The following is a 138,831-nucleotide window of genomic DNA, read 5'->3' on the forward strand; positions in this document are numbered from 1 at the left end:
CTATAATGACCTGAATTTTGTAGTGTAAAGTTCCCTGGGGTTTGATGGTTTTTTGGTATACTGTGATTCCCCCTTTGGGGGAAGCCAGTTGGCTCCAGAATACCCCTCCTTTCAGAAATAAGCTCTTTAATACTGAATTTTGATAAGATGATTTTGGAGCATTGGGTCGGGCAGAAACAACACGAACGTCTTACTACTTTTTGCGTATTAACCGTTCGTATGGTACCATTAAGTTGCCTTCTAGACCTTGGACTTCATCACAAAGTCGGCATTTTTATAAGGAAAACAGCAAAGGTCTAACCACAGACCGAAATGTATCCAAGGTGGGTGTGCAGACCTTCAGTTCGGGTCAACCTCAAAAAGAACTATGGGTATTTTATTAAGAATTCTACTTCCTTTCAGGGGCTCCTGGGTGGCTCAGTCGGTGAAGCATCTGCCTTCGGCTCAGGTCATGATCCCAGGCTCCTGGGATCGAGTCCGGAGTGGGATCGAGTCCAGAGTCGGGCTCCCTGCTTCTCCCTCTCCCTCTGCAGCTCCCCCTGCTTGTGCGCTCACGCATGCAGTCTCTGTCAAATAAATAAGTAAAATATTTAAAAAAAAAATTCTACTTCCTTCTCTCCTCCCCTGAAAGCTTATACAGATATGTCTGTACCCAGACTAAAGAGAATGTAATCACCCTCCAAATCATGTAAAAATCCTTTGTTGAGGAGTGCCCACTCATGTTTCTGGACATTTTTGCTTTTTTAAAAAAAATTTTTTTTAAAAGATTTTATTTATCTGAGAAAGAAAGCACAAGCGGAGGGAGAGGCAGAGGGAGAAGCAGACTCCCCACTGAGCAGGGAGCCTGATGCAGGACTCGATCCCAGGACCCTGGGATCGTGACCTGAGCCAAAGGCAGACGCTTCACCGACTGAGCCACCCTGGCGCCCCTGGACATTTTTGTTATAGAGTTAGGATTTCTTCTGAACCGTCCCACATGCCAGGCCCTCGATAAGCAGAAGAGATCAGGATAGACAGCTTGAGAGCTCCTTGTCTGATGCTCAGTATTGAGTGGCCTGTTGTTTTGTCGTGTGTTTGTTTTTTTTAACCCTAGCCAACCGCAGAAGTGTTTATAAGCTGGAGAAAGAAGAGCAGATTCCAGATGGAATGTGTATCGATACGGAGGGGAAGCTCTGGGTGGCCTGCTATAATGGAGGAAGAGTGATTCGTTTAGATCCTGAGACAGGTAGGCCTGCCGCAAAATTAAAAAAAAAAAAATCCCTGCCATGTCTAGAAAAAACGAGACACTAGTGACTAGAGAAACTTCATCCCTAGTAAAATTACACAGAGATCCATTCAGAGGTCTCAATAGGATGATTTTGGAAATAAAGGCCAAAGATAGGGTCCCAAACTTAAGAGTCAGAACTTCTTTTCCTGTGGAGGTAAGTGTTTTTCCCCAAAACAAATTGTCAGGGAAGGTAGGTTAAACACATGGTTGAGGGGTGCCTGGGTGGCTCGGGTGGTTGAGCGTCAGCCTTCGGCTCAGGTCATGAGCTCAAGGTCCTTGGATCAAGTCAGGCATCGGGCTCCTTGCTCAGCGGGGAGCCTGCTTCTCCCTCTGCCTTCTGCTCTCCCTGCTTGTGCGCTCGGGCTCTCTCTCTCTCTCCCTCTCTCCCTCCCCCTCTCCCCTGCGCATGCTGTCTGTCAAATGGATAAGTAAAATCTTTAAAAAAACAGAAACAAAAAACATGGTTGAAGTCTGACGTCCACCATCCTTTTTGAATACCCCTAATCCTCTGCAAAGGGCCCGAACGGTTGTGCAGGTTGGAAATGTGCTAGAGCTGGACTTCCAAAAAAATATTTGGTGATCTAGGGAAAAGACTCCAGACGGTGAAGTTGCCTGTCGTTAAAACAACTTCATGCTGCTTTGGAGGAAAGGACTACTCTGAAATGTATGTGACCTGTGCCCGGGACGGAATGGACCCCGAGGGTCTTCTGCAGCAGCCTGAAGCTGGCGGAATTTTCAAGGTGATCTGGCTCACTCTTTTATTTTGAGGGTGAGGTGGGAGGTCCTTAGCTAAGTGAGTGATTATTGTTTTTTCTTTTATTTATTTATGTATTTGAGAGAGACAGTGATTGCGAGAGAGCACGAGCCCGGGGTGGGTGGGGGGCAGAGGGAGAGGGAGAAGCAGACTCCCCACTGAGCAGGGAGCCTGTCGAGGGACTCGATCCCTGGACCCTGGAATCATGACCTGAGCAGAAGGCAGACACCCAACTGACTGAGCCACCCAGGCACCCCGATTAGTACTTTTTCATACTTCCAAAACATAATTCTATTTAGCATTTTTTTTCTAGAGAGAGAGAGAGCAGGTATGTGCAGGCTCTCGCTCGAAAGCAAATTAGGCCAGGGAGGGCGGAGGGAAGGGGGAGAGAGAAAATCTTGAGCAGTCTCCACACCAGCGCAGAGACTGACCCAGGGCTTGATCTCAAGACCCTGAGATGATGACCTGAGCCGAAGGCAGACGCTTAACCAGCCGAGCCACCCAAGCTCCCCTCTCTTTAGCATTTTTAAGCCCATCATGCTAGACTTTTAAAAACATTTTATTTAGATTTTCCAAACATAAGTCCAAAATAATGTGTTTAGCCTACTTTGTGCAGTATTTCGAAACAGTTTCGTGTTTCAGTAGCGTTTGCTGAAATTCTGTAAATCAGTAGAATGGGCTTGGAAAACCAGTGTTTGAAACATGCTTATGAGATCAGTTGATTGTTTTGATGTCACAGGAATACCTTTGGGTTTCTTAACTTCTTCTTTGCAACAAAACGAACACTGATAAAAATTATGGACATCTCAGACTGAAAAGAAATCGGAATTGGGACGCCTGGGTGGCTCAGTCAGTTAAGCGTCTGCCTTCAGCTCAAGTCATGATCCCAGGGTCCTGGGATCGAGCCCCACATCGATCCTGCTGAGCAGGGAGCCTGCTTCTCCCTCTGCCTGCTGTTCCCCCTGCTTGTGCTCTCTCTCTCTGACAAATAAAATCTTAAAAAAAAAAGAAAGAAAAGAAATAGGGAGATGGTAGAAATAAATACGGTTTTAAATCCAAGTTAATTGCAGACAGTTGCTAGTCGGATTATTACCAATGTGAATAATTGGGTTGGACCTGACCTAATCAGGTAATTCCTTTTTTTTCCCATATTGAAGTCTTTATTATTTTTTTATTTTGTTATATTAGTCACCATACAGTACATCCCCAGTTTTTGATGAAATATTCCATGATTCATTATTTGCATATAACACCCAGTGCACCATGCAATATGTAGGTAATTCCTTTTTATGATAGGAAATAAAACAAGGATAATTGTTGGCTAAATATATTATTATGAATCATAAAAATGCTTTTGAAGAATACTTGTGAACTACCTTTTAGCAAAGTTTCTCTCTTTTTTTTAACAGATAACTGGCCTGGGGGTCAAAGGAATTCCTCCCTATCCCTATGCGGGATGAGTGGCAGGCCTTCTTTCCTACTGGAGGAACTTTTGAAGACACGTAGAAAATTCTAGAGCTGAAATTTCAATCTAGTTGCAAAAAAAATTTAAAGAAATGGTATTATTAACAGGGTTAATTTTTTTTACGATTTTTAAAAGGGCATCTTAGTAAGGGGCGACAGGTAGTTTTGATAACACACTAAAAAGCCTTCTGCAAAGGCTTCATAGAAATACAGAGAATTGTTCAGCTGTCGACCAGCCTCTTGATTCTTTACCGATTGCTAGAAGGGGGGGGGACCATGTCTGTTCTGCATTCCATTCTTACTATACCTAAAGCTCAACAAAAACTAATAAATAATGGCTTAGTAATCATTTGTTATGATTATGTTCCTTTTTATTTTCATCGTAAGCTTATAAAACACGCTACAGTGCTAACCTACCTTCATATTATTCTTCCTATGTGCTATTTTTTGCAAGCTAAAATGTTACTGGAGAATAAGAATTAAACATTGGCAAAATTCGTGGTTCCAACTGCCACCTAATAAGTGTAAAAGCAATATATCACTTTAGAAGATACTTTTTAAAAAATAGCTTTATTGAGGGGTGTCTGGGTGGCTCAGTTGGTTAAGTGTCTGCTTTCAGCTCAGGTCATGATCCCGGGGTCCTGGGATCAAGCTCCACGTCGGGCTCCCCAATCAGTAGGGAGCCTGCTTCTCCCTCTCCCACTGACCTTCCCCCCAACTCGTGCTCAGTCACGTGCTTTCAAATAAATAAACTCTTTTTAAAAATAGCTTTATTGAGTTACAATTGACCTACACATATTTCAAGTGTACAATTTGAAAACTCTGACATGTATACATTAATGAAACCAACACCACAAGCAAGATAATGAATCTGTCCACCACCCCAAGGTTTTCTCTGTGTCCCTTGGTAATCCTTTCATTTGGTCCCTCTGAATGTCTGCCCTCATCCCCGGGAAAACACTGATCTGATTACTGTCACTATTAATTAACCTTAAAATTGAGTAGTGTGATTTCTCCAACTTGTTCTTTTTCGAAATGGTCTTAGCTATTCTAGTTCCTTTGGCCTTCCATATAAATTTTAGAATAGCTTAACTATATCTACAGAGGGCACGTGGGTGGCTCAGTTCTTAAGCATCTGCCTTCGGTTCAGGTCATGATCCCAGGGTCCTGGGATCGAGTCCCACATCGGGCTCCCTGCTCAGCAAGAAGCCTGCTTCTCCCTCTCCCACTCCCCCTGCTTGTGTTCTCTCTCTCTGTCAAATAAATGAAATCTTCAAAAAAAAAAAGCTATATCTACAGAAAAAAATCATGCTTCAATGGTTTTTTTTTTTAAGAGCATGCACACAGGATCCAACGGGGGGGGGGGAGAGAAGCTTAAGCTCCATGCCCAGCACTGAGCCCAGTGTGGGTCTCGATCTCACCACCCTGAGATCATGACCTGTGCCAAAATCAAGAGTTAAACGCTTGGTGCGCTTGGGTGGCTCAGTTGTTAAGCATCTGCCTTCGGCTCAGGTCATGATCTCAGGGTCCTGGGATCGAGCCCCACATCGAGCCCCACATCGGGCTCCCTGCTCAGCAAGAAGCCTGCTTCTCCCTCTCCCATTCCCCCTGCTTGTGCTCCCTCTCTCGCTGCGTCTCTGTCTTTCAAATAAATATCTTAAAAAGTTAAATGCTTAACCGACTGAGTCACCCAGGCACCCAGTCATGCTGCAATTTTAACTGAAGTTGCTTTAAATCTGTAGAACAATTTGGAAAGAATTGGCATCTTTACCATTTTGAGTCTTCCAGTCCATGAGCACAGTGCATCTTTTCAACTATTTAGGTCTTCTATGACTTTTTTCAGCACCATTTTGTAGGTCTCAGCATATAGGTCTTGTACATGTTTTGTTAGATTTATATTTGAGAATAATGTGCATTCTGCTGTTATGAATGGAGTGTTTTATAAATATCAGATTCAGTTGGTCGTTGGTGGCGGTCAGTTCTTCTATATCTTTCCTGAGCTTGTCTTCTAGTTTTATCCTTTAATGAGGAAGGATTGTTGAAATCTTTAACTATAATTTTGGTTTTGTCTGTTACTCTATTCAGTTCTGATAGGTTTGGATTTGTGTGTTTTGGAACTCTGTTGTTAGGTGCATACACCTTTAAAAATTGTATGTCTTTTCGGTGAATTGACTTTTTTTCAGTATGTAATGTCTTTCTTTAACCCTTGAAAATCCATTGAAATCCATTGAAAATTCATCGTTACATTTTTTTAAGATTTTATCTTTTAAGTAATCTCTATACCCAACATGGGGCTCAGACTTAACAACCCCAAAGTCAAGAGTCAGATGCTTTACTGACTGCGTGGGCTAGGTGCCCCATCAAGGTTAAATTTTTTGCTTTCAACCATCAAGCATGTTTTGAAGAACTCAAGAAGAAAAGAATAGTCTATTATCTTTACCAAGATATTTACCATTTCTGTTGTTCTTCCTTCATACCTGATGTTTCAAGTTTCTTTCTGTCTCTTTTTTATTGTCTGAAGAAATTCCTTTAACAGTTCTTTTAGAGTAGGTCTGTTGGCTATGAATTCTTTCCGTTTTACTTCATATGAGAATGTCTTTATTTCACCTTCATCCCCAAAGGCTATTTTCACTGGATATGGAATTCACAATTGATAGTTATTTTCTTTCAGCCTCTTGGCACTTTAAAAATGTGCCATTTTCTTCTGGCCGTCATGGTTTCTGATGAGAAACCTGCAGTCTTTGAAATCATTATTTCCCTACAGGTAATGAGTAATTTTTGTCTCGCTGATTTCAAGATTTTGTATTTGTCTTTAGTTTTCAGTGATTTGATTATGATGTGCCCGGATATGTATTTCTTTGGGTTTACCCTGTTTGGGGTTTGCTCTACTTCTAGAATCTGTAGGTTTATGGTTTTTACCTAACTTGGGAAGTTTGGGCAATTATTTCTTCAAGTATTTTTTCTGCCTCACATTTCTCTTTCTGGGACTCCAAAGACTTGAACATCAGACTTTTTATTGTTGTGTAGCAAGTCTGAGTTTCTGTTAAATTTTTTTTCAATATTTTTTTCTCTCTGTTGTTCTGTTGATCAATCTTCAAGTTCACTGGCTCCTTTCTCTGTTCTCTCTGCTATTGAGTCCATCTGGTTATTTTTGTTGTTGTTATTTTATTTTTCAGTTCTAAAATTTCCATTTCCAGTTCTAAAATTTCCATTTCTATTCCAATACTTTCCACTTTGATATTTGTTTGGAGAATTTTCATGATTGCTCAATCATTTTTATATAATAGCTGTTTTAAAGTGCTTGTCAGATAGTTCCAACATCCGCATCATCTCACTCTTGGCACCTGTTGATTGTCTTTTCCCATTTGAATTGAGCATTTCGTTATTCTTTGTATGATGAGTAATTTTAGATTGTATCCTGGGTGCTTTGAATATTACATTATGAAGCTCTAGGTCTTGTTTAAATCCTATGAAGAATGTTGATATATTGGTTTTAGCAGACAGTCTACATAGTTAGGTTTGGTCCAGAAGTTCCATCCTATCTTCTGTGGGTGTGGTTCCAATGTCAGTTGTTTTTCCAACCTTTGCAGTGTTATTTGGGTCTGTCCCATGTGTGTATCACCAGTGGTCACTCTGGGAACTGGGAAAAGATCTAGCATTAACTCAGTTCTCCAAGTCTTTGATATGTTAATCAGGTTCCAATTCATGTATATGCAGGTCAGGAGCTGTGAAAAGCAACTCCATAAAGTTGTTTATGAATGCCTGGGCTCAAACCCAACCTGCAAAGCCCTTTTTGTTGAGGATCTCCAGGGAGCATGGTGGATCTGAAGCCCCAGGACAGCTTCCTCTCCAACCCTCACTGCAGTCCACTGATTGTCTGATCCCTGCTTGGTCCTTTCCTATCCTCATTTCTCAATCAAAGGAGTTCAGAGATCAATAAGGCTGCTGTGGGGCTACTCCCAGGGCTCCAAAGAGTGTGTAGCAGGCCTTTTTGTAGGCGATCAGGAGACCAAAGATGATCTGAAGCACAAAACTGGGGACCTTGCTCTCCACCCCCCATGTTACAGTTGGCTGCCTCCCAACTCAGTCACTTCCTGCGCATTTCTCATTCAAGGTAAGTCAGAGAGTGGTGGAATTGCTGAGGTGCTCCAGGGGCCAAGGCGGAGTGTTCTGAGGACTTTGAGGAAGGGATCTCCTAGAATTTCAGGTGATCCTAAGCCCCCAGAGTGGCTCTCCTCTGTGCAGGACCCATGAACCTGAAACTCAACCTTGTGGGACCCAGGCTAGCCCCCGTCCCTGGTGGTGGAAGCCTCCCCATGACAAACATTAAACCCCTGCACTATCTGAGTCTCTTCTGGCCAATTACTCAGATAGCCATGTAGTTAACCAAACTTCTAAAAAGGACAGCTGCTTGACAGTGAATCAAGATATCTGGCCAACCTGATTTACCAAAGGCAATCTGCCATCATCCTTGAGGATTGCTGCACATTTCTTGCTGGCCATGCCAAGAATGCAAGGCCATGACCACTCTTTACACGGGCCACTTCTCAGACTTGTGTTTGTAGCAAGCTCTCTTGATAAATAAGATTTCCTGACAGACAAAAAGCAGGCTTGTTAATGCGCAGTGTAGGAGCGATCAGTCTTACACATTCAGTGTGCCCCTCCTGTAACACAACTCAGTATGCATGCAGGCATGCTTCCAGGCCCACCTGTGTTACCCCCTTGGAGAATGAGCTCAAACATCTGACACTCTGGCTACTGCTTTTGCTCTGAATAGTAAAGCTCTTAATCTCTGACCCAGGAGTCTCATGTCTTCTACTTGTGTCCGTGAAATAGGATGGCTTGTTAGCTTGCAAGTAGAATTAAACCTCAGGCCCTTTACCGCTCTGGACACTGACCTGCACCCATCAGACATTGAGTCCAAGGTCTTCAGGCCAGGCACCAACACCAGACTCCTCATACCAGGCACTAAATCCTGTCTTCCTCCTGCCAGATGCCAGCTCCCCACCTATGCTGCCAGCTGTTCCTTCCCCGACTCCCCCTGCAGAGGCTAACTCCACACTAACAGGTCCAGAGCCTAGCTCCCACTTTTTGCTTCAGATACTGAGTTCCGTTCTCTCTCCAGAGAGTGAGTCCTGACCGCTTCTGCCAGGAATCAAGTCAACACTCTGCCACCAGAAGCTAGGTTCCCCAGTGCTCCCTCCAGAGACCAAATCTCTACTTCTCCTCCAAATGCTAAGTCTTGATTTCAGCTTCAGAATCTAAGTCCCTACTTCTTAGTCCTGAGATGAAATCTCCAATTTTCACTGCAGAGGTGAAGTCCTAACTTGCACGAGTGGTCACCAAAGCTGTCTAATGGCCTGACATCAAACAGAGCATTTCACGACACCATTACCCACGCAGAGGAGAGAGGAGGAGAAGGGACTGGCAGAGGTAGGTGCTGGAGCCTTCCACAAAGGGTACAGAGTCCTTTCAGAACTGATCCTAGGAAATCCAGGAACAATAAGAGACCCTGAGCAGGGCCTTCCTACCCTCTGTGGCTGGTTGGTCTTTAGGTAATGACCCAGGCACCTGGTGGTCCCATTTCTTGGGTAGAGAAGGTTGGAGAGCAGCAAGACTGACACAGAGCAGCCTCAGGGGCCAGGACCAAGGGTGCAGAAGCCTTTTAGGAAGGGTCCACTGGGGAAAAGAGGTAAACCCAAATACCAGCCCGTGTTCCCCCACCAGAGTTGGCTGGACATGAACTTGAACCTGGGTATTTAACGGTCCCATCTCTTGTGCTGGGGAGGAAATAGTTGGTGTGAGTGGGGGTTCTCCATGGTGAGTGCAGTGGCCTTTCAGTGGAGGGCACTACAAGAACTGGAAGGATCTGGAGCCCTAGGCAGCACCCTGCCCCCCCATGCTCCACATCCAGCTACTAGGGATTTATGGCCCAGTTCATCATGTGGGGGAGGTTGAAGAGCAGTGAAATCGCATGCGATGACGCAAGAGGCCAATGTGAAGGTAAAGAAATCTTTCCGAGGTAACTTCTGTGGAACAGGGACTGTTTGAAACCTCATCTAAGCTCCACCCTTTTCAGCCACTTAGCCCCCCAACATTGTCCTGGCCATTCTCTGTTGCCATGGTCTGGAAGTTTGATTGACTTGCTCAGTTTGACTCTGGAAGCCAGACTGGCTTAGCCCTCAGGGGCCTCCACACAGGGTGCATTATTCAGAAGGGTACAAATTAGTGTGTGCATGTGAAGAAAATGCCTGAGGCCAAGGAGAGACCCATCTGAAAGGATTAGAAGAAACAGTGGCTGGCACTCACACAGGTGAAAGAATAGTACCTGTTCCCACCAACCAGACTGGAAAAAAACACATCATTCATGAAGCATTGAGTGCAGTCCTCAAGAAGGCCTTGTCCCAGTTGTGGAGAATAGTTAGCCCTAGACTCGGACTGCTCCAGGACCCCATCTAACAAATCATAAAGGCAAGACCTGAAAGAATAAAAAGATTTCCAAGAAACTTAGCTGCATCCCAAAATGAATTTCGAGAAGATAATACAATACGACCAGGCACCTGGGTGGTTCAGTCAGTTAAGCATCTGCCTTCGGCTCAGGTTGGGATCCTGGGGTTCTGGGATCGAGTCCCACATCAGGCTCTCTGCTCAATGGAGAGCCTGCTTCTCCCTCTGCCCCTCCCGCCCATTCTCACCACTTCTATTCAACATAGCACTGGAAGTCCTAGCAAGAGAAATCAGACAAGAAAAGGAAATAAAAGGCACCCAAATCAGAAGGGAACAAGTAAAATTATCTCTCTTTGTGGATGACAAGATCCTATGCGTAGGTACATGAAAAGAGGCTCAACATCACTCATCATCAGGGAAATGAAAATTAAAACCACAATGAGATATCACCTTACACCTGTCAGAACGGCTAAAATGAAAAGCACAGGAACTAACAAGTATTGGCGAGGATGTGGAGAAAAAGGAAACTTCATGCACTGTTGGTGGGAATGCAAATTGGCACAGCCACTCTGGAAAACAGTATGGGGGTTCCTCAGAAAATTAAAAATAAAATTACCACATGATCCAGTAATTCCACGACGGAGTATTTACCCAAAGAAAACAAAAGCACGGGTTCGAACAGATAGCTGCACCCCTATGTTTATAGCAGCCTTATTTACAATAGCCAAAATATGGAAGCAGCCCAAGTGTCCATCGATAGAGGAATGGATAAAGATGTGGTATATATACAGTGGAATCTCATTCCACCTTAAAAAAGAAGATCCTGCCATTTGCGACAATAGAAATAAACCTAGAGAACATTATGCTGAGTGAAATAAGCCAAAGACAGAAAGAAAAATAATTCGTGATCTCGCTTATGTGAGGGATCTCAAAGAGTCGAATCCATAGAAACAGAGAGCAGAACAGTGATTGCCAGGGGTGACCCTGGGGAGGTAGGGGAGATAGGGGAAATGGGAAGATGTCAGTCAAAGTTTACAAATTTGCAGTTACGTAAGAGGAACAAGTTCTAGCGATCTAATGTACAGCATGGTGATTGTAGTTAATAATAGTGTATTGTATACTGGAAATTTGCTAAGAGTAGATCTCGGGTTCTCAATACACACACACACGCACACACACAAAGGTAACTACGTGAGAAAATCAATCTGTTAATTGGCTTGACTCTAGTTATCATTTCACTACGTATATCTACTTGCCTTAGTGGCTATTACCAACGGTATATGAAAAATGCATGTATGTTTCTCCAGAATACTTTTCTCTGTCTCTAGGAACACTGGAAGGCCAAGGGCTCTGCCTGTCTTCAGTGCTGAGGATACATAGCCGGTGACAAGTGTATTTCATATTCAAGAACTATCTTCCCACGAGGAAAACAGTAAGCCCATATGGCTTAAAGTTCAAGTTGGGCAATGCATTCAAGAAGCAGTTCATTTGAGGCTATGTAAACTCTTACAGAGAATAGAAACAAAAGGGTAAAACCCCCAGTCCAGTTTATGAAGGTAGCGTAGCCATTTCCTAAGGGGTTGCCGTAACAGAATGCCACAAACTGGAGGGCTTCAAACAACAGAAATTTATCGTTTCAAAGTTCTGGAGCCTGGAAGTCTGCAATCAATGTGTTGGCAGGGCCACGCTCCCTCTGGAGCCTAAAGGTGACCCCTCCCTTGCCTCTTCCTAGTTTCTGGCAGTTTGCCAGCAATCTTTGGCGTTCCCTGATTCCCGGCTGCCCAACCCCACCCTCTGCCCTGTTACCACACGGCCGTCTCCCTGTGCCTCCCTGTCTTCACATGGCTGTCTTCTTTATGTTTTTTTATTTCGTAAGGATTTTTTTCTTTATTTTAGAGAGAGTGATTGAGCGGGGGGGGGGGCCAGAGGGACAGAGGAGAGAGAGAATCCACAATCCACAAGCAGACTCCCCACTGAGCTGGGAGCCCCAGTGCAGGGCTCGATCCCAGGTCCCTGAGATCATGACCTGAGCCGAAATCAAGAGTCCGCCCCTTAGCCCCTTAACCAGCTGAGTCACCCAGGGACCCCTTAATTTTTTTTTTTACGTAAACTCTTTGCCCAATGTGGGGCTTGAACTCATGCCCCCAAGATCAAGAGTTGCACGCTTTCCCTACTGAGCCAGCCAGGCGCCCCCCTGGCCGTCTTCTTATTAAAATGCAAGTCATATCGAATTAAGGTCCCGCCTTACAGCAATATGACCTCACCCTAACTAATCCCATGTGCAATGACACTATTTCCACATTAGGTCACATTCTGAGGTACTGGGGGTTAGGACTTCAACATCTTTTTTGCAGGAGCACAATTCGACCCATAACAGTATAATGAACAACAACAAAAATTTCGGGTTTATCTCATTTGCGAATATAGATGCAAAAACCCTAAATGAAATATTAGCAATATATAAAAAGGATAAGGTATCGTGACAAGTTGGGTTTATCCCTGGAATACAACGTTGGTTTATTATTGGAAAATTGAATAATGTAAGTTACCGTATTTACAGATTAAAAGAGAAAATTCGTGATTGCCAAGAAAGACATAGAAAAAGTATCTGGGGGCGCCTGGGTGGCTCAGTTGTTAAGCATCTGCCTTCGGCTCAGGGCGTGATCCCGGGGTCCTGGGATTGAGCCCTGCCTGCATCAGGCTTCTCCACTGGGAGCCTGCTTCTTCCTCTCCCACTCCCCCTGCTTGTGTTCCCTCTCTCGCTGGCTGTCTCTCTGTGTCAAATAAATAAAATCTTTAAAAAAAGAAAAAAGAAAAAGAAAAAGTATCTGACATGTTTTAGCAGCCATTTATAATTTTTTTAAAAACTTAGCAAAGTAGGGGCGCCTGGGTGGCTCAGTCGGTGAAACGTCTGCCTTCGGCTCAGGTCTTGATCCCAGAGTCCTGGGATGGAGCCCTGCATCGGGCTCCCTGCTCAGCGGGGAGTCTGCTTCTCCCTCTGCCTCTCCCCCCAACTCATGCTCTGTCTTGCTCTCTCTCACTCACTCTTTCTCAAATAAATAAAATTTTTTAAAAACTTAGCAAAGTAGGAAGAAATAGGAACTTCTATAACCTGGTAAGGATCTCTACAAAAAACACATTATTCTCAGTGGGCAATGTTGAAAGATTTCTCTTTAAATAAAATTTTAAAAACCCCGCAAGGGTTCTACTTTCAATGTTTCTCTCCACGACGGTACTGAAAATTCTAGCCAATTCAGTAAGAGCAGGAAAAAAGGGTATAAGGATCAGTCATCTGTAGGGTCGTGGAGAAGCAGGTTGGTGGGGCTCAGGTCAAGAGCTCGGGCTGCAGGGTGACACTGTTAGGGATACTTAAAACAGAGCTCCTGGATATGGCCTCCTTTCTAAGCTAACACATTTTAAAACTTCCCGGATACCTACCTGGGGCTAACAACCAAGAGATCTGTATCTGGACTGTGACCATGCTGGCTTTTCTCTGAGCCAAACCGCAGAAGCTGATAAGACACATGGAGATCAGATTTACCACAGAGAGTGAGGGAGTGTGCACCCTTCAGTTCGCTACAGACCTGCTTCACCAAAAGCCACGCTTTGGGGACTGACAGCCCCAGAGCCTCAACCGCAGCCCCACAGGCCTCCAACCACTAATTACCTCAGGAACTCGAATCCTTGGGGCCACATCCCTGACACCACCGGCCCTGATCTCTGACCTTCAAAAACTGCCAATGGCCAAACCATAGGGAACGTCAGAACACACAGAAGAAGAAAAAAATCCCTCAAGTCTTGACTATCAGGGTCTGAGACTTTACCCTCTGGGAAACTAACAAGTTTTATAGCTGCTGACAGAAGACACAAGAGTCAGAATTTTCCAGAGACTTTGCTCCTCAGGGCGCAGCAGACAGCACGCACAGGACTCCATGTCCTCCAAGTCTCGAAGGGGTGATGCGGAGGGGCCGTGGTTGATGCTACCCATGCAGTGGGTTTCCAGTACAGCCAAGAAACACTGAGCTTGGAGGATCCAGCCTGCTCTTTGTCCCAGAGGGAGACATTACCTCATCCTTCAAGGTTGCTCGCTGTCAACACAATCCTGAGAAATGGCCAAGGTAATGAGTGGTCAGGGCCTTGTATCCTTACACAACCAGGAAGTAGTCTACGGCCGGGCTATTATACCGCAACCCCACACAGAGAGGTTTAGACTGATTTGTTGGTGTTTGGTGTCACTGTCAACGATTACAGGGAATACTACATGGGTCCAAAAGCATGCTCCCTCCCCAGTGGAAAGATAGTCTGTTCCCCATTCTTTCCCCCCATATACAGATCTATAACCCAAAGGGCACAGTTTATTCCAGTCCAGGATTTGTTGTTAAACTTGATTGGAAACACCATTGCATTGGTTTGGTTAAGTCCCATGGGTGGTGGCATCAAGGACCTGTAGCCAATTTGCTGAGCTACGGCATCATCCGAGGCCACTCAGGTGTCAGGAGAAGAGGATGAATTTGCATCAGTCAGATCTAAACAAGGCCATGCTGGCTCATGTGCGTGTGTGTGTGTGTGTGTGTGTGTGTATGTGTAGGTATAAGGGAGGTTCAGAAGCTGACATTGATGCATCAGGCACAGCAGAATAGTTTAGGACCGGCCATGTCCACATGAGTTTTTTCTGTTTTTGTCATCCCAAGGAAGTGATGACAGACCCGGCAGGAGGTCAGATTGCCAGCTGCATCTGCTGCTTGATTCCGGGAGACTGAGTGATTGTTTTTCCAGGCTTCAGTGCTTGATCTAGGGGGACAAAGAGAGGATTAATCGTCTCCTCACCTCACACCTCTCAGAGGCTAACCCATGTGCTCCCCAAGTCCTCCCCTTCCACGGCCAGGGAATCAGCGTGTCCCATCCCAGTGCCTCGAACTTCACTTTTATCCAATCATCTCCTACTTGCACCCAGATCTTTCATCCAGAAGGGTCAGGTACAAAAAGACCAAAGGCATTTTTATAAAATTTACAGGTTTGGTTTTTTTTTTATATGTCTTCCATCTTGGGCACTGGGCGTCAGTGTAGGGGAACTCAGGGAGCACGTACTCAATCATGTGATCCTTATCCTTATGATCTAGCACCATGTCCATCCAACAAGAGAATCCAGGTGACTGAACCAGAAAGAAGTTGGAATCTCCTAGGCCTCTTTTGGGCTGAGCTGCCACCCAGATGGTCACCAGCCAGGTTAGCCTGGGCTTGCCATGAGGAGGAAGAAAGATACATGGTGTCCAGCAATGGCAGAGCCGTGTCCCTGATTTTCCAACTAGGTCTCTAAGACCCACCCCTTTTGTTCTGATGGTTATCTAGGAGGTATCCAATAGGAGATGATCCCTTTTTTGGTGACAGCCACCTTCAGTGATCAGTCTGCCTTACTAAGGTGTGTGGGCCGGGAGGAGGTGAGGGGGTGGAGTCTGAGATTCTCCTGAGTCCATTTTTGAGGAGTTCAATGTTCACCAGCTATCTGCCAATGGTAGGGAGCTTGGGATGTCTATCAAATACTTTGACTCTTGACCCATTGCGAGGTGGCTTTTGTAACAAAAGGTACACCACTGTCAAGACCACAAATGGTCTGCATCAGAAACAGTCTTTAACTTTGCATCCAGTCTCAGATGATGAATGCCCTGCTGTGTCTAGGGGACAATGGCCGTGTTTTGGGCAGCACCGATCCCATCAGCCATTTGATTACAGTCGGTCCCATCACAGAACAGGCCCTTCCCTTACTGTGGGCGTCTACACAGGTGACCCAGACTGACCTCAACCACTGACCATCCATTACTGATCCCCACAGGCCCCATCATTGCCCCCCAAGCCCCCATCACTCACACCGGAGACCATCTATCAGACAAGACCCGCCCACCCCCCACAGTCTCTCAGGTCCTAAAACCTCAAATCAACTTCCAGTTTTTTGCCAATTGCCTTTAAGCTGCTTCTGAGAACCACTTCTATTTCCGGTCCCCACCTCTAAGCCCACCTTCCCTGAGAGCCGCTCTTTTTCACAGGTGCAGTGAGACTGCATTTTCTGTGCAGCATGGGAAAGCTAAATTGTTCTAAAGCTATGATTTTCAAACTTTTTAAAAGTATCATAAGTCCTCTCAAAAACAGATAAGGCCCCTCGTGGGACTGGGGTTTCCTCCTTAAGCAAAACGAGGTCAAGAACAAGACCCCGCCTTTTCTGCACCCAGTCACCCCGCCCCCAGCACTAGTAGACATTCTTATTGGCTGATAAGCGGTGTCAGTCAAAGCAAGACTCTCCCCTTGACAGCCAGAAGACACGTGCTACCTAAGGGCAGCCGGGCTCAGACGTTCTCACTGGTTAAAAAGACTATCAATCAAGTTCCCAGTCCCGCCCCCTCGCCGCGGAAGACCCACGGATCTGGATTCCGCGCTCCTGGGAAAGCCGACTTGTCAATCAGCTTTGTACCCTCTAGCTCCGCACACTCCGCGACTCGGCAGCCAGAACTCTTGATTGGCTGCCCGCTGCCCTTTCATCCGGAGAGCCCACCCTCTAAAGGTGTCCTAGCTGCTCTGCTGAACTGCTGATTAACCCGAGGGCGGCCATAGCGGGTTATAGCTGGTTATAGCTGGCTCCGCCTCTGCCTGAACACCTAATGGCACCGAGACAGGCGGACCTGCAGAGAGGTTCTGAGCCCGGCCCAGCTTCTCTCTGCTGGTCCCATAAGGTGTCGGGTTCGGTGCCCGGGAAGGAAGACCGTGAGACAGTGTTGTAAGCGCGCAGTGGGGCGAGGAGTCTGCGCGGCAGCCACGCTGAGGAACGCAAAAGACCTGGGGGCAGGTGCAAGACAGTTGGGAAGAGTAACTCAAGAGGGCTGCTGCTTTGTTTCTCATCGAGCGCAGAGGGATTGACTTGGATTCAGACGGCTGGTGTTCCATCCCAGTACAGGAAATTTTACCCGCGTGTGTGCGTGTGTGTGATTTAAAAATATATATATATTTACACTTTCTGTAATTGTGTTTTCTATATGGTTTTGTAATATGGTAATGGTGGTACTGTAATTAGCTTACAACTCTAGTTTAAAAGTTAAAAAACAGGGATGCCTGGGTGGCTCAGTCGGTGAAGCGTCTGCCTTCGGCTCAGGTCATGATCCCAGGGTCCTAAGATCCAATCCTGCACCCTGCATGGGGCTCCTTGCTTAGCAGGGAGCCTGCTTCCGCCTCTGCCTGCCGGTCCCCCTGCGTGTCTCTCTCTAACCAATAAAATAAATAAATAAATAAATAAATAAATAAATAAATAAATAAATCTTTTTTAAAAAGTTAAACGTAAAAAGTTATAACTGTTATAATCTGTTATTGGTCACACAATATGTAATATGTAAACTGTAACATCGATAACCTAAATTGTGAGGGAGAGGAGAAGTAAAAGTGTAAACTGCTATTGAAGTTTAGGTTTCTACCAGCTTCTAATAGGGTGTTGTTATAATTTGAAGATACTGTATGTAAGTCATGGTAACCACAAGGGGAAAACCTATAGTAATTACAGGAAAGAACATGATAAAGAAGTCAAAGCGTACTGATACCAAGACATCAAAGCGCCAAATAAGACTGTAGGATAAGAAACAAGGGGGGCGCCTGGGTGGCACAACGGTTAAGCGTCTGCCTTCGGCTCAGGGCGTGATCCCGGCGTTGCGGGATCGAGCCCCACATCAGGCTCTTCTGCTATGAGCCTGCTTCTTCCTCTCCCACTCCCTCTGCTTGTGTTCCCTCTCTCGCTGGCTGTCTCTATCTCTGTCAAATAAATAAATAAAATTAAAAAAAAAAAAAGAAACAAGGAACAACAGATCTACAGAAGAGCCAGAAAACGACGAACAAAATGGCGATAGTAAATCCTTACCTATCAATAATTACCTTACTCTGCTTGACTTATTTCACTTAGCATTATCTCCTCCAGTGCCGTCCATGTTGCAGCAAATGTTGAGAACTCGTTCTTTCTGATAGCTGAGTAATATTCCATTGTATATATGGACCACAGCTTCTTAATACAGTCATCTGTTGAAGGGCATCTCGGCTCCTTCCATGATTTGGCTATTGTGGACAATGCAGCTATGAACATTGGGGTGCATATGGCCCTTCTCTTTACTACGTCTGTATCTTTGGGGTAAACACCCAGTAGTGCAATGGCTGGGTCATAGGGTAGTTCAATTTTTAACTTTTTAAGGGACCTCCACACTGTTTTCCAGAGTGGCTGTACCAACTTGCATTCCCACCAACAATGTAGGAGGGATCCCCTTTCTCCACATCCTCTCCAACAATTGTTGTTTCTTGCCTTGTCTATCTTTGCCATTCTAACTGGCGTAAGGTGGTATCTCAGTGTGGTTTTGATTTGAATTTCCCTGATGGCTAATGATTTTGAACATTTTTTCATGTGTCTGTTAGCCATTTGTATGTCTTCATTGGAAAAGTGTCTGTTCATATCTTCTGCCCATTTTATGATTTGTTTATTTGTTTCTCGTGTATTGAGTTTGAGAAGTTCTTTGTAGATCTTGGATACCAGTCCTTTATCTGTGGTGTCCTTTGCAAATATATTCTCCCATTCCGTTTAGCCTTAAGGACACACATAGACTGAAGGTGAGGTCATGGTGAAAGTATTTCAAGCAAATGGTAAGCCATAAAAGCAGGTATAGCTATATTTATATCAGACAAAATAGACTTTAAAAATGGTAAGTTTTATTAATCAAAAGTCTTTTTCAGATCCCAAACTGACCCCTCTGGCTTGTTTTTCTTTTTTTCCCCCAGAACAAAAGCTTCCCCCAGAGAGGCCACATCTGTAGGGCAAGTGGAATCTTTCTGGAAAAGGGAGAAAGCAGATTCCAGGTGAGAAGAATGATGGCCCAGAGGTCGATATAACTTAGAATCTTGGCAGAAGCAGAGGCTGAAAAGTGTGCGCAGAGTTTTTTTCATTTAGATGGCATCCATGCGAAGCCATACACGCATGCGCACCAAACCTTGGTGTGACATTCAGAACCCTGTGTGATCCAGACCCAAACCACCACTTCTGTCTCCTCTTGATGGATTTAGGGTTTTTGAAGATTTCCTTCCTCCCTGCCTCTCTCCTCTTTCTACCTCCTGCCCTCCTCCTTCTCCTCCTCCTTCTCTCTAACAGCCTAGTTTACTTTGGTTTATTTTTTGGTAGCACGACCACAGTTAAAATGACAACACACCCAGTGACACACTTCGTGTGTGCTGAGGAGAGGGGGGAAACTCAACAATCAACGTAGAGAATGAACAGCAAGGGGGATTAAGATTTTAAAAAAGGGGAGTCATCTCTGAGAAGCTGATCTTTACCAAAGATGCAAAGGAGGGGAGGGAGTTGGAAAGAGAATAAAAAGACAAGACAAAAGCATTTCGAGGCCCCCAGAGGTATACCTGTCCTTGACACCTCCTGGCCTCCATCGATAGCTGCTCTTTTCCCAAACTTCAGCTGAGACCCTGGATCCTCATTCTGACCCTGGCACAGTTCCCCAGACCCTCTCTACCTTTGAGATGACTGACTCCCAGAATCCTGCCACTTTTCCGACACCTACTGCTAAGGCCCTGATTGGCCTGAGTCATTTTTCAAACCTTGTCGTCAGAAACCGCCACTTTCCCTACCCGACCCCAAACCTCCCAGAAGTGACTGCTAGGGATTCCGAAACCACCTTCTATTTCGAGTCCACAATCTAAACATCCCCCAAACCATAATTACCACGATTTCATTTTTTTAGGGCACTTATTTAAAAACTTCCATGGTCACTTTCATGTGAATAAGGATTCATTCATTCAACCAATATTTACAAACACCTAATCTGTGTCAGGCAATGTCATAAGCATTCTCAAATTAACCCTATCAATATACTTAGGAGGGAGTTAATGTCATTAGCCCCTTCCAACTAAAATGGGGCAGGAAGCGGGGCGGGGGGCTAGGTGGTTCAGTCAGTTAAGTGGTGAAGAGGTTGCCTTCGGCTCAGGTCATGATCCCAGGGTCCTGGGATCGAGCCCCACATGGGGTTCCCTGCTCAGTGGGGAGTCTGCTTCTCCCTCTCCCTCTGCCCCCCACCCAGGCTGTGCCCTGTCTTGCTCGCTCGCTCTCAAATAAATAAATAACATCTTTTTTTAAAAGGAGAGTAAAATGGGCACATAAGGTCACACATTTGGGGAGGGGGCTGTGATTTGAACCCAGACAGTCTGGCTCAAGAATCCATGCCTTTAACCACCATGATTGTCTTGCCCTCACAGCTCTTGTGTCAAAGTTCTCTCTCCAGTTAGATACCTCCTTTAGGTCCTTCTCAAATGTCATCTCAGAGAGGCCTTTTTCCCGGCCACTTTAGCTAAAATTCACACATTCTCTTTCTCTCTCTCTCTCTCTCACACACACACACACACACACAGACTCACTTTACCCTTTCCTGTGTCATTTTCCTCCTTCACATTTATCACTGTATTATACATTTTACTTATTGATTGAGCGATTAGCATTACTCAAAACTGCTATTTGTCCTTTACATTTGTTATCTGTCTTTTATAGAAGTCAGCTCCCAGAGGGCAGAGATTTTTGCCTGTTTTATTCACTGCTGTAACCCCTATCGCACCGTAGGCAATTGGTAAATATTTGTGGGATGAATGAATGAATGAATGAATGAGGGAATGAACCCTTCCGATGATGGTTGATTCCAAGGTGCCTTGTCTGGATCCCGGTTGGCCCTGGATTTGCTCTTCTGACTCATGCAGAGTCAGAAGAGTCAGATTTCGGGGTCCTGGGATCGAGCCCCATGTCTCGGCTCTGCACTCAGCAGGGAGTCTGCTTCTCCCACTCCCTCTCCCTCTGCCCCTGCTTCTGCTCACATGTGCTCTTGCTCTCACTCTCAAATAAATAAATAAAATCTTTTAAAAGAGAGAGAGAGAGAGTTCGCCCTGGCATGAATTATGAGCTGATTTAATTGCTTGTTCCATGCCCTGCAGGGAGGCACTTAACCCAAAGTCAGTTTGAGCCATTTTCACTTTTCTGAAACTGTTTACAGTGGGATGAATCACTTTCGGGTTCATTTTTACAGTGACGATTCAATTCGTGCATCAATGTTCTTGTCTGCGTCTGGTCTCAGCAATAATGGCTTTGCCCCAGATAGCTCCTTGGAGCCAGGCTGCTCCTTGAACAACTCAGGCACATTCTTGCTTCAGTGACCGTACTCGTTGTTCCCTCTGCCAGAAATCCTCTTCTATCTTCATAGCTCATCTCTTATTTCCCTCACATTTCTTTCCTGAAAAAAAAATCATCTTTCTTTTTTTAAAAATCCTTTTTCAACAAGGCCTAAGCTGACTACCCTATTTTTTAAATATTTTTAAAGATTTATTTAGGGGCACCTGGGTGGCTCAGTCATTAAGCATCTGCCTTCAGCTCAGGTCATGATCCCAGGGTCCTGGGATCGAGCCCCGCATCAGGCTCCCTGTCTGCTTCTCCCTCTCCCTCTGGCATTCCCCCTGCTTGTGCTCTCTCACTCTCTCTGTGTCAAGTAAATAAATAAAATCTTTATTGAAAGAGTTATTTATTTATCTGAGAGAGAGAGAGAGAGAGAGAGAGGATGAGAGTGGGGAAAGAGGCAGAGGGAGAGGGAGAGAGAGAATCTCAAGCAGACTCCCCACTGAGCACGGAGCCCGACATGGGGCTTGATCTCACCACCCTGCGATCATGACCTGAGCCAAAATCACGTGACTACCCTATTTAAATACAAGCTTCTGTCACCTTACACTCCTGATCCCCCTTGAGTTTATTTGTTTGCTTGTTTATTTTTCAGTAATCTCCACACTCAGTGTGCGGCTGGAACTCATGTCCTGGAGATCAAGAGTGGGATGCTCCCTGGACTGAGTCAAGCTGGCACCCCCGGTCCCCCCGAAATTTAATGCATACTTACCATCTCCCAACATACAAATAACGTCATTGGTTGCCTTGTTTATTGTCTGTCTCCCTCTGCTGGAACATAAGCTCTAGGAAGGCCGGAAGTTTTGAATCTTCTGGTCCCTGCTGTCTCCCCACTGCTTCTAACAGTGCCTGGCATTCCGGTAGGCACTCAACAAATATTCATTGGATGAATAGCTCCTGTCATGCTGAGCTTTTTTTTTTTGTGGCCAGTTTTCACCAAGTCTAATATTTCAGGATCAAGATGTACAGGCTCCCGTTTTGTGGAGACCATTTGATCCTTCCACAAGTTTTCCCTCAACACATTTTAAAGCTCAGAGTTTTGCGGGCCGTCAGTTTACCCCGTGGTGCTTCTGTCAGCAACAGCCATGAATCTGGTAAGATATTTTGTTTTTATTTCCTAGGTAATCCATGACAAAAAGTGTAAGCAATGCCCCTTATGCAGTCCAGAATTGTCTGAGACGAGCTTTGAGAAAGCTTCTGGTCAACTTTGTGTAGTGTATAAAATCGGAACTTCTAACCGTGGCCCCCGACTGCCTCTATGCTGTCATCTCCAGCCACTCTTTTCCTGGAAGAGCCCAGGGTTTCCAGTAAGCACAACATTCCAGCCACACTGGTAGAACTTATCTCATCTGTGGACTTCTGTGTTTGTTAACTCCAGTCTTACCCACCACCTTGAGGGAAACTCCTTGAGGATCCAGACTGTTTTAGTGGGGCTGCCTACAGAAGCCATCCCTGACCCAAGAATGGAAGCCAAGTCTTTTATTCAGGACGGAATTCCAGGAAGCACCTGTAGGGCGGTGGGGAAGTCGGGCAGCAAGACAAAGAAGAGAAGGCAGCCAATGGAGACTGTTAGTAAGCAACTTGGTGTTGGGGGTTAGCCCGAGCGTGTTCGCACTGAGGAGTTCTGAGGGCCAGGGGAGAACAGCCACCTTAGAGATGTCCCATCTGAGGGCCGAGGGGGCAAGGGTACTTATCTACCTGCTCTCATCAGTCATTGGTTAAGGGCTGCTGCCGAGGGGTGTTCATTGCCTGGCCCTTCCAGCCTGCCAGGCCCACAGACAGAACAGAACGTCCTTCTGCAGCTTGAGAGGAAGCCCTCCAGCGAAGACACACAGACCCTGGCGGTTGGCAGTTGGCCAGCGCACACTGGAGCTGTAAGGACACGCGGATACGGGCAGGGAACTGACAGCGTCTGCTACAGGGCCCGTGACTGTCTTGTTCGCTGGGCCTTGCACATAATAAATGTCCTATGAGATTGAAGGATGAAGGAGGTTGGTATCTGTTACGTCGCCAGAGCAGAGCTGGGTCCAATGGATCAAGGTTCAAACATCGCTGGGGTCAAACAGTAGGATGAAAGTCCTCTGTGTTTAGGCCCTCTGACCACTCACACCAGCCCGTGCCATCACCCCACCCTGGGAAATTCCGGAGGACAAGGATCCTGGTATGCCTCAGTGTCTGGTACGCTGTCAGAACTTGGCACAGGGCAGGCAACAAACTCCCACCTCTTCATCTCAGTGTGGTCCTTAAAAGGTCAGTGGCTCACCAGAATGGCTAGTGAGAATGATGGAGGGTGCTGAGCGATGGTGGGGATGTGGTGTTCGCCCCTGAGGGATGTGGAGATTGGAAAATTGGCGTCACTTACTAAAGCTGATCCCATTTTGCCCGATGACTTAAGTCCTAGGTATATGCCCAAGAGAAATGAGTGCATCTATCCATCAAAAGGTGTATACAACAAGGGATGCTTGTGTAGCTGAGTTGGTTAAGCGTCTGCCATCGGCTCAGGTCATGATCCCAGGGTCCTGGGATCGAGCCCCACATTGGGCTCCTTGCTCAGCGGGGAGCCTGCTTCTCCCTCTGCCTGCCGCTCCCCCTGCTTGTGTGCTCTCTCTCTCTCTGTCAAATAAATAAAATAAAAAGAATGTTCACAGAATCATTCTCAATAGCCCCACACAGAAAACTACCCAAATGCCCATCAACACTGGAACGGATGAAGTGTGATCTAGTCACACAATAGAAGAGATTACAGCAATGAGAACAAACTACCGGTTATAAAACAACATGGCTCCACGTTACCATCATGCTGAATAAAAGAAGCTGGACAGAAAAACATATGACTGCACTTATATGGAAGTTCCAAACCAGACAAAACTAACTGACATTGTTCGAGGTCAGGAGAGGGGTTACCCTTAGAGTGGGGGTGAGGGTGGGGGGGGGGGGGGACCTGAAGGGAGCTTCTACTGTTTGTTCACATTCTCTTTTTTGACCTGGGTGCTGGTTACGTGGAAGTGTCCAGTTTGTAAAAAGTAAATGAGCTTTGAAGGCTGTATGTACATTTTATTTTTTTTTAAGATTTTATTTATCTATTTGAGAGAGAGCATGAGTGGTGGGGGTGGGGGGAGGCACAGAGGGAGAGGCTGACTTCCCACTGAGCAGGGACCCCCCCCCCAAACCCCACGTAGGCTCGATCCCAGGACCCGGAGATCATGGCCTGAGCTGAAGGCAGATGCTTAACCGGTTGACTGAGCCACCCAGGTGCCCCTGTATGTATATTTTAATTCAATGGTCAGAACAAAGAAGTTTTGAGGTGGCGGGTGTGGCTGGGGGCGGGGAAGTGGTATTGTTGCCATCAGGAAGGGAGCAAAAGTATGGATTTTAGGATTTAGTCTAAGTGCAGGCTCCTGTTTGGCCAGAATGGAGGTCTCTTGAGATCCTGGGAGCTTGGTGAGGAGGCAGGACTGGGGGGAATTGGAAGTGCGCAGTCTCAGTGGCATAAGCCTGAAGGGCCTTGGTGGTAGGGCACGGCACCTGTACCAGAGGTAGCAATTGCACGTTTCTCAAGCACATACTGTACCAATCCCTGCTCTAAGCGGACGGGCATGCCTGAGTACCTGCCCTCATGCTTACCGCCTGGATGGGCTCAGTGGGGGTACGGGTTCTCTGGGCCGATGGTAGGGTATGGTGGCAACAGGCTGAGGTTTACCATAGGGAGTATTCCCCCAATATATTCAGGTACTTGGTGGCTGGGACAGCATGTCCCTTTCGCTTCCAGTCCCAGTAACTGCAGGCTGGAAGGTGGAGACTGCTTCCTTTACGCGTTAGAATTCTCCGCTTCGGGGCCTATCCTCAGATTGGGAGACAGGCCCCACGAGGAAGCACTCAGGAAGTGAAACTGCTCACTTCCAGGAAGGCTCACGTGGACATTGCTCCCTCCTTAGCCACAGACCAGTGGACTAGGGCTCCCCCTAGACTCAGCAGCAAGGGGTAGAGACATCACCTCTAGCAGTGGGTCCATTGGGACAGATTTTCTTCCGGTAGCCAGTGACTGGGGGCTCCTAAACTCTCCGAAGTCCCAAGCGGGGACACTCACAGAGATGGTAGCAATGAGCATGTGATGTGGAGTTTTGAAGTATGAGCTGTGGAACGGGGCCACCGGGGAAAGGGCAGAGATGCCAGGGGCATGAAGGGGAGCCCAGATGTCCAGACTTAACAGGGATTTAGGAGAGACTCCCTGGAAAGAAACAGACAGCCAGAGCAAGTCTCCTGAGTTCCATCTTCCAGAATGCAGACTTACAGAGAGAGACAAAGACAGAGAGAGCCTGAAAGAATGAGCCCCTGATGGAAGGAGACAGCCTATTCCCAGAGAAAGAATGTGCAGGGGGAGAATTCCTGCGAGGGGGAGGGGAAGAAGGGGAGCAGGCAGGCAAAGACACAGACACGCATGCATACACACAGATGTGCATCTTGAGTGCGAGGCCACCCAGACCAGGACAGAAGGGAAAAGAGAGGCATCCAGACTCACCAAGACACAAGACGGGCAGAAACTCCAAAGTGCGGAGAGAAACAGAAGGTGGTGAGGTAGACAAATGCTCGTTCTCAGCAATAGAAAAGCCCTGCTCCGACACACCGCCCTCAATCCCCAGTCGTCCCAGCCCTTTTTCTAAGATGGCTGCCACTGATTTCTTCCTATACGCCACACCCCCATCCAGAGGAGCCCTGAGCCACCCTATAAGGAGCCCGGACTATTCTGCTGGAAAGAGATGCCACATGGAAGAAGACTGAAGTGCCAGATGTGCGCGTGAAGAAGCCACCTTGGACGTCCGTCCCAGTTAAAGACGCCTCCGGTTCCCCGCCACCATCTGACTGCAACCACCTGAGGCCCCAAGAAGAGCCACCTAGCTAAGCCCAGTTGATCACAGGACCATGAAAGAGAATACTAAATTGTCATCTTAAGCCACTAAGTCTTAGGGTGTCTGTTACCCAGCAACAGATAACCAGAACACCCAGAAAAGGCTGCAGTAGCCTTTTAAGACCTGACACACCTGTTCCCACATTCCCCCCCTCCAACAAAACCAACACCAGCCAGACAGACTTTTAGTCCCTTTAATTAGGTGCTCTAAAGAAAGGGCAGAATGACAGGCAGGCGGTGGAGAAGGTGATGTTTCTTGGGCTCCGCTCAGCAACGGGTCACTCCTCATCCTCCAGCAGCTGGATCTTGCTAGGGTCAAAGCAGTTGGATTCCATGATGGGGAGGCCATTGGCCTCTCGGTATTTAACAAGCCTCTCAGCTTCTCGGCGGGCCCACTCCTGCATTCTGGAGGCAGCAGCATGGGGGTAGATGTGAGGGAGCCTCACTGGAAACCAAACCCCATCTTAGCTCCCCAGTCCCCACTGGCACAAAGAACAGGATACCTGGCACAGTCCCCTTCAACCTCCACCCCCACCCATTCCACTCTCTTAGACACCCCCCATGCACCTGTAATCAGGCAGATAAGCTATAAAGGTGCTGCCAAGGACCAAGACAACGGAGAAGCCAAAGAAAAAGACGACCCGCATGTTCCAGAGGTCCACAACAGGGTCCTTGTCATAACCGTGGGAGTCTGGGTTCTGTGGCAAGAAGAAGAAGAGGTCAATGAGGGTTTCCTGTGGCTCCACAAAAGCCTTATGCTGGCCCTGCATAAGCTGGTCTCCAATTTCACCTCATACCAATCTCCCCTCTCTCCTTTAATTCCTCTTTCTAGTCTTAGGCGTTGTCAAACTCCTTCCTACCACAGGGCCTTTGCACTTACTCTTCCTTCTGCCTAGAAAGCCTTTCCCCCAGATCTCGTCATGGCTAGATCTGTCTTCTCACTCAAAGTGTTGGCTTCATAATCACTTCCCTTAGGAGGCACTCCTTAGTCACCTTATCCATTACCTGTCTTAAACTATAGGAAATTGCCACTTTTGTAGGTTAAAAATGGTTGAATATTGCCAATTTCCTATGGTTTCACCTAACAAAATTAACCCCTACCCCCAAGTCACTCCCCATCCACTTATCTTAACTTTCTTTCTAGCAGTTATTAGTTTACCAAGGTAGCATCTCCCCAGACCCTATCACATTATTTTATTACATACTCAATATTACTGTTTCCAAATATTTTACATGTTTATCTTCTGTGTTCTCCATTATCATATAAGCTCTACTAAGAGCAAGGGCTTTATCTGATTTCCACACTGCTGAACCCCTAGGGCCTTGAACTGCACCTGGCATACAGCAGGCCCTGGCTCCTTATTTACAAAATGAATGAATAAATGAATAAGCATCCTATATATCCAAGTCAGAGGATAGTACAGATGAAGATCCTACTGTGTGCTATGCACACACTTCACAATATCCCAGGGAGGCGGAAAGTAGCAACAATGATTAACACCTTCTAATGATGAATAGTAGGTGCCAGCTGCTGCTGTGCGCATTTTGCCTCATTTAATCACGAGGCAGACGCAGCATTTTATTTTCTAGAAGGTGTCCTAATACTTTCCCCATTTTACAAAGAGGCACCAAGGAGTCGAGCTATTTGACCAAGGTCACAAAGATGAAGAACTGTCAGTGCTTGTATTCCAACCCTGGCATTCTGATTTCAGAGTCTCTGCTATCACCACAGCACAGCGGACCTGGTTCCACCACACGTTCAGTTATGCGAGTTTGGGCAAGTCACTTAACATCTTTATACTTCCGTTGCCTCATCTGTAGAATAGGTATGCTAATAGTACCTACTTCAAAACAGGGTTGTTTTGAGGATTAGATAAGATAACGTACGTAAAGTATTTAGAGCACTGGCACCGAGCAAGCACCACATGGGTGTTTAGTATTATTGTCGTTATACTATGTTGCTTCCAAAGTGTTTTGAGCATTGCCCACCTCAGGTTTGATATCTGTCTGCAAAATAAAGCCAGTCTCGCCCCTGGCCCTGAACTGAAGATTACGAGGGGACAAAGAAGGAACTCAAGATAGGTAAAGTTTCCAAGTCTTTGAGGATTTCACCAGCAGCGCAATCCTCAGCCGCCTAAGAACGTCCTCTACGGCGCCCCGTCCGCCGGCCCCCGATTGACCCTTCTGGCGTCCCGTTTCCCCTCCCTCTCACCTTCTCATAGAGGTTTTCGTCCTCCGGATCTGGGTCCTCCTGCCAGCGTACGGTCGGTTCCGGCATCCGCTTTCCTGCCACAGCGGACGGGGCGATCACGGCCCTGGACGAGCCGGATTCCCAGCGAACACGGGCGGCCGGGAGCCCTCGCGTCGCCGCTACTGCCAAAAGGCGGCGAGAGCACAAACCTAACAGCCCGGCCGCCATGACAGATTGTACTGCAGGATCTCAGGGGCGGGGCGGAAATGCGACTACGCGCAGCTGCAGTTGGCCCGCGCGCGACAATTGTCGCTCCGCCCCCGCCGCACTAAATAGGTTCCGAGTCTGGATTTGGTTTTCAAATGAGGCGAAGCGCTGAGTAGCCCTCTTTCCTTCCCTCTGTCATGGCAGCACGGGGGCGACCATTTTCCTAACCTCGGTCAGGCTAAGGAATTTCTGGCTGATAGGTCTGCCCATTTCCTTGATAAGAAAGCGTTGACATTCGGGTGGATGCAGGTCCCAGCCAATGGCACGGAGATTTCCCTCGTTCGAGGGGGGGAGGGGCGGAGCCTCCGTTTGTCTTTCATCTTCGAAGGAAGCCAATCCTCTAAAAAACGGGCCTCGTCGGATTGGCCAATAGCTACTCCTTTTCACGACTTGCGAGCGTTCGCTCGTAAAATGGGGAGGTGGCATACGATTGCCAATCAGAGCCGGCCAGGGCTGGCCGTCGGCGGCCGGCGACCAATAGACGAGGCCGGCCAGAGCGCGCTCCCTTAGTAGGTGGATGGTGGTCGAAGCGCCGGCTCCCTTCTCGTCGTCGCCATTTTGTGCTGGTGATTGCGGCCGGCTGGGAGTAGGCAGCAGTGGGTTTCCTGGGGAGGGTAGCGCGCTTGGCGCTTCTCCCCTCCCCGCTCCTCCGCCCTTCTGCCTCCAGCCTCGGACTTGGTGGTGGTGCAGGCCGGCTCCGGCTGAGCTGGGAGAGTTGGAGGAGGTGGCGGCGCGCCGAGGTGATGTCCGGGAGCCCTCCCTTGACAGCCCGGGCCGAGAAGGTGAGCGTCGTCGCTGGTCGTGGGGGCGGAGGTAAGGGGCCGGGGGCGGGCGGGTGCGGAGAGGAGGCGCGAGGGCGGACTACGGGACGTGGGCCTGGGCTACGCGCGGAACCGAGAGATGCGTGCATGGCCTGAGCCCGGGAGGGGGTATCTTCCCCTAGCTTTTGAGAGCTGAGGCGCGTGCGCGATTGGGGCACGGGATGGGTGCACGCGGGTTGGGGGAAGGGAGGGACCGATGCGAGTGGGCTTCCGTAGCTTAACTGTGTCTGCGACACCGAACTTTATCCGTGGAGGGGCCGAGGTCTTTATCCATAGGGGAGGAGGGTGTGCTGTCTCCTCTGTGTGACTTGGGTACTTACCTATCCATGGGGAAGCATTCTGTGGCTCTGGTCCTCCTTATTCTTGGGTGGGGGAGGAGGAAAGACGTCTGTATGACTCTGGTCTTTATCCTTGCAGTCTGTGCTGTAACTGAGGTCCTTATCCACGGGGAGGGGTCCTTATCCATAGGGAGTCTTCTTGGGACTGGCCCTAACCAACCCACTTGATAGGCGGTGAGGGAGTGCAAGGACTGTGTGTATGACTTACTGCCCCTTCTTTGGGGAGGAGTTCGTATCTGTGACTCTGACGCTCATCCTTTGAAAGGGCCTCGGTGTGTGATTATGGCCCGTACTTATTGTGGGTTCCTGTCTTGTGATTTTGGCCCATAGTTATTCGGGGCGCATGTCTGTGACTTTGGTCCCTATCTGTTGTGGATACCGGTGTGTGACTCTGACCTCTTTGCCAGAGTCTACTGAGGGTTTTGTATCTGGCTCTCATCCACTGGGGCCCCTGGTTGTGTTTCTAACTCTTATCCATCTGGGAGCAGGCAGCTCTGGTTCCCTGTGGCTTAAGGAGAAAGAGAAAATTGGTTGTGTGTATACGTGGAGGGGAGGTGTGGTGGCAGCCTAGTGTTGGGCAGGTGTTGTTACTGCCTAGCTTTGCCTGATTCCTGCCCAGAGGGTGGGGTCTGAAGATTCTGGGATACTTCTTGGTGACCCCTGGCCAGGTCACGTGGCTCTGGGGACTTACGTAGTTCTCATGGCAGCCCTGAGGGTTGGGTGAAATGACTGCCCTTCATCCCTGCAGAACAGCACAGTGGTTGGGAACAGCCTCAGAAGGGCTCCTTTGCTTCTGGATAAGTTGGACCCAGAGCCCTGGGGAGAGAACCACCTTGGGACCTGGCTGTGCATAAGAGACAGAGCTCGAGGCTGAGCCAGTAGCGGAGTGAGGGCCAAAGCTGTGTTGGCCCGGAGCCCAGTGAGGCGTCAACCATCTCACTGCCAAGTTAGCCCCTTTACCGTCTAGGCCTTTCGTGGTCTCCTGCTGTCTTGTCGGGGGCAGCCAACATCTTGTTGGGAGGATGAAATGGCACCTGGGGCCCCATGGAAGGAGCTTGGTGGGTGCCTACAACTCCCGTTGTGAAGTCTTGCCTCTGTGCCTAATGTGCCTGATCTTAGACAAGTCATCCCGCACCGAGAACCCCCTGGGCAGGTAGCTCCAGGCTCAGACTTGTCAACCGGTCTCAGATGGCGGAGCCTTGATCACAGAATAGGTGGCACCACCAGGTCTCTCTACAGGATGCTCCCTCTCTGCCAAAGGCCTTGCTATTTCTATTTTATTTAAGTAAGCTCTATGCCCAATGTGGGGCTTGAACTCATGACCCCGAGATCCAGAGTTGCATGTTCTATTGACTGAGCCAGCCAGGTGCCCCTGGCCTTGCTATTTTAGGGCTGGAGGCCGTAGCGTCATGTCTGTGGAGAAAGGAAGGAGCAGGCCAGGTAGGGGCCGTCTTCCCACTCTGGTCCACAGGAGCATGAGGAAGTTGGGAAATAATGTCCCTGGGCTAAGGGACAGCAGAGACCCTTGACAACAAGGGTTTTTCAAGGAGGCCCCAACTGCCTTGACCCCTTTCTTCCTTCTGTTCTCCTCAGAGTCCCTGCAGGAGGCAACACCCAGGCTGGCAGATCATGGTGGCAGCAGCGGGGGTGGCTGGGAAGTGAAACGGAGCCAGCGGCTGAGGAGGGGCCCCAGCAGCCCCCGCAGGCCCTATCAGGACATGGAGTATGAAAGACGGTGAGTTACGCACTCCCACCCCTACCAAGCATCCTGGGCTTATCCCCGTGTAAGAATTGGTCCGGGAAGGTGCTAGGAGGGGACTTCCGGGCAGAGGAAACAGTATAGCAGATGATTGGTTTTTTTTCAGCAGACATTTACTTGGCACCTGTTGGAAGCCAGGCCCTGTGCTAGGCTCTGGCAGTGCAGTGGTGAGTGAGACAGATAAGACTGCAGCCTTTTTCCTCAGGGTCTCACAAGGAGACCACACACTTTACAGGTGATTAAGAAACAGCTTGATAGGTGCCATAGGTTGGTTGTGGGTCAAGAAAAAGGGCGGAATGGAGGCCGAGTCCCAGGTTCCCAGTTTGGGTGACTCAGATCTTCACCAAGGTGTGGACAGCCACTGCAGGAGGAGAGGCAGAGGTGGGTGGCAGAGGGGTGGTGGGTTGTAAGTGCCTGTGGATTCTCAAGGGGGAGGTGTGGGCTATAGCTTTGGGTTGAAGGGATGGATGGGAGTGGTGCCTTCAGAGTGAGGCATTTGTGCAGGGTAAGTATGGGGCAAGCCAGGTCAGATAGTGGGAGACTTCAGGAACAAGGTGGGCTGAAGCTGGCGGGACACTTGTCTTAGTATGGGACACTCTCATATGGTTATTTTTATTTTACTTTTCTTCCCCGTGTGGTTATTTTTAAACTGGTACGAACAGGAAACAGTCGGAACATTTGGTAAAATACAGAGATCCTGGGCCAACCCTCACCATTCTGGTGGATCACTCCAGTTGATGTCTCACGCAGATGATCTGTTCCTGACATATTAAGAGTGCTTAGGAAAGTAGACCTAATGCTCCCAGAAAGCCTCTATTAAAAGTCAGTAGATTTATAAAATGTCAGGGAGGAAGTAATTTTTTTAAATGTCTAACAAAGTGTTTCTTCTTCCACCACCCCCTTTAAAACTGTTTTCTGAAAAGCGAGCACAAGTTTGAGATGTGGTCATCATCTAGTGTTAGTCAGTCATCTTTTAAAAAATATCTTTTGAAAGCATTCAGGTTTTGGGTGGTATTCTCTGGAAGTGCTCTGTGGCATTTTGAGTAGGTGACATACTTCCTTCAGACTTTATAACGAAATAAAACCACTGTCTTTCTTCTGGCTTTCAGAGGCCCTCAAGTGCAGAGGTTTGAGTTAAATCATACCTTTTCAGTTCAAGGTGGGTTTCTATCATAGGTCACTACAGGGCCTTCTCTTGCTATGTTTGTGTTTTCCTTTTTATTTCCGATTCCGATAGCTGTAGGCAGCTGCTCTGTCCTGTTTGAAATGTATCCTTCTAGAATATGTAGCATTGTTTTGAGCTTTGTGTTTTCAGTTTGTACAAATGACAGAGTGCCACACTTTTCATTCTGTTTCCTGAACTTTGTAGTACTCAGCACTGCGTCTTTAAGATCTGTCTCCTTTGCCATGTGTATGTGAGTGCTTTGCTTCTAATTGGCCCCAAGGACACCGTGGTGTGTGCCTGTTGCCTTTTACTTAATGATTCCCTCAAGGATGGGTACCTGTAAAATTCATCATTTTTTGTCTTATAATCTGTGCTTTCAGAAACTTCTCTGTTCCTGCCTCTGGATCACAAAGATTGTTTTCACTCTATAGTTTTCCCTTTCACATTCAGATCTTTAGTAACATTTAGAATACACTTCTGCATACGGTATAAGGTAGGTTCTGGTTTTGTGTTCCTCCATATAGTAGGCAGTTTTCCCAGTACCTTTTAAATAGTCCATTCTTTCTTTATTGATTTGTAGTACGTCATCTCATTTCAAGTTCCCTCATGTACATGGATCTGTCTTGAGTAATCTGATTTGTTTCATTGGTCTGTTTGCTTAATTCTCACGCCAGAACCTTACTGGTTTTGTTATTATGGCTTTATAGACTCTCTAAGCTCCCACTTTGCTCTCTTATTTATCAAAGTTGATTTTAGCCATTTGTGGGACTTACGTTTAAAGAAATGTATCAAGTCCCTCAAAAACATTCAAGAATTTTGATTAAGATTGCATCAAATTCTTAATTTGGGGAGAATTGTCATCTTTTTTAAATGGTGATCTGATCCAAGACCTGTATGGAAAATATTTTAAAATTTGTTTAAAGGACATACAAATCTATGGGGCGTCTGGGTGGCTCAGTCAGTTAAGCGTCTGACTCTTGATCTCAGCTCAGGTCTTGATCTCAGGGTCATGAGTTCAAGCCCCACATTAGGCTCCATCCTGGGCATTGAGCCTACTTAAAAATGAATGAATGAATGACATTCAAGTCTGAATAAATGAAAATACAACTCTTGTATAATTCCTAGGTGCTTCGATAGTTTTCATTGACGTCTTATTTTCTTTTATATTTTCCAAGTTTGTGTTTGCTGGGGTAGAGGAAAGCTGTTACTTTTTCTAAGTTATCTTGCCCTTGCTGTACTCTCGTATTATTTCTGATTATTCATTGTTGATTCTGATGGTCTTTCTAAGTAATTGGTTATGCTGTATGCAAATCAATTCTGTCACATTTCTTTTTCCTCGCTTATAATGTTGTCTAGGACTTTAGTACCATATTAAATAGTGTCAATGATGCTAGGTGCACAAAATAAGATTCATTTTGGCAGGTTGTAACAGAAAATCTGAAGAATAATGGCTTAAACAATGTAGTTTTTTTCCTTCCTCATAAAGGACATCTGCAGATAGATGAGACATTTCTGTCTCATAAAGGACATCTGCAAGACATCAACAGTCAGTCCCGGCCTGATAGGCAGCCCTGTCTGCTTAGCCATCAAACTGGATGTGTGCTGTAGGCTATTAGAATGTAGCCTTTCATAAACCAAGAAAATTCTCTAATCTTAGTTTGTCAAGATTTATTAGAAATGAGAATCGGGGGTACCTGGGTGGCTCAGTCAGTTAAGCATCCAACTCTTGATTTCGGCTCAAGTCGTGATCCTCAGGGTCCTGGAATTGAGTCCTGCATCAAGTCTGCACTGAGCTTGCAGTCTCCTTAAGATTCTCTCTCTCCTTCTCCCCCTGTGCTTGCTCACTCTCTCTCTCAAATAAATAAATAAATATTAAAAAAATAATCGGGCACCTGGGTGGCCCAGTCGGTTAAACACCTGCCTTCGGCTCAGGTCATGATCCCAGGGTCCTGGGATTGAGCCTTGCATCGGGCTCCCCACTCGGCAGAGAGCCTGCTTCTCCCTCTCCCTCTGCCTGCTGCTCCTTCTGCTTGTGCTTGCTCTCTCTCTCAAATAAATAAGTAAAATCTTTAAAAAAAAAAATAATCCGTGTTGGGTTTGATGGACATTAAAAAAAAAGAAACGAGGATCGAACTTCATAATTACATGCTTTTTTTTCTCCTTTTGTCCATTAGTTTCACAAATCACATTAAATTACATCCTTGCCATTGTTGAGATATACCTTCCTTGGTGTGTATGTGTATGTTTATAACTTCTTATTTTGAAAAAAAATTCTAATTTTCAGAAAGGTTGCAAGTACAGTAAACTCCCATATATCTTCGCCCCAGAACCACTAATTATAAACATTTTGCCACAGAGATACAGCTATATATCAAGGTATCTATATATAGGCAACTTTTTTTTCCTATATCATTTCAGTTAGTGACTGACATGACCCTTAAGTATGACAGCATGTATGTCCTAAGAACAAGGACTTTCTCCTCTGTAACCACAGTACATTTCTGAATATCAGGGAACTGAATATTGTTACAGTACTTTTATCTTCTAAAAAGTTCGTATTTTGATGTCATCCCTTGTCCTTTATGGCATTGGTTCCCTAATCTAGGATCCTGTCCAAGATCACACGCTACACTGCACAGAGCTACTTTGTATTTTTGGTTCCCTTTACTCAGGAACAGTTACTGAGTCTTTCGTTTTCTTCCATGGCCTTGATATGTTTTCAGAGCATAGTTCATTGGCTTTGTAGATGCTTCCGAATTTGTTTTCCTAATGCTTATTCATCAATTGTTGGCAGAAAAATTATTTAATATGTACGTTTTTAAAACACTGTTACATTTGATTAGGTACTGTATTACTAGGTTATTTGCGTCTGTGTCCCCTCAGTAAAGTGGTCTTAACGATTTCCTTTTCTAGTATCCATCTGACACTGAGTCACCATAGCCTCATTGCATGATTTGGGCAGCTTTTGCCATTTCTCTCTTTATTGGAGAAACTTGTATAAAAATTATCTGTCCCTTGAAAGCTTGTTAAAACTGAGCTTTAAAAGGGCCTGGATTTTTAATGATCATTTTGTCTAGTTCTTCTGCCAATTTTGGCAGTTTATGATTTTCAGAAATATATTCATTTTGCAGAGGTCCTCGCATATTAGGATTCAGTCCGGCTTTGTGGAAATGTATTATGAACAGAGTCTGTCTTTGGAAGGTATTTCGTCAAAGTGCTCTGTGGCCAATGAAAAGTATCCCTTACTGTCCAAATCTGTTCTCTTCCCAAGTTTAGATAGCAAGAGTTCAGTATGCAAATTTATTTGGTTTAGGGGCACCTGGGTGGCTCGGTAAGTTAAGTGGCTGACTCTTGGTTTCAGCTCAGGTCATGATCTTGGGGTCCTGGGATTGAGCCCCTCCTCAGGCTCCATGCTCAGCAGCGAATCTGCTTGAGGATTCTTTATCTCCCTCGCCCTCCTCCCCCCTGCTCACATGTGCTCACACTCTCTCTGTCTCTAAAGTAAATAAATAAATCTTTAAAAAATTTATTTGGTTTAGATGCTGAGTGTCAGAGTTCAGGATTTTGTCTGAACATTTATTCAGCTCTGTTCAGTTCTTAAATTCTGAGGACCAGAGTTCAACTATTGGGGGATAACTGTGGTAAGCAAACACGAAGACACGTTGCTCATATCAGAACCCTTAAGGGGCACCTAGGAGGGTCAGTCGGTTAAGCATCTGACTATTTTGGCTCAGATTATGATCTCAGGGTCGTGAGATCAAGGTCTGTGTCGGGCTCTGCACCGTGCATGGAGCCTGCTTAAGATTCTTTCTCTCCCTCTCCCCCACCTCCACTTCTCTAACAAACAAACAAACAAAAAAAACCCTTAAAAATACATCACTCATACCAGCCACTTCCTGTCCAGGCATTTATCGTAAAGAAATAATTTGGGTTCCAAGCCAAGCTCACAAGGACAAGGGACTTCATTTTATTCACAGCAGTATCCCCAGCACCTAGAGCAGTGCTTGACACATAGCAAATGTTACATTAATATTTATTGAATGAATAAATGAAAGAACAATTATGAAATATTGGAAACCAAGCAGATATCTGGAAACATTTTATTTTCCCCATTTGTTAATTACCTTTGAGCTTTATGGTGTTTTTCCAATGTTTTATTATGAAATTTCAAACGTACAGCAAAGTTGAAAGAATTTTACAGTGAATACCTCTATAACCATCTGCTGGATTCCACCATTAACATTTTTACCATGCTTGCTTTATGACATGTTTATTTGTTTGTGGTATTTTATAACCCGTTTTTTTTAACATTTTTTTTAAGATTTTATTTATTTATTTGACAGAGAGACAGCCAGAGAGAGAGGGATCACAAGCAGAGGGAGTGGGAGAGGAAGAAGCAGGCTCCCAGCAGAGGAGCCTGATGCAGGGCTCGATCCCATAATGCCGGGATCACGCCCTGAGCCGAAGGCAGATGCTTAACGACTGAGCCATCCAGGCGCCCCTTTTAACCTGTTTTTAATAAGTTTTTACAAAGCCAGATTTATCAGGTTTTTTTTTAATGACTTCCAGGGTTTTGTCTTGCTTAGAAAGGCCTTCCATGAGGTGATTCATTTTTTTCTTATGTTTTCTTTCTAACGTTTTTATGGTTTCTATTCAGGGATTTAAATTTTTGATTCATCTCAAATTTACTTGGTATAAGAAATGAGGTAGATAAACAACTTTTATTTTCTTAAACTTCCTTCTGTGAAGGACCAGATAGTAAATATTTTTGGCATTGCAGACCACGCCGTCTCTGTCACAGCTGCTCGGCTAAAAGCAGCCACAGACAATATGTAAATGAACGGGTATAGCCATGTTCAAGAAAACTTTATTTAGGTGACTGGATTGGGTCCCCTGGCTGTAGTTCTGTAGCTCAGACCATTATTGCAACTGGTGTTTATTGACTAATCCATTTTCCCCCTGTTCGTATGAGTCGCAGCCTCTGGGTTACTATAAATTTCCATGTATGTTATTGTGTAGTATGGACTCTGTTCAGTTTCACTTATCTGTCCATTTGTGTTTCAATTGTTCCACCTTTATATATAATATGTTTTAACATTTGGTGAGGCTCTTCTCCCCCCTCATTAGTCTTTTTTTTTTTAAGCAGAATTTTTCTGACTCTTCTAAATTGTTTCTTGTCCTTTGCCATTACAAACGGTGCTGTTGAATGATGTTTTTGTATGTGTGCAAGTATATTAGTATATTACATTTCCAGGAAAATTGGGGTCAGGGTAGATTTTTAGTTTTTACTAGCTATTGCCAAATTGCCCTCCACAAGGGACTGTTTCCATTTTCACTCCTACCAGCAGTACAAGAGTGCCTATTTCCCATACAGCGTTACCAAGAGTGTCTTGTCAAACATTTGGACTTTTACAGATCTGTCACGTTAGAAATGTTCTATTACAAATCTTTCTTACAGAAGAATTCCAAATAATATATGTAGATACTCCACATTCCAGAAGGTAGAGCTTAATTTTCCTCCTCTTGAGTGTGGGCTAATCTTAGTGACTCACTTCTAAAGAACAGAGTGTAGAAGCGGAAAAAGAGAAACTATAGTGGAGGAACCTGGCAGACCCCACCACAACCACATGGCCAAGATCAACATCGGCAGTGATAAGTTACGCTGATATCATGGGCCTCCTTATACAATGCGATCAGTAGGGCAGGTCAGCTCTCTTGTATTCTTCCCCAAAAAACCATAACCTCCATAACCTCAAGTCTAATCACAAAAACACAATGAGGTACATTCTGCAAAACGGCTGACCAGTGCTCTTGAAATCTGTCAAAGTCATTAAAAAAGGGGGGGGGAGACTAAGAAACCTTCACAGGCCAGAGGAGACTAAGGGTGCATGATGACTAAAAGCAATGTGGCATCCTGGAACAGAAGGTGGATAGTAATGGGAAAACGGGTGAACTCCTAATAAAGTCTGCAGTTAATTAACTTCTTAGTTTTGACAAACGTACTGTGGTTACGTTTGTCCCCTGTTAACATTAGGGGAAGCTGGGTGAAGGGTATACAAGAATTATGTTACCTTTAAACTTTTCTATAAATCTAAAATTATTTCAAAACAAGTTTGACTTCATCAAGATTAGAAACTGAAGTACGTCAGAGGACATGGTTCAAAAGAGTGAAAAGACAACCCACAGCGTGGGAAAAGGTATTTGCAGATCATATATCTAGTCAGGGATTCACACCCAGAATAGAAAAAGAACTCCTACAGCAGCCCAGGAAAACCCAGTTCAGAAGTGGGCAAAAGACTCGAATAGACGTTTCCCCAGAAAAGACACATGAGTGGCCAGTAAGCACAGGAAGTGATGCAGAATGACAGGTGCTGGTGAGGATGTGGAGAGATTGGAACTTGGGCGCACTGCCGACGGGAACATCAAATGGCGCAGCTGCTGTGGAGCACCGCCCAGAGGCTCCTCAGAAAATTAGATCTGCAGCTACCATGTGGTCCAGCAGTTCCACTCGTGGGTATTTACCCAAAGGAATTGAGAGCAGGAAGTCAAACCGATAGTTGTACATCAGTGTTCATAGCAGCATTAGTCACAACACCCAAAACAACCAGAAGGTGGAAACAGCGCAGCCGGCCCTCAGCAGATGTATGGCTAGACGAAGTGTGGCGTATGCCACGCCTGTGTACGTGTGCGGCCACAAGAAAGGAAGTGCTGACGCAGGCTGCGACACAGACGGACCTTGAAAACATGATGCGAAGCGAGAGAAGCCGGACACGAAGGAACGGATATTGTATGGTTCCACTTACACGAGGTACCAAGAACAGGCAGATTCACAGAGACTGAAAGTAGAATAGAGGGGGTGGGGTGTTCAGTGAGTAGGGAGTTTCTGTTTGGGATGATGAGAAAAGGTTTCCGGAAACAGATGGTGATGACTGCTCAACATCATGAGTATATTTTGTGGTAAATTTTGTGAGATCTGTATTTTACCACAATAAAAATGACTAAAAATATACAAAAAATAAATTTTAGACGTTTATTTTAAAATGGCCTGTCCAGGGTAGTTTTAATTTTCATCCTTCAAAATATAAACCATTTGTATTTCTTTCCTGTGAATTCTGTTCCTCTTCCTCTTACCATACTTTTTCCCAGTTAGTTTGTCCTGACTGGGCTCATGATGGTTTTTTTTCTTTTCCAAACAGAAGTGTTTTATTTTTATATAGTCAACTTTAATAATCTCTTCTGTGGCTTCTGGATTTGGGTCATAGTTTTCCCCCATTCCAAGATTATCAAGAAATCATCTCATGTTTTCTTCTACTTTTATGGTTTCAGTTCTTCTATTTAAATCTTTGACCCATTTTATTTTTTTATTATTTTTTATTATTGGACCATGCACTTTCTTTTTTTCACATTTTCCTGATTATTTTGGTTTTTTTAAATTTTTTAAAGATTTATTTATTTTACAGAGAGAGAGCACATGCACACACAAGTGGGGGGAGGGGCAGAGGGAGAGACTCTCAGGCAGACTCCCCACTGAGTGTGGAATCCATCGTGGGGCTCGAGATCATTACGAGCTAAAATCTAGAGTTGTCCACTTAACCAACCGAGCCACCCAGGCGCTCCAATTATTTAATTAAAAAAATCTCTTCAAACCCCCCCCTATTTCCCCCCATCCCCCCCACCTCCCTCTGGTGACCATCAGTTTGTTCTCTGTAGTTAAGAGTCTGTTTTTGGGGCGCCTGGGTGGCACAGCGGTTAAGCGTCTGCCTTCGGCTCAGGGCGTGATCCTGGCGTTATGGGATCGAGCCCCACATCAGGCTCTTCCGCTATGAGCCTGCTTCTTCCTCTCCCATCCCCCTGCCTTCTGTTCCCTCTCTCGCTGGCTGTCTCTATCTCTGTTGAATAAATAAATAAAATCTTTAAAAAAAAAAAAAGTCTGTTTTTTTGGTTTGCCTCCCTCTCTTTTTTTTCCCTTTACTCATTTCTGTTTCTTAAATTCCACATATGAGTGGAATCATACGGTATTTGTCTTTCTCTGACTGATTTATTTCACTTAGCATCATACTCTCTAGCTCCATCCATGTTGTCTCAAGTCTTTGACCCGTTTTAAACGTATCCTGGTTTATATGTGGGAAGTATAGTCATAAGATCTTGGCGCTTGTCTAGGTATTTAACCTTTTTGGTTCAGTCATACTTGGGATCTTCCCATTTCTAAATGGTGCCTCTCTGAATAGAGGCAATGTATTTATTTCTGCATATTACTTTTGTACCCAGCATCCTTACTGATTTATTGGTTGTAATCATTTTTCATTTGATTCGCTTGGGCTTTACAGGCATATCCTCGTATCATTTACAAACAATGGTAATTTTACCTTCTCCTTTCCAGCTTTTAACCTCTTTTCTTCATTCTTTTGGTTCAGCTAGTGCCTTAGAACACTGTTCATAGTGGTGTTGATACTAGACTTTCTAACAGTGTTGTTCCTGACCAGGATTGGGACCCTGCTAGCAGTAGTCGACTATGATGTCTTTTTTTTTCTTGGTTTAAGTAAACGTGTATTGGTTGCTTTTAGAATACTTTTTAAGTCCTTATTTCATCAAACAAAAATTATTGGGCACCTACTAAGTACCAGGTACTAAGCTAAGTTTTGAGGAGTAGGGCCATGGACCCTCTGGATGTGGTCCCCTCTTTCCCAGAACTCACAGTTTAGTACTTTTTTAAATCATCAAAGAAACGCATGTGAGGGGCGCCTGGCTGGCTCGGTGGAGTATGCGACTCGATCTCGGGGTTGTGAGTTCGAGCCCCACTTTGGGTGTAAAGATTACTTAAAAATAAAATCTTAAGAGAGAAATGTACATGAAATCAACTTTGAGATAATTATTTTACAGTAATCACAGTAGGAAAAATTTTGACAGGACAGCGGGCAGGGCTAGCAGGGTGATAGTGAAACAGAGGGTCAGGGTAGCACCGCGCACAATGAGGCAGAGGGAGAGAGGGCAGTAGGGACCTCACCCCACATACCCTGCAGATCGGGCAGGACCTTGGTTAGCATTTTGGTGTTTTATCTTAAGAATAAGAGGGAGCCATTGAAGGGAGTGCAGTGGTTGGGCTTGGTTGGCTTTGCCTTATAGAACACTCGCTCACATTCAGGGCATGGGGAATGAGCTGGGAGAGGCCTGGTGGAGGTGAGACTGGCCTGACGCCGCACCTGAGGGCCCTGTGAAGGAGGACAGGCGTGGACCAGGAAGGTGGCAGAGGGAAGGAGAAGTGGATTGGATCTTTGAGGGGTGGGGCCCAGGTCACCTCATGGAGTCAGGATTTAGGGACCCGTCAGGAGTGGGATCTAGGGTCTAGAGGGATTGAGTGGGTGGGAGCCCCCCCACCTCTTGCACCTTGCAGAAAGGACTGCCCTCTGATCCCTCCCCGTTCTTCCCTCAGAGGTGGTCGTGGGGACAGGACTGGCCGCTATGGAGCCACTGACCGTTCGCAAGATGATGGTGGGGAGAACCGCAGCCGAGACCACGACTACCGGGACATGGACTACCGCTCGTATCCCCGAGAGTACGGTAGCCAGGAGGGCAAGCACGACTACGACGACTCGTCCGAGGAGCAGAGTGCAGAGGTGAGGGCCAGGGAGGACAGAGTCCTGCAGGGCCTCAGCTTGTAGCACCATGTGCAGGTAGCTCTCGGCTCCCGTGCCTTCAGAGTGTGCTCAGTGGCTTTGCCTCACCTGGAGGGCCTGTCCCCACTCCCCTCTGTGAGGGCTCCTCTCCCGAGTTGGGTCTCCCTGACTTCCACATGCTTGGCTCTATACTTCTGAGGGCCCCTGGCCATCACCTCTCTCCCTTCTTCCCTGTTTTTTAATTTGGATCCATGGTTCACTGCAAGCCCTTCACTGCCTGCTCCCAACCAGTTTGGGGCCCTTGAAAAGCCTCCTGCATGGGACCCGGCATGTGGGCTTGGGAAGGTGTGGAGGAGCTGGGTATCACCCAGCAGAGTAGCCCTGGGAGGCCAACTGTTGGCATTCTCAGGGGCGGCAGAGCCCCTCTACAAAAGGGAAAGACCCTCTAGGGCCTCTCCTTTGAGCTCAGGGGGTAGCCACTTCCATGTTGGGTAGTTAGCCCTAGCCTGAGGAGGGGAGGCATGATGTTTACCATCTGAGGAGAAGAAGCAGACTTGCCTTAAGGGAACCCCAGTTTGAGAGGATGGTCAGGGCCCAGGTCCAAGTAAGCAGGCAGGTCTCCTATCCAGCAGGGTGGGAAGTGTACTTTTGCAACCCAGCCGCTGGGGAAAGAGTGTGGGTATTCAAGCCTCCCAACTGGCAGCTGTGGTCTGTGCCCGGATGTCTCCAGGGCACCAGGGGGCTCTGGGTGGACCCTTGGGAAGAGTGGGAGTGGGGTGCTGAGTTATCTGCCCCCCCCCAGGGCAGAAGGGGTGTGGATCCTGGCCCGGCCTGCTTAGTCCTGGCGGGATGGCTTGGGCAACACCCAAGGACTCAGCGACCACACCCTGTCAGGAGGGAGCCTAGCGGTGGTAGAGGACTGGCCAGGCGGACGAGGATCGGGGCCTGGGGGCAGTGCTGTGGCCCTCACACCTTTGCAGGCCCCTGCTGATGGGCTCTGGATGAGATATTGAGCTACTCGTGGAACCCTGGCCCAAACTGGAAATCGTAAGGCATAAGGAAGAGTTGTGCACATACTAGCTGAGCTGGTGAGGGAGGAGGAGGGAGAAAGAGGGCAGGATTTAGTGTGCTGACCCCAGACCCGAGGAGGCTGAGGCGGCGTCTGGTCACCTGTCTGTGGGAGTTTCTCGCCCACAGTAATACTGCTACCGGCCTCTCCCCGCTCCCACCAAGGCAGCCCCCAGAAGGCATCCCAGGGACAGTTTCCCATCCCAGAAGGGTTGCAGTCCAGGCCTGACCCATTTTGCCTGCCCTGAGCCTTTAGCCGGAGCCCGCCCACCCCTGGCTTTCAGAGCCTGTCTGCCTCAGAGAGCCAGCGGCCAGCCCCTAGGCCCACCCCAGACTGACTGCCCGTCTGGTGTCTCTCGTCTCATTCTGTTGGCCAGGATTCCTACGAGGCCTCCCCGGGCTCCGAGACTCAGCGTAGGCGGCGGCGGCGGCACAGGCACAGCCCCACCGGCCCGCCAGGCTTCCCCCGAGACGGCGACTATCGGGACCAGGACTATCGGACCGAGCAAGGGGAGGAGGAGGAGGAGGAGGAGGAGGAGGAGGAGGAGGAGAAGGCCAGTAACATCGTCATGCTGAGGATGCTGCCACAGGCAGCCACTGAGGATGACGTACGTGCCCCCCCATGGCCCCGGGCAGGCGGCAGAGCAGGAGGCCAGGCTGGGTCTCCTCCAGGGCCCTCAGCTTCTCGCTCACCCCGACCTCAGCTCCTTTTATCCTTTCTCTCCCCCAGCACTGATCCGTCCTCTGGGCAGGCCTTTGTACTCTCCTGGTCTGGAAGGGAGGAGTGTCGGATAGGCCGGCTTGGCCAAGGGGCTGTGGTGGTGGGTGTGGGAGGGAACAGGGCATTCCTCCGGAACATTCCACTGGTCATCCATCCATTCTGCATATGTTGATTGAGGGCCAGATGCTCACCAGACCGAGAGCCGGGTACTCCTGGTGGCAGAGATAATGCAGGGCCCTGCAGCCCTGGGGATAGGGAGGGTCCCCTGGGATGTTCTGAGGTTTTATTCACACTCTCTCCCCATACCCTCACCTCTGCCCTCTTCCATCAGCAGCGCCAAATCTCAATGGCCTGGCCACAGAGTCCTGCGTTCTCTGACTTCCTTTGCTGCTACTTACAGCCTCCCCACCCTGTGCTCCGTGACATTTCCTTCCATATTCCTCCCTTTTCTTCTGTTTCCTTCTCATAGAGGCTTCCCCTAACGAGCCCCAGTAAAACCCCAGAGGCCACTAGAATAGCCTCCTTCCTAGCCTCCCTGAGTCTCCTCTCTGCCCCCTTGCCTGAATTTTCTGCCCAGCTCTTCTCCGAACTCTACCAGCTGCCCATTTTGTCACAGAGAAAAATCCCACCTGTATTTGGCCCACCTGCCATGTTCAGGGTCAGACAGTAGCTCCGTGCTGACACGTGTTAAGGATTGATCACAGGGTGGGCCACAGGCCAGGTCTCATTTAATCCTCACAGCCACCCTGCAGGGAAGGTACTCTGCGTGTTTCCATCCTACGGATGAGGAAGCCAGGCCCCCAGCAGTGAAGCAGCTTGCCCCAGTTCCCACAGGCAGTGAGTGGCAGGCCAGCAAGTGGTAATGGAGCTGGGGTCTGGCCCCGGGCAGCTGGATTCCAGAGCCTACATTCTTGCTGTTTCCTGAGCCCTCCCTGAGTATTTGCACTCCTAACGAGCTCCTCTGTGTTTCTTTTCGTTCTCATGTCTCTCTCTCTGTGTGTGTGTGTGTGTGTGTGTGTGTGTGTGTGTGAGAGAGAGAGAGAGAGAGAGAGAGAGATCTCCTTTTTTTTTTCACCTGACGAGGAATGAGGCCCAGAGGCAATAAGATTGCTGCCCGAGAATGCCCAGGACATGTTCCCAGGCTTCTGCAAGAAGCAGCGCTGGGCTAGAGACCCTACCTCATCTGGTCCAAACCTCAGACTGCCTCCACAGTTTCCCTCTGGCTTCATCCAGAAAGCTTTCCAAACTCTGTCACCACACCTTTTGGTCTCCACCCCAGGATACTGCTCCACTCATGGCCTGGGGGCACACGGCCAGGCTTTGCTCAGACCCGGTCCTGCCCTTCTGGTCCTGCCCTTTGTGGTATTCGCGTCACAGGTCTCTCGGGGCAAGCCCCAGCTCCCCTCACCACGGCTGCACCAAGCCTGTCGTCAGAGTCCTCCCCTGCAGGCCATTCTTCAGCTGCTGGCTTGGCTCCCTCTTTCCTTGCTCTCTGCCTCTGAGGGTCATCACGCTGCCATGCCCCCCCCCCTGCACCATGCCCCTTTCATTTCACTCACTCTCTGCAAGTCTGGGGCCGAGTGCTGAGAGCAGGTGCTGGTGCGGGCCCAGGGCTGTGGCCACTTGGGGACAAGGCCCAAGAGAGCTAAAGGAGGCAGTGCGTGCATGTCGCCGGCAGCCCTTCAGGGTCCCGGAGGCCTCCGGTGGCCCCCGTGTGCTGAGCCTTCCCCCACCCATATCTCCCCGTACAGATCCGGGGCCAGCTGCAGTCCCACGGAGTGCAAGCACGAGAGGTCCGGCTGATGCGGAACAAATCCTCAGGTGAGCTTTTGTTCCCAGTGCCTCCCCTTCCGCTGGCCAGCCTCAGCCTCCAGTCTCCCTCCTGCTTCTGCCTTCTCCCTCACCCTCCCTGCCCCGCTTTCCTGCCACAGCTGGGAATGGGCAGCTTGGGGTGCCCTCTCTTCTTCTCTTCCCCTCAACCCGTACTCCTCACAGCTCTGGGGCTGTCGGGGAGGGGGTGCAACACTGAGCTGAGTGCTCCCCGGGGGCAGGGCCAGGGCCAGGCTCCGGGGAACCTCCTCTTTGGGACTCTGAGTATCTGAGGTGGTAACTGCCTCCCCATATACTCCCTTCCCTCTCCCTTCTTCTCCTTCCCCTGCCCCTTGATCTCCCCCACATTTTTCTGGTAACAACCTGTGACCAGAAAGTAGGTCTGACACGGTCCCACCCACGTGTCCCAAGAGCGGAGGCAGGGGATGGCTCTTATCCAAGGGTGCATCCCAAGGAGCAGCCAGGATTTCTGGCCTCGCTTGTTCCCTCCCTCCCTCTTGCAGGCTGCTTGGAGCTGGCCTGAGGTTAGCAGGGTGGTGGGGGGAGTCGTCTCTGCAGGACCTCTGGCCCAGGCTCCCCAAGGCAGGCACAGTGAGGCTTCACTGCCTGGGCTTCTCTCGCCATCTCTCAGTCTCTCTCCTCCCCACACCTCCATCTCTCTGTCTCTCTCCTCCCTACACCTCCATCTCTCTCTCTCTCTCTCTCTCTCTCTCTCTTCCTCCTCNCCCCCACCCCGGATCATACTATTTCATCCTCCTGTGCATCCTCACAGTTACTCTTATGGAGATCAGGCATGCCCCCCCAAGCCCTGCCATGTCTCAGCCTCCCCGTGTGTACCCGCAGAAGAGAAGCAGCTCTCCTGCAGCCTCAAGCCCTGGACCCCTTTCCCAGCCCTGGCCAGGCCTGGAGTCTCTCTTGGTAGCATGTAGGTCTTGTTCTGCTTCACCCCAGCCAAACTGCACAGTGGCAGGGTTCTGGTCTCTCTCTCTCTCTCTCCATAAGGTGGTGTCCTAGGTGTGGCCCCTTCTGGCACTTCTCCCAGGCACCCACTGATTCTTTAAGGTCTGCCTGGCCAACCCTGGCCCCCATTCTCCTGCTGTCTAGGAGGACTTGCACTGTGGGTGGCTGTAATCTTCCTAGCTTGGCCCTGAGGCGGCTCCCTGGTAAGGCCCACCTCCCCTGCACTGTGCTAAGGCCGAGGCGACGTTGTGTCCCTGACTCCCCCTGGTTTCTGATGGGCCTGGAGCCTTCCTAGCCTCACCAAGCAGCCTGGCCCAGGTTCTCTTTTGCTGCTTTGATGAAACACCTGTACTAGGACCCCTCCCGGGCAGCGGCCTCATGCTGGGCCCCACCCTTCAGTTATTTGTTCTGGCCCATGTGGAGTCAGCAGCTTGCCCATCCGCCCTCTGTCCTTCTCTGACACAGATCTCTACTTGTCCCATTTCCCTCCCACCTTCTTCTCTCCGTCTCCGTCACCCCAGGCAGCTCTGCCTGAGCCCCTCTCTCTGTCTTTCTTCCCAGCTGGCGTGTGTGTATCTCCCCCTCCCCCCTACCTCTCCCACTCAGTTATCCTCCTTCCCCCATCCCTCTTTCCTGACCCTCCAGGCCATCTACCTTGCCTCCCACCCCCTGGTCTTTCTCTGATTACTTCTCTCTCTCCCTTTTTTCTTTTCTCCTCTCCCCCCTTCCCTCTCTGCCCAAAAAAAAAAAAAAAAAAAAAAAAAAAAAAAAACCCCCCGGTCCCCATTGCAATACATGCCCTCCTTAANCTCTGCCCTTTTTTTTTTTTTTTTTTTTTTTTTTTTTTTTTCCCCCCGGTCCTCTCCCCTCGGGTCCCACCCCCGGGAACGCCGCGTGTCCAAAGCTGTTGACTAACCCACTGCGTCTGTATCTGAATGCTGTCTCCAGGTCAGAGCCGGGGCTTCGCCTTCGTCGAGTTTAGTCACTTGCAGGACGCTACACGATGGATGGAAGCCAATCAGGTTGCTTTGCCGCACTTGAACCCCCCCCCAAACAAATACTACTTTGTAATCGAGCGCTCCCCATCGCCTGATTCTTACGGACACAGTTCCCTGCCCTGTGGCCCTGTGTCCCATCCCCCCCGCCCCCCCTCTTCTCCCCCTTCCTGACCCTCACTATCTCCTCTTCCCATCTCTTGCTACCCACTGGGCTTCCCATCAAGAACCCACACTCACCACTGGCCCCTTCCCACCACCAGGCACTAGCTCTGCCCCTCCACCTCCCAGCTGAACTTTTGGAGAGAGGGCCACCGGGGAGGGGGGAGGTTTCCTTCCATGGAGGCTCCCACTCCTCGGGGACCACCCTGCTCCGGGGTTTAGGCAGAGCCAGGATCTCGTTCCACTCTCAGGCATCACTGGAAGTCTAGCTACTGGGGAACTTAGCTGTTGGCACACTAACTAGCAAGTCCCGTTTTGCCAGCTCTGTGCATGTGAGTTTGGCCTTTTGATTTCCATGCGAGAGGCCAGCACCGCTCTGTTGATCTGAAGTACCAGCCAAATGTGATAGAACTCACTTCAGATGCCCCAGCCCTCCCCCTGCACCTACCCCCCACAGGAGTCACCGCTTGCCCACTCCGCTGGGGGCAGGCCTGCCTTCTCAGCAAGGAGTCATGCTGTCAGGAAGGGAAGGGAGCCTGCTCCCCCGCCTGACACGGTCTCCCCACCCAGCAGCTTTGGGACTGTCAGAGACCCAAGGACCTGCTCTGCTCACCTACCCAGAGCCTGGCTCACTGGTGTGGGGCACGGAAGGAAAGCCTCAGGGGAGGAAGGGTCAGATGTGGTGGAAGCGGGGCTCCGCAGGGCGGCCCTGGGGCCAGCTCTGCCCTAATGCCGTGGGCCCAGGACCCAGCCAGCCCCGGGAAGACAGCCTCACAGCAGGAACTTCCATCTTTTAAATATGGCTCTTTCTTTTTCCCCTTCTCCAGCACTAGCGCGCGTGCGCTCTCTCTCTCTTTCTCTCCCCTCCTCTCCCTCCCCTCCCCATCCCCCTCATCCCGAGTGTAGCCTGTGTAGTGCTGGCCCTGGGTGTGGCCTGGCAGTGTCAGGGCCGAGTGGGGGGTTTTCCCCACTGTCCGGCAAGCGTCGGTCAGCCGAGCACTGTGTGCCTGGTGGCGTGTGTTCACGTGTGCGTGCGCGTGCCCGGAAAGGCAGCAAACAGCTGCGCCCAAGGGCTGTGGCGCTTTCCCTCCCTCCTTCCCTTCCTTCTTCCCTCGTCCGTTCTCCAACCTCCCTCCGTTCCCTGTCCCTCATCCATCCAGCTGAAGGGCTCGCTCACTCTCTTCTCCTGTGCTGAAACGGTGCGTGGGGCACTGCTGCCTGGGCCTCACTGTGCTCTGCTTTTTCCCGCAGCACTCCCTCAACATCCTGGGCCAGAAGGTGTCCATGCACTACAGCGACCCCAAGCCCAAGATCAATGAGGACTGGCTATGTAATAAGGTACAGGGGCGGTGGGCAGCGGTTGCCATGGATAGAGACAGCGGCGGTGGTGGCAGCGACTGTCCCCTGGGGCCTCTGAGGTGGCATAGGTGTTGGGGACCGGCTCAGTTCAAGTAGCCACCATCCCTTGCCGCCTGCCCACCCCACCCATGTGTACTGGGCTTTCACTCAAAGCCAGGCTCTGCCCTCAGGAGGCGCAGTCCTGCCTGAAGTCCGAGTAGGCTTTCCACAAGTTCTTATATAGGCGACTAACTAGTGACAGCAGAGGCACGGCGTGGTGTGTCAAGTGTGGACTTCCCGAGCTGGGCTGGCTGGAATTAGAGCCTCCCACATCCTCCTTGGTCTCTGCCTCACTTTCCTCACCTCCAAAACACAAACAGCGATGACCCCTCTCCCCCAAGGGGGTTGGGAGGATTCCGGTGTGGCGCTTGAGAGGGTAACCCTTGGGACAACGTCTGGCCCATGGTTAGCTCCCTTTAACGTGCGCCTCTTCTCCCAAAGGAAACACAGGCTGCTCTGGGAGCCTGTGTCAGGTGGCCCAACCTTGACAGGCACTCTGACAAAGCCATGTCCACCTGAGGCTGAGGCCACAAGCTGTAGGGTCTTGCAGTTGTATTCCCTACAAGGAACCTGAGGCTCAAAGGGGTGCTCCCGTGGGTTACCCTTGAGCCATGGCTTGCACCCGATCACAGGGGCCGTGGATGGTACCCTGGGTTTGGCTCTCCCCTGGGGCCAGCCTCCCAAGCAGCCCGGAGGCAGCTTGTGCTGCCACAGCCCCACGTCCCGCAGCCAGCTGGCAGTCCTGGGACCTAAGGGGAGGACTGAGAGCTGGCCAAGCCCCCCACCCTCCCCACAGTAAGAATTCTGCCTACCAAGGGGAGTGGCACCTGTTTGTTTTAAAAGAGAGAGTGTTATCAGAAGGCGGGTGTCCAGTGTCTCTGCAGGGGTAGGGACAAAGTGACGGTGGCACTCTGTCCCTGTCCCTCCTATATTTTCAGAGACTCCAAAACCAGGGAATTCTCTCCTTTACACTCCTGTAATTCCCCGCATCCTGTTGGTCACCAGGTCCTGTCGCTTCCATCACAAAAATGCTCTCCTTGCGATTCCCGCTGCCCAGACTAGCCATCACCCTCTCCCTCAGTCGCTGTGGACCTCTCCTCTGCTGTGCTGGCCCTTTGCCTCTTTCTCTCGCCCTCTCACCTGTAACAGTCCTCGAAACCACCTCTAACCACATCCCTCCGCCTCTGCTTAGAACCCACCCCCCAAGTCTGAGCTCGAGCGTGACCACCCTCCATAATCCAGTGTCACCTGCCCGCTCCAGCTTCCACTTCGGCCTCTTTCCTCACCCTCCTGCACCAGCTACCGAGAATCTCTTGTTCCCTTTGCTAGCACTAGCTTCCCAGCAAAACCAGACCAAACCAAAGCAAACTTCTGGGCCTCCCAGATCAAACATCCCACCAACTGTCCCCAGCTGAGCGAGCCATGCCCCTCTTGGACCGTTCCCCTCCCCGGGTCCCCACAGATAAAACCTGCCCCCCGCCTGTGCTACATCTGCTCCCTGCTGTTAGGCCAGGGGCTAACGTCCTGGGCCTGCGGGGCAGAGCCTGGCACAGGAGCAGTGCGTGGGACCCGACCGCGGGATGGAGATAGAAATGTAGACCCTCCAGACATAGAAAAGCTGGGGGCTGCTGGAGGCTGCCGTGTCCGGGGTTGGGTTCTCGGGAACACCAGCGCAGTCCTCAAGATAAAGGAGGGATGGGAGTCTGGCCAGAGAGGGGCTACTGGCTTTTAGGTGTGGAAACACTGAAGGTTTCTGAAGAGGGAAGCAAGTTTTAGGAAGAGGAACCTGCTAAAGGGACAAGAAGGGGCGGTCCTGGCAGTTGGTACCTCAGAGGAGGTGGCACTTGTCACGGGTGGGGGAGTTGTTGATTCCTGAGTTGAGGTGGCACTGAGGGACAAACTTGAGACCATGTGAGGGGAAGAGTCACAGACTGGGAATGACAGCCAGGTCCCCCTGCCACCCCTGACCCTGGGACCTTCCTTCCTGGGGCATGGTGGGGTTCCCTGGGGGATCTCTGGATCCAGGTTTGGAGGGTGCAGTGGAAAGCCACACCCACTCTGACAGCCTGGCCTGTGCCTCGCAGTGTGGTGTCCAGAACTTCAAACGCCGTGAGAAGTGCTTCAAGTGTGGCGTGCCCAAGTCAGGTGAGGCCCTCCTCCCTCCCCACCTCCCCGGGACATGGGTGGAAGTGGGGAGAAGGGTGACCAGCCTTGGAGTCCGCCTCCCCCTTTGTCACCGGCCCGTCTTCTGCTGCCCCTGACAGAGGCAGAGCAGAAGCTGCCCCTGGGCGCGAGGCTGGATCAGCAGACGCTGCCGCTGGGTGGACGGGAGCTAAGCCAGGGCCTGCTCCCCCTGCCACAGCCCTACCAGGCCCAGGGAGTGCTGGCCTCCCAAGCCCTATCACAGGGCTCGGAGCCAAGCTCGGAGAACGCCAATGACAGTGAGTCAGTTGTTCCTTCCTTTCTCCCTGCCCTAGGGTGTCTGGGCTGGGCTCTCCAAGGCCAGAGAGATGGCGGTGACCAAGACTTAGTCCTCCCAGGGTCTCTGCCTGGTGGGGGGACTGACGTGATGCAGGGAGAGCAGGGGAGGAGCATTGCCCGACTCGACTTTAGGGGTGTGTTGGGAAAGGTCTCGGCAGGTGAGCAACTGAGCTGGGACTTGGACTGACAAGCAAAGTTTATCCAGGAGGAAGAGGTGAGAGGAAGCAGCAGGTGCAAAAGATATGAGGCCAGAGGAGAGGGGTAGTGGGGAGCCATCAGAAGGTAGGGCTGGAGCAGAGTATCCGGGGTGCCCCCTAATGCTGGGCCCCTTCCTGCAGCCATCATTTTGCGCAACCTGAACCCACACAGCACCATGGATTCCATCCTGGGGGCCCTGGCACCCTACGCGGTGCTATCTTCCTCCAATGTTCGCGTCATCAAGGACAAGCAGACCCAACTGAATCGTGGCTTCGCCTTCATCCAGCTCTCCACCATCGTGGTGAGGGCGGCACAGGGGGGGGCCGGGCAGCCAGGGTCCCGGCCCCCAGGGCGGGGAGGAGGGACCCTAACCCCAGCCCCTGGCCGCGGCTCCAAGCCTGGCAACGGGGCAATGGAGCCGGGGGCCTCCCCGGGCCTGACCCTTGTGCCCCTGCCTCCCCTCCTCCCGTTCCAGGAGGCAGCCCAGCTACTGCAGATCCTGCAGGCCCTGCACCCGCCGCTCACCATCGACGGCAAGACCATCAACGTTGAGTTTGCCAAGGGTTCTAAGAGGTCAGGACCCCACCTGTGTCCCTTCCCAGCTGGCCCCCCAGCCTGGGGCTTCTCATCTCACTCCTAGTCTCTGACATCCTCCCCAGGGACATGGCCTCCAACGAAGGCAGTCGCATCAATGCTGCCTCTGTGGCCAGCACTGCTATTGCCGCGGCCCAGTGGGCCATCTCACAGGTACTCAAAGACTCCCCTCTGCCCCAGCATCCCCACACTGGGGCCACAGTCTCAACCCTCCCGCGCCCTCTCTGCAACCAGGAGGGCTGGCTTACTGTCTGGCTTTCCGTGGACCCCAAACCCTCACAGTGGCTGCCGTGGGCTTTGGGGGCCTCGCCGCAGCTCCCTTCCCAGTCACCTCCTCCCAGGCTTTCAACTTCAGCACCATCGTGGCTGCTTTTCGCTTCTATTTGGTTATTTTATCGTCCTGAATTTTTACAACTTCTTTAATAAAACGGAATTTATAAGTGGCTGAAAGAAAATTGGGAGATGAAAATAAAGAAGGGGAGGACGGTGTTTTCCTTGACCTGACACCCAGTACTTGAGCTACGCCACTCACGTACCAGTGTCAGCCCTGGGAGCATTTTGGCACGAGTCTTCGATCGATTCTTGTTTTTGCCGCTGCCCTGCCCTGCTGTGGCCGGGCGGCCCTCACACTTCACTTGTCTGAGGCCTGCATGCTTTCTGTCAGCAGACAGACACTAGCCTCACCTGTGGGCAGATGCTTCTTAGCTGGTTCCCCTCCCCCTGCGTCCTTTCCTCTGCTAATAAGCCCCTCCCACTGCCCCTCAGGCCTCCCAGGGTGGGGAGGGTGCCTGGGCCACCCCCGAGGAGCCACCGGTCGACTACAGCTACTACCAACAGGATGAGGGCTATGGCGGCAGCCAGGGCACAGAGTCCTCCCTCTATGCCCATGGCTACCTCAAGGGCACCAAGGGCCCCGGCATCACTGGAACCAAAGGGGACCCATCTGGAGCAGGTGAGCCCCAGCATCTTTCCCTGAGCCTGTGGCGGGGGGTGGCAGGCATGGGGTCCTGGGCCCCATCATTCAGAGGCATTCTCCTTCCCTCCCTGTCCATCATTACAGGTGCGGAGGCCTCCCTGGATCCTGGGGCAGACCCTGTGTCACTGCAGGCTTTCTCCCGCGCCCAGCCTGGTGCCGCCCCTGGCATCTATCAGCAGTCAGCAGCCGAAGCAAGCGGCAGCCAGGGTGCTGCCGCCAACAGCCAGGTGAGGGAGCTGGGGGGATCCTGGGGGGAAGGGGCGCGCAGGGGGCATCGGCAGACACTGAGCCCTGTTCCCCTGTCCGGCCCTGTGACCAGCCGTATACCATCATGTCACCCGCTGTGCTCAAATCTGAGCTCCAGAGCCCTACCCATCCTAGCTCTGCCCTGCCACCGGCCACCAGCCCCACTGCCCAGGAGTCCTACAGCCAGTATCGTGAGTAGCCATGGCCTGCGGGTGGGGTGGGGTGGGGGGCGGGGCCGGGAGTTCCTTAACAAAGCAGAGAGGAGTGTGACCCCCCTTTCTCACCCCCCCCCACAGCTGTTCCTGATGTCTCTACCTACCAGTACGATGAGACGTCTGGCTACTACTATGACCCCCAGACTGGTCTCTACTATGACCCCAACTCCCAGGTGATAGGGTGGCCCAGGAAAGGGGTGGGGTCTGTAGTTCCCCCTCTTGAGGTCTCCCCTCATGCCCCCTCCCTTGCCCCTCTCCCAGTATTATTACAACGCTCAGAGCCAGCAGTACCTATACTGGGACGGGGAAAGGCGGACCTACGTTCCTGCCCTGGAGCAGTCGGCCGATGGGCATAAGGAGACAGGGGCCCCCTCGAAGGAGGGTAAAGAGAAGAAGGAGAAGCACAAGACCAAGACAGCCCAACAGGTGAACACTGGGGGCCCAGCAGTCACTGGCTAGCTGTTTACTGCCTTCCAGTGAATGCATTTCTATCCGCTTTAAGCCTCTGCTGCTGGGGGAGGGGCAGATGTGTACATGGCAGTGACTGTGCTCGAGAGAGACCAGGCTGCTGGCCCAGCTCTGCTCTTTGATGGATGACGTCGAGCCAGAGCAGTCTCCTCAGTATGTGGTAGGGCGGCCCACCTCCCTGAGTGGCCAGTGCCGTCCATCCGGGCGAGCCCAGTCAGCTTTGCTGTCCCCTGGCGGGAACCCTTGCATTGCTTGCATGCCCGAAGCCAGGCTGGCCCTGCCTGTGGAAACAAGTGGGCACACAGACCTCCTTTGGGCCCAGAACCCCACTCGTGGGTATGTGTCCAGGTCTGTCTCCCCCAGAGAACAACTTATGGGCCCATCAGGGTGTAGAAAATGGCCATTGCAGCATCTGGTAGGAGTGGGCAGTTGGAGGGAACTTTGGTGTCTTTCTGTGGAGGAAGAGTATGACAGTCTGGGTGCAGCACTTAGAAGCAAGAACTAAGTGTTCCCTTGGCAACCTGGTAAATTCTAAAAAAGGTGTTGACCCCGGGGAGGGGGACAGAATATGGAATGTGGCATAGTATCGCATGTAGAAGTTAGAGAAAGCCACCACCTGCCCCGTAAAATGAGAAGATGAAAGCACACAGAGAGCGGAGTCACGTGGGTGCTTCGGAGGACAGGCACAGCCCAAGAGGGCTTGGCCAGGGGCACTGACAACACAATGATGAGAAATGGGGACTTTCACCTCCACCTCCTCACCCCTGCTTGAGGCCACAGGGCAGGAAGAGGCAGTGGACGGAGTTGGCGGTGCCAGCCACTGGAGGGCCCCTGAGAGCCTCACCTCCACCCTTATCCCTAGATTGCCAAGGACATGGAACGCTGGGCCCGCAGTCTCAACAAGCAGAAAGAAAACTTCAAAAACAGCTTCCAGCCCATCAGCTCCCTGCGAGACGACGAGAGGCGGGAGTCAGCCACCGCAGATGCTGGCTACGCCATCCTCGAGAAGAAGGTGTGTTGTGGCCACCCCTCTGTTACCTGCCCCCCAGTTTTGTCATTTCAATGGTCCCTCTGTGGAGTCCCTGAATGTGCGTGTCTATCCACCCCAGGGAGCACTAGCCGAGAGACAGCACACCAGCATGGACCTCCCAAAACTGGCCAGCGACGACCGCCCAGTGAGTGGCCCGGGCAGGAAGAGCAGCGGAGGGGTGGGGGCTCCAGTCTAGCTGGGCCTGACCTCCCTCCCCGACCCTCACATTCTCTAGAGCCCACCTCGGGGCCTGGTGGCAGCCTACAGCGGGGAGAGCGACAGTGAGGAAGAGCAGGAACGCGGGGGTCCCGAACGGGAGGAGAAGCTCACTGACTGGCAGAAGCTGGCCTGTCTGCTCTGCCGGCGCCAGTTCCCCAGCAAGGAGGCGCTCATCCGCCACCAGCAGCTCTCTGGGCTGCACAAGGTAACTGAGGGAGGATTGGCAGGGAACCTTGGCTCGGCCCGGCCCAGCCGCTTCACGCCGCCTTTTGTCTGTCCCCTTGCAGCAAAACCTTGAGATTCACCGGCGAGCCCACCTGTCAGAAAACGAGCTGGAAGCACTGGAGAAGAATGACATGGAGGTGAGGTGTGACCCATTCCTGGACTCCATCCCCTCTGTCCCTTGCTGAGTGCCTGTCCCCTCAGGCAGCTGGTGCTCCAGTACCTCAGCTGCGTGGCTGCTTGCACCCACGAGATCCTGCCCACAGGACCTCAGACCTGTTAGCCAGGTCCAGCTCCCGTGGGGCCCCTGGTGTTTCCTGGAGAGAGTGATCAGCTCCCCCATTCTCTCTCTTTCTCTCTCTCTCTCTCTCTCTCTCTCTCTCTCTCTCACTCACACACACACACACACACACACACACACACACACACACACGTGCTTTCAGCAAATGAAGTACCGAGACCGCGCAGCCGAGCGCAGAGAGAAGTACGGCATCCCCGAGCCACCAGAGCCCAAGAGGAGGAAGTACGGCGGCATGTCTGCAGCTTCTGTGTAAGGGCCCGGGACCACGGGGAGGGGCCACGAGGAGGGGCCCGGGGCCTTCCGGCCATCACTCACACTATTCCACTGGCCCCTGCAGGGACTTTGAGCAGCCCACCCGGGATGGGCTGGGCAGTGACAACATTGGCAGTCGCATGCTCCAGGCCATGGGCTGGAAAGAGGGTAGTGGCCTGGGCCGCAAGAAGCAGGGCATTGTGACACCCATTGAGGTGAGTCTCCTATGATCCCATCCTCATCCTCCAGCATTCCCTCTCTGCTGGACCCCCATCCCGCAGCCCACCTGACAGCCTTCCTCTCTCACGTAGGCCCAGACACGGGTGCGGGGTTCTGGCTTGGGTGCCCGAGGCAGCTCCTATGGGGTCACTTCAACCGAGTCCTACAAGGAGACACTGCACAAGACAATGGTGACCCGCTTCAACGAGGCCCAGTGAGCAGCTGCAAGAGCTCTACATATGTCGGGTGTCCAGCCCGGGGCAGGGGAGGGTAAAGTGGTGGGTGGTCTGGGTGGGGCCCTGCACCTGTCTACCAGCCCACTCCCCAGCCAGAGAGGGCCTGACCAAGTTTGTTGGAAAACTGGGCTGGGATCATGCTCTTCTTTTTGTAATAAAAGCTGAAAAGTCCATAGCTTGCATGTCTCTTTCTCACGCACTAGCATGGTTTGTGGCGCACACACAGGGACATAAACACAGGTGGACAAGGGGCCTCATCAGGCCGACGGGGGTGGCAGTGGTAGGATTCACGGCATCCGGTGCGTGGGGGCTACCAGCTTGTGATGAAGGTGGGGGGTTTAACAGGAACTTCTGGCCTGTGCCCCAACCCACAAGATCCTGGTCACAGCCCCCCTCACCATTGTCAAGTCCAGCAGGTCTCCATATACCAGGAAATCCCACACCAGCGGGGCACCATCGGGCTTCAAGTCCCTCTGAGTCAGAGCCAGCACTGGGAACCTCCCACCCCCTGGCCTTGCCTCCGAGCAGCAGCTGTACCCGTTGTACAATTGCAGGGCTAAACCTCAACCACGCTTGGCCCTCCCTGGGGCTGGGGACTCCCCAAGGGCATCTCCAAGTGGACAACAGTGGGCACTCTGGCACCCGTCACCCCTGAGCTCTCAATGGGCAGATGACCCCAGAGGGGTGGAGCTAGAGCAGCTCAGCCTGCCAGTCCCAGGTCACAGATGCCACATCAGGACCACTGGAGCCCACACTTAGTCCCGTCCTCTCCATGTAGCACAGAACCCACCCCTCTGGTCACTACAGACCAGTCTGCACCCTGTGATGCCCAAGTATGTGTGTGCTTTCAGCGCAGGTCTGGCTGCAGTGGAACATGAAGCTGAGGCTGCCCTCTCCTGGCCGTGAAGGGCTGGGCGGGAAATGGGGCCAGGAACCGCCCTGCCCCCAAACAGATGCTTGTGAGGTGAGAAGGTGAAAGGGAAGGTGCTAAGGGAATGCAAAGCCCCTCCACCACTTACTGGCTTGCATTGTGACATCTCCCTGCACCAGCGGTAGGAGGCTAGGTTAGAAAGAAGGGATCCCCTAGAAGTGATATGGTGGTGATTTGGGGTGGGGGTGTTGCCCAGGGACAGAGGAAGGGGGGTGTGGGAGAGGGGAGAGGGACAGGAAATAGGAACAGGAGGTCACCTGTAAGAACCTGTCTCAGGATGGGTGGCTTTTAGCCTGGAGGCGCCCACATGTTCCCTTCCCTCTTCCCACCTACCCCCCCCCCCAGGGCTCTCGGAATCCCACAACAAGGAACCCTTACACATGGTCGGAAGTCGTAAATGATGCAGCCACTGTGGAAAACTGGCTGTTTCATATAAACATATACTTACCCTATGACCCAGCAATTTCATTCTTAGATATTTACCCCCAAATAAATGCAAACGTATGCCAACAAAAAGACCTATTACATGTACATGGAAAGCAGCAGCTGTGTTCACAGTAGCCAAAAACTAGGAACCCAAACATCCAACAAGAGGAGAGTGGATAAATCGTGGACTACTCATACAATGGACTACAACTCAGCAATAAGAAAGAACAAAATACAGATACAAACATCAACATCAATGAATCTCACAAACATGAGTGAAAAAAGACACAAAAGAATACATAGTATATAATTCCGTTTATGTGAAGTTCTTGATCAAAACATGTTGGTGGGGCACCTGGCTGGCTCAGTCAGTAGAGCATGCAACTCTTGATCTCAAAGTTGTGTAAGTTTGAGCCCTGAGTTGGCTGTAGAGATTACTTAACGTCTTAAAAAATTTTTTTCTGATGATAGAGCAGAGTGGAGGTGGGGAGGGTGTCTTTCACTAGAAAGGGTTGCAAGGTAGCTTTCTGGAATAATGAAAAGGTCCTAGATCTTGACTGGGGTACTGGCCTCATGGGTGTATATGTAGGTAAAAATTCAAGCTGTACAATTAAAATCTGAGCGTTTTATCATATGTAAGTTATACACAAAGTTGGAAAAAGACCACCAAAGCAAACCTCAATAAGAAGCAAGGAAATAGGGCACCTGGGTGGCTCAGTTGGTTAAGGGACTTCCTTTGGCTCAGGTCATGATCCTGGCATCCTGGGATGGAGCCCCACATCAGGCTCCCTGCTCAGCAGGGAGTCTGCTTCTCCCTCTGACACCCCCCCTCGTGCTCTCTCTCTCTCATTCTTTCTCTCTGAAATAAATAAAATCTTTTTTATTTTTTTTTAAAGATTTTATTTATTTACTTGACAGAGAGACAGCCAGCGAGAGAGGGAACACAAGCAGGGGGAGTGGGAGAGGAAGAAGCAGGCTCATAGCACAGGAGCCTGATGTGGGGCTCGATCCCAGAACGCCGGGATCACGCCCTGAGCCGAAGGCAGACGCTTAACCGCTGTGCTACCCAGGCGCCCCTAAAATCTTTTTTAAAAAAAAAACAAGAAAATAAGAGAACAGAAATAGATGAAATAGGGGAAAAACAAACAGATTAGTAAAATCAAAGGCAGAATCTTTTAAACAAAAAGTAAGAGGAAAGACCTGGCAAGACTGATCAATTAAAGAAGACTGAAAATGCAAACACACCAAATACAAAATTAAAAAGGGGAACTTACTACAGATGCAACAGAACTTTTAAAAATAGCAAACATATGTCTGAAAATCTAGATGAAATGAATACATTCCTAGAATAATATAAAATGCCAAAACCATTCCATGAAGAAACAGTTAAATTGAGCAAAAAGTAATAAATTGAAACAGTAGTCAAAAGCTTTCCTCTCCCCACCAAAAAAGGGGGGGCAAATGGTTTTTATAAGTGTGATTTACCCAACTCCCAAGGAATAGTTAGTTGCTACCCTATAGAAGTTGTTCCAGGTACTAGAAAAAGAAAAAAAGAAGTCTATTTTATGAAGTTAGTGTAACCTCTATCCCTGAAACAGCTGAGATAATACAAGTAAATTTCAAGTCCATTTCACTTATATCTGTAGATGTAAAAATCCTTAACAAATTCTTAGCTAAATGAATCCAGTAGTATATTTATCAAACATGTTTTGATCAAATAGGATTTATCCTAGGAACGCAGAATTAGGTCAGCATCAGAAAAGGCTATAAATGTAGTTCTCTACGTTAATAGACCCAAAGTAAACAAAACATAATCATCTGAAACACAGAAACAGCACTTGATAAATTCAAGACACCGTGAATCCATACCTATATAAATGAATGGGTGAAAGAGTAAATAATTGGAGAATAAGGGAAATATTTTCTTTACAGTAGAACGTCAACTAATAATAATTGTCAACAATGATGGAGTTAGAAAATTCACGGGTGCTCAAATTAGGGGTTACACTAGCAGTCCAGTCGGTCACATTTTGATGAGGAACAGGATATTCACATAGACTCAAAGTTTCTCTCCACGAAATACGTGTTAGTTAATTCTAAAAGGAAAATGAGTATCTTTACAGTAGAGAAACCTGGCAGATACCAGCTGAATGAAAGGAACACAGCAAACATTATCAGTATTAAAATAATGAGTCATCTGAGAGAATGAAATGAGGAGTCAGCGACACTTCTGTGATATTCCTGTCCCAAATGCAGAACCTGAATCTAACCACGAGGAAGCACCAAACAAAACCAAACTGAGGGACAGGCTACAAAATTCCTGGCTTGTCATCTTCAAAAGCGCCAAGGTCATGGAGGTCAAGGGAAGACTGAAGAACTGTTGCAGACTGAAGGAGACATGCTATTTGAAAGTTCAAATGTCACCTCCTTAATGAGGCCTGCCCTGTCTACCCTATTTAAAATTCCAAACCCTCCCCCACCATACTCCCTATGCCCCGCTCCTTGCATTACTTTTCTCCATAACACTTCTCAACTTCTAATGTCCTCTCTATATTGTTTTCCTCTCTATGTTGTCTCCTTCACCAGAACAGAAGCTCCATGAGGGAAGAGACTTTTGTCTTGCCTTGCTCACCACTGTGTCCCTAATGCCTAAAACAGGGTTTGGCATATACCAGGTCTTGGAAGTATGAATAAATACACCACAACCATTCAAATCACCCTCACTTAAAAAAAAAGACCAAAAAAAAGGCTAATATATAAGGAATTCCTAAAAATCCATGAGAAGTACAGCAACCCAATAGAAATGAACAAAAGACAAACAGAAAATTCCCAAAAAACAAGAACCATAAATACCGTTAAATCTATGAAAAGATGCCCAAGCTCACTCCCGCAAAGTTCACAAGACACTCTCCTTTGGGGCTGGAGGCAAAGCGAAATGGTACACCTCTCTTTCACCCCCACCTCCCCATCCCTGTCCTCTTCCTGCTTTCTTACCTCCATGGGCTTCTGCCCAAGCTGTTCCCTCCAACTGGAATGCTCTTTCTTCTCACTTCGGAAAGTCCAAATCCTGCCTCAGTTACTCCCACTGATCCATTTGAGGGCAATCGATTCTTCAGACAAGAACTGGGCCACACCCATAGCTTCAGCTGTCCCCTCTGATGGTCCCCAAATCCATATCTGCAGCCCCAGACCTCCCTCCATCCCCTGAATTTCACGCCTGGTCCCCAACTGTTCACTCAACCAACACATACCACAACTTGGATGTCCAACGTGCATCTCGAATGTAACAATCCGAAAACAAACGCCTGATCTTGCCCTACACCTGGTCCTAATGGAGAATTTCCCATGTCGGTTGATGACAACGCCATCGTCCCAGCTGCTCAGGCTTATAACCTGGGGGTCAGCCAGGACTCCTCTCTACTTTTCAAGTCCTGTGTCTGATCTCTTGGCAAATCCTGGCATCTTTACCTTCAAAATCAATCCAAGATTGAATCTCTCCTCACCACCCCCCCTTTTACCATCTTAGTCTGATCCTGTCTCATCACTTCTGGACTCCTGCAGTGGCCTTTCCCCTGGTTTCTCTGCTCCCATCTTTCTCCTTACAGTTTGTTCTCTCTCCATATAGAGCAACCAGCTTGTTTACGCTAAAATATAATTTATATAATGTGACTCCTCTGCTTAAAATCCTATCATGGCTCCCCACAGATCTTAGAACAAAACCTAAACATCTCAGCCTGGCTTATAATACCCTCCTTGACATGGCCTCATATCTCATCACCAGTGTCCTGCCTTCCTCCCTCGTCTCTGACTACACAGACTTCTGCACTCTTCCTCAGACAGGAACTTACAACCTCAAGGCTTTGCACCTGATGATCCCTCTGTCCGGAATGCTTTCCCCCATGTGACACATGGCCTGCTTCCTCACTTTTCACTTGCTGCTTCCTCAGAGAGGTGGTCTCTGACTACTTTACCGGGAGTATCTGGGGAGGTCTGTCTGAGGTGAGGCAAAAGATAAATAAGAAGGAAAAGATCTGATGGAACAGTGTTCTTGACTGTTGTAAGGGCAGTCTCCTTCGTATGTTCTTTGCTGTGTTCCCAGAGCTCTGTGCTTAGTAGGCACTCAAGAAATCCCTTTCAAATGAATAAATCTGGAGGTTATCGACAGGATGTGAGATACAGAATTTGCGATAAGGTATTTTCTGTTAAACACCTTTGCTCAAACATCACCTTCTCAGCAAGGCCTTCTTTGATCACACGAAAAATGCAACCTGACCCCATAGATTTCCCCTTATCTTGTTCTGTTTCTCTCCCTAGCACTTGGCAGTTGTCACATACATATATACAACACGTATTTAGGTATATCTTTAATTATATGTTCACGTATGAATATAGAATACACACAATGTATTTAAGACTTTTATTACATACAGATGTAAATTATTTACATATTGACACTAGCTATCATGTTACGTCAACTATGTATTTATACGTATATTTTACTACATATAATTTATATTATAGTCACATATATCTATCATAATCTTTATATAAGAAACTATAATTTTTACTCATTTGCTATATTTATGGTCTGTTTCTCTCGCTAGAATGTCGGTTCCGTGAGGGCAAGGAAGGAATCCCTAGCTCCTGGCCCACAGCTTGAACTCCATGAATGCCAAATGAATGAACTCCTTTGGCCCTCTGAGCCTCAGGCTTCCCATCTGTAGGATGGGTGTGCCTTTACATCTGGAGGTACCCCATGTTCCACTCCCCTTTCCCATCCCCCAGAGTACAGCTCCCAGAATTCCACAGCCCAGGTTTACATTTTCCCATATTCTGGGCGCTGTAGCCCACCACGTGCACCAGGCACTGGCCAGACAGAACTACCACTCCCAGCATGCCTCGCGCGCTCGGAAAGTACCACAACCCGTAGGGGTGTCTAGGTCCGACGCGGGCACCGACGGCGCGGGAACAGGGGCGGGCGCCCCTCTAGCTAAACATCTGTGGTACGTCCCAAACCGGGGGCCCTTCAAGGCCCCGCGCTTCCGAGCTCCGCGCAAACTCTGGCTCTTGTACGACGGAGGTGGTTTGCTCTTCCGTTGCCCCGTGGCTTCGGCTCATCTCCAGCAGGAAGGCGAGGCTTCCGCCCGGCGCAGGGGGTGAGCTGGAGCACGGTGCCCCCAAACCCTAGACAGCATTTGGGGGAGGGGGCTCAATGTGGGGGATCCCCTCATGGGCACATTTGGAGCTCTGGGCCCGGGGTGGCTTTTCGGGATGGCTGTTATTGAGGGGTCCCTTAGGAAGTGGCATTTGGGGACACCGGGATGGGATTTTGAGTCTGTTTTAGGGAGTATCACTGGGAGGCAGGATTTATATACCCCTCGGAGGCAGGCTTTACACCCCTCGGAGACAGGGTTTAGGGGGATGTTTGAGGAGACCCTTTAAGGTCCGTGTATGAGTTCTCTGTCCATGAGGCAGGATTTGGGGGTCCTCCCCAAAGGGAGAGGCGAAGTTTGAGGTTCCTGAAGTCAAGGCGGAATTTTGGGAGAGCTTGTTTCAGGAAAGCTCCTGTGACAGTGGGAACGTTCAGGACCGACGTGGCATTGTGGATGTATCTATGGCCTTTGTGACCTCTCTGGTTCTATGATGAGGTCCCCCCGCGCTTGGGTACTCGCGGCGAGGCGACCGGACAGATCGGAGCCCACACGTTCTTAGGGAGAGGGACCCCGAGGCCAGCCTGTGGAAGGGACGCCGAAGCCCAGTGTGCTAGGCTCTTCCCGAGGGGACAGCATGCTCCCGGGCCTTCGCTGGCCGCGGCTTTTTCATTATTCATGAGGAGGTGGGGCTGTTGAGGAAGCCCACTCTTGCATCTTTCGCACCTGGTCCGCTGGAAGTATCGGCTTGTGAATTATTCACGAGGGGGCGGATCAGCGTGCTGGAGGGGTGTGCTGAAGGGGCGTTCTGCAGTCCGCCGGGCAAACTAGAACTCATTGATTAATCGTAAAGGTGAGTAGCGCCCCGAGTTTTCTGTGGCCTTTCTAGGGGCGTAATTGTGCATAATTCATGAGGGGCGTAGCTTTTATGGTTTCATTTGCATGACCCGCTGTTAGCTTTCGCTTACAGGTTCCAGGATTTAATTAAGCCTTATATCTAGCGAAGGGGTGAGGCCTCCTACATTGTTCATTCCTTATGGCCCAGTAATTCCAGATTATCAACACAGGCTCTAGGTTCAAATCCCATAGATCCTTGCCAGCTGTGTGATCTTTGGCAAATCTTTCCGTGAGCCTGCAAATGGGTATGGGCATAATGATAATCAGATGGGTTTACACTCATTTCACACTTTATTAGCCCATTTAATCCCCACAACAATCCTAGGTGGTAGGTTATTATTATCGCATTTTATAGATGAGGAAACTGGGACACCGGGAGGCTAAGTAATTTGCCTAAAGTTACTCAGTCAGTGAGTGCCTGAGCCAGGATTCAAACCCAGTCAATCTAGTTCCAGTCTATAGCCTTAGTCAAATGCCACAATGTCTCCCCCCGCCGCCACCACTTTAATGGCATGTACTACTACTAACGTTAGTCATATAGCACTTGTGCCTGGCACTGTTCTAAGCCCTTTCTGCCCGTTTGCTCATTTAAACTTCATCACAAGGTAGGTTACTGTTCTCATTTTATGGGTGGGAAAACAGTGGCCCAGAGAAGTGAAGTGTCTGGCCCCAGGTCACACAGCTAGTCATCAGTGGGTGGAAATGATTTTTGTGAGGGTTCAAGCACTCTCTTAGGAGGTCACCTTTGAACTAAAACCTGAAGGCCAGGAAGGAACCGATTTCCTGCTCTGAATTCCTGAGATCAATGGCACAGGGCATGGAAAGGACACATCACTGTAATATGCGATCTGTTAATATGATCTGTTGTTATTTGAGAGAAATGTATCGGGTGCTTATTGTGTACCTGAGGGTTTGGTATATAGTTGTTTCTCTGGTGACCTGGTCCTCTATCCTACCTATTCAGTGGACATTGGTGGCCTTAGCATTCTATTTTCCATTCTCCTTCTGGGCAGTTGGTTGTCTCAAGGTATTGTGTTTTTTTTTTTAGTCCTGAATAAGATTTCATCGTCTGGTCAAGACATTGTTTTTTAAATAATGCCCCAAGTTGGGGGTTTCTCTAGTGGCTGAGTAAACCCTCACCCATAACTAGTTTTATATTAATATAAATATATATATTTTATATTTATATATATATTATATTTAATATATTTATATATTATATATTTATTTCTTTTATGTTAATATATAATACTTGAATTTAACAGCGCCCTGTGTCAGCACTGCCAGCTCACACCATAATCCATATTCTCTGATTTTCATAATAGCACATTTTGCCTTTATGAGGTAAATGGATTCCATTACTATCCCCATTTTACAGTTGTGGAAACTGAAGCACCTGCCAAAGGAATATTAGTCTAGATTCGGTTGGACCAAGGGAGCCCTGGTGTTAGTCACGGGTGGGGAGAAGGCAGCTACACTTCCCCTGGGTTTCCCCTGTAGCTCTGCAGCATCGGCTTTCATTATTCATGAACAGGAAGGCGTGGCTGCGCTGCCTTGGCTGGAGTACTATAATCCCTACTAGCAGGGCAGGGCTGTCTTGAGTGTTTCTGTCCATCCAGCCTCATACATAATTCATAAGTAACTAGGTGGGACCGTTCTTGACCTGAGTTTCCAGGTTGAGCTGCTGCAGCATCATCATTCATTATTGATAAGCCGGGGGAGTGTGTTTTCCCTGTGGTAGCCCTTTTTCCCTGCTTACAGGGTATTAGATGCGGCAATAGGCGGACCTGTACCTTTTGTTCCAGCCCACCGGGCGTCATGCATTATTCATGATAAGATGTGGCCTTGGTCTCCTTGGCTTCCGGGAGGCTGTAAGGTTATTAATTATTCATGACAACGGGGCGTGGCTTCCATGTTTTAACATTGGCTTTTTGGTCGCAGGGAGTTAGTCCAACAACCACCCGGCCTCATGCATAATTCATGATCAGGAAATGTAGCCTTGGGGTCCTTTCTTAGTTTCCTTGGCAGCCTGGCTGCAACAATGTATTCTTTCTTCACGTTTCATGGGGCGTGGCCTCTATGGTTTTTTGGTGTTTTTTTTTTAACCTGTTTTCCTAGTTGCTGCCACCCTGGCCACCAGGTGGAGCTCTTCCTCTTCGAATGAGTCACAGCGGGCAGGGACCATTATACATGATTCATGAATGGGCGCGGCCTGCCTGCATCCGGGTTCCTGGGGGGTGGGGCTCAAGGTTTTGTTCCGGCCTCGGGCTCTGCGGCCGCCATCTTGTGTCGGCGGCGGAGGCGAAGGAGGTGGTAGGGAAGAGCACTACCACGACGGCCGGGGGAGGAGAAGGCGGCCCAGGCGGCGGCGATTCTAGAACGCCCAGGCGGCGGGGAGGAGGAGGAGGAGAAGGAGGAGGGTGGCGGCCGGGCTTGGCTTCGGCTCCTAGAGGAGTTGGCGGCGGCACGACCCGGGGAACCGGCATTGGTAACAAACGGCCTTTCTCAGCGCCTTGGCTGGGGCAGGGGTTTCGGGAAGCATTAGAGGAGCCTGGGTCGGCGCTGGGCCAGGCTGTTGTCGGGATGGGCGGTGGTGACTCGGATATTAGGGATCTGTGGGGAGGGGGACAGATCTTGGGGCGGGGTCGACGTTTCCCATCGTGGACCAGCCCTCTGGCTCCGAAATCTGACCTTGGGGTCAGACCCCCCAGCATCTGGTTTTGGAGACTCAGGCCCAGTATCCCTAGTCAGGGACCGGGACCCTGTCCTGAACCTTGTATCGCAAGTCAGAACGCCCCTCAGTCGCCAGTAGAGACTTATGGGATTGACATTCCTGGTCGAAGCCCCCCACCAATGTATGCCATTAAAGCCCTACCCCAGAATCTGCTTTCAGACCCTCCTAGTCCTTCAGTATTTGCTCTCACAGCTTCTAAGAGGGGCTAGACCCTGGGGAGGGTCTTCGTTTCTTTAAGTCTTCTCTAGCAGCTTCCTTCAGATCGCTCTCCCTCCTCCCCCAACTCACACAGGCATTATCAACCCTCAGAGCCTCCGAGGGAAGGAGACCCTGTGAAAGACGATTTGGGCCTGGCTTCCATGTCAGAGACCCATTCTCCACATCTCCAACCCCGACCTGGCCCTGGCATCTTCCATCAGAAAGCCCTCTGGGCCCAGCATTTCTAATCAGAGGTTCTCCTTAACATTTACCTTTAGAGACTCCTTTAATTTCTAGTATCTGCTTTTAGAGACTTCCTGTACTTTAAGGGAATGCCCTTTTTCACGGTCTCAGTATTCTCTTTGGAGACTGCCTCTTGTGGGCCTCAGCAGCTCCCTGATCACACACTCCTTAACTCCCAGGATGTTCCCTCAGAGCCTCCCAGAGGACCAGATGCCAGGGCAGAACTGTTTGGATACATAATTCTCCATCACAGATCCCCCCCGGCCAGCGCCTGCCCTTGCAGACCCTGTTGCCTTCTAGCCCCCTCCGTCAGACTCACCTCAAACCCCACCCTTCACTCAACCTCTGCCTTCAAAAGCCAACCAGGGTTGCAGTTTCTCTCACAGATCCCTTAACCTCACATCAGGCCTCAGAATCTGCCCTCAGAGTCTTTCAAGGTCCCTAGCATCAGTTAGAGGCCTTTAGGTTCGTAGGACCCCAACATCATTGTCATATGTCCCTTCCCCTAACAGGCCCAATTGTCTTCAGAGTTGAAAATCTCCTTCTCAGCATCTATTCTCGGAGCCTCCATGGGATTCCACATAATTGATCAGAGAAACCCAGCCCTACTTGGAGACCTAGCCAGTATCTGCTTACTGAACTTTTTAGGGCCAGAACTGTCTGGGCTCAGCCTCCCCTTTCCACTCCGTCAGAGCAGCTGCTGTACCTAGCATGTACCAATCAGAGAGCAATACAAGGCTTTTGTGCTCCATTAGAGATTCCTCCCCAGCCCTACCCTAGGACTCAGCATTCACCTTAGAGCCTCCGGGGACTGTGACATTGGTGTCAGAGACACTTCTGTCCCCACAAGTACCTGTTATTTTTGGTCAAAGGTTTTTCTGTGCCAACAGCATCCATCTGCAGAGACCCCTAGGGCCCCAGCATCCTCCTGATGGAAAACACACCTCCCCCCAGACCCCTGCATCTTCCTGCAGCCTCCTTGGGCCCCAGAATCCCCCACCCATTCCCCGTGTAGCTTCCATGGGCCGCAGCTGCTGCCCTCCTACCTCTTTGCAGCCTCAGGGGGCCTCTAGTGCAATTTCCTGGCCTTTCCCTAGAAGATCCTTTCCAAAGACCCAGATATGGGTCTTAACAACCTGGTCTGGCCCTGCCCTGCCCACCTCCCATGACTTCTAACCCCCTTTTCCATCTCCGTCTGAGCCTCCATGGGCTCAAACAACTACTTCCTGACTCCTCTCTTTTATGTTCCCAGGGACTTCTCAGTTAATCCCTCCCAGGAGCCTTGACAGGCCCCAGCATCCTGTGCCCTAGCTTCTCCATCCTGATAACCTGACCCTGTGCCTGCCCCCTCTCAAACCTGCTCCAGGACTCCTACCTCAAACCTTCTTCTCTGGTTTGGGTGGGAGAGAATGCTCAGGCTTCAAAATCACCAGTTTGGAGACCTCAGGCAAGTTCTGAAACTCTCTAAGCCCCAGTTCAGCTTTGCTGAACAATGGATAGTATATGCGTCCTAATTGGGGCCTGAGCATATGTTGAGGGAGAAAGGGTATCCATTTTGTACTGCGGGTGGGGGAATTTTTAGCTCCTCTTTGGGGTTTCTGCCCCAGAGTCCTCCTCCTTGCCTTGAGACTGGGCTGTTCCAAATCTCTGCAATTGAAATCTTTTCTGGAACAGTCACCCAAAACCTGCTTATAGACCCTGGCTGGCAGCAATAGGAATCCGGAGATAAAAAGTGCAGATATTAAAGATCTCTCTGGCCCTGGATCATCCCTGATTTAGGAAGCAAGGGAGATGGTGTGTCCCAGACAGAGCAAACCAGTGACAAGGCAAATAAATAACTAAGTAATGGAGGTCACTGTGGGTGTCCAGGGAGGAGCTTACTTATGTCCACAGAAGTAGACTTTTTTAACCTTTCCAGCAGCATCTTGAGGATAGTTCTGTTTGTCCCTGCTTTTGGAGAAAATGGGGCTCGGTAAATGAGATTCCTTCCCTAGGTCAGAGAGTCAGTAAATGGAAAAATTATGATTTGCTTTGGTCTCTATACTAATTCACCAACTTTTTCTTGTCCAGGTTAGTGCTTTGTATTCCTAGTCATTAAGTTGGTTGGCTCCAGGACCCTAGCCAGCCTCCTGCCTTCTGGGTCCTCCTCCCTCACACCTCATCCCTTAGCCTCTCTAACTGAGGGCTGGGTCCTGAGCTGGGTCCTGACTCTTCTCCCAGGAGGCATTTGGCAAACAGGCCCACACCAGCTGCGTGACTGTGGGCAAGTGATTGAGTTCTCTGAGCCTTTGTTTTCTTACTTGTGATGTGGGCATGAGGTTATCATGTTGGTGGGCATTGTTGGGATTAGACAAAGCCCTTTACCCTGTGATTGACAGGCAGTGAGCCCTTGGTAGATGATAGGGAGCTCCTGTCTTCTTGCTTAGTGTCAGAGTGTTGACAGGTGCCAAGATGGAATTTTAGGTACATTGGGGATGCTCAGTGTGATTGGGGGGTCAGAAAAGGCCCAGTGTAGGAGGACAGCAACTTAGGAGAGCATTGGTGGTGAGGGGAAATGATTGAGGGTCCTGTTGTCTCCGGCATATGGATCCAGTCACACACAGATTTCACTCCCACAGCAGGCTCTATTGTTCTGTTTTTGGGACTCAGTGTGTGTGATGCTCGGCAGGTTAACTTATCTCGGGAGCTCAGGTTTTCTCATTTTTCTGGCAAGGGTGCTCAGCCCTGCTTTGTGGGGTCAGGACCATTGAGGGCGTGAAATGTGGTAACACTGGGCGGCAGCCTAGGCTTCTGGGTCAGCAGATCCTGGTCTGGGTCAAGTCACCACCAAATGTCCCCAGGTGAATTTTTTTCCTCCAGTGTGAGTTGGGGGATGTTACTGATAGATAGTAGTCCACATCTCATGGAGACGCCCTGAGGACAAAGTGAGGCAAGGCTCCTAAAGTGCTTAGTATGACATCTGGCACAGGGAGGATTCCTAATAAACATTCAGCTGCCATTATCCTTAACCTGTTTAAGGGGCTCCACATGCAGCCAGGGCTTGGGAAGTGTGTTTTCCCTCTCCCTGTGACCTCTTTCATTGGCTTGGGCCTTTCCCTTCCCGGAACTGGGGGGACGGGTGGGGTGGGCTTTGGAAAACTCTCTTCCCTGAGCCCCTCCGGGGACTGGGTCTCTGGCAAGGTGTCTCCTGCCATCATGCCACTCTGATGGAAGTCTAAGCCGCGTTTCCCTCCTGCGCCCCTGTCGCCGGGGTTAAGGGGGAGGAGAATGGCTGCTTGTTGTTGCCTACCTGCTCTGTGCCAGGCTCTGTGGTCTGGGCTCTCTCTCATCACTTCGGCAACTCCGTGGGGTAGGTAAGTGGCCCTGTCAGCCCTATTGCACAGGTGAGGGAACTGAGCCCACAGGGCTTAAATGAGGTTTGTCAAGGAGTGGCAGGGTCTGACCTGAGCCTACACCCTCCTCTGACTTTCCCACAAGGACATTCTTCATGTCACTCCTCTCACCCTGCAGGACTGGAGTCTCTCCCTCATGCTGGGCTGGGGAGAAAGGCGAATGGCCTAGTGGTCAGCAGCATGGATTGCAAGCCAGACCACCTGGGTTCAGATCTTAGCTCTGACAGCTGTGTGACCCTGGGCAAGTCACCTCACCTCTCTGTACCTGCCTCCTCTTCTATAAAACGGAGATACCAGCCCTTAAGTCTTCCCTTCCCCCCACAGTCACCACTAACCAGCTGCAACACTCACATGCCCCAGGCTCACCTCTGACCCTCCTTTTCCCTTCCAGATGTCCAGCTCGCCGCTGTCCAAGAAACGTCGCGTGTCCGGGCCTGATCCAAAGCCGGGTTCTAACTGTTCCCCTGCCCACTCCGTGTTGTCCCAAGTGCCCTCGGTGCCAACCAACGTAAGTGTCTTCTTTCTGGACCCTGGCAGGCAGGGTGGTGGGAGTGGTGGGTGGGAGAGCCTTCCGTATCACCATGCATCTGTCCGCGCCTTCCTCTGTGTATCTCCCCAAACCTGTTCTTCTCCTCTGTCCGTAGGGAATGGCGAAGAACGGCAGTGAAGCAGACATAGATGAGGGCCTTTACTCCCGGCAGCTGTAAGTGGAGACTAGGTTGGACCAAGCAGCGGCAGGGGCACTGGGAGGACAGGGTCTGGGGGGCTAGACCTTGACCCGGAACACTTCCCCCCCCCCCACCTGGCAGGTACGTGTTGGGCCATGAGGCCATGAAGCGGCTCCAGACCTCGAGCGTCCTGGTGTCAGGCCTGCGGGGCCTGGGCGTGGAGATTGCCAAGAACATCATCCTTGGTGGGGTCAAGGCTGTCACCCTGCATGACCAGGGCACTGCCCAGTGGGCTGACCTCTCTTCCCAGGTACCTCTTGACAGCCCTTCTCCCTGGTGGGGGTGCCAGTCCTCCGGGCTCTGCCGCCACTCCCTTCCTCCCTGGCTCCCCTTTACAGTTCTACCTGCGGGAGGAGGACATCGGTAAAAACCGGGCTGAGGTGTCCCAGCCCCGCCTTGCCGAGCTCAACAGCTACGTGCCTGTCAGTGCCTACACCGGGCCTCTGGTCGAGGACTTCCTTAGTGGCTTTCAGGTACTTTGGGGGGCGCACCACCCAGCCTCCTGCCCAGTTTTCTCCAAGTCCATCTTTGCTTTGTTCATTAGTTCTCTGGTAAATGGGCCAGCCTCCGTGCCAGGTTTCATGTTGGAGACGCAGGTGGGATTTAGACCCTGGACCTGCCTTTTCGGGAGCAGGGGTGTAACTGGGCAGACCCATGGAGCGTAGTGGTTGTGAGCACAGGCTGGAGCCAGACTGCCCTAGCGTGGGTCTCCAGCCCTACCAGTGTGACCTCAGGCAGGTTGCTCGATCTCCTCTGTTTTATTTTTTTCTCGTTTGTGGACTTGGGACCGATAGTAATACCTACTTCATAGAGTTTTTGTGAGGGCTGAGTGCTTAGAATAGCAGCTGGCACGTGACAAGGGCCATCTGGTTATTTGTTAAATAAAAACTCTGAGCCGGAAAGAGGAGCTGTGGGAGCCGAGATTCTGCCCTGGGGCGTCCCAGCGGGGGCCCCGCTGCCACCGAACCTGAGGTAGTTGTAGGAACTGGCCCTGGTGGGGAAGGGTGGGCGTTCAGACAGAAAGCGAAGTCCCAAGGCACCCGCTTCAGCAGGCATTGTCTGGAGAATTGGGAGCAAGTGGGTGTGGTAGGAGTGAGCTCAGACTTTGGCTGCGGAGGGGGGTTTACTTCTGTGTCTCACAGGGCAAGGCAGGGTTGTAGGCAGGCAGCGGTGGGTGTGGGTGCGTAAATGAGTCAGCTCTTCTCCACACTCTCTCCTGGCTGCCTCGTTACCTTGCCAGCTACCTTGCCTGCCCTGATGGAGGGACTGGCATTTCTCTCTTCTCTGGGTTTCATCCTGGCTGAATCTGATACATAGTAGATACTTTGTGAGAGTATCTACTGAACCATGGTAGATGCTTTGAAAGCTTTAAGGATTCTTCTGAGCCCCCTGGCACCACCCTCCTTCTCCATTATTCTCTCCCCTTTGCCCCAGTGCCGTGCCCTTGCCCTCAGCCTGCACCTCTCCACAGGTGGTGGTCCTCACCAACACCCCCCTGGAGGACCAGCTGCGGGTCGGTGAGTTCTGTCACAACCGTGGCATCAAGCTGGTGGTGGCAGACACGAGGGGCCTGTTTGGGTGAGTGCCCCCACCCTGGTTCCCCGACCCCTGCCAGGCCCGGGCCAAGACCCCTGAGCTCTCACCGCCCTGCCCCTCTGCCACTCGGGTTCTGGATTCTTTGTGTCCACCTCTCCCCACGTGACATGAGCACTGTGTGATTCCCAGCAGTGATGGGCTGAATTTGCTCAGCAAGTATTCACTGCGTCTCAAGGGACATGCAGATCCCCACGCGCATGGGACTCTGGGGCATCAGCCCTGTTGCCTCCCTTTACAGGCAGCTCTTCTGCGACTTTGGAGAGGAAATGATCCTCACAGATTCCAACGGGGAGCAGCCACTCAGTGCTATGGTTTCTATGGTCACCAAGGTGAGGAGACCAGCCTCAGGGGTCCTGGCAGGTGGATGGGCAGCAGCAGGCCTTCTTTCTGCTCCTGGTACCCCGAACCTGCCTCTGAGGCTCACTTCTTCTTTAACCAGGACAGTCCTGGTGTGGTCACCTGCCTGGATGAGGCCCGACACGGGTTTGAGAATGGCGACTTTGTCTCCTTTTCAGAAGTACAGGGCATGGTTGAACTCAATGGAAGTCAGCCCATGGAGATCAAAGTCTTGGGTGAGCTAGGGCTGTGGAGGAATCAGGGGTGATAGGAGGTATGACCCTGGGCTCTGAGCGAGGAGAGACAGACCCCCCTGAGGTCCAGCCAGAGCTGGTGGGCCTGGGGTAGAGGTGCTGTCTCGTGTTCGAGCTGTTTGTAGGAGAATAGGTCCCTGGTATCTGCACTGGTGGGGAAAAGGTCTCTGGCAATTGAACAGAGTAGATCGGAGGATCCACTCATGTCTGAGCTGATGCAGACAAGGAGCAGAGAGTGTCTTCTAGTGTGGACTTGGATCCAAGAGCACAGGGTCTTGTGGGTTCTGAGCTTGGGTCTTGGGCAGAGGGGAGATGGTTTCTGATGTCCAAGTAGAATCCGGGGCTGGGTCTTGGCTCCTGATGACTGAGCTCCCTGAAAATCCATGGATTTTTCCCTTATGTTGGGGGAGTTGTGGGCTTCAGGGAGGGCGGGTAGCCTGACCCTCTCCCTGTCTACCTAGGTCCTTACACCTTTAGCATCTGTGACACCTCCAACTTCTCCGATTACATCCGTGGAGGCATTGTCAGTCAGGTCAAAGTACCTAAGAAGATCAGCTTTGTGAGTGTGGTGGGGGTTGGTGGGTGGGGAGTGATTCTGGGCATTTCTAGGCTCTGATGCCCTGCCCCCCCCCCACAGAAATCCTTGCTGGCCTCACTGGCAGAGCCTGACTTCGTGATGACGGACTTTGCCAAGTATTCCCGGCCTGCCCAGCTGCACATTGGCTTCCAGGCCCTTCACCAGTTCTGTGCTCAGCATGGCCGGCCCCCTCGGCCCCGCAATGAGGTGGGTGGGCCAACCAGGGAAGGTGACCTTGGCACTGAAGGCCCGCTATGCCTCTACCCGTCTACTGTCCCTCCCTTTTTCCCCTCTCCATCCCTCTTCCCACAGTGGCCTGACATGTGCCTTCTTGGTTTCTTCTGCCCCACCAGGAGGATGCGACAGAGCTGGTGACCTTAGCCCGGGCTGTGAATGCACAAGCCCTGCGAGCAGTGCAGCAGGACAACCTGGACGAGGACCTCATCCGAAAGCTGGCCTATGTGGCTGCTGGGGATCTGGCACCTGTAAACGCTTTCATCGGGGGCCTGGCTGCCCAGGAGGTCATGAAGGTCAGCGTGGGTGGAGAAGGGCAGGGTTGGGAGGTGGGCCAGGCACCTCCCTGACTCCATCACTTATTGTCCATCTGCCCCGATTAACCACTGACCGCTTCTTCTCTCCTTCCCAATCCCCAGGCCTGCTCTGGGAAGTTTATGCCCATCATGCAGTGGCTGTACTTTGATGCCCTGGAGTGTCTCCCTGAGGACAAAGAGGCCCTCACGGAGGACAAGTGCCATCCGGTATGCGAGTGGGGCCCATGGGGAAGACGTCATTGGGGGCATTTCTGGTGAGGCTCCCTCTCACTCTCCTCCCTTTGCACTCCTCAGCGCCAGAACCGTTACGATGGGCAGGTGGCCGTGTTTGGCTCCGACCTGCAAGAGAAGTTGGGCAGGCAGAAGTACTTTCTAGTGAGTGATCCCCTTAGACACCTGCACCTCCCAGGCCTCTGGCCACCTCTTCTGGAGTCTCCTGCCTCCCGAGAGAGGGTCTTTTGGTTCTTGTACCTCCGTTGCATGCCTTTTGCCATGTTCTTTATCTCGAAGGAAGGCCTGGTGCGTCCTTCTGTTTCTGTCCCCCCCTCTGGCGCTGCCTTCCCTCAAATGGCTCTGGGTTGTTTCTTGTAGTTCTGGGACTTGAGGATGTGGCATTAGCCCCACTTTGCCTCCTCTTGCTGTCTTTGGGGGGAGGGAGGAGTAACGTATACCGTCACACTCACCTGTGTTACTCCAGCCAGCCTCTGTCTCTCTTCTCGGCTGCCTCCTAGGTGGGTGCAGGAGCCATTGGCTGTGAGCTGCTCAAGAACTTCGCCATGATTGGGCTGGGCTGTGCGGAGGGCGGAGAAATTGTTGTCACAGACATGGACACTATTGAGAAGTCAAATCTGAACCGGCAGTTTCTGTTCCGGCCCTGGGATGTCACGGTGAGTGGGGTGGGGAGGGAGGGTGGGATTTTGTCCTCTGGCTTTGCTCCTGTCTTTTGTTTCCATTCTTTCTGGAAAGGAGGGAGGCGTTTCCACCTTTTTCCTTCAGCTCTTTCTCTTAGTTTTTCTGCGTCACTCATTCAGCAAACGTTTCTTGAGTATCCTTGCATTGAATCTGCCGTTTTTCATCTCTCTTTTTTTTCTTCTTTTTCTTTTTTTTTTCTTTAACCTCTTATTAGTGTTGGTTGGGACAGTGTGTTGGGGGACCCCCAAACAGCCCCCAAGTTCAGTGATTGACTAGGAGAACTCACAGGACTCGGCTTATAGCCATATTCACGGCTATGATTTCTTCCAGCAAAAGGATGCAGAGCACAATCAGCAAAGGGAAAAGGTGCCCGGGGCGAAGTCTGCGGGAGACCAGGCATAAGCTTCCAAGACTCCTCTCCCAGTGGAGTCGCATGGGATGCATTTAACTCCCCCAGTAGCGAGTTGTGACAACACATGTGAAATGTTGCCGACCAGGGAAGCTCTTTAGAGACTCAGTGCCCAGGGCTTGTACTGTGGGCTGGTCACGTAGGCACCCTCTACTGGGCACTTACCCAAATTCCTGCCTCCCAGAAGGAAAGCAGGAGTTCAGCAGAAACCACACTTTGCATGAGCAGTCTAGGCATAGTGAGCCACCCTTACCAGGTAAGGCACAGTGAGAACCCTCCCGAAATCCAGGTTCCCAGATGCCAACCAAGGGCCGACCTTGCCAGCAGGCCTTCCCTAGGAGAACATTTGTGCTGGGTTCACTCTTCCCTGCCAGATGGAGCCTGGGCCATACATGGCTCGAGCTGTGAGGCCTTCCGTGGGGGGACAGTGCCGTTTGTGCCTGCCCAGGATCTGTTCCCCTTTCCATTCATTGACTTAGTCACCAGGTAGCCATTGGCCTAGGCACTGCTCTCGGCACTTGGGGTACAGCAAAGAAACAAAGATTCTAGAGCAGGGAGGGCAGACCATAAGCAATCAACATAGTGTAATGGTGTGGTTTGGAGTTAACGGTGAGGTTTGGAGTTAATGTTGACAAGTGCTGCGCAAAGGAAACAAACAAAAGCAAGTGAAGTCGGCCAGGCCCGGAAGATGGGTAGGCAGTTTTGATTATAGCGGTTAGGGAAGGGCTCAGTTCTGCAGACCTGGAGGGTGGAAGGGAGTAGAGCACCCCCCTTTTCTGGGTTCAGAGCACTCTAGGCCAGGATCCTGATGGCGGGGAGGAGGGTAGGAGATGAGCCAGGGGAAGTGGGGGCCAACTCCTTTTCCCTTCTGTGGAGGGGGGAGCCAGGGGAGGGTTTTGAGCAGAGGAGGGACATTCACGACCTGACCTGGGCTTTGAAAGGATCCTGTTTCGTTCAAGAGGATGGATCCCAGCCCTGGGTGCTGTTATCTGAAAGAACAGTAGATGTTGGGTAGGCATAGAAGCAGAGTGGCTGGCCTCTTGCCTCCGGTCTGCATTTGTTCACTGCTTCCCTTTCCACTGAGCCCCCTGCCACCTCTGTCACAGCCATGGTCATGTGGTGCTGTCGCAGACTGTCTCCTAAATCGGGGAGCCTTCTGAATTCAGAGCCTGGTTCTTCCCAGGCATTAAGTAAATCCATGTTTAGGAGGACGGCTCTAGAGAGGTTTGTTGGGTGAATGCATGAATAACTGAGCCCCATGTTCCCCTCCCGCCCTTGTCCCCCTAGAAGTTAAAGTCTGACACAGCCGCTGCAGCTGTGCGCCAGATGAATCCGCACATCCGGGTGACAAGCCACCAGAACCGTGTGGGCCCTGACACAGAGCGCATCTACGATGACGATTTCTTCCAAAACCTGGATGGTGTGGCCAATGCCCTCGACAATGTGGATGCCCGTGAGTTTGGAGGCGGGCGAGGTGGTCAGGGGCAAAGGCGGTGCACGTGTGTGCACGTGTGTATGTGTGGGTGTGGGTGTGCCAGGGGTGTCTATCTTTCCATTCTCTATTGACATTCCTTTCCTGATGCACACATGGTCTCCCCCCCCATAGGCATGTACATGGACCGCCGCTGTGTGTACTACCGTAAGCCGCTGCTAGAGTCTGGCACACTGGGCACCAAGGGCAACGTGCAGGTGGTGATCCCCTTCCTGACAGAGTCGTACAGCTCTAGCCAGGATCCGCCTGAGAAGTCCATCCCCATCTGCACCCTGAAGAACTTCCCCAACGCCATTGAGCACACCCTGCAGGTGATCGGCTGTGGGGGGAGAGGGGAGGGGGCAGGTACCTTCTTGGCTGCTAGGCCACCTCCGGTGGCAAAAGTCTAAGTTCAAGATGTGCTTTCTCTCAAAACCTTCCTCCCTCGCTTCCCATCCAGCAGCCTGGGTTTTTTAAAGTGATTCATTTTCTTTTATTTGAGAAGTTTTGAACACGTAGAGAAATACAAAGAGTGGTATGGGTATGATGAATGCTCAAATATCATTCCTCACCTAGATTTAATAGTTGTTAATGTTTTGACACATTTTCTTCTTAGATTGCTGTATTTTTCCTTCTTTGTGCTGAAACGTATCACAGATATCACAGCACCTCACTCCTTAATATTGTAACATGCTTCTGTGAGGGAAGTACGCTCTGCGTAGCAGGGTTTCTTGACCTCTTTGGCATATGGACATTTGGGGCCAGCCGTTTCTTTGTCGATGGGGGGTGGCATCCTCTGCAGTGTCCAGTGCTTAGCAGCATCCCTGGCTTCTGCCCACTAGATGCCACTAGCGTTCTCGCGCAGTTGCGACAACTCAGAATGTTTCCACACATTGCCAAATATCCCCCGGGGCTGGGGGGCAGGATTGCTCCCAGCTGAGACCTGCTGCTGTCTAACCCAAACCCTACCTTCGTGCTGAACAAAATCAGTGCTAATTTTTTACTATCTCCTGTAGTAACTTAGATCTTTAATGCTTAGTTCCTCTTCGGGTGTCCCCAGCTGTTGCTCAAAATGGCTTCAGCAGCTGGTTTCTCAGGACAATCCTGTGTGTGTGATGGTGCGCATACAGCCCAGTACGCTGTCATCAGGCCGACTTTTTACCAAGTGAACACACCTAGGCACCAGGGCCACGAACCAGAACCTAAGGGTGACCCGAGGAGAACTCTTGTGCTGTGAGAATGACCCTGTAGTCTTCAAGAACAAACCATTCAGAATGTTGAGTTAGGAGTGTGGCGGTGAGAACCAAATAGGGAAAAACCGGTTTCCTTGGCCACTTTCCCTTCTGCATGGAGTTCCAGAGTGGGCGTGTTCATATGTGTGTCCCCACCGTGGTCTCACTGTTTGACTTTGGACTCCAGCTCTCCTGCCTGACCCCTCCTCTGTGAAATGGGGCCGGTAGCAGTGTCGGCCTCAAGGTTTGGAAAGCACTTGGCATTACTACGTATCTGGGGCCGGTTTAGGAAACTTTAGGTAGATACATATTGCTCATTTCTTCTTTGCAACCCCACCACATGGTTACTACCTTAAGTGTCTGTTTTAGGAAGGAGGGTGCACAGGTAAGCGTTGCTGTATATTTCTGAAGTCACAAACCTAGATATTAGGTAGCAGGGCTGGGGATTGAACCTAGGCGTCCTCTCCTCCAAACTCCCTCCCCAGTGAATGCATTTACTGTCCTTAGGAATTTTCAGAGTGCAGAATATCTGTTTTGTTTGCTGCTCAGCCCCAGGGCCTGTATGGTGATCGTTTTTGGTTTGGGTCTGAAATTTTTTTTCCTTTTTTAAAATTGTGGTGAAATATACATAACTAAATTTTTTTTAATTGAGATATAACATATCTCTAGTAAGGCACACAGATCCTTAAGAATAATTTTTTTTCACACATACACTAGTGTAACAACCGCCCAGAAAGTTCGTTGGTTTTTAAATTGAGGTGCCGGAGGATGGGGGAGTGGGGAAGATTGGGGAGCAGCAGTGGAGGTCTTCCCTTTTCTCAGAGCAGTGGTGTTCTTCTAATTGGATACATTCGCTGATGGTCTTTATAATGACAAATCCCCAGTTGTCAGCTGTCACTCCACGTCGTGCATTTGCTCTGTCTTTCAGTGGGCTCGGGATGAGTTTGAAGGCCTCTTCAAGCAGCCGGCGGAAAATGTGAACCAGTACCTCACGTAAGTCACCCAGCGCCCCATTCAGCCCGTCCCCTGCCTGCCCGTCAAGGCATCCTGCCTGTTTTCGTCACCAGCGACACCCAGCACCAGGCACACTTTGCACACGGAGCAAGGAAGCCTCGGCCCTCATACCGCTGGGAGTCAGGAGTAGCTTTCCGTGGAGGAAGTGGGGTGGCCCTGGAGCCCACTCTTGGGGCCGCTGTGTAATCCTGCCCCTCTGACCCCCTCCAATTCCTGATAGAGACCCCAAGTTTGTGGAGCGGACCCTGCGGCTGGCGGGCACCCAACCCCTGGAGGTGCTGGAGGCCGTGCAGCGCAGCCTGGTGCTGCAGCGGCCACAGACCTGGGCCGACTGTGTGAGCTGGGCCTGCCACCACTGGCACACCCAGTACTCTAACAACATCCGGCAGCTGCTGCATAACTTCCCTCCCGACCAGGTAATGCCCACTTGCCAGGTCTGTTTGGTGCGATGCATTTTCCCGACATAGGAACTTGCTGTGGGCTCCCCACATGCTCTTCCCCGTCAGGAGGCCGGCTGTGGCAGGTACCCCAGGGCATGGGGCTCTCAGAAGACAGCTTAAGTCTGACCTGTTTTTCCCGCTGCCTTGCCTTCGAGCAAGAGACCTGTGTTTCCGCTTCCTTTGCCTGTGGCGTGCTCTGAGCCCTGCTCGACTCCCACGGCCATACGGATTATGGGGAAGAAAGTTTGTAGTCGAGGGCACGGGAATCCGTATGGGTTCGCAGCCTAGCTCCATTCGCGCTTGGGCAAGGCACATAACTTTCTCTGCACCTCAGTCTTCTCACACGTGAAGTAGACATAATAGTAATCTACCTCACGGGGGGTTTTGTGAGGATTTATTGGTACTTACTAATAGTACAGTGCCTGGAAGTCTGTAAGAGTTTGTGAAATGGCTGTGTATCTTTCACAAAGCAAGTGCCCAGGAATTGGTGGTAGTTTGCTCAGAGAGGTCCCTGTTTCAGGCTGGCGTTGGAACTTCCATCTACAGGACCCTATGATCTGGGTCTTTCGTGACTGACTCCAGTGCCCTGCGTGTGCCCAGCCAGGAGTTAGGCTTGTTAGAGAGGCCTCTGCTTTCAGGTTCTGCCCCTCAAAAATCTCTCTGTTCCTTTAGCTCACAAGCTCGGGAGCTCCATTCTGGTCTGGGCCCAAACGCTGTCCACACCCGCTCACCTTTGATGTCAACAATGTAAGTCTCTTCCCTGGGGTCTCCTTGGGTCAGGTGGAGGGTGGGTGGAGGGAAGGAGGCCCAGTCGCATCAGGCGAGAGCTGATGTCCTCACCCTTCTGGGCCCTGCCTTCCCCCCAGCCCCTGCATCTGGACTACGTGATGGCTGCTGCCAACCTGTTTGCCCAGACCTATGGGCTGAGAGGCTCTCAGGACCGAGCTGCTGTGGCTACACTCCTACGGTCTGTGCAGGTCCCCGAGTTTACCCCCAAGTCTGGCGTCAAGATTCACGTCTCTGACCAGGAGCTGCAGAGCGCCAATGCCTCAGTTGGTGAGGGTGTTTGGCCAGTCAGCCAGGAGTCACCACCTGCCTTGTCCCCTGCCCAGGCCAGCAGTTCTCTGCCCCTGGTTCTGCTCTGCCACCCCGGGCCTGATCCTTCCCACACCTTCTTTTGAGCCTCCCTTCTTCTAAAGTGTGAAGAAGATCGGTCGGTCGGTTGGGCCAAATTGTCTCCCTCAGTCCTCCCCACTCTCTGGTCTTCTGTGTGTTTTGCCTTGGAAGAATCTCTGTGGCATATGATGTCCATCAGTGGTCTCTCTCCCTTGACATCTGGCCCCTGTGTTCCTCTGTATGCTTCTTCACCCTAATATTGCTCTCCATATATCTTTCCTCAGCACTCCCTCCCTATCTCTCTCTCCATGTCTCTCCCCTCCAACTCTCATCTCTCTCCGTCTTTCTTCCAGCTCATGCTGCATATTAGGTGAGGGGCCAAATAGTGACTCTCAGGCTTTGCAGGCCATAGAGTGTGTGCAGCTAATCACCTGTCGCGGTTGAAGCACAAAGCAGCCACGTGTGTGGCTGTTTTCCAGTAAAATTTTATTGATACAGCTGGTGGCAGGCTGACTTTGGCTCGGAGCCGTAGTTTGCTGAGCCCCGGTCTGTGGATCTCTCTCTCTCCTCTGTACCTCTCCCCATCCGTAGACTAGATACTGCATCTGCAGCTGTGTCGCTGTCCCTGCATTTACCTTCCATGCTCCCCATCTGCCTCTCCATTGATCTTCTCCTTTCTCCTGTCATTTCCTCCGTCATCTCCCCGTCTCCCTTCCCAAATCTCTACCTGCCTCGTGTTCCTCTCGTATGTTTCTTCCCATCTTTCCTTCAACATTTCCTCCATTTTTCTCCTCTCGTACATATGTACGTACGTGTATATGGTTGCATAACTGTACATGAGATCTATATAACGTATGTGAGGTATACGTAAAACATATAAACGATATCTATAAAGTATGTGTGAGATACATAACATCTCCATGTCTCGTGCCCCCGTTCTCCGCTCTTCATATCGTCTTTCCCCTTCCTGTATCTTTCCTCTATCTTCATGTCTGCATGTTCCCCCCCAGTATCCCCTCTGTATGTTTTTCTATCCCCCTGTCTGCCCCTCCTACCCGTATTCTCCATGCCTCCCCACCTCTTTCTGTGACATTCTTCCCAAGATCTGCAGCTCTCCCACCTGGGTCTGTCCATGTCCACCTCCTCCTGATGTCTTCCTTAGTGTCTCTGGAGAACTCTCTGTTAATATACCTGCCCCCTTTCTGTCTCCTTCAGGTTTCTGCTCTCTCGTCCTGCTCTGCCTCTCTGCCTTGTGCCTCCTCTCTCCCAGGATAGTTTTCCTTTTTAAGTCGTCTCTGCCTGAACATCTTTGGCCCTCCTTGCCCCCGCCCAGGCTCCTGTTTCCACCTCAGACACTGGCCTGGGATCTCAAGGGCCAAAGGTATCCTTTTCTTCCTGCAGATGACAGCCGTCTCGAGGAGCTCAAGGCCACACTGCCCAGTCCAGAAAAGCTCCCTGGATTCAAGATGTATCCCATCGACTTTGAGAAGGTGCTGGGTGGGGGCCCTGGGCAGGCAGGGGGATGGGCTAGACAGAACGGGTCCGTGGGGATCTGGAGTCAGCCCCAGGCCTTTATGGGGATTGCATCATGGGCCTGCCACATGGCCCTGAACATAATAGATGTTCTCAGCCATGCTTTTGTGATGTGAGAGAGCCCGGCAGGTAATTGCAGTGGAGGATACTTCTGTCCCCGGGGGCCAGGAATCCTTTTCCTCCTCTGACTCTGATCCTCTCCTCATCTCCTGCCCTTCACCTTCCACCTCCCCCACTCATAAAAGGATGATGACAGCAATTTCCATATGGATTTCATTGTGGCTGCATCCAACCTCCGGGCAGAGAACTATGACATTCCCCCTGCGGACCGGCACAAGGTGAGAGAAGTCTGGACCTGATTCCGCCCACCAGGCTTGAGCTCTCCATGTTCGTTCATTCTGTGCAGGCTCTGAGCCTCTTCTACCTTAACTATCACGTGTCTTGACCCTTCCTGCCTCACAGAGCAAGCTGATTGCAGGGAAGATCATCCCAGCCATTGCCACGACCACAGCAGCTGTGGTTGGCCTTGTGTGTCTGGAGTTGTATAAAGTGGTGCACGGGCACCGACAGCTTGACTCCTACAAGAATGGTTTCCTCAACTTGGCCCTGCCCTTCTTTGCCTTCTCTGAACCCCTTGCCGCACCCCGTCACCAGGTAAGGGCCTTATCAGGGCCTTCAGGTTTGTGCTCGGATGTTTCTCGAAAGCTGGCTTTAGTTTGCTTTCATGGCCCAAAAAAGAGCAGAGTAAGGAGGACTTGAGTACCAGGTGGCAAGGGGATGGTTTGGGGCCTTTAAATGTGGGATGGTCAGGAAAGGCCCTGCTGAAAAGGTGACCTGCGAGCCCAGTCTTGGAGGAGGGGAGGAGGTAGACCATGCAGGCTCCTGGGGGGAGAGCATTCCGGGCAGAGGGACCAGTCTCTCCAAGGGTCCGGAGGTAGGAGCATGCCTGGCATGTTTGAGGAAGAGTAAGTCTTTAGAGCAGAGTGAGAAAGAGGATGAGGGGGTAGGAGATGAGAACAGAACAGGATCCCAGTGACCACGCCATGTCGGCCATCTGTCACTGAAGGGTGTCAGTGCCCAGGGTGCGACGGAAGCCACGTGTTTTTGACAAAAGAGGCTTGCAATCTGACTTAACGTGTTAGCCTGAGTGGTGGTGGGCGGGGGGGGGGGCCGAGGATAGGACTTACTGGGGCTGGAGCCTGTGGTGGCCCGCAGCCCATCAGCCCACTCCTTGTCCTGCAGTACTATAACCAGGAGTGGACGTTGTGGGATCGCTTTGAGGTCCAGGGGCTGCAGCCTAACGGCGAGGAGATGACGCTCAAACAGTTCCTGGACTACTTTAAGGTGAGGCCCCTCCCTCACTGTCATCCCACCTGCAGGCAGAACGTGCAGGCGAGGCTCGCTGGCCGTCCACCCCCATGACACTGCTGTCCCCCTCCCCCCTCCTCCAGACAGAGCATAAATTGGAGATCACCATGCTGTCCCAGGGTGTGTCCATGCTCTATTCCTTCTTCATGCCAGCCGCCAAGCTCAAGGAACGGTTGGATCAGCCGTGAGTTGGGGCAGGGGGCTCCACTTGCAGCTGTTCCACCCCAGTTCGCTGCCCTTCTCCTCTGCCCGCACCTCCCCACCCTTCTCCCTCGCTTTTTGCTTCCCTGACTTTCTGCTCCCCCACCCCCCCAGGATGACAGAGATCGTAAGCCGTGTGTCGAAGCGAAAGCTGGGCCGCCATGTGCGGGCGCTGGTGCTTGAGCTGTGCTGCAACGACGAGAGCGGCGAGGACGTCGAGGTCCCCTATGTACGATACACCATCCGCTGACCCCTGTCCACGCCCGTAGGCTGGCCCCAGGCCCCCCCCCCCCCCCCCCCCNCATCGGGCCTCTGGCAGTGGCCTCGCTAGCCACGCCTGGTGTTCCCTCCTCATCCCCCTCCCTGCACCCCTCTTGCCGCTGCTTTCTACCTTGTTTGGAACCTGAATCCTAATAAAGAATTATTAACCCAGATGTGGCATGCGCTGCTGATTCCAGGGAAGGAAGGGACTTCCGGAGCTGTCCGGTTCAGGTGGTAGCCCAAAAGGCTCAGCCCCACGCCAGCTGCCAGTTACCTGGGCAGAGAAAATGTAGGAATGGCCACTTCTTCCTGCCACCCTCCCCACTTGGGAGAAGATGGAGGCATAGGGTGCAGGTACCTGGATCCATCTGACTGTATTTGAGCCGGGTTCAAATCCTACCTTGTCCAGCTCCAGCTCCTGCCTGCCATGTTGATTTTGAGAGGTAGTAGGGAGTTGTGTTTGAGCAAGTCCTGTCACTTCTCTAACCTTGTTCCTTCCGTGAAGAAGAAAGTTAACTTCGACCCATCAGCCAGGGCTTGGTCAGCATGGCTTATGTCCTTGGGGGGACAGACCCCTTCCCACCTGGTTTAAAGCACTGAGCCCCTGGACAAGTCTTTACCATCATGGTTCGCAGCACCAGGAATGCCTGTGGTGCCCTCGTTCAACTTCCCAGCTGCAGGGGGTCCTAAACAACTCTGTTGGACTGAGGAATGTCTGACTATGCAGACTTTGCAGTTTTTAATGAAAATATTTGGTTGAGAACATCTGTGGAGGAAAAATCCCTTTCCCGCTCCACCCTGCTCCCCCTCAGGCCTGGTCTGCTTGTCCCCAGGCCTCCTACCTTTGAGAAGAGAGCCAGCTGTGGGGTTTTGATTAGACCAGGCTCACTGCAGCTCACTCGCCCAGGACTGCAGAGCTGCCCATGCTCCTTCGGCCCCGGTATCTGCCGCGTCTCCTTGGTCTGGACTGAGCGCTCCAGACAGTTCAAAGCACCAATCAGACTGACTACCTGGTGCCTGGGGATGCCACTCCTACCTCTCCCTCACACAGCCAGAAGCCCAACTTCTTTGTCCCACTTGGAAACAGACCCCCTCATGCCTTCATTCAAACCTGGGTACTGGGAATAGCACAACCTATCCCTGAACCTGGCCTGACACTTGTCACAGCCTGCCCCCACATCTGCTGCCTCCTGGGCCAGCTTCAGACCCCAGGCACAGTGTATGCCCTTGTCCACCTCCCTCTCATGATTTTTTTTCCTTGGCCTACTCTGCTTGGGTGACCTCATCCTCCCATACTTCCTTTTTATTCCCCTCCAGGACATTGGGGACTGAAGTGCTTTACCTCTGGCACCTATTTAGTGGTGATGCTGTTTGGGTCAAGTGGAGAGGTTTTCCTGCCAGAGATACTTTTTCCATTGCTGCTCAAGAGCACGCCAAACACTCCACACCTTTGTCCACTGTTGCTACCATCTGAGACTTGAACACAAACTTCTGCTCCCCTTCTCTACTATCCCAGCTCCTTGTCCACTATCTCCCCCATTATAGCTCTTGATTCTCCAGACACTTTTGTCCCTTTGTTCACAACCCCAGCTCCTGGATCACCTTCCTACCTCATTGTACCTGAAGCACTTCATTATCAAGAACAGCTTCAGCAGGAGCCCCTGAATCCTGGTTGTATCTTAGTTCCCCCACACGTGTCATTTTCTGCCCTGTTTGGCTACCACTGTAACACCAACAAGATAGAAGTCCAGAGTTCAGTGGGCAGGGTTCGGGTCACTTCACTGAGCCCCCTGCACTGGGCAGGCACAAAGGAAATGGTGGTACAAGGTTGTCTCTTGTCTTGGCCTAGAGCTATTTGCCATCAAACATTTGCCACAATGTTTGTGGAGTGCTTGCTATGGGCCAGACACAATATTCTAGGCATTGGAGACAGCAATGGATAAAAAAAAAAAAAAAAAAGAATCCCCCCCTTGAGGGGTGTGTGTGGGTGTGTGTTGATGGGGGCTTATGTTCTGCTAGGGTGAGACCCAGAATAGACAAACACAAGTAAATTGTAAGAAGTTGACTGGTGTCATTCAAAAGGTCTGTAGGGCCAGGTCTGGGGGTCTCGAATGATGGGGGTGCAGGTAGGCATTTTTAAATAGGGTATTCAGGGAAGCCTTCATGAAGGTGACATTGAAGCAAGGACTCGAAAGCACGTGAAGGGATGAAGTATGTGGGTATCTAGAAGAATATTCCAGGCAAAGGGAACAGCAAGTGCAAAGTCCCCGAGGCTGGATTGGCCCTGCTTTATTCAGAAACAGCTTGAAGGGAACAAATGCATCTGGAGTGGAGTGAGAGGAAGAAAGGTAGGAAATGAGAATGAGGTCAGAGAAGTGATGGACCTGATGGTCTAGCCCACGGTGGACTTCTGTCTTTGTCAAGTATTTCCACTCCCATCATGCGCTGGTAAATCCTCGCTAGTATGAACTTTACTTAAAACTCTAACCGGTGTGATCAAGGCTGCCATAAAAGGAAGCCCAGAAGAGGCGGGGAAGTTGGCTTTGGACTGGGGTGCAGTGTAAAGATGTCCCAGAAGGCCTGCCAAAAGCTGCCGCCATTTGAGCTGGGCTTGTTGATAGTGTAGGAGTTTTCCAGGCATAAAGTGAGGAATTAGGTGTGCTGGCAGTGCTTGACACACAACAGGCGCGCAATAAATAAAACCGAAAACCGCAGACCTGGGGAGAGCCACGGGCGGGGCTCTGGCAGGCAAAAGGTAGATGAAAGGTGGCAGGCAAGAAAACCCAATTCAGGGTGCATAAGCAAACGCTCGCGTGAGGTAGAAAAAGGGGTCTCCTTCCGACCTAAAGTCCCAAGCATGCGCAGTAATGCACCCTCCCCTCTAAAGGTCCACCTTTTCCCTTTTCTCAGCCTAGGCTCCACCCCGTCAGTCTTGCTGAAGGGGGGGGGAATGGGAGGGGTTAGAGGCGGGACGAAAGACGATTGAACCCTCTTTTGACCAATCATCTTGCGGAATATTCGGCCTATAGTGAGAGAGGCGCTCAGAACAAAAAGAAGAGCCCACCCCCAGTGCTGAAAGCCAATGAAAACCTGGCAGAGGCGTGGTATGGGGCAGTGAAATCACGCCTCTTCAGCTCAGCCACGCCCTTCATTCCTGCGCGGCCTCACCCCAGGGGGCAAATCCGATTGGCTGGGCGACAACCTCAAAGGGCGGGGCCGCACACGTTCACAGGGGGAATGAGCTAGCGGAGGGGGGGGGAGCTGGGCGGGGCTAGACTCTGTCCTATCTAAGGTGGTAAAGGCCAATGATTCTCCAGGCCGCCTCTCCTAGAAAAGTCATCTTCTCGCGAACCTTTAAAATTCCTGCCTTCTGAGGCACTCAAGGGACTCAGACTGACTGCTTCATCTGTTTTTTTCCTCCTTGCAAAAGTCCCGTTTGCCACCATGGGGATGTACCAAGTGAGACCAAGTAGGGGGACCGAGTGGTGACCGGCACGCTGGTTACTGGCTGCTGCCCACTTCGGCGCTAGCAAACTTCTAGCAAGATCGGAACTGAGTACTAAGCAACCTCTACACTTCCCCCTGGCGCCGTTCCAGGGCTGGCGCCACATTCCCCGGTGGGCGCGCAATGGCCGCGCCCCCTCCCGCTGCGGACGGGTCTTTTGGTACAGGCAGTCCGAGGTGAGTCCCCTCCTTCCCACTTCAGCCTTTGCGGCGCGTGCGTGCGCATGCGCGGAGCGCGGCGCGCGCGGCGGTTGGGCCGTTGGGTGTTCGGCCCTGGGATCCGCCGCGTCTCCGCAAGCAGTCGGGTTTGAGCCGCGAGCCGCCGTGAGCTCTCGGATTCGAGCGGGCGCCAGCGAGCCCGGGGGCATCGCCCGCAGCGGCCAAGCTCATGGCCGGCTGAGCGGGACGCCGCCTCCGCCTCAACCACCGCCGCCGCCGCCGCCTCCTCCTCCTCAGCCGGCGGCGGCCCGGGCCCAGCAGCCATGGCCGAAGACTACTGGGACGGGCGCCTGCGGCGAACAGGAGGAGAAGGAGGTCGCGCGGCCTCAGCCCGGGCCGCCGCCCCAGGCGCCGCCGCGCCGGCCCCGCGGCGCTGAGGTTGCTCGCGCGCCCCCGCCGGTGAGCGCGTCCCCGAGACGTGGGGTGGGGGCTGCCCTTCCTCTTGCAGAACCAACCCAGACCCCGGGCGGTGCCCAGGGGTCTGGGCTGCACCGCTGGCATGTGCCCCCTCCCCCAGCGAATTTCCCAGAGTGCATCGGGGCGGGGGGTCATTCGGGGCCTCCCTGACCTTGGCCCCGCCCTGGGCCCGGTCTGGAAACGGGATGGGCAGTCGTGGGTGCTAATGGGGAGCAGGGTGATCAAAGGACCAGAGGTTGTGGAAGTGGGTGGTGAAAGGCTCGAGGTTTGCTAAAGGCCTGAGCTGTGGAGGGGTCGGAGCATGTGATAATAAGTCTTACCGCTGTGTAGGGCTTGAGGCCCAGCGTGTGCTAATGGGCGGGGGAGGCAGTGAAGGGCCCGGACGGTGTGTGATAGGGGAGAGCATGTCAGAGGAATGCTGAGGTATGCAAACGGGGTTATAGATGTGGAGAGACCCCGTGTGTGTTAATGGGGAATAAGGTGGTAGAGATAGCAGAAGGTATGCTAATAGGATCAGGGCTCTGAAACCCTGTGTGTGGTACTGAACGTCAGGTTGGTGTTAATACTGTGTATTTGTCCGTGAGGGACTGCAGCGTGCGGGGATCCAGGGAGTGCTCATGGAGGTCAGGGTAGTGGAAGAACTGGAGTGTTGAGAGTGTGCTAATGGGGGTCTTAGGTGTAAAGGGTACATGTATGTGTTAATAAAGGTCTGGGTACTCTACCCAGGCCCAGGATATGCTGATGGAGACAGAGTGGTGGAAGACCTGAGCCTATGCTGCTGGGTACCAAGAGTTATATGGGGTGGGAGGGCACAGTGGTGAGGGAAATGTCTTAGCATCGTAAGAGGTTCGGTATATTAAGGATCAAGATGGTGTGAGGTCAGTGCGTGTGTGTGTGTCCATGAGGACAGGGGATGTGAGACTCCAGGATGCGACAAGGGACAGTTATATATGAAATTCTAGTGACCGTTGGTGTGGGTTTAGAGCCTTGGAGGTGCTTAAATGTGTGCCATTGGGGGGAAGAGTCAGAGCAGTATGGGGTCTGGAAAATGCTAGCGAGCATCAGAACATTGTGAAGACAGTGTGTGCTTGCGTCCACGGGGGACTGGGGTGTGTTGAGGTTCCAGGGGGTGCGGTAAGGAGGATCAGGGTTGTGAAGGGATTCATGTGTGAACCAACAGGCATTATAGGTGTGGAGGAGTTGAAGCAGAGAGAAATAAAGGACAGGAATACGTGAAGGTCTAGGTGTGATAAAATGGATTCAGAACCATGGAAGGCTGAAGTGTGTGCTAATGGGGCTCCAGGCTGAATGAAGACCTGTGTGCGCTAATGAGGGTCAGGCCATTATAAAACACTGTGTTTGTGTGTCCCTGGGGAATGGGGCTGAGTAAGGGTTCAGGGTGTGCTAATGGGGAGGCAGTGTGCGAGGCCCAGTGTGTGCTAATAGAGGTCAGGGTGAAGTGAAGGTCCAGCTTGCTCTGATGGGAGGTGGTGGGGACAGAATAGTGAGAGGACCAGAATATGGGTTTAATGATGGTTATAGCTGTGGAGGAGTCTGAGCGTGGGCAAAAACAGGTCAGGGGTTGGCAAGTTTCACTTTGTGTTAATGAGATTCAGGGCAGTGTGAAGGTCCAGTGAGTGCTAATTTGGGTCAGCTGTAGAGGGTCCCAAGTGCATGTTAATAGGGGTCAGAATCATGCACGGGGAACAGCGTGTTAAAGGGGATGAGTGCTTTGGAGAAGCTAACAGGCAGCTGGGCCTGGGAGGCGCCCAAGAATGTGGTGGTGAGAGTTAACTTAGAGGGGCCCGAGCCTGTGCAAACAGAGTTCTCTGCTCTGTTGGGCCTTCCTATGCTGATGGGGATTAGAAATAAATGGGGAAATTGCAGGTGCTGGTAGTTAAAATGCAGAGAGGCCTTCTTGAGGGGCCAGTGTGTGCTTATGGGGGTCTGGACAGGATGAGGAGGGTGTGTCCTTGGTGGGAGTTGTGTGATGACTGTGATGACTAGAGTGTGTTGACTGTGTCCTCAGTGGACAGTGTGGTGTGAGGTGATGAGTGCCCTTGGGTGTGAGAGTATTCTGAGGATGGGTGTATGTCCTCAGGGGTCAGGAAGGACATATGCCCTTTTTTTGAGTGCAGTTGTGTATCCAGTTTCTTGTTCCCTCCTTCCCAATTCTGAAATCTAAAAAGCTCAGAAAATGGAAATAATAATATTTAAAAGTTTTATTGTATATTAATGTTCAAGTGTCTCTGTTCACAAAGGTCTGCCCAGGGCACCCCTGCTGGGAATGTTGCGTGATACACAGATTTTGTATCCTGTCTTCCTAAAATCCCCAAAAAACTGAACTCTGGAACATGTCCAGCCCTTGGAGTTTCCAATTAGAGGTCATGGACCCTGGCTCCTTCTGGCTCCCTCCTCATCTTCCATCCAGCCCTACTTACCGCCCCCCAGTTGCCCCATTCCCTGCCACAACAGGCAGAGCCGACTGGGTATTCGTACCATGGATGCAAGACTGCCTTTGGGGCTGACCATGCTTCTCCTTCTTCAGCTTCAGGTCCAGTGTTTGGACTACTGGGTCAGGATTTTTGTTGTTATCCTGGGTTCTCTGAATGGACCTCATCCTCTTTACTGGGGTCTTTCTGCTAGGCTGGCCCCTCTACTCCTCCTGGGAGTGGTGAGGCCAGGTAAGTGGAACCAGGGTGTAGGGACCAGTGGAGTAAGCACCTGATTTCAAGGTAACAGATGACCCACTTCTCTCCTCGAATCCAGCCCCAGCCTCATCCTCCCACCTCCTATCTAGCTCCACTTCCCTTGGGCCCAGGGCCATCTTAGGCCCTGCTGTGAGTCCAGATGGTTCCTAGGCCAGGTCTTTCCCCCTCCTTGCTGGCCTGGAGCCCAGGAGGAAGCAGAAGAAGGCCAGCCTAAGCCTTTTGGTGGCCCTGTTCCCTCCAGCAGCCCCATCTAGGTCATCTTCCTGCCGATGCCAGTGTCCCTGGGCCACCTTTTCTGGAGTTGTTCACGAGTAGCAGACTTGCCCTGTCCATCCTGGTAGAGATTGGTGTTAGGCCCTCAGCCCCCTGACTCATTAATTTCTGCCATAAGCACTTTTTGAGCATCTACTCTGTGTCAGTCACTGTTCCAGGTCCTCAGGATATAGCCGTGATCTAAACAGACAGAAATCTACCCTGGCGGAGCTGATCTTCTAGTTATGGCGGTGAGGAGACAGACAGTTAAGAATATAGAAACCAATAAGTAGATGGTATTATTTCTGAGGAGGTGATAAGATCTGGGGGGATAATTTGGCAAAGTGAGGGGGAGCTCAGTGTGGTTGAGATTTTAAATAGGGCTATTTGTGGAGGGTTTATCCATGAAAAAGGTGATATTTGAGCAAGGGTCCTAAGGGGGTGAGGGAGTGAGCTATTTTGAAATATGGGGGAAGGGTATTCCACGTACCAGGAACGGCCAGTGCAAAGGTCCTGAGGTGGGACTGCTGGGTGTGGTTGCAGATCAGCCACCAGCAATGGTTGAGGGGAAGGTGAGGCCAGAGAGATAATAAGGGGTGAAAAGGGTAAGACCTTGTGGGCCACCCTTGAGCACTGAGACATTTTTGGGGGGTGATAAGGGAGATGTGCACTCTCAAGTAGAGGAGAATGAGGGTAGGCCTGGCTTATAAAAATCTTGAGTGGGACCCATAGGGTCCCAACCTGATTGAAACTTTCCAGCAGCCCTCAGGACAGCTGGCATCTATTGAGATCCCCCCCCACAACCTACCCAGTGGTTGGGTCTGGGCAGGACTCCCCTCTCTGTGCACCCCTCACTTGAGTAGAACAGTGGGGTAGTCCACTTACGGTGACAATGGTTGCTGGGGAAGGCGGGCGGGTCCTTGTGGTTGTGGGGAACATTCTGCCTTGGCAGTTGGGGGTGATGTGGGGCTGGTGCCAGAGGAACATGACATTCTATGGGCGAGCCCAGGGCCGTATTGGCGGCCCCTCCTCAGTCCTGGGCGAGCCCCTCGCCCCACCCACAGCTGGGCCCATCACCACCGCCGCACCTAAGAACGCCTGCTGTGGAGGCCTTTGTTCCCACAGTGAAGCTGCCCCCATAGAGGCCAACAGTCCACCAGTTGGGCCTTTGCCCTCAGCCAGCCACCCAGGCCTCAACACCCAGGTGCGCTACTTAGGACTAGGGTCCCCAGGGACTGGCTGTAGGTGGGCAGGCACTGACAAGGGTCCCCATCTGTGCCAGGTTTCCGGGAATCCCCAGTGGCTCCAGGCCTCTGCAGTGGTTGGGTGGGAACTGACACAAGTTCATGTCAGTGTGCCTCACTAAGTTGTCTTGGGCTTTAGGGGGCCCATGGTGGTCAGGCGAGTGCTAACGCGGGACCCATTCCCATCTATCCCTCCTGCTCAGGTCGCCATGGATCGGATGAAGAAGATCAAGCGGCAGCTGTCGATGACACTCCGAGGGGGCCGAGGTGTGGACAAGACCAATGGTGCCCCTGAGCAGATAGGCCTGGATGAGAGTGGGGGTGGCGGTGGCAGTGACCTTGGAGAGGTACCCACTCGTGCCGCTCCTGGGGAACCTCGCTCTGGACGGGGCCCACTCAGCTCTGCACCAGGTAGGTCTACTGACCACTCTTGCCCCCAAGACTGGTCTTCAGGTGCTGCCTCCCAGCCGAGTTCCCCTAGACTTGTGTTATTTCTGTTTTCCTTCATTTTTTCTCCCCTTCCCTGCCATCCTCTCAACACCCTCTCTCTATATGCCCATCTGTGTCCCTTTCCTTGGCTTTGTGCCCAGGCCTCAGGGGGAGGAAGAGTGCCCTGCCTGCTGCAGCTGCCCCAACCTTCCCTTTGCCCTTCTCCTGCACTCTGCTGTGGCCCCCTCAGGCCTACGGGTGCCTGCCTGCCCTGGGCCCGCCTTCCCAGGGCTTTTGGCTACTCTGCCGCTGCCTGCCTCCTGGCCCTGGGCCAGCACCAGTCTCAGCTCACCCCTGGAATGGGGTGCTCCACTAGGTGACTATTGCCCCTCCACCCCTATTCAACCCATCCCAGCCTGACTGAACCTCCCTGGGCCTTCCCATTCTCTTCCTGAGGGGCTCCAGGCTGCTCTGGGGGCTTGTGTGTATGTGTGTGGTGAAGGAATGTGTTATGCTGGGGAGGGGGTTCCTGGGGCTCCAGACCTCAACTGGTCTGCCCTCCTCCCCCCTGTCCTCACTGCCAGAGATTGTACATGAGGACTTGAAGATGGGGTCTGATGGGGAAAGTGACCAGGCTTCAGCCACGTCCTCGGATGAGGTGCAGTCGCCAGTGAGGGTGCGCATGCGCAACCATCCCCCACGCAAGATCTCCACTGAGGTGCTTAACCCCCTGTCTGGCTGGTGGTGGGGCTAGAAAAGAGGGTTAAGCCAGGGGAGGTGGAGCTCATGGTCCTGTTGCCCACCTCTCTTGCCTGCTAGGACATCAACAAGCGCCTGTCACTACCAGCCGACATCCGGCTGCCTGAGGGCTACCTTGAGAAGCTGACCCTCAATAGCCCCATCTTCGACAAGCCCCTCAGCCGCCGCCTCCGCCGTGTCAGCCTGGTGAGTGTCTTCTGTTTCTGTCCTCTCCTCCTCCCACTTCTCTCCTCCCTAGTCCCCTCCCATGAGCCTGCTTCAATCTGCCCCTTTACCCCACAGTCTGAGATTGGTTTTGGGAAACTGGAGACCTACATCAAGCTGGACAAGCTGGGTGAGGTGAGAGACAATCATGAGGCCTGTGGTGGGGATGGGGGTCTGTGAGAACTTCCTGCAGCCTCCAGCTCCCCTCCATCACTCTTCCTCACACCCCAGGGTACCTATGCCACCGTCTACAAAGGCAAAAGCAAGCTCACAGACAACCTTGTGGCACTCAAGGAGATCAGACTGGAACACGAAGAGGGGGCACCCTGCACCGCCATCCGGGAAGGTACAAACACCTAGGAAGCCTGTCCCAGGCTTCCCGGGCTCTCCCCATGGCACATACACACACGCTCCATAGTGAGAGCAGGGACTGGGGGTTTTGAGACTTCCCTTCTGACACTCTGGGCTTCATGAGAAAGTGCCCATCAGGCAGATACCTAGATAATAATCAGGGTAACCAGGAATCTGTTCCCATTTGGAGAAGAGGCCAAGGAATTAGAAAGCAGGATGCTTGCTTTGGTTCTGAGAGCACCCACGAAAGTGCTCACCAGTTTTCTTGACATGACAGTTTCTAGTCAGACTGTCACACAGAACGAATTTGAATTACATAGAAATTGTATGTGCAAACTCAATTTCACACGAAGCTGTGGGCCTCTCTGCTGTGGGTTGAAGCAAAACCCCTTTCCAGAAATCAAAAACAGGTTGTGAAAATCTAATGTCACATAAGCCTGGGGCTGCAATCCCAGGTTCTTGCTCCATACTCTTATCTGAGCTTTAGTTTCCACATCTGGAACATAGGGACACACCTTCCTGGCATTGGGTGGGCTAGAGCCAGTGGCTGTGAGCCACCACCCCAGAGTGCACGGGGAAAGAAAGAAACTGTGGGCTCATCCCTGTCTGGTCCTCATCTTCACCTCTATCCTGAGGGTGGGGTCCTGACTCCCCCATCTCACTCCTATGCTTCCTGCAGTGTCCCTGCTCAAGGACCTCAAACATGCCAACATCGTCACACTACATGACATCATCCACACGGAGAAGTCCCTCACCCTTGTCTTTGAGTACCTGGTAAAATTGGGTGGCAGTGGGTCCTGGGGGGAGGCGGGGAGATGGCCACTATCTCCTCTTCTCTCCTCTATCTCCTCTTCTCTCTTCAGGACAAGGACCTGAAACAGTACCTGGATGACTGTGGGAACGTCATCAACATGCACAACGTGAAAGTGGGTGTGGGGCAGGAAGCAGGGGCACACGGGGGCCCCCACTCACCCACTCCACCCCACAAATCTCCCAGAAACAGACTTTTCCCGTTTGGCTTTTTTGCTGGGAGCCCTTGGAGGGCATTGGGACCCTGCCCTCTTTCGTGAGATAAGGCTCTGGGCTCAGTGTCTGTGTTTGGGAGGGGAGCAGTGTCTGCTGGGGGTCAGGCTGCTGGATACCCTTTGACCTCCACCTGCCCTTCCTGGGTCCCTAGCTCTTCCTGTTCCAGCTGCTCCGTGGCCTGGCCTACTGCCACCGGCAGAAGGTGCTACACCGAGACCTCAAACCCCAAAACCTGCTCATCAACGAGAGAGGAGAGCTGAAGCTGGCAGACTTCGGTACCCTGGCCTCCCCCTTCTTCCCAGTGATGCCCCAGCCTTACCCTCTTATACTCCCCCTTCCTCATGACCACCTAATCTCAGTGCCCTTCGGCTTCTCCAGGCTTTGCTTAAGACTCCCTCAGTCCCAACTGTGCTCTCCCCCAGACTGCCTGGGACCCCCTCAATTCCAGCTGCCCCTTCTCTCAACCTCCCAGGCCTGGCCCGAGCTAAGTCAATTCCAACGAAGACCTACTCCAATGAGGTGGTGACACTGTGGTACCGGCCCCCCGACATTCTGCTTGGGTCCACGGACTACTCTACCCAGATTGACATGTGGTGAGGACAGGTGGAAGTGTGGCAGGAGCCATGTGGTGAAGGGGGTGGCTTGGTCACAATGGCCAACCAGCCAACCGCCTCCCTGTTCACTGTGCCCTCCCTGCCTAGGGGTGTGGGCTGCATCTTCTATGAGATGGCCACAGGCCGGCCCCTCTTCCCAGGCTCCACAGTGGAGGAACAGCTGCACTTCATCTTCCGCATCTTGGGTGAGGGGGAATGAGCCCTAGGAGCTGTGGGGACATTTAGAGATGCCCTGTGGGTGCTTAGGGTAATTCTTCCCCACCAGGAACCCCAACTGAGGAGACGTGGCCAGGCATTCTGTCCAACGAAGAGTTCAAGACATACAACTACCCCAAGTATCGAGCCGAGGCCCTTTTGAGCCATGCACCCCGGTGAGACTGGTGGGTGGGTGGGTGGGTGGGTGTTAGGGGCAAGAGTGCCCAAACTCAATTTAAAGCAGGTCCCCTTGTCCTTGCTGTAGACTTGACAGCGATGGGGCTGACCTCCTCACCAAGCTGCTGCAGGTGAGTCCACCGTCCTGGGCCAGCCTTGTGGGTTAGGGGATTCTAGGTGTGGGGAAACAGGGGAGCTCCAGGGGTACTGTCTGGGGTGGGGAGGAAGAGAGGCCTACTGTTGAAGGTGTTCCGTACGCCACCGCCGCCCCTGCCCTCCCCTCAGTTTGAAGGTCGCAATCGGATCTCCGCAGAGGACGCCATGAAACATCCATTCTTCCTCAGTCTGGGGGATCGGATCCATAAACTTCCTGACAGTGAGTGAAGCTGGTGGGGGGTGGAGAACAGGACACTGGGCAGGTTGTGCAGGGCTCTGGCTATGTCACCTCTAAGGGGGCACACCCTTGTTCAGACATGTGATTTGTTTATTACAAAAATTGTTTGGTTTTTGGTTCCTTTTTACCTTTCATGGGAATTTTCAAACAGTCATAAAAATAGATGCAACATCACTTTCCCTTTTCTTAGTAAACATTTTCTTATAAAATATATACTAAGAAATGCACAGATTGTAAGTATACAGCACAATGAACTTTCGCAAACTAAACATACCCATGTAACAGGCAAACAGGTCAAAAAATAGGATGTGAGGGATTCCTGGGTGGCTCAGTCTGTTAAGCGTCTGCCTTTGACTCAGGTCATGATCCCAGGGTCCTGGGATCGAGTCCTGTATTGGGCTCCCTGCTCACCAGGGAGTCTGCTTCTCCTTCTCCCTGCTGCTCCCCCTGCTTCTGTGCGCGGTCTCTCTCTCGCTCTCTTGCTCTTTCTCTCTCTGGCAAATAAATAAAATCTTTAAAAAAAAGAAAAGATGAGAAGCACCCCCGAAGGTGCCCTCTTGTTTCCTTTAGTTATTCCTAGCCCCTTTCCAAGGGTTACCACTAGTTGGACTTCTAACAGCACAAGTTTTCCCCATCCTTGTAGTATACAGAAATGTAATCACACAGGGTGTTCTCTTTTTATACCTGATTTTTTAAAAAGATTTCTTTATTTTAGAGAGAGAGTGTGAGTTGGTGGGGAGGGGCAGAGGGATAGGGAGAGAAGTCCTCAAGCAGACTCCCAGCTGAGCATGGAGCCTGACATGGGGCTTGATCCCAGGACCCTGAGATCACGACCTGAGCCAAAACCAAGAGTTGGACACTTAACTGACTGAGCCACCCAGGCACCCCAAGGATTTATTTGTTTTAGAGTGTGTGCAGCGGGGAGGGGCAGAAGTAGAGGGACAGAGAGTCTTAAGCAGACTCCACGCTGAGTGCAGAGCCTGATGCGGGGCTCAATTTCAGGACGCTGAGCCAAAACCAAGAGTCCGACGCTCAACTGACTGCACCACCCAGGCGCCCCTTTATGCCTGATTTTTAAAAACTTTTTAATATGGATACTTAAAAACTATATATATTTGGGGACGCCTGGCAGTTCAGTCAGTGGAGCTATGACTCTTGATCCTGGGGTTGTGAGTTCGAGTCCCATATTGGGTGTAGAGGTTACTTTAAAAAAATAAATAGGGGCACCTGGGTGGCTCAGTTGGTTAAGCGTCTGACTCTTGGTTTCAGCTCAGGTCATGATCTCAGTGTTGTGAGTTTGAGCCTCGCATTGGGCTCTGTGTGAAGTCTGCTTGTCTCTCCCTGTCCCTCTCTGCCCCTGCCCATATGCCTCTGTCTCTCACTCAATAAGATCTTTTTTTTTTTAAAAGATTTTATTTATTTGACACAGCACGGACAAGCAGGGGGAGCAGGAGGGAGAGGGAGAAGTAGGCTCCTTGCTGAGCAGAGAGCCCATGTGGGGCTCGATGCAGGACCCCTGAGCCGAAGGCAGACACTTAACCAGATGAGCCACCCAGGCACCCACCCCAATAAGATCTTTCTTTAAAAAAATAAGTACAGTTATATGTATTTATGTGTTAGACGAAATAGTATGACTCCCCAAGTACTCCATCAGGTGATCAACTTGTGGCCAATCTGGTTTTATCTGTATTCCCTCTGATTATTTTGAATCAGATCCCAGATATATCATTCATCTATAAATGTCAGCATGTGTCTCTAAAATATTTTTTTTAAAACAATATCATCATACCTTAAAAAAATTGGCCTGCTTTCTGTATCTCCCCACTGGATTAAACTAAATCAAATCCCAAATACCATTCATCACCTAGACTGCAATAACATTATCACACTTGACAAAATTACTGATTTCCTGGTGTCGTGTAATAGTCCATGTTCCATATTTCCTCGTTGTAGCTGGTTTGTGTGTAAGGATTATTTGATAGGTGAAAGTCAGGCTCCTCAAAGAAAAGGCAACTTTCTGTAATTCCCCATTGGGGCCATGTGGGAGGTGATCCTGGATGGCCCTGTGGGTCATTTCCCACTGTTTCTCTTCCACCCACAGCTACTTCCATATTTGCACTAAAGGAGATCCAGCTGCAAAAGGAGGCCAGCCTTCGGTCTTCATCAATGCCTGACTCAGGTAGGTGTGGCCCTTGCCCTCTTCCCTGCCCCAGCCACCTACCTGCTTATCCACCAACAGCCATCCGCTCTACTTTCCCCTGCAGGCAGGCCAGCTTTCCGCGTGGTGGACACCGAGTTCTAAGCTGAGTTCTAAGCCACAGACCGAGGCCCCAGCAGGCAGCAGCTGGAGGGATGCCACTCCCCTCACAGGGCAGCCCCCAACTGCATCCTCCTTGCTTGCTGCCTGCCTACCTGCCTGACTCATGCTCGCCTGCCCACATGTCCCCTGCTGCCTGTCCGAACACCTGACCATTGGCCTGTCAACCCACCCATTGGCCTGTCTGCTGGGTGCTAACAAAGCTCTCATCGCTCCTTCGCCTGGTTTGTCTTGTCTTGTCTCGTCTGTCTGTCTTTCTCTGTCTCGGTAGTTGCCGGCGGACAGCATGGCCGTGCCAGCCTCCCACACTGAGGCCAGGCCTATCCCCCTTCCCCATCATATCCTCCCCAGGACCACTACCCCACGGCCAGCCAGGGGTTCGGAGCTAGCCCAGGCTGGGGATCTCAACTCAAACAAGATGTGGCAATGCCTTGGGTCTGAGGCTTCCCCTGCCTGCTTTCCTGCCTGCCCCACCTGCCTCATGTTGTGTGGGCCTTTTTTTGTTTGTTTCATTCATTGTTGTTTTTTAATTATTTTAAATGAGGTTTTCATTTTTTAAATGCAATATCTCTGTATACAGACTGGCTGGGCCCCACCCGCTGCGTGTGGCCCTCCCACAGTATTTTGTGCAATGAAGCCCCGCTCCCAGCCTTTCCAAGGCAGGGACACAGTCCCTATTTGGAACCCTGACCATCACCAGACCCTGGGGTCGGCTAAAGGAAAGCATGCCTCCACCATTCGCCTTCCTAACCCCCCCCCGCCTGCCGTCCCCGGCCGCAGGGGGACCTGGGGACTACCGGAGACTCTGGGAGGTGGACAAGGTGGGGGGCCCCCACTCTTTCCCTCCTGCAGTCCCATAGCTGGGGCCTCCTTCCTTCTCAGGGTCTCCTTAGCCCAACCCTCCTGCCCCTGTCCCACTCGGTGCTGTTGAGTAGGGCCCTGCCAGGAACTGACCAACTCTTCAAGGAGCCATAGTGTGTATATGTGCACAAGCAGGGGCAGAGGGGTGCATGGGGGTCCGTGCCCAGGCATTATCCCCAAACCCCTGGGGAGGGTGAGGCAGGGCAGGGACAGTCTCTGGGGTCAGTCCCAGATGGGTGGTTACCTCCCCGTCCTCCACTCTAAACCTGGGGCCCTCAAATGGGGTGGGAGGGCTGGGGTGGGGGCCCTCCTAGTGGGGTTTGGGGGTTGGGTTCCTGAATGCACCATAATCGCTGTATGAAATATTAAAAAAGTCTAAAGTGAAAAACCTGATTGCAAGTCCCTGCAGGGGTGGGGGTGGGCTCAATCCAAGGTGAGTCCTGGGACCTTGGAGAATTCGTAACTGGTCCCCATCGTCTAGGAGAGCACTAAGATAGGCTAGGGACATGGCATGACTATGAAAGGCATCTGGGGGGTTTCACATGCCAATAGTAGAACATTGAGTTGAAGCAGGTAGGGCAGGCTGAATAGAGGATGAACTAAGAAGCAGAGAGAAGAGAGATTCACCCAAGAATATGACGAAGCCATATGGTGGAGATGGCTGTATGTGGAGGGGCTGTTTGTTTGCAATACACTTGGGAAGGCCCCATAAGACTAGGAGGTAGGGAGGAGAGGCCCAGTATGACCACATGTCAGAACTGGACACCATGAGGCAGGCCAGTTGGAGTATGAGAGGAGGGTAAATTTTGGACCACTGAGTAGGTAGGGGAATCCTTTAATGGGTCAAATTCAGGAGTGGGCCCATCAATGGATGGAACTGGAAGTTTGGATTATTGGTGTCCAGGAAGTAACAAACCATGGGCATGGGTGAGATAACTCTGAGAAGGACGCAATGGCTACTGCAGGTAATAAGCCTAACTTAAGGCTGGTTACTGAAGTCCAGCGGTGGTGGCCCAAGGACCTCTAATCATTCCACGGTGCCCCTGTAAGCACTTTGGTGATATCTCAGCCTGCAGCCTTACGGTTGCATGATGGCTGCCATGTTCCCTGAGATGGGGAAACAAGCAGGGAAAACAGGACATCCTTCCTGTTTTATTTCCTTGTGACAGGCCTGAACCTTCCACAAACTCCTCAACGGACTTCCAGTGCCATTCCTCTGGCAGGAAGGGAGGCTGGGAAAATGAGGACCTTGCAAAAGGAGGCAGGATTGCCAGGCCAGACTTAAAAGGACTAGGATTCATACAACTGCTCTGGGAAGTGGTAGGGTCATTGGTGTGTGCAGAGTTGGGCCTTTGGAAGGTGAGGAACCAAACAGTCTAGGCCTGGGGAGGGAGGCCTCTTGTTGAATTGTAGGAAGGACAGGCTACCCAGTAAATGGGGAGGGGGAGTCTGCAGAGGGGCAATGAAGAGAGGCCATTCAGAGAATCTGACAGGATTCAGCTGGTCTTGAAAAGCAGCTACTTGCCCTGTGCCAGACCCAACTGTGCCATTATAGAGACCCTGGGGTGAAAGGGCTGTTCGCTTCTCCCTCAGAGTTTACACAACCGAGTTGTAAACCCTCAGCTGTGCCAGGTCTGGGCTAGGGGCTGGAATTGCAGTAATAAAGACACAATCCCTGCTATATAGAGGTTAACTGAAAATAGCAATTATGACATCCAGTGGATGGGTGTTTGAAATTGTGCAGGGAGAGGGTATTCTGGACACTCCAGGCCCAGGGAGCTGTGTGCATGAACTTACAGGTGTGGGAAGGCAAGCTGCGGTCTCGCTTGTGGGGATGGGTGGTGGTGATAAGGAGGTCACCGAACCAGAGGCAGAATCATGAGCCTGTCTTAGGGAGTATGTAGGATGGTCAGGTCAGGGAAGCCAACAGGCAGGTAGATACAGGGAGCCAGAGAGTGAAATATCCAAGTTATCAACAAGAGGTAGGGCTGGAAGCCCCAGCAGAAAAGGATGGCAGAGCCTAGTGCAGTAGTTCTCGACCAGTGAACACTGGCAATGTCTATAGAGACATCTTCCGGGAATGAGATTAGGGGATGATAACTTGCTATCCAGTGGGTAAAGGGCAGGGATGCAGCTAAATATCCTACAATGCTTCCCACAATAGAGAAATGTCCATTGTGCCTAGGTTGAGAACCCCTGGCCTGGTGCAATGGTTCTAAACTTTCTGGTCACGATCCCCTTATATTAAAAATTGAGGACATCCAAAGAGCTTTTGCTGATGTAGCCTCGGAATATTCCACCACACATGCGAGAGAGAATGACAATGACAAAATATTGTGGAAATAGTTTTGACTTTGTGAACCCTCCTGAGAAGGTCTCCTGAACCAGTAGGAACCCTCGAACCACAGTTTGGGAATCTATGGCCTGGTGCTTAAGGTAACAGCTCTGAGTTCGAACCACAGCTCAGCCATTTACTAGCTGGGGCAAAATGAATTAACGTTTCTGGTCCTCAGCTTGCCCCATTGAAGTCCATAGGTGACAGTGATATTTATCTGCTGCCTAAGGCTACTATTTACGTGCAATAAAGCACTTAAACAGGGCCAACTATTATTAGTTATCATTGCTATAACGCCAACAAATACGCTGGGCCTGAGGCTGACTTGCCTTCAACACGTTTGTCAAGAAAGTAAATCTAGTTCAGGCAGGGAAGCGGCCCGCAGGCCTGGGTGGTGACCTTTTGTACCAGGTTTGGATGGCCGAGAAGAGCAATGCAATGAAGGTAGGGCATTCTCATCAGGCTAACAAAAACTCTCAGGGCAGGGGCCGCGGTTCCCTACCAGAGCACGGGACCGAGAAAGCCCGTAACCTTTTTGTCCCTGGGCATTCCCCAAAATGTTCTCGTCCGTATCGGGGACCTCCGCCTCCACTTTTCCACACCACCTTTTGCCTAGACTCAACTTGGCGTTAAAATCCGACAAGGCACCCCTGTCTTTCTCAGTGCCCAACTGGAGGTTTTACCCCGCCCATGGGCCGCAGAGATCACCGCCCACAGTCCGATGCCCGCCTAGACCCTCCACGCGTCCGAGCGTGGGGGTCCCTTCCCAAGATGGCAGCAGCCCCCTGGCTGTTTGGGGGGCTCTGTTTCCGTTTCCGGGACCAGAATCCGGAAGTGGACGTTGAGGGGGCCTCTTCCTATCTCCAGCTGCAGTAGCTGAGAGAGGAGGGCGAACGGTGATGGCGGCGGTCGCGGCGAATGTGGCGGCTGCGGCCGAGAACCGAGAGCCGCGACGCGAAGCGGTGCCGGGCCTTGAGAGCCAGCGGCGCCAGGTCGAGAACGGCGAGAGTGGGCGAGAGCGTCCATTGCGGGCCGGCGAAAGCTGGTGAGGCAGGGCTGCGAGCAGAGCCTCGACTGAAGGGACACAGTGGGGGCGTTGGCGACGGTGGGAGACGTGGCGACCGAGGTCCGAAGAACTGCCGTGGGGCGGGGGAGTGGCCTGCGGGACTGAAGACGGGAGGGGCGGGGAAGTGCCTGTGAGTGGATCGCCTTGTCTGAGAAAGAGGCGGGGCGTGTGTGGCGGCGCCCGAGGCCTGGGAACAGGAGAGGGTTTGTTGTGGAGAGGCGGGGGGCGGGGCCTGAGAAGAAACGGCAATGGGGGTGGGGCCGGGCGGCGTTGTGGAACTCGGAACCTGGGAAGGGGCGGTCTTGGCGGCAGAGCCCGAGGGGCGTGGTCTGCATGGCGTAAAGTAGCGTCTGGCGGCAGGGGTGGCCTGCGGTTGCTTGGCTCCTGAGAGCTAGGCAGGGCGGATGACGTCAGGCAGAAGAGCGGAATCCGAGCCCTAGGGCTGTGGGCGGGAGGGAGGGAGGGAATCGGAGCCTGCGTTGTGGAGGGAGCTGGAGCCTGGGAACGAGGCTTGTGACGTGAGCCGAGGGGCGTGTCCTGAGGCCGAGGAAAGACTGCAGAGGGGAGGTGGTGCCTGTGAAGCAGAAAATGGCGCCTGCGAATGAGCAAAGTTTGTGACGCGGCGAGGTTTTTGCCTCTAGCCGAGGCCTTCTTCCCGGGACGGGAGAAAGTGCAGGTGATTGGCACGGGAGGGGCCTTCGATGTTACGTTTCTTTTCTGTTTTAGTACTGTTTTGTTTTCGTAATCAGGAGAAATAGCTATTTAAAAAAATGTCAATGCGTGTCTTGATAAATGCTTGTTTTACTGATTTCTTGGCTAACCAGTGCTTGAAATGTACTGTTTCTGGGTTTATTTTATTTCTCGCCGTGTTGCATCTCATTTTTTAAATTGTGATATACGTAAGTCCTAAAAAGATTGCATAAAACGTTTACGTAGCCCAGGTTGATGGACATTCTGTAAAAAATAAACGGCCTGTGCTCTTCAAAAATTTCAAGGTCGTGAAAGACAAAGATGAAAAACTGTTCCAGATTGAAGGAATTAATGGGATTTAAAGAGTCATGATAACTAAATGCAGTGTGTGATCCCGAATTGGATCCTGGAGCAGAAAAAAAATAAATTATTTTTAAAAATCAGGGTTTTTTCTCATAAAATTAATTTTCTCTTTTTTACTATAAAAGATGTTGATAGGGAAATTGGTGAAATTTGACAGACTTGTAGCTTAGATATTAGTAGTGATCATCTCTTGCTTTGGATAATTGTTACTGTGGTTATGAAAGAGTACCTTTTTTTTTTTTAAGGGAATACATACCGAAAATTTTACGGATAAAGAGCCATCGTGTAAGCCACTCACTCGCAGGTGGTTGGAAAAATAGCGTATATAAAGATGTATTTAAAGAAACGATCGGGCAAATGGCTAAAATGTTAAATTTGGGGAATCTGGATGAAGGGTATACGGGAATTCTTTATATTATTTCTGCAATTTTTCTGAGTCTATTTCAAAGTAAAGAAAATTAAAGATTAATAAAACAAAAATTTGTGAATTCACATTCAGGTTAAGATTCAGACCGTTAGCTTAAGAAATTCTGTGCCTCTCGGATGAAAATCCCTCTCTCTGCGCCACTATTATCCTGAATTTTTCAATTTGTTAACGTTTTTCCACTTCTGTATGCATCCCTAAATAGTATTTGTGGTCTAAGCTTTCATTTAATGGAGGATATATGTGAAATCATACTAGATGCGTACCGTGTGCCCTTCGCATCATATCTGGTGGTACATGGTATCCACATGACGTCATTGGTGACGTTAGCCTTGAGCATTTGGTGAAGGTGGTATCTGCCCTGTTTCTCCACTATAAAGGTACTATTTTTCTCTTTCTGTGCGCAGCAATTCTTTTAAAAACGTATTTATGTCCATCCATTCCTCAAAACGTTTTAACAGGTTCCCATCTCGTACAGTGTAAATGCTTAAATTCTTACAATGACTAGCAAGGCTATCCCCGGCTCTGATTGCTTCTCTGATCTCGCATCTGATTACCACTGCCGCCCCCCCTCAACTCTCTCCATCCGGCCATATTGGACTCTTGCTGTTCCTCAAACACCGCGGCATGCTCTCGCCTGAGGGCTTTTCAGAGTGAGGTTTGCTCATTTTAGAGTTCTCTAATCACAATGCTAGTGAAACAAATGTATCCCTGTTGTGAGAGTACAGAGACAAATTGAGATTCCCCAAATGGGGGATACAAAATCTTTTTTTTTTTTCAACTGTTGCGCTGTAGCTCTCCAGCAAGGAAAAACCTCATCCTGAAAATAAACAACAATAACTGGAACGTTTTTTATAGTTCATTTGGATGTGTTCAGACAGGGTTGGGGGCTTCCGTTCCTGCCGCATCCTGCCTTTACAGCCTTCTCGTGACAACACCCTTTAAAATTACCCCACGGGTATGGATTTCCTTTTGGGGTGTTGGAAATGGATTGGAACTGGGTAGAGGTCGTGGTTGCACAACACTGTGAATGTACTAAATGCCACCGAACTGTTCACTTGAAAATGGTTACTTTTATGTGAATTTTTAAAATGATGTTCTGTCAATAAAAAAAAAATTATGCCACCAATGTTGGTTCAGTACTGAAGCCAGTTTATCTGTGCAATTGTGGCTGATATCATGAAGCGTTTTTCCTTAACTCCATTTTTAAAATGCTTGTTGTCTACTTAGGTGAGAGCAAAGCATCTCAAGGTTCTTTAATTTGCTTTTCATTTTATACAGGTTTGCTGCAATGGTCAGGAAATTTGTGTTTACGAAGCATTTCGAAGTCATGGACTAAAATCCCCAAATCATGTATCTAATATCAGTGTTAATGTTTTGCACCTTCTTTTTGTCGGCTGGCAGATCTGGGCAAGGGCAAGTAATTTGTCCATCTGAACTGATTTAATTTCTAGGAGAAGCTTATATTTTAAGAGTAAATTCAAATCTATGATGGTCTAGCTTGCTTGGCAAATTCCAGTTTTTCTTTTTAAGGATGAACCATCTACAAACATAATTAAATCAGGGAGAGTGGAAGAAGTCTCTAGAAGGTTTGTGCAGGGTGTGGGTAGTTTCCTAACAGGTAAGCAGGCAAGGGATTCTTTGTTCAGGTAAAGGAAGGAGTGTGGCTGGGTTCAGTGTTGCAGAGTGGATAGTGATGTGTGAAGGGAAAGTGACAGTGTTCCATGAGAGGTTAAGGACTAGCCTAGAAATGTTGAGGGTTTTCTGTCAGTGGAGAAGTCTGCATAGCACAGGGGACCAGTAAGTGTAATGAAGACGCTAGAACTAAATCAATTTTCACATGTTTGCTTGGTGATTGCTGCTGTAGCTCTTAAATAAGGTGGATATGCCTTGACTTCTGGATCTAATGAAAGACTGAAATAAACAGTAGGCCTCCGGCTATTCCCTTGTCATTAAGTCGGTCCCTCTAGTGCTTGTGAACCAGGGGGAGAGGGTTTGTGAGTATAGAGTCCTGGACTGGGAAATCTTTTGGTAGATAGTAATTGCTCCAGTCTTGTTGCTTGAACGTGGGTATGCTTTTTAGCTTGAAAAATATGCAGTTATTGAAATATATTTGCAATTTTAATTATAATTAATGTAATTAAGCTAGGAAGATAAACTTTTTGATGTGTCATTTAAAAAAAATACTAAGTTTGTTAAAGACTACACTTACCACGATGAGCACTGAGTAATGTATAGAATTGTTGATCACTATATTTTTCACCTGAAACTAACTCTGTGTTAACTATACTGGAATTATAAATAAAAACTTAGGGGCGCCTGGGTAGCTCAGTCGTTAAGCGGCTGCCTTCGGCTCAGGTCATGATCCCAGGTCCTGGGATCCAGCCCCCGCCCTGCGCCCTGCGTTGGTCCACTCAGCGGGAAGCCTGCTTCTCCCTCTCTCATTTCCCCTGCTTGTGTTCCCTCTCTCTGTGTCAAATAAATAAAATCTTTTTAAAAATTAAAAACTTAATAAAATTTAAAGAAAATATTAAGTTTGGAAAATGGAAGAGCTTTTATAAAAATTTTAAGTTCATTGAAATTTGGAGAATTTTAATTAAACCTAATTTTGCGTATTGCCATTCCTTTTATAGGGCAGAGGAGCAAATCTTTGTGTTATCTCCCAGACGTAGTTTAGCTATAAAAGAACATTTTAACAGTATTATTATTCTGAATTGGGGAAAGACAAATGAAGAATAGTTGCTAGGGAAAAAAAAGATATAAATTGAAGTAAGGACAAAAAAATACTTAGAGTCAACTTTCTAAAAACGCAGTGATAAATAACAAAGGTGATTAGAAACCTAACTTCTTTGATTTCCGAAAACACCAAGAGTTAATAATTTGGTGATTTTAAAAAAAAGGAATTTATAATCTGGGCATAAAATAATGACATTTTACAGAAAAGGTCCAAATTCTAATTTTCCTCCTTTGGTACATTATTGATGTAACAATTTATAGTAAAGTATTCATTTATGTACCTCTGTGTACATCTCTTTAGGCTTATACGGATATATAAACCATAAACTTAGAACACCATAATATTAAATTTACCATCTGAATAAGCTAACAAAGCTTTTAATAAACAAATAGGAAATCCTATCTCTTCATTTATATTTCTATGTCTCTCTGATTATTGTATCTAGTATAATTGACGTGTTAATGTATATTGTTATCTTAATATAACCAGTTTTCTTCAGACACGAGAGAAAACCAGAGGACAAAAAACATTGTTTAGTAATTTTTTCCATAAGCACATATTTCATAAGCGTTTGAACAAATTTGAGGAAACACAAACATAAGTGATTTTAGCATGATGTGTTGTATTTCTATATACTAGCAGGAAAAAATTGGAAAATTTAAATTTAAATTTAAAAGAGACCATTTGTGATCGCATCCTCCCAAATCAAATCTAACAATGTGGGTGCTTCCCTATCAGACAATGACAACTCTGTCATGACTGCCATCTGGGCTGACAGATTATGAGACATCCCAATTTCAGAGATGTGAAACATTTTTAAAGTGTCCTTGAATTGAAGAAATCTGGTAGTCTTATTCTGTGAAAATTGGTGTAAAACTTCAGGCTCCTGTGAAGACTTTAGAAATTCAGGTTGTAGCCAGGTATGGGGGATTTTGCTTGCCTCTGCAGAGTGATTTTTTTTTTAATTGAAGGTGTAGTTGATATACAGTGTTACATTAGTTTCAGGTGTATGCTACAGAATTATTTTAATGTTAATTTTCCTTAAAAATCTGCTTTTTAAAAAAAGATTTTATTTATTTATTTGACAGAGCAAGAGGGAACACAAGCAGGGGGAGTAGGAGAGGGAGAAGCAGGCTTCCCACTGAGCAGGGAGCCGGATGCAGGGGGCTCGATCCCAGGACCCTGGGTTCATGACCTGAGCCAAAGGCAGATGCTTAACGACTGAGCCACCCAGGCGCCCCTAAAAATCTGCTCTAAAAAAAAAAGTTGAGCAGTGCCTCCCCTTGCATTGAAAGTCCCGGTAACCCTAAAGGAGCTTTAGGGAAGAAATGAACCTCATAGACTGTCAGTGGAGACAGTGAAAGCCACGGGGGTGAGGGGTGGGTTTGCAGGTATGAGTGGCAGAGGGGTAGGGGTCAGTGATGGCGCATTCAAGAAGAGTGATGGGCGATTTGTGGCATGCACCACTGGGGCAGGGAGGGTGTGTGTTCTGGCATGAGTGACGTGCAGGGGGGTAGGTGCAGCAAAAACAAACGACGAAACCCCACTGAAATGTGTGCTTAGCCGGGTGACCCGTCACTATTGCAGGGTTTTCTAGCCCTCCATCCCCCCACCGCCCTCATCCTTTTATGAACACAGGAAAAGTTGCCATTTTAAAGAATCTCGTTGATAGGGTTAAACAGCTGGAACACTAATCACTATAGCGTGAGAGTAATATTTTAAAAAGTGTTTATTTGAAGTGGTTAACTGTTTGGGACAGCGTCTTGTGTGTCAGAAAATCCCATAGCAGAGCAGATGTGTGAGTGAGTGTGGGACCAGGGTTGTGCGTCTGTGTGTTATGTGAGCTTTGAGGCCCAAGTCCTGGGATTCAGACAGTAACTGCTAACATTCATTTAGCATTTTCACTCTATGTCAGGTCTTTTCCGGACTCGAGAATTGCTCGTGACGCTTTACAGAGGCAGGCTCCAGCAGTCCTAAATATTTATCCTAGGTATCGTGCATATAAGAGTTTCTCTTTTAAAAGAGAGCTGGTCAAGCTGTACGCTTTAAAATGGTTAAAAAAAAATAAAATGGTTCAGATGGCAAATTTTTATAGTACATGCTTTTTGCCACAATTAAAAAAAAAAAAAGAAAGAGGGATGCCTGGGTGGCTCAGTTAAACGTCTGCCTTCTGCTCAAGTCATGATCCTGGGGTCCTGGGATCGAGCGCCTCTTCATCGGGCTCTTTGCTCAGCGGAGAACCTGTTCCTCCTTTTCCTCCCTGCTCTTGCTTTCTCTCACTATCTCTGTCCCTCTCTCAAATAAATAAATAAAATCTTAAAAAAAAAAAAACGAGCTAGTAACCATAAGCTTGGAGATCTATTATAAAGCCAAAATAAATCCTCAACACCAAAATGACAAAAAATGGTGAGATGCAGTCTTTGAAGGCAAAGCTTATGATTCTTTTAGCATTTTAAATTCTTCTCAGTTTCTGAGCAGGTTCCAGAATTTAATAATTCATTTCTTACTCTGCATTTATATATCCTTTACGAACACTGCACACTTAATGAACGACTAAAGCTTTATAACATTGGCTGTAAACAATGGATAATTTTCAGCCTGATTCTTTGTTCTATAATAAAACCTCATCCTGGCACTGGGTTTGTGGTTTGTTTTGTCTTGTTTTGTTTGGGGTTTTGCCATTTTCTGGTTTTAATCACATCTCTTTTAGCGTCCTAAGAAATTAGGTAATCTATTCAAACCTGAATTTCGCTAAATAAATTTTGCTTCTAATTATTTTTATATGATGATGAAGCTTTTTCTTCATGTTGAATTCTGGGAGAGATTTCCCTTTTTTTTGATATATAATTGACATACAATATAGGATTAGTTTTAGTGTACGTGAAATTTGTCATGTCAACTTGCAGTGTGTTGATCCCTTTAGTCTAATAACCATGGGAAGTGGTACCACTAACTCCAGGTAACCATGTGACACCCTTATTACCTGTCTGGTCCAGGTTCCTCGTGGAGCAGCACTGGTACAAACAGTGGGAAGTGTACGTGCAGGGAGGAGACCAGGACTCCGGCACCTTCCCTGGCTGCATCAATAATGCTGACCTCTTTGAAGGTACCAGGCCTCTCCCTCCCCACCCCAGCCAAGCCCTGGAGTTCCTGTCCCCTCTGTCCTTAAGACAAACGATCATAAGTCTCTTCACTGAGCTGTGTCATTGGTGAGATGGCCAGAGTGACTTACCACTTTCCTTCCCTGATTCTTCCTTTGCCGCCGTCCTCTGCCCCCGGCAGACCAGGTAAACTGGCGCCTCAAGAAGGGTCTGGTGGAAGGTGAGGACTATGTTCTGCTCCCAGCCGCTGCTTGGCATTGCCTGGTCGACTGGTATGGTCTAGAGCATGGCCAGCCACCCATTGAACGCAAGGTACAGCAGATGGGGAGGGTGCTCGGGGTAGATTCTTGGGGGATGGGGTAGGAGAAAGGCCTTGTAGGCCCGGGATGGGTCTGGACCGGTGTGTACACGGGTCTCCACGTATGCGGTGTAGATATACTTTGTCTGCACCCCTCTTCCCTCAAGTATCTCGGTGTGTCCCAGGTGTGTGTTCATCTGTGCACGTGTTGCTCTGGTCTCAGAGGTTGTCGTGCCTGTGTGTGTGTGTCTGTGCTATGTGGGTATGCCCGTGTATGCACCCCTCCACCTTCCAGGTTGTGGAGCTGCCCAGCGTCCAGAAGGTCGAAGTGTACCCAGTAGAACTGCTGCTTGTCCGGCACAGTGATATGGACACACCTCACACTGCTCAGTTCAGCCATACAGATTCTGTTGGTGAGTCTGAGGGTCACAGAGTGGGTTGGCCTTCCCACAGCTCCGTGACCCGAGAATGCCTGCGGTTTGGCTGTGGCCGACCGAGAAGGCATTGGTCAGACTTGGGAGGACCTGCGAGGCACTGGTCGAGTTGGGCAGAGGCGCTGAGGGGGTGCCCTAGAGTCCTGAGGGTACGCGAGCTGCACACCGCGGCTTCAGTGGTACGGCAGAGGAGCCTTGCTGGGGGCCTTGGGCCCCGAGCGGGCGAGATCACTCAGACCGAGTGCAGAGTCTGTGAGGATGAGTCCGGGCTGCTGCTGAGAGGGGTCGATCGTTCAGAGTCTCAGGAAGGCTTGAGTGTGCTCCGCCACCTTCCACAGATCTCGTTCTGCACACCGCCCGAGAGCAGTTTCTGGTGAGTCCCCAGGAAGAGACACGCCTGTGGATCAAGAACGCTGAGGGTTCTTTTGAGAGATTGTGCAACACCCGCGTCACAGTGCTCGACGCTGCCCTCAAGAGTGGGCAGGTGAGGGTTAGGGAGGACCCCCCTGCCCACCACACTGCTCTCGGGTTGGGGGAGTGATGGTGAGGTGCCTACAGGCCCTCCATGAGTGCCTTTCCTGCTTTTCTCTCTCTTCCTCGACCCAGGTGGTCATCATGGAGACCCGAAACAAGGATGGCACGTGGCCCAGTGCCCAGCCACAGGCCGTGTAAGCCCCTAGATTGTCTGGCCCAGAGTGGGGTCCCCCCAGTAGGCAGGATAACTGAGTTCGTGAGCCCATTTCACCTGCACGTCATTGGCCTTCAGCTGACAAAGAGTGTCCCCTCGTCTCTAGGAACACTGCGTTGGAGGAGGATGAGGAGTTCCAGGGCCAGCCAGGCATCTGTGGTCTCACCAACCTGGGCAACACGTGCTTCATGAACTCGGCCCTGCAGGTTGGGCGGGTAGAGCTGTGTCTGGCACAGCTGCAGGGGTGGGCTTCAAGTGACGAGCATCGGCGGGGGGGGGGGCATTGCAGGGCATGGGGTCAGGTTGGAAGCTGGGGCCCCACAGGTCGGACTTTTGATGTGCCCACGGTCCTCCCTGAAACATTAGTACCTTCTCCTTCCACTTGCCCCTGTTTTCTGGGTTCTTCTGCCCTTTGTCACCACATTCTTCTTTTTCTCGAAATGCTGCTGCCTTTTCTCCCCCCCCTCCTTGCCCCCCCTTCTCTGTCCTTCCTCTTTGCTTCCTTCTCTCTGTCTCCACCGTGGTCACCCCTCTCTCCTCTCCTCTGCCTCATTTGGCTGGGCTCTGCCTCCTGCAGTGCCTCAGTAATGTGCCACAGCTCACGGAGTACTTCCTCAAGAACCGCTACCTGGAGGAGCTCAACTTCTGCAACCCGCTGGGCATGAAGGGTGAGATTGCGGAGGCCTATGCTGACCTGGTGAAGCAGGCCTGGTCCGGCCACCACCGGTCCATCGTGCCTCATGTGTTCAAGGTGTGACTCAGGCCCCGGCTGCCCCCACCCACACACACACCCCACCCCCACCCCCGCCGGCGTAACTCCCTCTCATTCTGACCACCCTGCCCATCTTGTCAGACCAAGGTCGGCCACTTTGCGTCCCAGTTTCTGGGCTACCAGCAGCACGACTCACAGGAGCTGCTGTCGTTCCTCCTGGATGGACTGCACGAGGACCTCAATCGTGTCAAGAAGAAGGAGTATGTGGAGCTGTGTGATGCTGCTGGGCGGCCAGATCAGGTGGGCACTTCTTCAGGGGACCCCTATGCTGAGAGCTCCATTAAAACCACCAGGGCCTCTGCTTCAGGGATCCTCTGGCCTCCCTGGGGTACCCCACGCCCCACCTGACCTCCTCACCCAGTCTCCTGCCCAAATAAACCCCAAACAGATCATGGCCCCAGCCTCCAGATAGCCCGAGCTGTAAATCTGTCTTGGCTCTGCCTTGGCCCTGCCCTTGACTTCAACCCCATGCACATCCACCCCAGACTGTGGTTCCTCCTGCCCCGGGCAAGCCTTGTCACCCACCATGACGCTGTCCACAGGAGGTCGCTCAGGAGGCCTGGCAGAACCACAAACGTCGGAACGATTCTGTGATTGTGGACACTTTCCACGGTCTCTTCAAGTCCACGCTGGTGTGCCCTGATTGTGGCAACGTGTCTGTGACCTTCGACCCCTTCTGCTACCTCAGTGTGCCACTGCCTGTCAGCCACAAGAGGGTCATGGAGGTCTTCTTTGTCTCCATGGACCCTCGCCGCAAGCCAGAGCAGGTACGGGGTCGTGGAGACGCGGGAACGTAACAAGGGATGTCGTCGGAGTGTGATTACTCTGCCACACCTTAACGTTGCCCACACTGACTCACCACACGTCCTTCTGCTCTTTTGTGGATCCCGTGTCTCCCTCAGCATCGGCTCGTGGTCCCCAAGAAAGGCAAGATCTCCGATCTGTGTGTGGCTCTGGCCAAGCACACTGGCATGTCGCCTGAGAGGGTGAGGCTCTGCAGGCACAGGGCAGGTGGGATTTAGGGCAGGGAGGCGGAGGGCCCCGGGGAGACCTTGCAGACTGACCAGCCGCCTCTCTGCATTTCGTTCCCAGATGATGGTGGCTGATGTCTTCAGTCACCGCTTCTATAAAATCTACCAGCTAGAGGAGTCTCTGAGCAGCATCTTGGACCGAGATGATATTTTCATGTGAGTGAGGGGACCAGGGGACTTCAGGGCTCCTCAGGAATCTCCTCCTCTTAACCAGCTTCGGCCTGACTGACAAGGCACTTGCCTCGTGCAGGGCTTTGGCCATGGGCCTTAGTAGGGCAGGAGGCTTGGGGCTGTCGGTGGGGTGGGCAAGACGTCCTTACACAGGGTGCCCTTGGGTGTTCTCTTTCTCGTATGTGATGGAGGTCCTTGTTTCTTCCTCATTTTACTCAGCAGTCACTCAGTACCTCCTATCTCCCAGGTACGCGATCCTCGTTCCTTACTCCCGTTGCAGTCCTCAAAAACCGAAAGGGATTTTTGAAATAGGGAACACTAAGATATTTTCTGAACATAAGGGTATTCAGAACAAATTTGAAATCTTTGGGTAACTAAAATAGAAAGTGCAGGGGCGCCTGGGTGGCTCAGTCGGTTAAGCATCTGACTCATGATTTGGGCTCTGGTCCTGATCTCAGGGTTGTGAGATGGAGCCCCGCGTCGGGCTCTGTGCTCAGCAGGGCGTCTGCTTGAGATTCTTTCCCTCTGCCCCTCCCCCTACTTGCCCTTGTGTGCTGGCTCGCTCTCTCTTGCTCTCTCTCCCTCTGTCTCTTGCTCTCTCAAATAAGTCTTTAATAAAAAATAAATGAATAAATAAAAATAAAACAAAGTGCATCTTGAGTAGAGAAGGTCTTTTTAAACCAAGGAGGGTTTTCCAAAAGAAATTGGTTTAAAATCCCTTTGTCTCTAAAACTTTGTGTTACCGTGCTCAGTGCTTTCTTACCACCAGAGTGCTTTGTAAAACATCACACAAACAAAATGTTCTACCGTCTACGAGTCTGTAAAGCACAAAACGCGGGGTGACTCTTAAACCTTTCAAAAAAATATTTTCAGGCTGTGAGGGGTGAGTGGGTGGAGCCGCTGGGGCAGAGTCCCTGAGTTCCTCTGGCGTGCCCTGATGAGGTGCGACCCACCCCCACAGATACGAGGTGTCAGGCAGGTCTGCTATTGGCGAGAACTCCAGGGAGGACGTCGTGCTTCCTATCTACCTGCGGGAGCGCACCCCAGCCCGGGACTACAACAACTCCTACTATGGCCTGATGCTCTTTGGGCACCCTCTCCTGGTGTCGGTGCCCCGTGACCGGCTCTCCTGGGACGCCCTCTATCACATCCTGCTCTACCGCCTCTCGTGAGTCTGCCTTTTGGGGGGCAAGAGGGGAAGGTGGAGTCTGAACTCAGACCTGGGTGTCGAGCTGCTTGTTGCCATCCCCCTTCCACTTCCAAAAGACAGCCAAGCTTAACGTGGCCAGAGAGGAACTTGGAGGGTTTTTTTGTTTTTTTGTTTGTTTTTTTTCCTCCTGGTCTGAACCTCTGGCTTTGCCACTGCCTCTCCTGGGTGTTGGGGATAACAGGGGTCAACAAAATGGACAAAATACACACGACTTTGTGTAGTCCTTGATGACCCTCTCCTTGGTGAGGCATGGTTATTTGGATTTTTACTAAGAGACTTCCATCGTACCGAAAATCCAGAGTCCTCAGCGAGGCAAACAGAGCAGTGTGCTCTCTGGCTTAATATTGCCCTCATGTTGCACTAACAGGCCCATTGCTCAGAGGCCTGCCCTGATTTAAAGTGGCTCGTCATAGTTAAGGTCCATACTCTTAGCCACGGCTCACGAGACCCTACCTTGTCGAGCCAACTCTTCATACATTTCTGGGTCATCTCCTGAGACCTTCCAGGCTCAGTGTGAGCGACTGCTCGTGTGGGGGTTTGCTGGGGGTTTCCCATCAGAAGCAAAGTAGAATCCTGGGCCCTGGTCTCTCTGCCTTTGTGCCCCCCCCAAGAGCCTCCCGTGCTCTCTTGGCAGGCGCTATGTGACCAGACCTAGCTCGGATGACGAAGATGACGGGGATGAGAAAGGTGAGGAGGAGGAAGGAGAGAGGATCCACAAGGATGACAGTCTGTACAACTGCTCCAGGGCCCGAGGGAGGGGCGGGGGGGCAGTCCGCCTGGATGCGCATCGCTGCTCAGCTGCTTGGGGCTCACACAGACCCGTGTCTGCTGCCCTCCCCTGTCCTAACAGACATGGAGGATAAGGACAACATCCCCAAGCCTGGACATGTGGCTGGGGGCAGCTCCCAAAATTCTGGGCCGGAGCAGGCAGGGCCTAGCTCCGGAGTCGCAGGCGGGAGCCGGGCCCCCGTGGACAACTCCCCTGGACCATCTCACTGGCCCCAGAGGGCGCGGCGCAAGCACCTGTTCACCCTGCAGACAGTGAACTCCAACGGGACCAGCGACCGCTCGACCTTCAACGAGGATACCCATGGTGTCTCCTTCAGCTGTGAGCCAGGGTTGGGAGGCGGGAGGGGGGTTTCCTTGGCAGCAGGACCCATGACCACCTCCCTCGCCCCCAGCCCAGCCGTACATTGCCATCGACTGGGAGCCAGAGATGAAGAAGCGTTACTATGACGAGGTGGAGGCGGAGGTAAACAAGATCCTGGTTGCTTTTGCATCCCTCCCCCACCGCCACACACACACACACACACACACACACACACACACCCGCCACCCCCCTGCCCGCCTGCCCACAACCCTTCACCCCCCACCCCTCCCACCTCCTCCAAGCCATGACCACAGAGCTCCCAGGGCCTCAGATTCCTAGCTTTGGAGTCCGCGCCCTTTGGCATGGGGCACGTGTCTTCTGCCTCGCTCCCTCGCACAAGCCATCCTCACTGCCGCCCGTGTGCACCCTGGCCTAGGGCTACGTGAAGCATGACTGCGTCGGGTACGTGCTGAAGAAGGCTCCGGTGCGGCTGCAGGAATGCATTGAGCTCTTCACCACTGTCGAGACTCTGGAGAAGGAAAATCCCTGGTGAGGGACCAGCGTGGGGTCTCTGAGGGTGTAGTTGGGTGGGATGACCTGCCCAGATCCCTCTTACGTGTAAATAAATGTCCCTCGTCTGCGCCTCACTCGGGCCCTTCCTGCCACTCTGGCCACCAACACCCAGGCTTAGTCCCACCTGAGAGCCTTTGCCTGTCTGTCGCTCCTTTCTGTCCGGTTATCTGTAGGACTGGACTCCCTTCATTTTGCTCAGTTCTCTTACCAAACTGTCAGCTTATCAGAGATCTTCTCTTACCGCCCTGTTAGGAGCCACTCCCGCCAAGCCATCCGTCCCTCCGTTCTCTCCCCAGGCTGGCTCGCTCCAGCCCAGCATTACTTTCTTCCTAGCTCAGTAATACCACTTGATGACATGTCCTAGATCCCCGTTTGCATCATTGTTTTTTTTCCTTTAGAGTAAACCCTTGAGGGTGAAGACTTAAGTTTCTGCTGTGTGTCTCTTCTCGCTGATTATAATGGTGCGGGGCGGGCACAGTAAGTGGCAGGCGAGTGAGCGAGTGGGTAAAATGGAGAAGTAGAGAGAGCAGGCTCTAACACATGGACCAGAAACCAGAGCAAAACACACACCCGTGTAAGAGCGTGCTAGTACCTGACGAACGACAGGATTTTCACATGTGAAGGGCGCCGAGCCGAGTAAGGGGCGGGCTGGCAGGAAGAGCAGCCTCTCCGAGGACCGGCTAGGGCCCCACAGAACTGCGCACGCAGTAGGTGCCCAGCGAGCGTGCGTGCCGACTCGGGCTCTCGTGTGCAGGTACTGCCCCACCTGCAAGCAGCAGCAGCTGGCCACCAAGAAGCTGGACCTGTGGACACTGCCCGAGACGCTCATCATCCACCTGAAGCGCTTCTCCTACACCAAGTTCTCCCGCGAGAAGCTGGACACCCTTGTGGAGTTCCCCATCCGGTCTGCGCTGGGGCCAGAGCAGGGAGGGAGGTGGCGGGGAAGGGGTGCACGGGGAGTAACCCTGTCCTGCCTCGCAGGGACCTGGACTTCTCTGAGTTTGTCATCAAGCCGCAGAACGAGTCCGCACCAGAGCTGTACAAATACGATCTCATCGCGGTTTCCAACCATTATGGGGGCCTGCGTGACGGACACTGTATGTGCCAGGCCGTGGCAGGGCTGGCCCGGGGTCGGGGGGGGGGTGGCGGGGGGCAGGATATTGCGTGTGTGACTAAGATGAGCGAGCCAGCGGCGAGGTCATCGTGGTGGGTGGAGTGGGAGGGAATTTGGGAAGCTCTGGGAGGCAGGGGAGTCGGTGTGGACAGCGCCCCTCTCTCGCAGACACGACATTTGCCTGCAACAAGGACAGTGGCCAGTGGCACTACTTCGATGACAACAGCGTCTCACCTGTAACTGAGAACCAGATTGAGGTGGGATCTCCCTCCTCCCTGCTCCCCTTCTCCCGACCCCCACCCCGCAGCCAGCCGGTCCACACTGACTCCTGTCCTCTCCTTGCAGTCCAAGGCGGCCTATGTTCTCTTCTACCAACGCCAGGATGTGGCGCGTCGCCTGCAGCCCCAGCCCGGCTTATCTGACCCCCCAGCATCCCCTGCCTGTGGTTCCCCATCCAACTCTGAGTTCATGGATGTAAACTGAGGGGCCCCGGCCCTGCCGCAGGGAAGGAAGGCATCTCTGCTCTCTTCCCTCCCATACCCACCCCCTACCCTCTTACCCGTGTTAGGCGCCCCCGTGCCAGGCATCACAGGCTTAGTTGTGGCTACTGTTCTCCTGTGCCGCTATATTGCTCTCTCCGGGGAAGAAGAGGTTGTGTCTCCTCCCGGCAGTGTGTTCCTCGCCTGTGTTTGCCCCTTAGAGCATTAACCTTCCCTTCTATTCTCTATTTATGATTGTCCCCTTCCCTCTGTCCTCAACCTGGGCTGTTCTGAGGGGGTGGTGGTGGGGTGCACCTGAACACAGAGTGTATTTTCTTATCGAGCCCCTGTATCCTCCGCTGTGTATATATAAAGTGACAGTGTGTTCCTTGGCGGTGCGGCTTTTTCCCCACGTCGTTCCTGAGCGCCGGTTGGATGCCTGGGTGCATACGTGCGCTCACTGAGTGCCCGGTGTGTGACGAATGCTGCGCCGCGTGCTTGTCGAGTGCCGTTGGGGGAGTTTTTAGCACCATCTGAACACCAGACACGATTCTCAGCGCTAACCGTGTGCCCGGGGTGTTCCAGAGCATTTTACACACTGACTCATAATCCTCACAACGGTCTCGTGTGGGAGTTGTCATCTCCAGTTTCAGATGGGTAAACTGAGGTACAGAGATCAAGTAATTGCCCCAGTTCTGTCAGATCAGCACACCTCTTCACTTACACTGGTGTTGGTTCCTGGAGGGGGCCTTTGACCTTTCTGAAACACACGGGCATCCCTGTGGGCAAATGTGTGGTTTCTGGACACAAAGGTACTAACCAGGTCACCTCCCAGACTGCCAGCAGTGTCCTCTGAGGAGAACTGCAGAGGGGGTAGCTGACGCAAACCAGCCAGCCTGACAGGACAGACGTGCTGGGTCTCTGTTGTCCCTACACTTTAGCCTCCCGTTCCTCCCCATTCCCCCCCATTCCCTCACCGGGCAGGGTCCCTCCAGCCTCATCCCAGGGAAGAGGGAGACGGAACACCTACCCCAGAACGGGAACGGCATAGTGTGTACGGGTGTAGGACACCATTTAAACACTGAGCGTCTTCCACCTGACCCCTCCCACAGGCGCCGGCCACCACCTCTAAGAAACAGCTCCCACGGGAGCCGCTGTGGGGTGGATCCGGGTGGACAGATGTGGGACGTGGGTGTAAACAAGCCCCCAGCCCCTCGCACTGGGGAAGGGACTCTTGCATGGTGGTTGTCGAGGGACCATTCCCACGGGAAGGGCCGCCACATCCCCCTGGCAAGCCCTACTCTGAGGGGCATGCGGCCCAGCATTACCACATGCAGACCTCCCAGGCACGCTGTTGACCACCGCCAGAAGGGAGGAAGTCGCTTCGAGGAACCCAGCTCAAACTGATGTAGGTGAAAATAAACACTTTCAGGTAGGACTGGATCCAGGAACTCAAAACGGTCATTTAATCCTCACAAACACCGTATGATTTGAACACTGTGACCCCATTTTGCAGATGAGGAAGTAGGCATCAAGAGCTGGTTCAGAATGGGCTTTAAGTACAGAAAGACCTCATTACCTCTGCATCGTCAGTCCTGGACGAAGACCTTTTAAAGTGAACCCATTTAAAATGACTTCCCTGATTTAACCAAAAAGGTCTTGAAATGACAACACGTGGGGTGCCTGGCTGGCTCCGTCGGTTAAGCGGCTGCCTTTGGCTCAGGTCATGATCTCTGGGTCCCAGAATCAAGCCCCACATTGGGGCTCCCTGCTCAGCGGGGAGTCTGCTTCTCTCTCTCTCTCACTCTCTCTTTCTCCCTCTGCCCCTCCCCACTGCTCATTCTCTCTGTCTCTCTCAAATAAATACAACCTTTTAAAAAATGACAACATGCATAAGAATCAGAAGAAAATCGTAAGAATCAATCACAGAAATGCCTCACATTAGAATTCTCAGACATCAATGTGAAACAGTTGTGCTGACTCTGGTCATGGAGATAAAGATGATAGCAAGTGAACAAGAAATGTAAAAGTTTTAAAAAGAAAACGAGTTGAAAAAGAACCAAGTAGAAGTGATAGGCCTGAGATAGGTAATAACAAATTTAAGAAACAGATGGATGAGTTGAACAATGCATTACATGCAGCCGAGGAGGAAATGGTTGAATTGGATAGAGATCCAAGCACGGGCACCCAGCTGGCTCAGTCAGTAGAGTGCGTGACTCTTGATCTTGGGGTTGTGAGTTCAAGCCCCTTGTGGGGCACAGAGCTTGCTTAAAATAAGTAAATAAACTATATTATGGGTAGAGGTTAAAGTGTACCAAAAAATGCATCTTCTTGTAAGACTAATGCTATGTTTTGATAAACTAAAGGCAGCCAGCTAAAGAATAGGAAAGGTATATGTTTCAAACAAATGGAGGGAAACGGAATGATGAACAATCAATCCAGAAGGGAACATAGAGCGAGGTGGACGGGTAGAGAGCACATACATGATCGTTTACAAATAAAGTCTGTTCCGTCCCCTCGGTTCAAGGGAGGGAACTGGGAACCGGGCTGCCACTTCGAGACCATGGCTGCCACTGTGCCAGGGAGAGGGTCGGGTGAGGGTGGGTAAGAATGCCCAAAACTTTCCTACAACTTTGGAGATGGCTTTCTCTTGAATGGATGCTTGCTCCGTTGCTGTAGAACTCTTCTGCAGGGCTCTGACACGGTTTGTTCTGGCAGTTCCTCTTGGTATTTGTTTTTTGATGTTTCTGCTGAAGGGTGAGAGCTTGGCACTTCCTAGTCTGCCGTTTTGGTGATGCCACTCCCCTTGTGTATTATGCTTTAAGTGTGTTTCTTAACACACGTAGGTAGCCTGTAGTTGGATCTTTAAATCGATCCAACGATATCTGTGTTGTAATTGGGCTGCTTAGATCAGTTAATGCGATTATTGACATATTTAACTATAAGTTGAATCTCTATTTGGCTGTTCGTGTTCTATGTATCCTATTTCCTCTTCCCCTTTTCCCTCTCTTTCTGCATTATTTTGGATTAGGTATTTTTTTTTTTAATGATTCCACTTTAGCTCTTTTGTTGACTTATCAGCTATAACTCTTGGTTTCGTTTGCTTCGGGGTTTATAGTAGACATCTTTAACTTCAAGTGATAGATTCCACTTCGCATATAGAACTCTCTGATAGCATGCTTCCATTTCTCCCTGCTCAGCCTTTAAGTTGTTGTTGTCATGCGTTTTACTTCTACATATGTTGTAAACCCCAAGATACATTGGGTTTTTCTTTTTTTTTTTTTAATATTTTATTTATTTATTTGACACAGAGAGAGAGACAGCCAGCGAGAGAGGGAACACACAGGGGGAGTGGGAGAGGAAGAAGCAGGCTCCCAGCGGAGCAGGGAGTCCGATGCAGGGCTGGATCTCAGGACCCTGGGATCACACCCTGAGCCGAAGGCAGATGCTTAACGACTGAGCCACCCAGGAGCCCCTGGGTTTTGTTTTTTTTTTTTCTTTAAACAGTCAATTGCTTTGAAGAGATTTAAATAATAAGAAAAGGAATCGCATATATTCACCATGCCATACCGTGATTACCATTTTCTCTTCATTCCTTTGTGTACATCCTGATTTCCAGCTGGTGTCACTTGCCTTCTGCCCAATGGGCATCCTTTAACATCTCTTACAGTGTATGTCTGCTGGTGATGAATTCTCTTAGTTTTGGAATGTCTGAAAATGTCTTTGTTTCACCTTATTTTTTGAAATATTTTCATGGGTATAGAATTCTAGGTACACGGTTTCTAGTTCTTTCAGTACTTTAAAGATGTTACTCCAGGGGCACCTGGGTGGCTTAGACCATTAAGTGTCTGCCTTCAGCTCAGGTCATGGGCTCAGGGTCCTGGGATCCAGCCCCACATCGGGTTCCCTGCTCAGCGGGGAGTCTGCTTCTCCCTCACCCTCTGCCTCCTCCCTGCCCCGCTCATGCTCTCTTTCTCTCTCTCTCTCTCAAATAAATAAATAAAATCTTTAAAAAAATTTTTAAAATAAAGATGGTACTTCACTGTCTTCTTGCCTGCATTGTTGTCCAATGAGAAATCTGCTGTCACCCTTATCTCTGTGCTTGTGTATCCTAGCATGGCCTTTTCGGCCCCCGGCTGCTGTGAATATTTTCTTTTTAGCACTGCTGTTGAGCAATTTCATTATAATACGCCTTACAATGTCTAGGATCCGACCAAAGATTACCAGAAATGTCTTTGAGTTTTTTCATGTTTCTCGTGTGTGGGTTTCTTTGAGATTCTTGGATCCCTGGGTTTCTACTATTCGTCAAATTTGGAAACATTTTGGCCAGTATTTCTTCAAATGTTTTTTTCTGACGTTCCCCTCTCTCTTCTCCTTCATGGACTCCAGCTACTCATATGGAGTAACTCATACTCCAGTAACTCAGACTCCAGCTCCTTGACATTGTCCCACAGCTCACTGATGCGCTTTTCATTTTTTTAATTCTTTTTACTCTATGTGTTTCATTTTCTTTTCTTTTTTATAGAATATTTTATTTGTTTGTTTACGTAATCTCTCCACCCCACGTGGGGCTCAAACTCATGACCCTGGGATCAAGAGTTGCATGCTCCACCCACTGAGCCAGTCAGGAGCCCCTATGTGTTCATTTTCAGTAGTTTCTATGGCTGTGCCTTCGAGGTGACTAATATTTTTTTCTGCAATGCCTAATGTGCTGTTAATCCCATCTAGTATATTTTTCAACCAGGGCATTGTACCTGCTCAGTCTGGGTCCTTTTTATATCCCCAGTGTCTCTATTTAACTTTTTGAACATATGGCATACGGTCATGCTAATAACCATTAATGACCTCTGATAATTTATCAGGGTCAATTCTAAGTTGGTTTTGATTCATTAATGATTCTCCTTCTTATGGGGTCGCATCTCCCCGCAAAGACATTTTTGGTAATCTTTGGTCGGATCCAGACATTGTGAATTTTAATCTTACTAGTTGCTGAATATTTTTGTCTTCTATAAATCTCCTGCATCTTTGTTCTGTGATGCATCTAATTTTCTTAGAAACAGTTTGATCCTTTCAGGTCTTGCTTTTATGACTTGTTAGGCAGTTCCAAAGAAGTGTTTGTTCTGAGGCTAATTATTCCCCACTACTGAGTCCTCTAGCCCATGACCTGTGAATTATGAGTGTTTCCAGTCTTGCTGGTTAGATTAGCCTCTGTTCCCCACCCTGTGTGAATGCTACGCATTGTTCCCTATAACCCTTCCAGATGGCTTTTTCCCCCCATCTCAGGCAGTTTCCTCGCACACATGCTCTGATGGATACTCTGTCGACTGTTGGAGGAGGACCCACTGCAGATCTCCAGGGTCCTTTGTGGCTCGATCTCCTCTTGACTACGCGGTCCTGTGGACTCTAGCCATCCTGGTGGTCTCCATGGACTCTCTGCTCTGTCTCCTTGAGTTGAGGGGTGTGCTGGGCTCTGCCTGGGTGCCCCTCCCTACGCCGTGGCCTGGACAATCCCTCTAGGCAGGAAGCTGAGGAATTCATAGGGCTCCTCTCAAGTGTTTCCTATCTCTCAGGGACACTGTCCTTCATTTCCTAATGACCCTTATTTTGAAAACTACCCTTGCGTGTGTTTTGTCTTGTTCTATTGTTTTGGGCAGGAAGATAAGTCTTGTCCCTGTTGCTCCACTGTGGCTGGAAGCAGAGGTACTTTTCCTCAGCTTTGTTAAATTGCCTTAGCTGTTCATTCTCTCACTTCTTGAGAGGAAGGCTTAGCCCATTAATTATTCCAACTTTTTGTCTCCATATATTTGCACTCTTAGGTACTGAAAAAGACAGAAATATGGACTGTAAAAAACCTCACATACATTGATTTATTACTTTTAACACTGTTGGGTTCTTTAAATTCATTGAATAAAAAAAGTGATACATTTGTGAAATGCTTATAGATTTTTGTGCCATCATCATCCTTGTCTTGAAGAAAGTTTCCTTAATAACTGGAGAAAAATGGATGTAAACATGAGTATCTGTATTTTATTTTTTTAATGCAGTTGTTTTCTTAAAAGATTTTTTAAATTTATTTGAGAAAGAGATTGAGTGAGAGAGAGAGAGCACGAGTGGGGGGCAGAGGGCAGAGGGAGAAGCAGACTCCCCACTGAGCAAGGAGCCTGATGCGGGACTCGATCCCAGGACTCCAAGACCATGACCTGAGCTGAAGGCAGACGCTTAACTGACTGAGCCACCCAGGCGCCCCAAGTATCTATACTTTAAAAACATTTTTGGGTGCCTGGGTGGCTCAGTCAGTTAAGCGTCTGCCTTCAGCTCAGGTCATGATCCCAGGGTCCTGGGATGGAGCCCCTCATGGGGCTCGCTGCTCAAGGGGGAGCCTGCGTTTTTCCCTCTCTCTCTGCCTGCTGCCCCCCCCCTGCCTGTTCTCTCTCTCTCAAATAAATAAAATCTTTAAAAACATTTTCTTATACCACCTTCTAAAAGTTGTACATTCTTTCAGTGCAGTAAGGAGATAGGAGAGAAAGCAATCTGGAAGTTAAAAAGAAATATGGAAGGCAGAAGAAAGCAAGAAAGGAGGACAGAAAAGTAGAAAAACTGAATAGCACATGAATAAGGTTTACGTTTACAGTTTCCAGAGAATGTGATGCAGAGGTGGTCACGGCCCACCTGCGTTTGCCAGCCACCCATTGAGCGGGTCGCTGCCTACGTTAGCTGCTCTATGAAATGGAAAAGCACCACAGAAAACTTCATTGTGAATATAGGTGTTTGGTGTTAGGAATGAATAATGTCTGAAACCAGGGTTTCAAGGGACCATCCTTTTTTTTTCCTTTCCCCACTGCCATGGAAGATCGGTGTCCCAATCTCTGAGCAGTTCTGGAATCTTGATTCTTTCCATTCTAGATCCCAACAAAATTTCGGTTTGGGTTTGCTCCAGCAGTTATACTCTCTGAGGGGCTGCCCTCCTTCCCTCGCCCCCTCCCTCTCTCCCTCAGTCAATAGGCTTTTCTGTGCCTAGTTGGAAATGGGGAAGGGGTAGACAGGATCCCTCCTCTTTCCAAAAGGAGACTGTGCTGAAACAGCAGATTTTGTATCCATTCGGAAACATTCCTGCCTCTTTCCAAGCTCCTGCCCTTGGCTTTCAGCCAGCCCTTTCTTTTTGGGACGTGTAGAATAGGGCTCTTTCAGTGAAGGTAACATACGTGTTTCAAAATGAAATCTGTTTTTGAATCTATCCTGGAAACAAAAATACTCAAATAAATGATTAAAAACTGTCCCTCTCTGTCATAAATACAACAATGCAGATGGGACCTCAGGAATCGCAGATATATTCTCATTTGCCCTCCGGATAACACTATGGAATGCGGTGTTATTGTTGCCGTGTTAACAGATGATGGAGCGGCTGCTGGGTCTCGGCAGTCTGCCCTTGCCCAAGGTCATGGAGCAAACAAGTGGTATCTTTTAGCCAGGTCTTCTGTCTGAAGCCCCACTCTTTCCACTACTCTGTTCCTTCTAACATGTGCTAAAGAGCAGTTTTATTTGCTTAAAGAAAAAGGAAGTCCTTTCAGTCCTCCTACTGATTTTGATCACGCATAAGCTTTCAAAAACAAAAAGGAGGGGCGCCTGGGTGGCACAGCCGTTAAGCGTCTGCCTTCAGCTCGGGGCGTGATCCTGGCATTGTGGGATCGAGCCCCACATCAGGCTCCTCTGCTATGAGCCTGCTTCTCCCCCTCCCACTCCCCCTGCTTGTGTTCCCTCTCTCGCTGGCTGTCTCTATCTCTGTTGAATAAATAAATAAAATCTTAAAAACAAAAAACAAAAACAAAAAGGAAATGCCGTCCTATAATTTGAAGGAGTCAGCCATGTTGGGAGGGCCAACTGTTTACAGATTAGTTCATTATTTTAGATCGTCTCATTCCTTAGTTTTACCCCTTTGCACCCTGCCATGGTGGGATTAATGCCAGTTCTAGTTTGTGAAAGGCTCTTCATCTTAGGATGGTCAGGGGAGGGACGTCTCTGGGATGGTGGTTCTTAGTGGTTCTGGTATGAGGTTTGAAAATCAATGGCTTATTATTTTTTTGATTTATTTGAAAAAGAGAGAGAGCACAAGTAGGGGGAGTGGCAGGCAGAGGGAGAAGCAGGCTCTCCGCTGAGCAGGGAGCCGGATGCGGGGCTCGAGCCCAGGACCCCGAGATCATGACTTGAGCTGAAGGCACACGCTTCACCGACTGAGCCACCCAGGCGTCCTGAAAATTAGTGGTTTAACAAAGCCGGCCTTCTCTAGGAATTCCACCCTAGCCACCCCCCCCAAGAAATTTCAGCTATTTGTGTAGCTCTGTTTTGTTTTTAAGATTTTATTTATTTATTTGACAGAGTGAGAGCACGCAAGCAGGGGGAGCAGTAGAAGGAGAGGGAGAAGCAGGCTCCCTGCTGAGCAGGGAGCCCGATGTGGGGCTCCATCCCAGGAACCCGGGATCATGACCTGAGCCGAAGGCAGACGGTTAACTGACTGAGCCCCCCAGGCCCCCCAGTTCTTTGTTTTAACCCAGGATCAGAAGAGGAGGCTATTTTGTTGCCTACTCAGAGAGAACATCACCTGCGCTGACTGCTACAACGTAATTCCTCCCTGTCTCCATCCTTATCTTCAGCATGTTTAGTGAACTCCCGTAATGGAACAGCACAGGGCTGCTTCTCTGTTTTTAACATGGCACAGAAATACTGAAAGCTTCAGATTGTGCTGTTGTATTCAGCTGAAGTGATCTTTATTTATTTATTTATTTATTTATTTATTTATTTATTTATGTGATCTCTACACCCAGCGTGGGGTTTGAACTCACGACCCAGAGATCAAGAGTCATATGCTCTTCAGACTGAGCCAGCCACCCCTCCGCCGAAGTAAAAGAAAATAAAGATTATTTTCTGTTTTTGGAAAACGAAGAGTTTATAATATAATCAATCATAGCCAAAAGCTTACATCTTTTCTGATATTAAAACTTGACAGAAGGGGCGCCTGGCTGGCTCCGTTGGTACAGCATGTGACTCCTGGTCTTGGAGTTGTGAGTTTGAGCCCCATGTTGAGTGTGGAGAATACTTAAAAAAACCCAAAAACTAGCAAACTCGGGGTGCCTGGGTGGCTCAGTCGGTTAAGCAGCTGCCTTGGGTTCAGGTCATGGTCCCAGGGTCCTGGGATTAAGCCCCGCATCGGGCTCCGTGCTCAGCAAGGAGTCTGCTTCTCTCTCTTTCTCTCTCACTCTGCTCTCCCCACCACTCATTCTCTCTCTCAAATAAATAAATAAAATCTTAAAAAAAAACTCAGCTGAAAAGCAACAGAAATCGTTTTGTTGGCAATATAGGTCGGGGAACCACCCCACAGAGTCAGACACATCAAGTAGGTGACTTTTATTGGGTTTACTGAATTAAATCAATGACAAGGAAATGTATTAGGTGTAAGTACTACTTGTTGACTTCATCTGAGGCCCTCGATCTCTGAGAAAGAGGTGTGAGTCCGCAGGGGAAGTGAATGCTGATCCCACAGCAGGCGTGTCTTCTCCCCAAATCTTTATGTTTTCTAGTTAAAAATAACTAAAAAATTGGGGCGCCTGGGTGGCTCAGTCGTTAAGCATCTGCCTTCGGCTCAGGGCGTGATCCTGGCGTTCTGGGATCGAGCCCCACATCAGGCTCCTCCCCTGGGAGCCTGCTTCTTCCTCTCCCACTCCCCCTGCTTGTGTTCCCTCTCTCGCTGGCTGTCTCTCTCTGTCAAATAAATAAATAAAATCTTTAAAAAAATAACTAAAAAATAAAAATATTTTTTGGTTTTTCCTGTTTTATTGAGATATAACTGACATATAACATTGTATTAGTTTTCAGTTTCCAGCACATACGATTTATGTATACTGTGAAATGATCACCACAATGCATTTAGTGAACACCCATCACCTCACACACCAAGATCTTTTTGGAGGAAGAACAGACCTCTTTAATTTTTATTGGAATGCTGTCATGTTTCTTCTTTTTCCCATTGTATCCTCCTAACGCCCCTCCTTATCCCCTCACCTGCATTTCTTCCAACAGTTTCCTGAAGGAGAATTTGTGGGAAGCCTGTGTTTTTTTAAAGTTGGGATTTTTAACAAAGATTTTATTTCTTGGGGCGCCCAGCTGGCTCAGTCATTGGGCGTCTGCCTTTGGCTCAGATCACGATCCCAGGGTCCTGGGATTGAGCCCCGCATTGGGCTCCCTGCTCAGCAGGGGGCCTGCTTCTCCCTCTTCCTCTGCCTCCTCCCCCTGATTGTGTTCCCTCTCTCACTGTTTAATAAATAAATATTTATTTCTTTATTTCAGAGAGAGTGGGAGAATGCATGAGCAGGGAGAACAGCAGAGGCAGGGGGAGAAGCAGACTCCCCACTGAACAGGGAGCCCAAGGACGCAGAACTTGATCCCAGGACCCTGAGATCATGAGCTGAGCCTAAGATAGATGCTTAACTGGGTCACCCAGGTGCCCTTAAAGTTGGAATTTTATTTTATTTTATTTTTTTAAATAAAAGGGGGAGAGGGAGAAGCAGACTCCCTGCTGAGCAGGGAGCCTGATGAGGGGCTCGATCCCAGGACCCTGGGATCATGACCTGAGCCGAAGGCAGACGCTTAATGACTTAGCCACCCAGGTGCCCCTAAAGTTGGAATTTTATGAGCCAGCCCCTTCTGTGATAAGTATTCCCAAGAAATCAGGAGTAATATCTCTATTTTGGAAGTACAATTTTTAAAATTTAAAATTTTAATTTCACTGAAAGGATAGCATCAACAAGTGATATTTGCCCTTTTAAAGCCTTATTAGATGATAAGATATGAGAAAAAGGAATAATTCACATTTCAGAGCTCAGTAATATCCTCAAAAGGGTGCTTTATTTATGATAGACCCCATTCGGCAACGCCATAGGGTGCCTCCTTTGTCAGAAGTTAGCATTTTCCAGAGGTCTCCGCCATGCCTTCTAACTCTAGGTCTAGTTGGAAGGCTGCTGCTAACTCCCGTCCCTGGCTGTGCGCTCACTCTCTGCAGCTGTAAACACAATAGGTCGGGTAAAGCTCTAAGCACCTAGCTCTCGCTGCTGAGTGTTCAGGGCTCCAAGAGCACAGATGAAAGAACAATGTAACCTGAATTTTGTAGGACTGCGTCATTTGACTGTGCTCAGCCTCTGTGTGTGCATGTGCATGTGTGTGTGTTCTAGGAAGAACATAGCTATGGTGGGTGCATTCCCGAGCGATGATAAACAGTAAAACTGGGAACACTATAGCTGACTGTCTCCATGGTAACCTGCATTGGCCATGTGTATGATTATTTTACTCATTTTGTAATGCATATTTTAAAATATAAATGATTGTATGCTCATGATCATGCATTCATGGTCATCAGTTACTTGTGACCACAGTGATTATTGACTATTGTTTCTGCTCCAGAATCATAAAAGCTGTGGAGGAGGTGGGTGGAGGAGATGCAGGAAGAGAGATGATTCATTTTAACCTTTTCTGGAACCAACAGGTGATGACTTCAGAAAATAACAAAGATTTTATTTTTATTTATTTATTTATTTATTTTTTAATTTCATCTTTCCCGTCACCTTATAAACAGAGCAGGACCAGACTCAAATTCTAGAGAACTACTTTTTTTTAAAAAGATTTTATTTATTTATTTATTTATTTGACAGAGAGAGAGGGAGAGAGAGACAGAGAGAGAGAGCACAAGCAGGGGGAATGGGAGAGGGAGAAGCAGGCTCCCCATTGAGCAGGGAGCCCGATGCGGGGCTCGATCCCAGGACCCTGGGATCATGACCTGAGCCAAAGGCAGACACTTAACCGATTGAGCCATCCAGGCGCCCCCCCACAATGATTTTAGTGTCTACTTCCCCCCCCCAAACCTTTCCCAGTAATATATTGCCTTTCTGCATTGACCCTGTCCTTCAACCATGGCAGCCAGGCTGGGGCTACTTTTCTTTTCTTTTTTTAAAGATTTATTTATTTATTTATTTATTTATTTAATTGAGAGCGAGAAAACCAGAGACAGAGCATGAGGGGAGGGGGAGGGGAAAGAGGGAGACAGAGAAGCAGATTCTCCGCTGAGCAGGGAGCCCAACGTGGGACTCGATTCCAGGACCCTGGGATCATGACCTGAGCAGAAGGCAGACGCTTCACTGACTGAGCCCCCCAGGTGCCCCTGGGGCTACTTTTCAAGTGCTGCCTAGACCTTAGAACACTTGGCATTGAAGTGAGGTTGGGGGAATCTTTTCAGCTGAGCTGCTCAGTTGACTTATGTTTGCTGGGGACAACTCTCTGAGGTCTTCATTTGGTAAAGTCTCCTCAGGAGAATTTGAGAACGGCTACGGAACATCTTTGTGACCCTCATTAAACCAGACGGCTGAACAAACTGTCACATTGTGAACCTGAGCTCATAAGTAAGACGGCCAGCTACGTACTCAGGCCATGACTTCATTAAGGCACATGTAGTTGGTAAGTCATTTCTCTCCATGGCCTTCCAGTAGCTTTCCTGGTGCTCTTAGAAATGTACCGAGTGTCCCTGATGAATGTACTAGCTTCACTGTCATCCCCCACGTGAGCTGTGAAAATGCATATTATCAGAAGGGGTTGACTCGACAGTTGAGTGTCCTGAATGGTCACAGAAGGTGGTGATTTCTGAAGCTGCTGCTTCTTTTTTTTAAGATTTTATTTATTTATTTGGAGGGGGGTGCGTGTGTGGGTTGGGGGGAGGAGCAGAGGGAGGAAAGAGACAAGCAGACTCCCTGCTGAGCACAGAGCCCGAGATCGAGGACCCTGAGATCATGATCTGAGCCAAAATCAAGAGTCCGACATTCAGGGGCACCTGGGTGGCTCAGTCGGTTAGGCATCTGCCTTTGGCTTGGGTCATGATCCCAGGGTGCTGGGATGGAGCCCTACATTGCGCTCCCTGCTCAGCGGGGAGTCTGCTTCTCTCTTTCTCCCTCTGCCTCCTCTCCCCGCTCATGCTCTGTCTCTGTTTCTCTCAAATAAATAAAATAAAATAAAAATCTTAAAAAAAAAAAAGGAGTCCAATGCTCAGCCGACTGCACCCCCCGGGCACCCTGGAAGCCTCTTTTCTTATCTTCTCTTTTCTTAACTACGCAGAACTGCCAATTAGCTTCTCTCTAAATGTATTTTGGAAAAAAAATAATGCTTGGGATTTGAATGCCCCATCACAGATTTCTTCTCATCAAGAAAGCCCAGGCTTTTCCATTTTAAACCTGCCATGGTTCCCATAGCAGGACAACCAGTCTTCATCCTTCTCAAAGCCTCGCAGAGTTTTCCTCCCAGAGATCCATGGCTGCCAAAGCGTTCTAAAGCAGTAACATATTCAGAACTCTTGCTAATGGCTCGAAGGTTCCAGAAATCTCTCTGCCATCTGCCTGCCTGCTTTTTCTGTCCCTCCTGAAATTCCGACCTCATGGCCATGGTCAACGACACTCCTGTGGCTATTTAAATTTGCTTCCTGCTTTTCTCATCCGTTTTCTGGTTTTCATGCTGCTGTCAAACTCAGCTTCCTTTTCACAGAAATTCTCTCTTTAAAACAAAAGATTTTATTTATTTGAGAGAGAGAGGCAGGGAGGAACAGAGGGGGAGGGAGAGGGACGCACGCATGGCTTGATCCCCCAACCCTGAGATCATGACAGGAGCCGAAACCATGAGTCCCACGCTTACCTGACTGAGCCACCCAAGGGCCCCTCGCAATAATTCTCTTAGTAAGAATCGTAAGAGGTTTCGATTCTCAAGACATAGAACCTGATTTTCCTGCTTGTTCTGACATTTTTTCCCTGTGCTTGTTACTGTACTTGGACCCAGAGAAGTAACATTTTCTTCTGCATTGGTAAAAATGTCTACTTTTCCCTAAAGATCTTTCAGCACCGTTAGCTGTTTGTACCATACATTTCTTTCCTTAGTCCTTGAAAATAATTTTCAATAGCTTTCGTTCTGCTCCATTATTATTCCCCACGACTTCTTTGGAANCTTAGTCCTTGAAAATAATTTTCAATAGCTTTCGTTCTGCTCCATTATTATTCCCCACAACTTCTTTGGAAATCTAGTTGCTACTCTTGGAAAGGCCACAGTGATTAAAAAGCAAACAAGCAAAGCTCTCATTGTATCACCCTCCAGAGTCCTAATGCATCCAACAAAGACCGTGGAATGGTTAGGGGCCTGTTCGTGCTACAGAAAGGATAACTTTGTTTCTCAGCAGAGCGGTAAAACGTGGGCACCTACAACTCAACGGGATTGTGACCCACGTTCTCCATTGTGAAATGAAGTTGAAATTATCTTCACATTTAGTGGTAGATGTTTTGCATTCCAATTCTTGGAAAAATTAATAATCCGGGTGTGGTATGGAGGGTAGCATTTCGTTAATCAGATTAGTGAGCTGCGGGACCCCAGTGTTCTCCACTTTACCAAATAGAAGAGCTTTCTGTAGAATTCTGCTAGACCCAGACAGGCTTTTCCTCTGAGTCCTAGTGATAAAGTGGTCTCAATATGTAAATTGCAGAGTTCTTGTTTTCTTCTGGAAAAAAGAGGGGGGAGGGAGGAGAGGGAGAGGGAGAAGCAGACTCCCCACTGAGCACAGAGCCCAACGCCGGCTCGATCCCAGGACCCCGAGATCATGACCTGGGGCAAAGGCAGATGCTTCACCGACTGAGTGACCCAGGCGCCCCTTACACTTTTGTTTCTTGATGACTGTTTTGCCTTATAGATGAGTAACTCAGCTTCTGGGAGAGGTGATCAGAGAAAGGAGACAGGGAGCCAGCTGTTGGGTTACAACCCTCATATGCTAGGCTTGGAGCAAATAGGCAGTGAATATAATTTATGGAATGGGTGTTAAAGTATAGTTGCAACATTTTTACAAATTTTAAGATTGGTCCTTTGAGCATTTGGATTTTAGAGAGTACATTAAAATGGTTTGCTTTACAGGTTTGATCTATTTTAAACTCTGTGGAATAAATATCCACCCCCCCCCAATTTTTGACACTACAGGGCAATATTTTGAATTGAGATGTCCCATAATGCCACCACCCCCCTTTTAAAAAGATTTACTTATTTATTTGAGAGAGAGAGAGAGAGAGAGAGAGAGAACATGACCGGGGAGGGAGGGGCAGGGGGAGAGAGAGTGGGGAAGCAGACTCCCTGCCCGCCTCCGGGCTCGAGATCTCATGACTCTGAGATCACGAGCTGAGCCGAAACCAAGAGTCAGATGCTTAACCGACTGAGCCACCCAGGCACCCCTAATGTCCCTTCTTTTTAAAACACCTCACCCGGAACAGTGCATAATTATGTCCTAATGGAAATGTGTTCAGCATAAATCCTTCCTTTGACACATTTATGTTATGTGAGCACTGTGGAATATATCAATTTCCGTTCCCATTACCATATGTTTTTCCTATCGTTTATGGTTTTTCCAGTTACCATGCACATAGCAACATAGAAACCACTCAAGCACTGAAGTCAAGAGAACTGGTTTGAGTCCCAGCTTATTAATCAAGTGGTGCTCGAAACACGGGTCACAGAAGTCCATTCTCTGAAATTGGTATATGATATATTAATTTATAGCCTAATTTTCCCAGTGACTTCTCCTCAATTCACTCTATCGTAAAGATTTTTTTTAAGATTTTATTTTTTCAAATAATCTCTACACCCAACATGGGGCTCAAACTTGTAACCCCAAGAGCAAGAGTCATATGCTCTACCGACTGAGCCAGCCAGGTGCCCCACCGTCGTAAAGATTTTAGCTGTAAAGGAAGAAAAAGAGAAATCCGGAGACTCTGATATTTTCTTCATAATTTTCAGAGCTTTAACATGTACGGTATATATAAAAATTAGATATTTGGATTTCATATTCTATGATACAGTGACATACATCTGTGACACGTATTCATATAAAACACATATAAGATCGTGCAGTGCCGATTTCAGTAATTCGTGTGTAACTGTCACTATTTGCCGTATCCATATACCACCTGAATGTTATTTACTTCGTATGTTTCCTTAACCTGATGCACATTTTGGGGGCGCCTGGGTGGCTCAGTCGGTGAAGAGTCTGCCTTCGGCTCAGCTCGTGATGCCGGGGTCCTCAGATCGAGCCCCTTGTTGGGCTCCCTGCTAGCGAGGATCCTGCTTCTCCCTCTCCCTCTGCCCCCCAGCTCTCTCTCACACTCTTTATCTCAAATAAATAAATAAAATCTTTTAAAAAAACTGTTGTACAGTTTTAACATACTTCCTTTTTTTCTTTAAGTGAGCTCTACGTTCAATGGGGGGACTGAAATCACGCCCCCACCCAGATCAAGAGTCACTTGAGTCACCGACTGAGCCAGCCAGGCATCCCTAAACTGATGTGTATTTTGAGGGTTAAATACAATGACACTCAGTCCTAAGTGCAGGGTGTTTTATCACTGGCAGTAACTATGGACACGGCACTAAATATCAGTGAATCGCAAGTGAGAGAAACGCTGCCTTCCCCAGGCTCCTTCAGCATCTGTGGCTATGGCACGTATAAAGTCTCGTTTTGGAACTCGTGACAATGGAAGAGCAGGCCTCGGGCCCAGAGCCTCCACCAAACAGTAGGATTTAGCTAGGATTCAGTAAGACGATTCTGTTTTCGTTGTACTGACTCCCAGTATATAAAGGGGAAAAAAGCAATAACTTAGAAACAGAAGTTTTGTGATCACATACACATTCTCCTTTAAGATCATGGATTGTCGAATAGAGGTCATCTTATTTAGGAAGATATCAGTGAAACGTTAGAAAAGACGTGTTACTACTCTCTCATTGAATCAAAGCAATTCACAATTATTGCAGATTTTTCAAATGGCCACACTGAAACTCAGAGAAGAAATAGGAATGCAAGAGGAAGAAACCAGATCTTTCTAGTATTTTGCTCCTTTCTCAAACATATGTTATATAAGTAACTGTGAGTTGCTATGCAGTTGCCCCTTGAACTGTGCAGGTCCACAATACACACGAATTTGTTTTCATAAATGGGGTATGGTGCTGGAAATGTATTTTTGCTTCCTTATAACTTTTTTTTCTTATAGCTTTCTGACATAACCTTTTCTTTTCTCTAGCTTACTGGATCGGAAGAATGCGACATATTGGGGATGCCTGGGTGGCTCAGTCGGTTAAGCATCTGCCTTGGGCTCAGGCCATGATCTCAGGGTCCTGGGATCGAGCCCCACATTGGGCTCCCTGCTCAGCAGAGAGCCTGCTTCTCCCTTCCCTCTGCTATTCCCCCTGCTTGGGCTCACTCACTCTGTCAAATAAATAAAATCTTTTAAAAAAGAATGCAGCATATAATTGATAGAATATAAAGAAATATGTGTTCATTGAATGTTCTCAGTAAGACTTCTAGTTGACAGTAGGGTATTCGTACTTAAGTTTCTAGGAAGCCAAAAGTTACACGCGGAATTTTGACTGCATGGGGTGGGGGTCAGCACCTCTAACCTCCACTTTGTTCAGGGGTCAACTGTATAGCTATGGCGCAGTTCTAAGTTTGATTAATGCTTTTAATCAAAAACTGCAAATTAAATAAGCTTTTGGTTCTCTTGCTAATCACCCTCCCCCACGCCCAAATATACATCTGCAAATGCAACAGGCTTGGGGCGGGGGTGACAGCCTCAGAACAGAGATTGGGAGCAAGAGGGCAGCCAGCCATAGAGGAGAAGTCGTTCCTAACGCAAGAACGCCAGTGGGCAGGCGACCGGCGCCCTTCATGCGTGCGCGCTGTGAGAAGACTGGCTTGCATCCCAGTCGTTGCTCGACAGCGCCCACCGGGGCTACACATTAGTGTTGGTGACATCACCAGAGCATGCCAGGTAGTCATTTGTAGGGCAGGCATTTTCCAGAAGAGTGAAAGTGTTCATCTCTGTGCTTGCTTTGTCTAACATAACGCTACAACGTTTTAAGGAATTGTAATTCCAGTGTAATTAACATAGGATGTTATATTGGTTTCAGGTGTACAATCTAGAGATTTAACACTTCCATGTATTACTTTGCTCGTAGGCACAAGAAGTGAACGGTCAATCCCCCCAACTCCCCGCAACCTCCAGTTTGTTCTATCTAAGAGTTACGCTTTAACTTTTCAAAGGGGGAAAAGAATGACAAACTGAAGAGCGAGCACATACTCCTTGTTGTCATTGTTGCTGCTTGCTCCAGCAACTACAGCTTGTGGAAGGAGCCTGAAGGTGCAAGAAAGGGACATGGTCAATCCCAACTCCATGCCTGCGGAGGGGGGGCGGTGGTTTTGGACACAAGGCATCTTACAGGTCGGCGGCCCCATGCGCATGTTGCTCTAACTAATCTCCAAATCCCCTTTTCCCTGTCAACGTGTCTGTGATCTCTGTTCTTACACTACGAGGATAAACCAGTTTCTTTCCATGAGGGGTTTTCTTTTAGAAGAATGGCAGTTAGGGTTTCCTGTCATGCCTTTGAGCATCTCTTAAGCAACATCGAAGCTTCCAGAGGCTGGCAATGGCTAACGTGCGGGCAGAGTAGTCAGGGGCAGTGTGACTCCGGGAACGGACATGGGCAATTGTAAGACAAGGTGACATTGGGAAGAGGTTCATCAAAATGCCAGAGTGAGAGGACGCATATCCTCCCTCGCGTTTCAGCACATTCGTGTCGCTCAGGAGAAACAGTCCCTTAGCAGCAGTGCGGCGGCAGCTGCTAGGCTAGCTTCTCACACGTCCGCAGCTTGAGCCAAGAGAGAGACAACGAGCCCACATCCATTTGCTTTAGTACTTACAGAGACGGCAAAAGTAAGACCAGCGTGGTGACAGCTGCCACGTCCCTAGTCCCACAAGATGACGCTGAACCAGAGCAGCCAGATGACAGGCGGCACAGGCGGTGAGGTAGTGAAGAGCCAACTCTAAACAGAAGTAGTTCTGTTTCCAGAACCACAAGACTCCAGGCAGTTTTGAAGACTTAACACAGAAGCCCACGGCTGGACCTTCCTTGCGGCCAAGGTGGGAAGTGCCAGCGGCACCAGAGCCAGGGAGGCGAGGGACCTTCTGCCAAGACTCCTGTCGGACTTCGGTGAAGCCTTTGCCCTTGTGGCCCGTGTGACGCGGTGCAAAGTCACCAAGGCGCCATGACAGACGGAGCTGTCCCCCTACAACTGCACCACCCCATATTCCGCGTGTTCATCTAAGAATTCTTTTTAGAAGCACGGGCTACCCCACCAGGTGCCCCAAGTAAATGTACTGAGAGGGGCTTGGAAGAAAGCCTGTTTGTCTCGAGCGCATTCAGGTGGGAGTGACCATGACTATGACTCCCAGTAGAATGACCAGACCTGGTCTGATCCCAGACAGACCACAGCCAGGCTCCTGGTCCAGAGCCGAGCCCCCTAAATATGTCCTGAATCCAGGTGTAGCAAGAGGTATTGACGAGCGCACACAGCTTGCCTTGGGGTGGCCAGCATGTTGTCCGTTCCCAGTCACGCCAGAGAGTTGCGACTGGTTTGTGTGTGGCAGGCAAATACCACAGAAGTGGTACCCTAGGGGCACCTGGGTGGCTCCGTCAGTTAAGCGTCTGCCTTTGGCTCCTG

General features: G+C 50.1%; 6 protein-coding genes across 18 annotated transcripts in view; 5 read left to right on the forward strand and 1 right to left on the reverse strand.

Moving 5' to 3' along the window:
• The window catches only part of RGN (regucalcin), a 16,910-nt gene extending 13,076 nt beyond the window's left edge, over positions 1-3,834 (forward strand). For both annotated transcript variants that reach the window (XM_034649767.1, XM_019808149.2), the window contains exons 5-7: positions 1,094-1,225; positions 1,853-2,007; positions 3,431-3,834. In XM_034649767.1, the coding sequence (XP_034505658.1) occupies positions 1,094-1,225; positions 1,853-2,007; positions 3,431-3,481 (338 nt within the window). In that variant the 3' untranslated portion in view covers positions 3,482-3,834. The remainder of the gene's footprint in view (positions 1-1,093; positions 1,226-1,852; positions 2,008-3,430) is intronic.
• A 22,414-nt stretch (positions 3,835-26,248) lies between these two features.
• Positions 26,249-28,781, reverse strand: NDUFB11 (NADH:ubiquinone oxidoreductase subunit B11). Its single transcript, XM_011235023.3, has 3 exons — positions 28,281-28,781; positions 26,636-26,766; positions 26,249-26,473 (listed from the first exon to the last, which is right to left on the reverse strand). The coding sequence occupies exons 1-3, from the start codon at positions 28,485-28,487 to the stop codon at positions 26,347-26,349; spliced, it is 465 nt and encodes a 154-aa protein (XP_011233325.1). The 5' UTR covers positions 28,488-28,781; the 3' UTR covers positions 26,249-26,346.
• Positions 28,782-28,920: 139 nt separating this feature from the next.
• RBM10 (RNA binding motif protein 10) lies at positions 28,921-57,196 on the forward strand. 6 transcript variants are annotated; one of them, XM_034649007.1, is made up of 24 exons: positions 28,921-29,308; positions 31,279-31,420; positions 42,040-42,223; positions 43,669-43,899; positions 45,764-45,833; positions 47,751-47,824; positions 49,211-49,297; positions 51,442-51,502; positions 51,622-51,798; positions 52,177-52,337; positions 52,512-52,609; positions 52,696-52,783; positions 53,468-53,582; positions 53,691-53,833; positions 53,926-54,043; positions 54,149-54,240; positions 54,329-54,493; positions 55,398-55,547; positions 55,645-55,710; positions 55,801-55,989; positions 56,072-56,146; positions 56,450-56,556; positions 56,645-56,774; positions 56,871-57,196. In XM_034649007.1, the coding sequence occupies exons 1-24, from the start codon at positions 29,044-29,046 to the stop codon at positions 56,994-56,996; spliced, it is 3,114 nt and encodes a 1,037-aa protein (XP_034504898.1). In that variant the 5' UTR covers positions 28,921-29,043; the 3' UTR covers positions 56,997-57,196. The 6 variants fall into 6 exon arrangements, with proteins under 6 accessions (XP_034504898.1, XP_034504896.1, XP_034504900.1 ...); XM_034649005.1 differs by having other exon boundaries at positions 28,924-29,308; positions 53,396-53,582; XM_034649006.1 differs by having other exon boundaries at positions 28,927-29,308; positions 52,177-52,334; positions 53,396-53,582.
• Positions 57,197-63,374: 6,178 nt separating this feature from the next.
• On the forward strand, positions 63,375-85,157 carry UBA1 (ubiquitin like modifier activating enzyme 1). 3 transcript variants are annotated; one of them, XM_034649075.1, is made up of 27 exons: positions 66,692-66,906; positions 71,104-71,226; positions 71,377-71,493; positions 71,630-71,688; positions 71,795-71,963; positions 72,052-72,186; positions 73,185-73,291; positions 73,548-73,638; positions 73,749-73,881; positions 74,361-74,458; positions 74,537-74,683; positions 74,830-75,006; positions 75,130-75,234; positions 75,322-75,402; positions 75,759-75,914; positions 77,636-77,801; positions 77,955-78,151; positions 79,980-80,044; positions 80,286-80,481; positions 81,178-81,252; positions 81,372-81,561; positions 83,023-83,111; positions 83,400-83,492; positions 83,617-83,808; positions 84,397-84,498; positions 84,606-84,706; positions 84,838-84,979. In XM_034649075.1, the coding sequence occupies exons 3-27, from the start codon at positions 71,377-71,379 to the stop codon at positions 84,971-84,973; spliced, it is 3,177 nt and encodes a 1,058-aa protein (XP_034504966.1). In that variant the 5' UTR covers positions 66,692-66,906; positions 71,104-71,226; the 3' UTR covers positions 84,974-84,979. The 3 variants fall into 3 exon arrangements, with proteins under 3 accessions (XP_034504967.1, XP_034504966.1, XP_002917824.2); XM_034649076.1 differs by lacking the exons at positions 66,692-66,906; positions 71,104-71,226 and adding an exon at positions 63,375-63,527; XM_002917778.4 differs by lacking the exon at positions 71,104-71,226 and having other exon boundaries at positions 84,838-85,157.
• A 3,154-nt stretch (positions 85,158-88,311) lies between these two features.
• CDK16 (cyclin dependent kinase 16) lies at positions 88,312-100,022 on the forward strand. 5 transcript variants are annotated; one of them, XM_034648906.1, is made up of 17 exons: positions 88,705-89,106; positions 92,255-92,338; positions 93,535-93,742; positions 94,345-94,478; positions 94,580-94,705; positions 94,802-94,858; positions 94,955-95,069; positions 95,754-95,848; positions 95,938-96,000; positions 96,252-96,375; positions 96,573-96,693; positions 96,802-96,899; positions 96,980-97,085; positions 97,154-97,217; positions 97,372-97,462; positions 99,582-99,659; positions 99,745-100,022. In XM_034648906.1, exons 2-17 carry the CDS (start codon positions 92,333-92,335, stop codon positions 99,780-99,782), a joined length of 1,524 nt encoding a protein of 507 aa, XP_034504797.1. In that variant the 5' UTR covers positions 88,705-89,106; positions 92,255-92,332; the 3' UTR covers positions 99,783-100,022. The 5 variants fall into 5 exon arrangements, with proteins under 5 accessions (XP_034504798.1, XP_034504797.1, XP_011221437.1 ...); XM_034648907.1 differs by lacking the exons at positions 88,705-89,106; positions 92,255-92,338 and adding an exon at positions 88,312-88,665; XM_011223135.3 differs by lacking the exon at positions 92,255-92,338.
• Positions 100,023-103,749: 3,727 nt separating this feature from the next.
• On the forward strand, positions 103,750-119,628 carry USP11 (ubiquitin specific peptidase 11). Its single transcript, XM_034648905.1, is given in 22 exon segments — positions 103,750-103,840; positions 103,843-104,038; positions 111,270-111,379; positions 111,556-111,686; positions 111,968-112,085; positions 112,445-112,590; positions 112,713-112,774; positions 112,901-113,000; positions 113,372-113,545; positions 113,648-113,806; positions 114,109-114,333; positions 114,469-114,552; positions 114,659-114,753; positions 115,730-115,936; positions 116,613-116,665; positions 116,829-117,071; positions 117,160-117,230; positions 117,505-117,617; positions 118,396-118,545; positions 118,623-118,738; positions 118,924-119,012; positions 119,101-119,628. Coding segments are annotated over 22 exon segments (2,856 nt in total). The 5' UTR covers positions 103,750-103,764; the 3' UTR covers positions 119,239-119,628.
• The last annotated feature ends 19,203 nt before the right edge of the window (positions 119,629-138,831 follow it).

The sequence above is a fragment of the Ailuropoda melanoleuca genome, chromosome X (genome assembly GCF_002007445.2).
Source record: "Ailuropoda melanoleuca isolate Jingjing chromosome X, ASM200744v2, whole genome shotgun sequence".
Classification (NCBI taxonomy): domain Eukaryota; kingdom Metazoa; phylum Chordata; class Mammalia; order Carnivora; family Ursidae; genus Ailuropoda; species Ailuropoda melanoleuca.

Excerpts from the sequence above, each read along its gene's own strand:
- NDUFB11 (XM_011235023.3), bottom strand. The coding sequence starts at position 28,487 with ATGGCGGCCGGGCTGTTAGGTTTGTGCTCTCGCCGCCTTTTGGCAGTA. Across the intron at positions 26,767-28,280 it reads ACGAAAACCTCTATGAGAAG|AACCCAGACTCCCACGGTTA; the intron begins GTGAGAGGGAGG and ends TTCTTGCCACAG. Across the intron at positions 26,474-26,635 it reads GCTTATCTGCCTGATTACAG|AATGCAGGAGTGGGCCCGCC; the intron begins GTGCATGGGGGG and ends TGCTGCCTCCAG.
- RBM10 (XM_034649005.1), top strand. The coding sequence starts at position 29,044 with ATGGTGGTCGAAGCGCCGGCTCCCTTCTCGTCGTCGCCATTTTGTGCT. Across the intron at positions 29,309-31,278 it reads TGACAGCCCGGGCCGAGAAG|AGTCCCTGCAGGAGGCAACA; the intron begins GTGAGCGTCGTC and ends TGTTCTCCTCAG. Across the intron at positions 49,298-51,441 it reads AGGACTGGCTATGTAATAAG|TGTGGTGTCCAGAACTTCAA; the intron begins GTACAGGGGCGG and ends TGTGCCTCGCAG.
- UBA1 (XM_034649076.1), top strand. The coding sequence starts at position 71,377 with ATGTCCAGCTCGCCGCTGTCCAAGAAACGTCGCGTGTCCGGGCCTGAT. Across the intron at positions 73,292-73,547 it reads GACACGAGGGGCCTGTTTGG|GCAGCTCTTCTGCGACTTTG; the intron begins GTGAGTGCCCCC and ends CTCCCTTTACAG. Across the intron at positions 75,403-75,758 it reads GCAGGCAGAAGTACTTTCTA|GTGGGTGCAGGAGCCATTGG; the intron begins GTGAGTGATCCC and ends GCTGCCTCCTAG.
- CDK16 (XM_019798121.2), top strand. The coding sequence starts at position 92,980 with ATGGTTGCTGGGGAAGGCGGGCGGGTCCTTGTGGTTGTGGGGAACATT. Across the intron at positions 93,743-94,344 it reads CCCACTCAGCTCTGCACCAG|AGATTGTACATGAGGACTTG; the intron begins GTAGGTCTACTG and ends CCTCACTGCCAG. Across the intron at positions 97,086-97,153 it reads CTTTTGAGCCATGCACCCCG|GTCCCCTTGTCCTTGCTGTA; the intron begins GTGAGACTGGTG and ends AATTTAAAGCAG.